Source organism: Enoplosus armatus, chromosome 9, assembly GCF_043641665.1.
Source record: "Enoplosus armatus isolate fEnoArm2 chromosome 9, fEnoArm2.hap1, whole genome shotgun sequence".
NCBI classification, from domain to species: domain Eukaryota; kingdom Metazoa; phylum Chordata; class Actinopteri; order Centrarchiformes; family Enoplosidae; genus Enoplosus; species Enoplosus armatus.
Genome location: NC_092188.1, coordinates 13,360,973 through 13,482,868, shown reverse-complemented (window position 1 = coordinate 13,482,868; position 121,896 = coordinate 13,360,973). Strand labels below are relative to the sequence as shown.

The following is a 121,896-nucleotide window of genomic DNA, read 5'->3' as shown; positions in this document are numbered from 1 at the left end:
GTTATTGCATAACATAAAATTCTAAAATGTGAATGCTACGACAGCTGCATCTACAGACAACAGTTTGCAGTGATGCACCTCCTAAAAATAGCACCTGTGGCGTCCACGAGTGTACTGAAACATCATTAAAATGGAAACAGTGCCATCTAATGGTCTTACTAGTAATTGTCATCAGCTGCGACACCACTGGGAATTTGACTGGGACAAAGTGTTTGGCCTTGGCACATCAGCTGCTGCTGTGCAACAACAATAATCTATGAATTATTAATACAGTGTTCTTAATACATTTATTTTTAGATGTTCAGTGGTGTAGAACATGCTCAGACAGCGTATCAAACAATGTAAAAGAACAGCAACTGTTTGTCATTGCACTCGGCCCCAATCTTCAAAGCTAAGAAGGGACAATAAGCTGTGAACCTACCAACTGTGCAATTTCCCACTCTTCTGGTTACATAACTGCTTAGTGGTGTGAATTTTGGTAAAAAGAGGAGATGCTTTTATCTCAACCAGGAGCAAGGCCTGCGTGATTAGCACAGATTATATGCAGATTTGTCATCGTCATAAATCTACAGCTGTCCACGGTCTCACATTTTTATTTGTCACTTCAAAGCATTTTTCAGTTCCTCTCCTTAGTTTACTGTTTGGCCCAGAGGACAAATGTCTTCTCTTTAGGAGAAGAACAAAGTACATTTCTCATCTCTGTTCACCTGTTTCCCACATCACTGCTCGTCAAAAAAACACAATGTGTTTGGATGATACATCTCCATCCAGTTTGGCCTTGTTCACCATAGAGATTAATGCTTCTTCAAATATTTTAAGCCTTGACGTATTTCTGTTTATGCCTTACTATGCCTACCCTTCCTTTAGACTTTCAGGAGATATATGACAAGGATTTGGATATGTCTTCTGATTATGTGGTCTCTGGCTTTACATCAACACTCCGGGAACAGTGGTGGGAAACGGTGAGCTGAACTCCTCTCTCCTGCCATCTTGCTACTGTCCTACAGCAGCTGGGATTGACCCAGTGGGTGACACCACTTTCATCCCAGGACCCCGACTGTCCAGCTGTTTGCTATCCCTCATCCTGACGGCTGGACAGACAGGAGCACAACCCAGCATCAGATAATCTGAGGCATGATCCTGCATGCATATCACTGTGTCTCATCACTGTGCAGGACCCCACAGCTGGCACCTGGCTGCTAAGGACCATGTCATTTCTCAGCGAGAGGGCCAGCCAAGAATGTCATGAGCTTCACAAACATGTAGACATCTAATTGTCAGCATATTTTATAGTAATTTTGCATTTGCTGTGGTGGGGTATCCTTGAGCACTAGCAACTGTATCAACTGGTGCAGTAGCAGCTGTCTCAAAAAGTGTTTAAAAAGTGTATTCAATCAATTGACAGATGTTAAGTTAGGGTGGGTAGTGACACTCACCTTTTTATAAACCTGTCCTTACTTAGGGGGGCATTTCTGACCAGTTTGGATAAAGATATTACTTTCAACTCCAATAATGACTGTGCATTAAAGCATGTGACTTTTTCATGTAGAGCATATAAATCTATAGGTTACTTTTTGTTTATGTTACTACATTGTTCTGTTTTGGTGGGAGGTGGGAGGACCTAGAAATTGGTGCTTTGGCTTTTTTGTCTAGCAAAGATTTAAGAATATTTTTATTGTATAAAATATTTGAATAAAGAAATGTACAAAAGCTTCATAAAGCTCCACGAAGGTTCACAAAGCACAGGAGGTTCAGGAAAGTACATATTAATCTTCCTTTCTCTCTCCCTCTCTCTCTCACACGCATGCACGCGCGCGCACACACACACACACACAACACACTCAAAGGGTCCTGTAAACAAGAAGGGTGTAAACACAGGGTCAGGGTGCAGTTTTAAAGAGGGGTGGAGATTGGAGAAGCATGTGCGTATGCATCTGTTTTCTACATTTATGCATTTACTTGTATATTATTTATTTTATTTTAATATTTTATATTTACATCTGCTGTTTCTCCTCTTCTTAATTTAATTTGTGGGAACCCCCCTCCCCTCCCCTCCTCCTCCACCTCAGCCTCCCCAATGAGAAAATATTCCTGCTGAGGTTACTGTGGCCTTCGGGGGCTTAGGGACAGATCCAGGAGGATTACCCCCAGCAAAGGCGACCAAGCTACACCCAAAATCATCAACATAGCTGCCACAACCTTTTACGTCTCCCCTCCCTTTGTATCCAATGCCTTGAAATGTGAGACAACCCTGGAGAGTGGCCTGGTGAGCATAACCCACATTCTTTCACAAGACCCCTGCTACCTCCCTCGCTCACAAAACAGTACTATTTGGCCATACTGCTTTTTTATTTCTTAGTGGCACAGGTGCTGGTGGAGAGGAATCACAAGGACTAATCACCATGAACATGAGACACATAGCAGCCATATTGAATAAGTTACAGCAGTTTCTTATTTCTAACATTTTTCTGTAGGGAAGAGGCATAAAGATTTTTAATCAACACCAAATGCGATAACTGCAGTGTCACTGCCCTTAGTGTTTTAATGCTGTAGCAGTTGCTGTTAAAGCTGAATAGCTGTACTGCAAAAAAATCAAATAGCTATGATTTGACTGTACAGTAGCTTATACAAATTCTTTCCACCATAGCAGCAGATCTTCTAGTCCTGAATTGCCACTCTGATAACTTAATGTTCTGACTGTCCCAGAACCACTGAGTGCACCATAAACAGACAGTTTTGTGTCCAAGCCTTTTGGCACTCTTCCATAATGTCATCCCCGCCAGTCCTGTCTGTGCTATTTTCACCATACAGAGGAAATTACTGTCCCACATCATCAGCTGTTGTGGCTGTTACATTCCAGGGTCGATTCAAACATTCGAGTACAGACACCCTTATTTTCACCATTATTAATGCATGGACTTCTTTGCATCAGATTTTTGTGTAAACAGAAATGATTTTATAATCTTGTCTGGATCTGAAATCACTAACATATTTTTGTTCTAAGCTGTTTTAAGTGAATGCAAATGATTGCCATTTTTATCTCAGGGATTACAAAAGGTCCCATATGTCACACAAATCAATGCTTTAAAATTCACTGTGTCAATTAAACAACCCTGAATAACAAGTAACAATTATAGTCAGATATCAACACTTGGGCTTGAAGTTTACAAGAGGTTACATACTGTATTTGCATTTCTCATTTAAGCATTGGTTCTATTTGATGCAGCCACTGTCAAAGCCTACTTGTAGTTGAAGGGTAAGTCACTAGAGGGCCATATTTCACCACATGTTGGTGTTAGGCCTCAGGACCTGAAACACAACCGGGATTTAAACTCCACCAACATGTGGGTTTTTCAGAACTCACTTTTCTCTCAAATGGTCATTCAGTTCCACGATAGATGGCACTAATGTCTACAGTAAACCTATAAAATGTGTCCAAGAGCATATTAGTAAGCAGACAGAAGTACATTTAAAAGGTCTCTTAGGAGTATATGATCTGAGTTGTGCAGGTCCATCACTTTCCTCCAAACAGCTTGTGTAGCACAGTCCAATTATTTTGTATCCAAACTATACACTGTGGGTGCAAAAGAATATATGATTTACCCCCATCTTTAACCCCCGTTTTAACATGATAGGGAAAAAGAAAACTGGTGCTTATAACAGTAAGATTTAGACTTGCTGGTAACAAAAGATATCTGTGACCACTAGAGGCAAAAGCAGAGGAGAGTTGCTGGTAATAATGTAAATGTGTGCTGTATAGCCTGACTGTATAGTGAGTGAGTCAGTGACTGTCCAGAGAAACTCCTCTTCCTGAGAGAATACTGATTGGTTGATATAATACTTTACCCCCGGTGGCTCCACTAGAGTTGCTCTGCGGCCAATGGTAACATGGTTTTCGCTTTTTGTACAACTTCGAGATGAGTCACGGTGTGTAAATAGATAAATAAGCAGCTGTCACTGAAAAGCCGACCAAACGGAGCCACATAGCTCGATAGATTTAATCAAAAGAGCGCTGTATGGTTGTACTATAATGTGAATTTCACGCCGGGTAAATTGTTAAAATCGTCCATTACAAAATATCTACATGTATTATGACATGAGCGTAGACAGCAATGCAATATTCAACACAGTGCGTCTATCACAGAGCGCTGTTTAGCAACAACCAACCACTACCTCCCTTACTAGGACGTGCAGCGCGTTTGACCTATTGGATTGCGTCTTTTGGGGAGGCGAAGTATGGTGGCGGCAATGTTATGGAGTTTCCGCTACTCCTCTGCTTCCATGCCATCAGGTTAGGAAGCTAGCAAGAGAGCTAAGCTACCGTCGCACAAGGCCTCCAGCAGACCAGCGGGAGAGCTACCAAGATCAAACACTGCTATTCGGAAGGAGACAAATATTCCTTTATGAATCTGTATGAGAACAATTAAAATCCCAGAAATATGGTGGTTCTCAAAATTCGAGACCAGGTAAGTGACCATTGTGTCAAGTTAAGCTACTGTTGGCTGGCTAATGTTAGCTAGCTGCTCCGATTTCAACGTTCGCCAGCGAAATGTAATTCGACTTTCTCCAGCTATTCTCCAAAACGGAAGCATTTCCTTAAACGCTTCACGTGAAGCTAGATGTTAAATTGTCACTTAAGAGGTGAAAGCTAGGTACAGTACTGTTGGGTGAATTTCCTTTGGAGTTATGTTTTTGGCGATAATAAGGCATCACATTTACATCGAGACACATGCTCAAGCGGCTTTTGAGTTGTAGCCAGCTAATGATACTGTGTTTATCCCCAGCAATTAGCCAGAGCCTGCGTGAAATGCTACTAGCCATTCAGTTGGGAAGTGACTAGTTAGCATGTTGTGAATAAACAATACACAACTGGCCTTGAGTTGTCGGTTCCAAGTGATTATATGATTTAATAATAGCCTCTAAATCCCGCTGATGTAGTATGAGATGATAACCATAACAACCAAAGCGATCTGTTGATTGTGACGTTACTGTGACAACTGGACGTTTGTGGCACATTTAGCTATGTTAGCTGCCTCAGCTGGTGAGGTTTTATGAAAGCTATAAGATTGGATAACATGTGATCATGCACCGATTCACCTAACTAAATGTTTGATCTTGTTTGAATACCACCACTTGTGGAAGTGGGTATCTTTCTCGCTTTGTTCCCTGTTCAGTTTTGTGATTTTCTTCATTTTGTTTTGTACAGCGGGTTTATAACATAGTTAAAGTCAAGTTGTGTTCTTGATCACACGATATTAGTGTCTGTCTCCTTTTTAAATACTGCTTTTAATTAAACCGTTTCTTAGATAGCTATTTAGGAAGTAGTCATCAACTTAAATGTATTTATTTGTACCACATGAATGGTAAACTGCTGTGTAATGGTTATGAGAAGTGACTGGCAATGTGATAGAGATGTGTCCCCTAACTGTGTTAAACACTTTCCACCTACTTGTGAAAACGAGAATAGCTTTCTGTTATCATTTAAGGGCTGTGTGTTTTGGACATGCCTGCTATTCGTGTAACATTTACGTGCATGTATGTTTCATTGTGTGTGTGCTTGAATGATCGTGTACCTGGGCTCATGTGAGCCGGTGGAGTTGCCAAAGAGCTGTCTCCATGGTGATAGTATTAACTAGGCTGGCTTGTGTGAGGAGAGGAGGAGCACAGTCGTGCAGCCAGAAAAGCATAGAAAATCTCCTACACCAGTCGTGCAGGACTGGAGAACTGAAAACTACAAAATGCAGATTTGTCCTTCCTTTTCATTGTGGGGGATAAACAGAAATGGTCAAAATGAAACAGTGTAAGAAGCACAAGTGCCTGCTTGTTGCCCTGAATTTATCCCAAGTAACTCTAACCACTATTGTGCCCTGCAGATATTCATGGGCATTATAATAAGTGAATGAGAGGATTGTCCTATGTTTTTAAGTCTTAGTAACTGTAAGCTACTTGGTCCCTAGATGGTAATGGTTGCTTTTGTTTTTCTTATTCTAAATACTTACTGAGAATCAATCCGACTGCTGAAATGCGTCATGTGGCTGAAATTTGCACAAGGGCATGGCTTATCTTGTCCTGTTGGTTTCAGTATGCTTCATAGGGAATCATCTTACCCATGCCACCACATATACCTTGAATTATCCATAGCAAATTGTTCACAATAGATTTTTATTTTAGTAAAAAACAGTAGTGCTTACAATGTTTGACTTTTGTGCTTAGAGTACTATGTGATTGACACTGGATAACAACATAGTTAAGTATGTGGCTCAAACTATGCCATATAAACTAGAGGTCTTTTGTACATGAAGTCGTATAATCTACATGGCTGCACATTAGCTAATTAGCTAGCTGGGCAGCCTGGTGGGTTAAATGAGGGATGAAGTCTTAATGAACAAATGTACTCTGCATGCTACATCATTCTGACTGTACGCAGGAAGAAATTCAGCTCATGGAAATGATTGTAGGCAGAGCTATTCAAGATTTGCTCAGTGTTTTTTGTGTTTTTTAAAACCTGCTGACTCTTGACACTTTTTGTAACAGGACCCCCCTGCTTCTTCATTTTACATTTTGTTTTGGATACATGGGTGCACATTGCTCATTCAAAGGTTATGATTGCTCACATGTAATGGAAGTGCTTGATAACAGCTCACCAAATACACAACATTTGCCAAATTTCACAGCTATTACTTGTGGGAAAACATTTAACTGTGGTTGTTGCAGCTTGTAAGCCCACGTTAATGGCTTAATTTGTTTTTTAAATTTGACTGAAGTCAGGGAAGAGTTAAGTTTTTGGTGGAAGCCAGGAATGTTCCATCTGGGTCTTTCATGGGTAACCAATTGCAGCCTCTAGAAGGGATCCCCTGCCCTCACTGTTCTCCCCATCCATGCCAGCCTCCTCCCACAGGCAGTGGAAAACTGCCTGATCAAAGACTCTGTGCTTGTGTTATGGTGGATCACATAGGGGGGTGCAGCAGTGTTTAGTGGGCCAACATGACACATGAGGGTCCATTAGCACACTTAATTATACAGTTCTTGACTATTGATAGGGGCATTGCTCTCAGCATTGTTTCCAGATCAATTTGATAACTCATAGAGATGTAACACTGGTTACTGACAAAAATATCACAGGCAAACATTTGACAAGATGTGCTGTAGAATGAAACAAGCACATATGCTACTTGGTGCTTTCTGTCGGACCAGGTCATCCAACATCAACGAGAAAGTGGTTATGCTACATTGACTCCCTTTGGGATTCAAACCTGACATTTATGGTGTGGCAAAATTATGCGTCACCAACAAGTGAGTGATTTGTATTAGCTGATGGTCAAAAGTAGAAATGCAGCCTGATATTGAAGTTATTGCTTGAGATTGTCATAACGCTGACAGTTGTTGTGAAGATGTGAGCAACTACATGGACTACAGTAGATGTTGTAGACGCTCTGTCAAGTTTTAAGTCTGCTGTGTTGGAACATTGGGTTCTCAGTTCAAATTCACTATTCAGAGACATTGCGAGTGTTATAAGAGAGCCTTGTCCTACAGGACGTGTTGGCAAAATGCTGCAACAGTGTCACAATGAATAACTTCAGCTACCCACACATGGGTAAATATTGCATTAAATCTTTAATATTGTTTCAGTTACATATCTTAAAAAACACTGTTACTCTTGGCAATTTGGGGGGGGGGGGGGGGGTTGTGCAAAGTGGAAATAAGGAATAATATAGTATATACAATATGTTGCTTTTTAGCACAGCCCAAGTTCACAGTAGTACTTTCCCTGTGTATACACCCCTAAGAAGGGCGGGGCCAATTTAACTACTTTTTAAGAAGGCGGGGCAGGAATGGCATGATCCTTAAGAACCACACTTCAGGAATTTGAACAAGTTTCTTGTTTACTTTGGAGACTTTGTTTGACTATCAACTTGCTTCTTGTTATGTTAGATGTGGTGATCCAGATCAGCTGTTGACATTTCCATTTTTTTTCCCGTCTCTGTCTCCATTGAGGATCTCAGACAGTCACAGGAAGTTAGTCATGCTAATGTTTTAAAATGTGTCTGGAGAAAAAGTGAAGATGGACAGCACATCAGTCGTTTGGAGCTTAATACTGGACTTCCTTCAATGATTGTGATATTTCTCTCTGTGCCATGGGATAGATATGGTTTTGCTTGCCAACAGACTGTTAACAAAGAACAGAATTAGAAAGTGGCTGCTCAGCACTTGTCAGTACCAATCCTGACAGTCTGCCTCCATCATCCTCTGATTTGTGGAGTCATCATTCTGTATCAATCTGCTCTAGTATCTTTTTTTTCTTCCTCACAACTATAACCTTTTCTATGCTTCAGTATGTGCCTTTTTTAAAGGATTTTCAACAAGAATATTTAGGGACTTTTTCACAGCTGAAACATGATTGTGTAATCTCTGAGCAAATGAGTCGTGTGTGTATTGTGGTGCTTGATGACGAGGATCCTGAAGTCCCTCTAAGGTCTAAGGTCTCCAAGGTTTGAATGGTTGTTGTTTTCTCAAATTTGACCTATACTGTTGGTGTTTCAAGTCTGACAAACAAAGTTTTCTGCTGCAATAATGAAAGTCTGGGATAGTATTGCATGTCAGCCAGAAAAGCCTTGAAATTCAGTTGATTTTGACACAGTCTCTTTCTTTTACAGCCTGCTTTGCTGAAAGCTATTTTCAATGTGGACCCAGATGAAGTACGCTCACTCATATTCAAAAAAGAGGATGTGAATGCACAGGTAATCCCAACAGACTCTCACTAATCTCTGCATCTGTTTCCTCATATTATCGCTATATTTTGAAAACATCCCACCAACACTGAATTTTAAAACCTCTAATGTATAATTGTCCTTGAAAGGCCTCCTATAACTCTTTCAGTAAATAGTTGCAAAGTACAAAAAGCACATGGTTTGTTTTTATGGTTCCCACTGCATTCCTCACTGTTCCTGCTTTGGTGGGGGTGTTTGTTTCAAAATAAGGCCGGTTTGTACTTGCTTGCATTTCCCTGTAAGGCTTTTCAAGTGATTGCATTTGTGTGAAACACGCTTTTTACCATGTATAACTGTGGCTGATAACATCTAATGTTTTTTTTCCTTTCTAGTATTGTAATGGTACAAATCGTAAAGAAAAAAGTGTGGTTTTAATGTCACAACAGTTCAGGACCATGTTAACCTGTATAAAGTAAAGAAGGAATACAAGGTTAAGATGTAAATGCAAACTGTCTTTCTGTTCACTTATTACAGGACAATGAGAAGCGAACTCCATTGCATGCTGCTGCCTATCTCGGAGATGCAGAAATTATAGAACTGCTGATTCTTTCAGGTATGTCTTTTCAAAAGAAGATTTATGGAAAGAAGCTGTATAAGTTAGCTGTTAATTTGTTCAATCACACAAAGGAGCAGAAAAGATACTGGTTTCTCTTTTCTTGGTATTGATGGGAGTGGTAAATGGTAAATGTCTGAGAGCATAATGACATATTTCAAATGTCAAAATATTGTTATGCCTATTATGTTATGTAGCCAGATGGTGCATCTGCATTCAATATTGTTAAATACTTCTACATGCACCCTTTGCACTCTGCTCTTTTCTTATGCTCATGCAGATTTCTTCTTTATAAGTCTCAAAAAGGCTTAAGTCGTTTGAAATGTTGCACTAGATGCCATGTAACTGTATGACATTACACAGTGTGACAGCCAGTGTCCTCTTGACTTGTAGGTGCCAGAGTAAATGCCAAAGATAACAAGTGGCTCACTCCTCTGCACCGGGCTGTGGCCTCCTGCAGTGAGGTATGTGAATGTTCCTTTGTACAACACACACTGTTGCGCACAGTGTGGAGTTTAAACCTACATGTGATGACTTTTTGCAGGAGGCTGTCCAGGTGTTGCTGAAACACTCTGCGGACGTAAACGCCCGAGACAAGAACTGGCAGACGCCGCTTCACATTGCAGCAGCAAATAAGGCTGTCCGCTGCGCTGAAGCCCTCGTCCCACTGCTCAGCAATGTGAATGTGTCAGATAGAGCAGGCCGGACTGCGCTGCACCATGCAGCCTTCAGCGGTCATCTGGAGGTGATATTAAGACTAAAGTACTGTTTGATTGAGCTGCAAGCTGTACTCAAAAAAAGTGTTTTAATGCCTTTTAGTATTGATTTAGTTGTACCTTAATGGATAGAAATGACAGTACATTTGAATATCAATTGCTATAAGAAACAAAATGTAATAAATTAAAGGTTCGTGCTGACTATGTGACTGTACAATCTGTTCTGTTTTAAAAGTATAACCACTTCAGCAGTGCTCATATCGGTAAATTAAGCGCTATTCTCATCTCTAGAGAGCTTGTACCTCGTACACAAAGTGTTTGTTAGCAAATCATCACACCAGGCTTGATGTTGGGTGTGTTTACCTGGCTGTTAGTATATGTTCCTGAACTTCTCCTCTTACTGAAAGGAAGTGTTTCTGCTTGCCTCATAAATGTGTTAACACAAGGGACATTGTACGATGCACCACTGCAATGCAGAACAACTTAACAATGGCTGCATTTTTGCACGTTTAGTAAGTGTGAGGTGAAATAATCAACACCCCTTTATAGCTCTGCTGACTACCTAATGTTAACAGCTACACCAACCATAACTCTAACCATAGTATGTATTCTTATATAGATAGCTACATACACACATATGCTGTGGCCTATTCTTGTATTTCATTTAAGATAGATAGCTAAGCTGAACTTCTGTTGTGTTGGTGTATAGTAGAGTTTTGATGAAGGGTGATAATAATCAGCCTTTTCATCTTGACACCAGGACAAACTCAAGTTGGAGAAGCCACAGCTCAACAACCAGTAAAGCTGCTCTCCAATGAACCAGTCACAGCTTGTTTAGAAAATAACACATTTTCAGCCAGTCCATTTTTTTTCACATGGATGCAGACTAACATTGCAGGCTGTCAGTCATAAATATTGGTCGTCACACATTCAAGGACACTAGGTGCGCAGTCAATGCTTGTCCAATACCGTGCTTACATGCAAATGAATCATTGCAATCATATACTCGTATGCAAATTCTGAATAATAATAATGAAGTGTTCAAATCAAGTGCATAAAAGCTGTTCAGACAACCTTTAAGTTGGTTATGTAACAATATTCCAGTAAAACAAGCACCAAATACTGCAGTGAGGACAAGCCAATGTTCAACTTGATAACAGCCTATGCATAAGCTTCAGTATAGGTACGCTGTGGAAATTGACACTTTCATGCTTAATGTTGTTTTTTTCTAACCCACATTTACTCAGCAATTTAAAAAATAATTTATAGCCTTGTGGAGGCTCATCTAATTCATGAGATGATTAGATTGATTCGAAGTACACTGAATGCATGTATGTGGTGTAGACCAGAGAATCAGTCCGTTGGCTCTAGTGTTAAGGCATTAAACACCATGTATAACCAATGGTTATATGAGCTGCCACACTGACTGAAAGGCAGCAGAATTAGTAGTGTTCAGGTTGCAGCTTCCCTTGACATATTTCCTGATAGCTCTTTTTTTCTCTGTTGCTGCTGTTAGATGGTGAGGCTCTTGCTCTCCAGAGGAGCAAACATCAATGCCTTTGACAAGAGGGATCGTCGTGCAATCCACTGGGCAGCCTACATGGGTAATGAATCAACCACAGCGATTTTAACATCACATTCATTTTCTATGTAACTTTAGGAGTGCCTCTCATCTTGTGGTCTCCAGGACTTTTTCCTTTCTCCATTATTTTTAAAGGCACCAAAATTATATGTTAAATGTTCAAATGAATACTCATGTTCTGACAAAATCTAATGAAATAGTTGATGTTATCTTGATAGCATATTCATGTCATTAAATCATTCTCTTTTCGTCTTCAGGGCACATAGAAGTGGTGAAGCTGCTGGCATCTCATGGAGCCGAGGTGGCCTGCAAAGATAAGAAATCTTACACCCCCCTACATGCAGCAGCCTCCAGTGGAATGATCAGCGTTGTCAAATACTTCCTGGACTTGGGGGTGGATGTAAGTTCCACCCACGAGCGTATTGTCCTTACACTGTAGACACTGCTAGAGCTCATGATCTGATCAGGAGAGAACAGAAACACATAAACCTGTCCTGATGCAGTTCATATGTTTTGGATAATGATTTTTATATAGTGTGTAAAAAGAATAACAGTATAATATCCCTTTATTTATTTCTCTGTTTATCTTGCCATCTAGATCAACGAGCCCAATGCGTATGGCAACACACCCCTCCACGTGGCCTGCTACAACGGGCAGGACGTGGTGGTGAATGAGCTCATTGAGTGCGGAGCTAACGTCAACCAGGTAAACGAGAAGGGCTTCGCACCTCTCCACTTTACTGCTGCCTCCCGCCACGGGGCACTCTGTCTGGAGCTCCTAGTGTGCAACGGTGCCGATGTCAACATCAAGGTGAGTAAGAACCAGAATGTCGCCTCTCACTATTTTAACCCTGATAACCTGGGAAAAGATTGCACATTATGACTTCATATCTGACACTCCTTTTCCAGATACAGCTGCATCATTGAGAAATAATTACACCAGTACTATAAACTGTCAAAACAGAAACTGAATATTTGTGGTTAAGAGTCAGTGTTCAAACAGCCACACTTGTTGTTGATAAAATTAAACTAAAAATGCAGTTTTATAACTTCTTGGAGTCTGTTGTTTGAGGAATATACTTTATAGCTTAAAGCCATATTAATGACCTGCATTGTGACACCACCATGTTTTTGTTTCACTCCAGAGTAAAGATGGTAAGACTCCCCTCCACATGACAGCCATCCACGGGAGGTTTTCTAGGTCTCAAGCAATCATTGAGAATGGTGAGCTCCTCTAAAAATTCAGCCCTGCTGACTTTATTTCTCATGCTGGACTGCAAATCCAAAACTGCTTCTCAGCGTAGCACTGGCTAACTGCTTAGTTTGTTTTTTTTCTGAAGGTGCCGAGATTGACTGTGAAGATAAGAACGGAAATACACCACTGCACATTGCAGCTCGATACGGACACGAGCTCCTCATCAACACCCTCATCACCAACAGAGCTGACACGGCTAAGTAAGTGTGCTTCTCTGCCCCTTTTCAGCAACTGTTTCAACTTCACAAAACGTGGAAGAGCTGCATGTTTAGACATTTCCAAAGCAGACATGTCATGTCTGTTGTGTAACTGGTACAGATGATTCTGTACTGTTAAAAGTAATTTCTTAGACTTACACAAGTGATATTCAGGTGATACAACATGATGAATCAACATGATTGTGTCTTTCAGACGAGGGGTTCATGGTATGTTCCCACTGCATTTGGCTGCTCTCAGTGGATTCTCTGACTGCTGCCGAAAGCTCCTGTCTTCAGGTGAGCACCTCTTTGTTCATGTTGTGAGGCTATCCACAATAATCTCAACTAGTCACAGTAAAAATGGCACAAGTCTTATGTTTAAATGGTTCAGATTTAGATTCAGATTTTTGCAGTTTACAGTATGCAGGATCTTGTTCATAATCCTTTACTCTGATACAGGATTTGATATTGATACTCCTGATGACTTTGGAAGGACCTGTTTACATGCTGCAGCTGCTGGAGGGTGAGTACAGGACAGCTGAACAGTTTGTTTAATATTAACTGTAAATGTTAAGATGTAGTTCATGACCTATAACAAAAAGAATATCATTATATTTATCAGTTCATCATTTTCTAAATCTCCCTAACCCCTCAGAAACCTGGAATGTCTCAATCTTCTCCTCAACACGGGGGCAGACTTTAATAGAAAGGATAGCTTTGGCAGGTTTGAAGCATTTAATTGTGGATTTGGATCAAGAGTTCCTAGTTTCTTGGTCAAGTGTAAACAGGGAACTGAGCTATGTTTGCTTTTCCAGGACCCCTCTGCACTATGCTGCTGCCAACTGTAACTACCAGTGCCTGTTTGCTCTGGTGGGCTCTGGGGCCAGCGTCAATGACCTAGACGAGCGGGGCTGCACTCCTCTCCACTACGCCGCTGCCTCTGACACAGATGGAAAGTCAGTAATACTTCAGTTTCTTAACAGAGGTGATGGGTGTGTGGGAGGCGGGTTATGTTTGATGGGTTTTCATGGATAAAAGCTCAGTTGCATTGTTGGTTATGCTGAGTAACAGTTCGAGACTTGAAAGGAGATGTTGTTTCCTTGACTACAGCCGCTTTGTTGTGTCTGCAGGTGCCTGGAATATTTACTGCGAAATGATGCAAATCCAGGGATCCGGGACAATCAGGGCTACAATGCTGTGCACTACGCCTCTGCGTATGGACATCGCCTCTGTCTGGAGCTGGTGAGAACTACGGTCCAGAGTACACGACACATAAGAATCAGCATTCGTGTATTTCTATATTGTAATGATGTTTAATGCATTGTTGCTTCTCCCATTCTCTTCTACAGATTGCAAGTGAAACACCTCTGGATGTGGTGAGTTGAATTTGTGCTTTTACTCCTTTTTTTTTATGTAGGTAGAGTAGGTCACAAGAGTGTAGGGCACACACATCCAAAAAACCTCTACAGGTGCTGTATCAAAAACAAACTGAAGGCAGAAGTCAGACAGATAAGATCTGCACACTGTACTGAAAGCTTGCAGCAAATTTGATTTAACAGACCAACTAAAATAACCATCACAAAGCAGAACAAACAATACATTGACACAAACACATTCATCACTTCGGTGGTTGTGATCTGCATTGTCAATCTACTGCCACCTACAATGCCTATAATGATATAATGTACATCTGTAGTACTGCGCTTCACAACAAAGCAAGTGATTCTATCTGAAGTAGGGTCTAACTTGTGTTCCTGGTTCATTCAGCTAATGGAAACCTCAGGGACGGATATCCTGAATGACTCCGATGTCAGAGCCCCCGTCAGCCCTTTGCACCTTGCTGTGAGTAATGGGTATAGTCCTTATCCTATTGTTCGTATTGTTGCATCATACTCAATCTCAGATTATCTGTGTTAACCTATTTGTGGTAAATGAATCTTTCAGGCATACCACGGTCACCACCATGCTATGGAGGTTCTGGTGCAGTCTCTGCTGGATCTGGATGTGAGAAACGGCCAAGGGCGCACACCTCTAGACCTGGCTGCTTTTAAGGGCCATGTAGAGTGTGTGGACGTCCTAATCAACCAGGGAGCCTCCATCCTGGTCAAAGACTTCACCTTGAAGCGAACCCCCATCCATGCTGCAGGTATGCCCCTGGAGTTGGTGGCTCACAAATTTGCCTACATTTGAGTTTTCAGGCCTGTATACAGTATAATATGATAAATTGGGTATTTTATTTGCTGGATTTGATTTCACCGTGTTGCGGATTTGTTTTAATTTTGTTTTTCTTTTATAAAGCACTTTGCAACATTGTTTTACAAGGTGCTCTATAAATAAATTCTATTATTATTATTATTATGAGTATCCTAATGGCGTGTTTGTTCTTTCCCTGCAGCTACTAATGGTCATTCAGAATGTTTGCGTTTGCTGATTGGAAATGCTGATCTTCAAAGTGCAGTAGACATTCAAGATGGGAATGGACAGTAAGTGATATTTGTTTGTGATTTTTTTTTTCTTCCCCACTCATGTTCTAAAGTAATGTCTGACATTATTGTCTGTTTTGTCTTAGAACCCCTCTGATGCTGTCGGTCCTGAGTGGACACACAGATTGTGTGTATTCTCTGCTAAATAAGGGAGCCAATGTAGAAGCCAAAGATAAGTGGGGCAGGACAGCCCTGCATAGAGGAGTAAGGAGACCTTTTCATTCTTACATACACTGACACATACTGTATATGCACTGTGGGACAGCTTTTTATACCCATGCCCTGATTTCGACTGTTTATTTTTATGTGTGTGTGCTGAGCTTTTTTTTGTTTTATTCTCCTCACCATTCACATTTTCACTGTGATGGTATGTTTGAGATGTTGCCAGGCATGTTATAAATATACAAATATGGATTTTTTTTTCCCCCTGCCCAGTGGCAACTAGTCACCTCAAATCACTTTTCTCAGATTTTTGATTACCCATTTGTCTATGGAAGGAATTAACATTAAACATTGATCAGCTCTCATCAAATCATTTGAAATGTATAATCATTCAGGATATGATCAGTCAACAGTAATAACACTAACATCTACTGTTCTCTGGACGCAGGCGGTGACCGGCCACGAGGAATGTGTCGAGGCCTTGCTTCAGCACAGCGCCAATTTCCTGGTGCGAGACTGTAAAGGCCGTACGCCGGTCCACCTGGCAGCAGCGTGTGGACACATTGGGGTACTGGGAGGCCTGCTGCATGCTGCCCAATCAGTGGAAACACTCCCTGTCTTAACAGACAACCAAGGCTACACCCCACTGCACTGGGCCTGCTACAATGGTACAGAGATCAGGGGTTGAAGACCTCTTAAAAATCAATAAATGTAGTTATGGAAATGTACATCTCATTTTAGTCATGTATGTTCAGGCAAGCTGCCAATAACGGAGCACTTCAGCAAGTGTAGATTTAAAATGGGCATGGACATCTTCATTTCATTTTGTTTCATGCTTGTTCTTTATGCAATTCCTTCATGCAGTTTCCCCATGCACCCAAAGGCAAAATTTTGACTCGTTAAGGACAGATGTTTTAAGAGAGCCGTGATTGTTAGCACCTCAAGATGAAGGCTGATGTGGTTAATGCTTTCTTTCCCGCAGGTCACGATACGTGTGTGGAGGTTTTGCTGGAACAAGAGGTTTTTCACAAGGCCGAAGGCAATTCTTTCAGCCCCCTCCACTGTGCTGTGTAAGATCCTGAGCCGTCTCCTGTCTCGATCAATGCGTGTGAGGACAGAACCTCCAACAGATTCAACAATTATGTTCTTTTCACCTCTTTAGGATCCATGACAATGAAGGTGCTGCTGAGATGCTGATAGACACTCTGGGCCCTGCCATTGTCAATGCCAAAGACAGTAAAAACAGGTATATACACTCGTATAAAGACAAGTGCAACAACAGTCGCAGCCTCAATCAAGCAACTTGTCTAAAAAGTTGACAATTTGATTAAAAACATGCCTTGTTCTGATGTTATTTTTGTAGGACCCCACTACATGCAGCAGCCTTCACTGACCATGTAGAGTGTCTCCAGCTGCTGCTGAGCCACAATGCTCAGGTCAACAGTGTTGATGCCACAGGGAAGACCCCACTCATGATGGCTGCTGAAAATGGCCAGACCAACGCTGTTGGTATGAATGCTTCTAGAAAATATCACTGTGTGATGTAATAATCACTGCTGTATTGAATTAACTTCAATTTGTTTTTTCTGCAAATTCACCTTCTCACTCTCACTGCTAGAACTGCTGGTGAGCAGTGCGAAAGCAGACCTCACTCTGCAGGATGCTGTGAAGAACACTGCACTTCATCTCGCCTGCAGTAAGGTATGTACTACCATATGGTGGCACTGTTCTTACATTCTGCAGCAGAAAATGCGTGTGTGTTGCTGCAAGTGTGTGGTGAAATACTATAAACAGTGTGTATTTACTGGTCGTTTTTGATATTCATTGTACTGTATCTGTTTTCTACAGGGACATGAAACCAGTGCCTTGTTGATATTGGAGAAGATAACAGACAGAAACCTCATAAATGCCACTAACGCCGCCTTACAGACGTATGTATCACTTGTATTACATTAGTGTCTTGTCTCTTGCAGCATCTGAGTGATGGAATGGAGTGCTAGTGTTGGTGGATTACTGTGGGGATTTTAATTATTGATGTAGAGATACAAATAGTAAAATGTTGACTTGCCCGTTACGCATCCATGTTTTATCTTTCTTTAAAGGCCTCTACATGTGGCTGCAAGAAATGGTTTGACTGTGGTGGTGCAAGAGCTGCTTGCAAAGGGAGCCAGTGTACTTGCAGTCGATGAAAACGGTAAATTCATATTACTATTTTTCTTGTACTATATACCATCCCCTTGCATATATTTTTATTGGTTAATAAATAATGAATTAAAGTAATGATTGGTTAGCTACGGCAAAAATGCCCTTACAAAAGGCTTTAGTCATACCAGTTTTATTTTCCAGTTTCAAAGTATCCCACACACCTTCGTTAACCAACGTTGTAGATAGTATTCGTTTTGAAAACATGACAACTAACATACTGTAGACCAGAGTACGTCAACTGGCGGCCCGCGGGCCACATCCGGCCCGCCAGAGCTTTCCATCCGGCCCCCAGAATATTACTGAATTCAGGAGTACCCTAGTGAGGAGGAAAAAGTATGTTTCTGTATTTATTTATTTTTTAAATCAAATGAACCTGCCTTCAATCAAAAATAACGATAAACTCGTTGCTCTCATTTAACATTTATTTTATTGTTTCACATGCTCATTTTATCTATAGTCGTTTTTCACAAATGTCCTTGCTTGGGTATTTTTCCCCACACAATAGCGCACAATTGCAGCATCGGTAAATGTCTTGTTATGCTTGGAGAGTACCCAGGCAGCCTGCAGAGACGCACTTGTTGCCCTCTCTTGTTCAGTTGAAGTTTGGTTAATAATTCCGCTGGCATGGGAGTATTGAGATTTCAAAGCAGCAATTTTCTCTGACAGGCCTCTGACTGTTCAGGATACAACTCCTTGAAGCTTGCATGCTTTGTGTTGTGGTGACGCCTCAGGTTATATTCTTTAGCAACAGCGACAGTTTCGTTGCAAATGAGGCACACAGGTACAGCATTTCTAAAAGTTGGCACTATGAATACATACTTATCAGTCCATTCTTCATTAAAGCTGCGGTTTTCTGCAACTTTCCGCTTAAGGCTCTTCGAGAGTGCAATTTTTCAAGCTTGAAATATATTCAGAAGGCCTTTCTCCTGCCAGTGTTCTCCACAAACTACGACACTGCATGTGACAGTGATGGACAGCTTGACAGCCTCACAAATATGAAGCCTAAAATATCGCAATCGCCCCCTAGTGGCTTGCTGCAGTACAGGTAATTTGAGTCTGTTAACACTGACAAAGGCTAAAAAATAACATAAATTTGGAAGGAAAATTAATATATCAAACAATAATATATTACTTAGGATACAATATTAATTTTATTTTATTTTTTCGAGAGCATCTGGCCCTCACAGTGTCTGCCGAGAAAAATTCTGGCCCTTGGACAAATGTAGTTGATGAACACTGCTGTAGACAGACCACAAAGAGGTAAAGACAGACAGGATCAGAATTTGATCAGGTGATAACCAATCAATTAAAATATGCCTGGGTCAGGCCTTACACTTATCAGTGAGTGTTAGGTGGTTTGATGTAAAGTAAATCTGAAAAGGCCCACAGTAAAGAAACCCTATATTAAAATATAATGAAAAATAAACTTAGTTTAGCAATAGTAAAATACGTGATACAAACAATGAGGCTGCTATACTGTTTAAGAGGGAATTCAACCTTCAATTATTTTTTATAATCCATTTGTCGTTTAAAACTGAAACTGTATTACTTTTATAGAATATGTAACCCTGATGCATTGGTCATTGTTTCAGGTTATACACCCGCCTTGGCTTGTGCCCCCAACAAAGATGTGGCAGACTGCCTAGCCCTCATCCTGGCCACCATGATGCCTGTGTCCCCCTGCGCCCCGGCACCCACCCTCCCTTTCAGTGCCATTAACCACTACACCACCAGCCCCTCCAAGAGCGTCACCTTCGACAGCCTGCCCGTGCTGCGCAGCGAGCACAGCTCATACTGCAGCTTCAACAACATCAGCCATCACGACGGCTTCTACAAGGACGAGGAACTCAATGACTCAGATTCAGAGACCTACTGAGGGACAGGAGGAAGCGATAAATGCATAAACACACACACTGTGTCTTAAAAATCACCCACCGCCAGCTTGGGAGGGCAGAAGAAGAGAGAAGCCCCCACAGGAGCCTTAAGAGTCCCCACCCCACCCCCCACCCGCCCAGAGAGCAAGAGAGGGAGGAGGTGCAGCAGGCTGGCCCACACTCATCCCGACCTCATCCAGCACCAGGTGTCCTTCAGCTGATACTGGACCTCAGTAACCGCTGCTTTACCAACACTGACTTCTTGAGTGCTACAAACTGTACTTGTTGGGTGGACAGCGACTTTTGTACAGCAATAACATGCTGAAGAGGGATGGTAGCACTTCACAGAGAGCTAAACCGACAGGGACCAAAAGACATGGATACATTTTAGCCCAGTTTTAACTGTGTAAATGAGATGGAGAATTTTTTTGGGTTTATCGGTTAGCAGTGAGTGAAGGAGCCAGTTTTCATTTTATGAAACGTCTTGATGAGTTAGAGAAGGTTGATATCCGCACACTACATCTGTCAGAATGCACTTGTCTGTAAGTCATACAGGGGGAAAAATCATTTATTTTTTGAGATCAAAATTTTAATATACCAGTGCTCATGTCTTAAACTCCTTATCCTCTAGAAAAAAATTCAGATTTACTGACCTGAGTAATTTAAAAACATTTGATATGTGCAACAGGTTATTTTTAAGTTGATCAACCTTACCTTTGTATATTGACCTGTCCATTGCGGTTTAGTCTTTCAAGAATAAATTATTTGTGTACTTTCGGTTCCTATTTATGTGTTCATTTTGTGCCTTCATTAGTTACTGAGAAAAGATGGGTTTGTAGAGGCAGCTGTGAAAGTACAGTGATGCGCACTAGGTAAGTAATGAAACATTTCTAAGAAGCACTGATCCAGTACTGAGGTATCTGAGGCTCAGCTTTGTGAGAAGAAACACTGTAAACCAATGACAAGACAGCGTTTGATTTTCTTGTGTTTGAATGATATTTTTGCTCTTATATTAGTCAATGTTTGTTGACAGGTTTTGCTTGCTTTAACTTCGGAAAAAGAAACCACTCGATCCTACCATGATTCAAAACTCCCCTGTTGAAAAATCATTTGAACTGGAAATATGTACAATACATTTGCTAGCTTCATTAGAACGGAAAAGATTTTTTTTTTCTTTTCGTTGCTTTTTCTTGAAGAGGGATGAAACTAGCATGTATATAGAAATTATGACTGTGAATTCAACGCTCCAATGAGTTCTTTCAGTACTGAGATTGCTGTATATTTTATGAGTAATAAAGAAATGAGTTATTTAATAATGAACATGAGTCTTTTTTATGAAGTATTGCCTTTAATTCTGTTAAATACACGACACACTTGAAGCAGTTTCACAAAGACTCTAGTATGTTGAAATAATAATAGTAAAATTAATGATTGCTGAATTCAATGTAGCTTATTCAGTTTCAGGGTCTTGCTGTTGTGCATGCTGGCTCACTGTCATGACTTACTGGGACACTTGAGTAGAACAGAGCCATCGTTAATGTTACACATGCTTTTCCTACTCTGAGAGTTAAAATGTCTGCTGTGAAAATGTCCATCAAACAGAATTAACAAGGTGTTCAGCTCATTTCTAATCACTAATACGAGTTAACTATCATCATTTTATTCCATTTCATATTTTGGGGGGACTCAAATATGTATTGGTTTTTAAAACTTTTTCCAATAGAACCTCGACTGCTGATATTTATCATTTTTACATTATACTTAGGAGTTAATTTGTGTTGATCCTTGATTCAATTCAATCATTTATGACAAGTGTGTCTTATGTTTTGTGTGCAGCCCAGGGCACTCCTGTAAAAGTTATCATTTGTTATTATTATTACGTCAGTAGTAGAATTTGCAGTGATAGTTAAGGAGTCAGCAGTAGGAGATGTCCTTTTGGGCTCAGTTTATGTTAGTCGCTGTTTCACTCCAATGAATTCTTCTTAGTGACTGTTCTTCATGTTGTAGAGATGTTTTTCACAACTTGACACGAGATGAACTGATCAGCCCTCCTCCAAAACAGCAATGATTTAAACAATATAGTGATTTAGGGCTATTTAAAACATAGCCTTAAACTCACTAAACCTGGCATTATATGTCACATTTATTATTTAGTAGATAGTTATGATCAGTTAATTAAGTATTTCAAATATTTAAAAACTTAGTGTGGAAGAAATCTCATTGTGGTAGCAGAATTAAGGTCAGAATTGCACAAAAAAATGTCAGATGTTTAGGATTTAACGTGTTGAGTACAATTGTCTGCAAAGTACTCCAGCACTAAAAGTCATCCTGCAAGAAAATGTGTAATGTTCCTTGTGTGAGGTCACAGGTAGTGGGTCCCGTGATTGGCTTGCAACCCGGAAGTGATAGGAACGGGGTGGACTCCGGCAGATAGAGGATGGTAAGCAAACAAGATGGTAGTTGCAACAGTTTATGATAGTTTGGCCTGACTTGTAGCTCTGCAGGTACTCAACAGTGTCAACAGTTCGTAGCTAACAGCCATGGACGAAGTGACAGGAGCTCAGCTGATTGCTGAGGCTTTAAAGGCTCAGGTAAGACCGTTTAAAAAAACAAACATGCGAAAATGTATGAAGTATGGTAACCTATAATTTAACTTGTCTGTAACGTGACAGTTGTGTCTGTACTGAAATGCCAGCAGTGTAACCATGTAATGGCTGTAAGTGTGTCAAAGTTTAAGTGCCGCGCTGTCAAGTTTAAACTTTTATAACTGCTCTATACAATCGCACTTCTTCTTAAAACTCGCATATTTCAGCCTCTGTTCGTTAAAGAGCCATTTCTCTCCCTGCAGAAAGTGGAGTACATGTTTGGGATAGTTGGTGTTCCTGTCATTGAAGTGGCCATGGCTGCTCAGGCTGCAGGGATCAGATATGTGGGAATGCGCAACGAACAAGCGGTAAAACTATTGTTATTTTTCTGCAACACCGCTGTTTACCTGCACTTACAATCCACAACAACATAATTACAGTGATATTCTATTCTACAATAATAATTCTGTTACACATCAGGCATGCTATGCAGCGTCCGCCGTTGGATACCTCACTGGGAGGTAAGACTTTTAGTAACTGAACAGAATAATGTGAGCAGCTGGTGCGTCCGTTTGTATCTCACATGTTGCTGTCTCCTGGGGTTGTTTGTCTCCAGACCAGGTGCCTGCCTGGTGGTGTCTGGACCAGGACTCATTCATGCTCTGGGTGGAATGGCCAACGCTAACATGAACTGCTGGTATGACTCAACACACTGATGCTGCTGCCAGTGTGTACAGTTTTGACATGGCTCCTGTGGGTCCTGGTCTTATTGTTTCTAATAATGGTCTAAGTGTTTGCTGCCTCTGCACAGGCCCGTGGTTGTTATCGGAGGGTCCTCGGATCAAAACCAGGAAACAGCAGGAGCCTTTCAGGAGTTTCCTCAGGTAATGCACACCTTCATGTGAATGTTTGCCTGTTGACACATTGAATTGACATTGTTTTTTATTTGTTGATAGGTGGAAGCATGTCGCCTTTATAGCAAGTTCTCTGCCAGACCCAGCAGTCTGGACGCCATCCCTTCAGTTATAGAGAAGGTAATATACCAGCTCATTGCTACATTGTCTGTCTGATCCTTGTTAGTCTTTAGTCTTTAGTTTCCTTTATCACAGAAGACTAAATAAGATATTTTGTATAGTTGGATGATATTAATACAAATGTGATTTTGTTGTGTTTGCTCATAGGCAGTTCGCACAAGCATCTATGGGCGTCCAGGTGCTTGTTATGTGGATATTGCAGGGGACATGGTCAATGCCAAAGTGGACAGGAGCAATGTCAGGTTTGCTGTCGTTTTTGCAGGGGTTTTTTGCAAGTTGTTTTTCTGCTTAGTATCAGTTCTGTGAGTCCAGGTGTGGAGACATTCACAGAAGCGTGTTTGTCCTGCAGAGTTGTGTCCTGCTGTCCAGCCCCACCAGTGAGTTTGGCTGACCACGCTGCCATCACTGAAGCCATCTCTGTCTTGAAGGCAGCTAAAAGACCCTTAGTCATCATTGGCAAAGGTAACATCAATAAAACATTTGCAATGTCTCTTTGAATTATTACATTGAATAAGCTAGAAACCTACATTTCCTCCATCATTGGTGAATCAGAGTAGTTCATTAGATATGATGAGTATTGTTGTGCTCAACAGGAGCCGCCTATGGCCGAGCAGAAACTGCTCTGAAGGAGTTTGTGGAAATGAGCGGTCTACCATTTCTGCCCACCCCCATGGGGAAAGGGGTCCTACCTGATGATCACCCCAACTGTGTGGCTGCTGCCCGCTCGAGGTTAGCCTCCCTTTGTCTATAAAAATGTTATTTATTATTATTTTAGCCAATATTATCATTATCATCCTTTTATATGAAGGAAACATCCTGAACCTCCATTACTTATTAATGAATGTATATCACAAAACATCTCTTTGTATTATGTACTTTATTACATCATCTATATAAATACACCACAAGTTTTCAGAAGTAAATGTGCACATTTTGGTTTTCTAAAAGAAAAAATCAACAAAATGTACACAAGAGGTTTTAAAGTCCTTTGCAGTGATGTAAGTCAAGCAACATTGTAGTAGACTAATAGTCTCAATCCACAATCTCTGCTTCTGTGTCAACTTTTTAAAGTTCTGCTGATATACTGTGTCTGAGTGCCTGAGATTAAGAGGCTCTCTCATAGCTATTGAAGAAAGACATCAATGTAATAATATAAATCTGTGTCGCAATTGATCATTTTTATTCAGATGTAAAGTTATATACTGTTTATTTTATGCATACACTAAATGTACGTATTCAGTACAGTTTTGTATAACATCGTTGTATTCAATTTGTCTTTGTTTTCTGTTTTTGTCTTGACCCAACGTTGCCCCTCCTCCTCCTCCTCCCCTGTTTCTGTTACTAAGAGCTCTTCTCCAGGCTGACGTTGTGCTTCTGCTTGGAGCCAGGCTGAATTGGATCCTGCATTTTGGTCTGCCACCTAGATTTGACCCTGATGTCAAGATCATCCAGGTATGTAAATGACCAAGCCAAGCGACACCTTCAAAAATATTGTTAAGAATACCTCACTGGTACAAAGCTAATGGTGTATTTACTTACTAATTTCAGCATCCGTGCAAATACTTTGATATTGTCATGTCATATGTTTCACTGTTGCAGCAAATATTGTGCTGTAATGACATAACTCAATGAATCTCCGTATGCAGGTTGACCTATGTGCTGAGGAGATGGGGAACAATGTAAGGCCTGCTGTTGCTCTCCTGGGAGACATCAGTGCTGCTGTCGCACAGGTAACTGCAACGCAGGCGGCACACAAACTCCCACATTTTTGATGAATCTCTCTCCTTTCCGTCTGTGGGCTTCTGTCATGTGTAAGAGAACAGCTCGTGTGTGTTTGTGGAAAGCAATTATGTCTTTGATTCATTGTTTTTTTTTTCAGCTCCTGGAGTGCATCAGTAAAGATGGCTGGAAATATCCCTCTGATGCAGAGTGGTGGAGCACACTGCAGGACAAAATTGCTGCTAATGCAAAAATATCGAAGGTGGGTTTAGGGTGATGTGTTACTGTATGTGGTTACCCAAACTGTTTATCAGTATGTCACAGGCTGATGACATTAATTTAATATAATTATGTATTTGATCCATTTAGAGGTTGTATATTGTATGATTATTTGTGCATTTTCTATCCACAGGCGCTCGCTCTCCAGTCAACAGTGCCCATGAACTACTACACAGTGTTTCATCACGTTTCCCAGCTGCTGCCACATGACTGTATCATTGTCAGCGAGGGTGCAAACACTATGGACATAGGACGCACTATGTTGAACAACTACCTTCCTCGACACAGGCAAGTCAGTCTCATCAAAGCAGTGCTTAAAGGCTCACTTCTCCATTGTGTGAAAAGTGTTTTCCTCAGTTCTCTATGTACATTTTAAAACACAACTGTTCACAAAAATACATATTCTGTAGGGAGATTATCAGAAAGGAGCACAAGCCCAGAACCTTAAGCTAACAGACAGTGATAGTGTAGGGGGCCAGAGTAACACATAAAGAGTTTCAAACCAAAACCACAATGTTATTGGAAACACTTCCAAGGCTTATGACTTCTTATGTATATGTTCATATCTGTCCCCCAAATGCTCTTGCATAGTCTTATAGTCTTATTGTAGGTATCTTAAAGACTCTGACCTTTTGGGGTATTTTGTTATAGCTCTTCATATGTATATTTTCAAATGATGCTTTACAAGGATTTGTGTCAAAGTGTAATCAAACTAGGGAAGTGTTTGATTATACTTGAAACCATGTTAGCTAATAATGACAATGTGCAGGTTGGATGCTGGAACATTTGGGACAATGGGAGTAGGCCTTGGTTTTGCTATAGCAGCAGCCGCTGTGGAGAGGAGCGAGAATAAAGGCCAAAGGATCATCTGTGTGGAAGGAGACAGTGCCTTTGGATTTTCTGGCATGGAGGTTGAAACCATGTGCAGGTGGGTTGGTTGCCTCCTTTTCTATACAATATATACAATTCAATTCAATTCATAAACATTGTCTGTGTGTTTTTTAACAGGTATAATCTACCTGTGGTCATCATTGTGGTCAATAATAACGGTATTTACAGTGGAGTGGATCCTGAGACGTGGAAAGAAATGGCAAAAATGGGAGATCTGACCTCTATGTGAGTCACACATTATTGGGCAAATGACCACAATACATTCACTATAAAGGTTTCCTACATGTAATCAGATATGATGTACTGAAAGGTATCTTACATCATCATGTTGCTTGTCAGAGCCCCTCCTGTGACCCTCCTACCTGAGGCACGCTATGATGAGGTCATGACAGCATTTGGAGGTCGAGGGTTCCTGGTGAGGACGGTGGAGGAGCTGCGCAGCGCTTTACAGCTTAGCTTGAGTGACTGGGAGAGACCGAGTCTCCTAAATGTGCTCATCGACCCCTCCTCTGACAGAAAACAGCAGGTAACTGTCAGGAATATATGTGTGTAGAGTCTCAGTCATCCTGAGAAGTGCAGGTCCAGGTTTTACTGTGAAGTCGGACTTGTCGTTTAATTGAATGGCTTTTTTTGCCACGCCCCCTGGTGGTCAAAGATGTAACTGATGCTGCAACACCACTTTCTGCTGCTTAAAACGCTGTTGTAATGTCAGTATGTAATTTTTTCTCCAACATGGTCAATGCCCCAATCCAAGGGGCTGGGATTTTGTTTGGCGAAGGTGAAATTAGAACGGTTGAAAGGCTCTCCACAGGATAAATGTTGAGGGTTTCTAGTCTGTCATTAGAACGGAATGAGTAATTTGGATTAATGGCAAGACACCTTTAGCTTCACAAAAAACGAGCATGGATCAAGGTCCAGACTTCTGTGCACTAATGGGCTCGTACAGGTAAAATCTGGAGGGCCCAAATCCACAATTTGTGCACACTTTTTGCAGACCTCCAGAGTGTCAGGTTTAAAGGGTCAAGAACTTGGCATTGGTCATGACGATTGAGATCTTAAGTCTCGTCTCATACCACATTTTATCCCCTTGTGGCCCAGCGCCCTTGCAGACATGACGTGATGACTTTGACAGTATATATGACCAAAGGCTGCAAGTCGGATTCAGCCCTTGTTTCCTTTTTACCTGACACTCCTCCAGGAAGTGGAATGGAAAGGAGATGGACAATGACTTGAATGACATTGACAGTCGCAGCAGTAAAGCCAGCTGTGATTTAAAAGCGTTTCGGCTCATGATTAGTGTAGAGCAACAAACACCTTGGGTGTTTACTTGACTCTCGTCTCGTCCTTATAGGGCTACGTGACTGACATGCCTTACTGAGCAGTAATCCATACACTCCAGGTGCAGCGTAGAACTGTTGTATTCCACTCACAATCCCTCCACCTCACACCAACCTGACCTTTCTATTTCAGAGTCCCCATAATTAGAAAGCATGGCCCTCTGTGTTTATGTTGAATGTATCCACGCAACCTCCTCGCAGACATGTTTGAAGGTTGTATTGAGGGCTGTATCCATGGCGCTGAGCTCCATGACTTGTCTAAGACTTGTCCCATTATTTGAGGTGTGCTGCCTTCATTGTTGAGACTATTATTCATTTTCAGGTTTAAAATTGAGTCTTAAACAATAGATTAACAATGTGTTTTGTCTGGCACATCTCCGTTTTTGAATGTGGAGACTAAATGGACTTCACGTTACATAAAATAGCACTATCATCTGAGGAGGTCTAATATAATGCTGTGTTGTCTGTATTTGCAGGAGTTCCCTTGGCTCACACGCTCCAACTTATAGACTGAAAGAAGGATCTGCTTCCTCCTCTGTCCAGAACATTATCAGAACAGCAGTGACAATTTTTCCACCTGGAAACTCAAACTGGGAAAAATATAAAGCTGCTTTTGTTTTTTCGTGATTGTTTCCATGAAATAACTGAATATTTTTTATTGATTCTTACTACACAGTAGTATTAACATCAACAAAATAATGAACATAACAATAAAACATTTTTGCATACATAATGAGCATCATTCGTCTTTATTCTTTTGTGTCAAATCAGTGTTGTTTTTTTTCACATAATCTAATTGGTAATTTGATTAATATACAATATACGGCTCATTCAACTATTAATATGCTGGAACGTTAAAATGTTGTTTTATGGTCAACTCAGTGCTAAAAAATGGTTCTGTTCAGATTTTTTTAATTTCCTCATGTACAAGCATACATCTACACCCTCCTTTGATTTCACACCTTGTCAGGGACATCTCAAAACACGTGGATAGAGATTTCCAGCAGCAGTGAGTATTTCTTATTAGACGAAAATTTGTTGAGTGCACAGTGTGAGCAATTTTTATAGATTAATGTTCGTGCATTAATTTATATCAGCTTACTTACTTACTAAATCTCTTGCATAACTAAATGATGAAGGGTTTTTTCACTCTAAACATTTTTTTTGCAGCTCTCACATCCCACAGAGAGCCTCTTTGGAAATGCAGATACTTAATTTTGTGGGACAGACAGGGCAATAAAACCAATGTGGCCAGGACTAAATGGACACCACGATGAACAGGGGGATGTACAGTGTACTGCATAAAAGAAGGTGTACTAATAAATACAGACAAACAGAAGACTGATTACACACTTCCTAAATTTGGATGCAGAATCCTATTTGAATCTCTTGCAGAAAAGCCCACTGTGGGTTAGTCGAGATAAATCTCCCTGTGAGAGGAGTGGAAACAACAAAAGGCTCCCCCTGCAGTAGTAGAGATCTAATATTGGCACCCGAAGCAGCTGGCGGGCTGTCTCCTGTAATTTTAGCGCACACCGATGCAGAGGAAAGATTTAATGGGCATTGGTCGGCGTACCCTCTTCTGAGGGCGTAAAGGAGACAGAGCGGAGCGAGCAGAGAGGGAGGGGAGCAGAGGGAGAGGACAGTGAGGCGAGAAGGAGAGAGAGAAAGGCAACGTGTGAGGGCTGCTGTGGCTCAGAAATAAAGTCAGGCAACTATCTGGAGCAGCATGACTCTTCTAACACTTGGACTGTATCTGCCTCTGTGGTTTTGTTATGGCCTGGCTCAGTCCTCTTTTCTGGACAGCTTTATTTCAATCCCAGCAGGTAAGAATATTGTAATCCTGAGCCTGTATGTGTGTGTCTGCATATGTGTGTGTGCTGTACTGTACATACAGTGCTATGCACGCACAGGTGCTGAGAGAGTTGGGCAGTAAAAGCATGGATACTAAATGTCTAGTTTTAGGATTCATTTTGAGCTCATTATCTTTGCAAAAACACACTCGTTTTTATTTTCTTGTTGCCCATGAGGTAGACTGGAAATGCCTCTATAAATAGCGAGACCAGCTCCAGTCCTTCAGCGAGAGACACAGGCACTTCATATCTGTGTCCAGCTCTAGGAACTCTGCTGGACGGGTGTCATGATTTGATAGTTTGCACCTGTTTCCCTGTTGCTTATGCTGCTCCTGCATGTTCTAACCTCTTTGATTTGTCCAATTCTTACTGTATGTAGGGGATATTTGTTGGCAGTGTGTCACATTATGTGTACCTCAGTTGTTCGTGCATGTCCACGTGTCTGCGTGAACAGTTGTTGCAGAAGACAACATATTAACATCACCCTCTTCTGCCTGTCTTCTTCTAATTGTGACACCTGGCATCTTTGCCTGTGTGACTGTGTGACTGCATGCACACCTTGCACAGCTCTCAGATCCCAGGAGCAGCAGAGGAGATTCAACCCATGCTGTTTAATGAGTCTGCCTCCACCCCCACTGTTTCCTCCACCCCCTTCACTTTGGCGCCGCGACACTCATGTGAGTCAAAGTCATGTGACTTTCTATTGTGGAATATTTGACTGTTGATATGTCCTTGGGTGATATCCAAACCACCCCACACTTACTGTCGCTTGACCCCTGAATAACACCGTCAAAACACTTCTGTCCAAACAGCATTTGTCGAAGCTGTGAAAGCTGTTATTTTTATTTTCATTTTACAGAATGAAGGCATTTCAAATCATGGTGGTGAGTTGGAGACGGGCAATGAGGACAAAGGTTCTGGCTGCAGCCGAGGCCCCCGTGGGCCGGCTGGTCCCCCTGGCCTTGAGGTAGGATCCAGACTTTTCCCAAACATCATGGTTATCAAAGTATTATAAGCATTAATAATGTACTGTAGATGTGGCACCTTGGCATTGTTATTCCAACACTTCCCTCAATCTGACTTACATAGGATTCACTGTCAGCATGGCTAAATCACAGACTCTCTGTTTCATGCCTGGGTCTACGTGCTTTCAAGGTGTTAAGAATTAGTACTACCAAAACATATTACCCCCATCTCCTCTCCAACCTGAGAGTTCCTGCAGAGCAGGAGATGGGGATTTCTCTGGCCCTTGCGACACAGCAGCCCATTAACGCTCTACATTTAGCTCAGACACAAATAGCCTTTTTCCACTGCCTGCCAGTGCGCCACACATCATTCTCAGAAACTGTCCGAAGAGCTGTCTGCCTGGAAAGGCATACTGGGTTGCGTAAATTCCAGGGATTACCAACACAAGCATGTGTTTGTGTACTCTGGTGATGAAAGATATGAAGACATTTGGGTTCAATAGGTGCTTGTAAACCCAACCTCCTCCTCTGTTAGCTCAGCATTTCATAAGTGAAGAGCAGATTTACCAAATGGTTGTTAAAGCTTCGGCCAGCTCAGACTGTTACAGCACCAGCTGGACTGCAGCAGCATTTCAATATATATCAAAACAGACCCACAAGGCACTTTTTAAATCAATAGTGGGCACTCAGCCTTTAGCTAATTGAAACTGCTGCTGTGGGCTTCCAGAAGCAGACATGGCTTTGTGGTGGGACGTTGTGGACAATAAAACTAATTTAGATAGATATCTCTGTGATTTATGAGCATATGCCATGTATTTGTTTTCATGTCAGGGTCCACCTGGACTACCTGGGATAGGAGGGCCTAAGGGAGAAAAAGTAAGCAGTTTACTTTCCCATGTCTCATCTCATTTATGTGGCTCATTATACATTTTACAGGCTACTCGTTATTTTATAAGCTAATGTTTAATTGACCTGTTGCATATGACTGAAAGATGCATGCTGGAAGCATATTAAAAAAACACTATTGTCCTTGTCCCCTCCTCTGCATCCTGTTGTCAGGGAGAAATCGGAAGACCTGGGCAAAAGGTGAGAATCACTCCATATTCTCCGCTAAGTGGATTTACTCAAAGAAATGAGATACAGTGCCTCCGCCTGCTCTCCCGAGCTGTAACTCAGAGCGCTGCCAGTGCCTGGTGGTGTGCATCAAGAAATTGTGAGCATGTACAACCTTGACAGGAGACAGCACAGACACACTGACAGGATGCAAGGGATGCAGAGCTGCTGAGGCGGGCTGTTTTTGATGGCAGAGGGAGTTAGCATGCTGGTGGTCTCCTCTCACAGAAGCATATTGCCTCCCTATTGACCCCTGAAAGACACCCAGCATCATGCCTCCCTGTCAGACGGCCCTCCCTCTCTATTAGAATGCACACAGCTTTATTAGAAAGCTCAGGACACTGTGTTTGATCAGGGCAGGCCTCCTAAATGATCAGTCGCTGTGGTTGAGCAGTAAAAGTGGCCCAGTGGGAGCTTCCCTGGCTGGTGGCCTGACCGAGCAGCTTTGCAGCACTGCAGTGCAATTTAGCTTAGTGCTTCAGCCAGGTCATAAATCATTTTATTTCCCACAAGCACGGGCTCCTGTTCTATATACAGCCCATCATTTAATTAAAGAGAGCAAAGTGACAGGGCTCGTTAAAGTCATTCTCCCCCTACATGTGCAGCAGTGTCTGATAAATACTGTAGCAAGCTGCCTGTCAGCTTATGCAGCAAATCCTGCACTCGCAACTTGCAAAGCAAACAGGCATAAGAGGCCCTGATTTCATAAGGTGTTTATATATAGGTGTTTCTATGTCTGAGATCACGTGTTAAAATTGATGTCTTCTGTTAGGGTCGGACAGGTCCTCCTGGACTTCCTGGGAAGCAGGGACCAGCTGGATGGCCAGGACCAAGTGGGCCCAAAGTGAGTAAGTCAGACCTCATAATGTAGATGATATAATACATGACATGACATGAGACCAGTAAGTGCCAATTTAAGGAAGTGTAGATGAGTATTACCTATGATTTGTGTTCAGTCCCATCTGTACAATGAAATACTCTGTTATGTAACAACCTTTTCTAAATAAATCCACATGTGTCTTACTGCTAATGTTTTCCTCTGTGTCAGGGTGAGAAAGGTGACCCTGGGCTGATGGGTTTGCCTGGAGCCAGAGGACCAATTGGGCCACGGGTATGATCTACATTATGAACTACACTGATCTGGGATGATCTCACTTTCACACCACTTTATTTCATCTTTTGTATCTTTCATCTTTAATTCTAGGGTTTACCTGGGTATAAAGGGGAAAAGGTATGTGACCATTTTATTAATGAAAGATACAAAGATTAATAGGATTAATAATATTGATTAACATGTTTTCTGTTTCATCTAGACTTAATGTTACGTAACACGCTGTAATCTGCTCCATCAGGGCTCTCGAGGTGATCGCGGTGAGAGTGGAGTGAAAGGCGACAAGGTAGGCAGAGTTTATCAGTGGGGTTGTTGCTAATGAAAGTAGTAGCTCAATAGTTCATATATGCTGTATGTAATCTAAGCTGATGTTTAATTTACTGTCCTTTATCCACAGGGGGGAATGGGTTTCCCAGGAATGCTTGGACAGAAAGTGAGAAACGCATTCAAACAAGAAGGAGTTCTGAATTTGTTCTGCACAGTTACAACTTTCCAAGTCTGACCAAATCTGATTTATTGGGTTGATCTGATTTGTTGTGCAGGGTGAAATGGGTCCAAAAGGAGAACCTGGAATCTCTGGAAACAGAGGACCCACTGGCCGACCAGGGAAGAGAGGCAAGCAGGTGCAGAGTTCATGGGCATGTGATATTCTGGTTGCATTGTTTTTTATATATACATATTTTTTGCAATGTTGTGGAGAAAATACATTGTTTAAGCGCACAGAGCAGAGATGTTGAGGGCAAATTAGTGTATACATATATATGTATATATATATATATATTGTATATATATTGAGAACAGTACATTTTTGTTGCGCAAAGTAAATTATTATTCTATGCTCAAAATATCCCATTGCAAGTGTGACCACCTGGAGTGTTGTTTTGCTTGTGTTTCAGGGAGTGAAAGGAGATTCAGGAAGTGTTGGTCCTATGGGACCTGTGGGCCCACAGGGACCTGCAGGTCACCCTGGTCCTCCTGGTTCACCTGCCACAGGTGAGAACTTTTTCATTCCATTTTCCAACAGAGCAGAAATCGGCAACAGATTTGAAACTCTTGAGGATACTGATTTAAAAAACGGACATATTGCTCCGTCAGGGCATGAGTTCACCTGCGTCCACTTTGGCGTGGCTCTGCACTTTCTCTGTTCTCTGAGAGTGTGTGAAACGCTGTGCTGCCAGTGTTAGGAGTAGCAAACGCCCGTCAGCAAAACGAAGCACACTTTAGAGCAATGTAAGAGGTAACACCGGTAGTCTTATTTAGCACCAGAGAAACTTTATCTCCTGAGGTGAAACACGAAGCTGTCGTCATGACATCATGTGGCTAAAATGGATTCACAGATGGCGAGCCTCCCCATAGAATTACAAGTATTATGTCACCATATAATGAATGTGACATTTGTTATCTTGATCAGGTTTCCGAGTGAATTAAGTTGATTGTGTTTGCTTCTTGATAGATGAATCAAAGATACAACATTTTATGACATATAGTATTTACCTCAGGTACTGTTGCCTGTACTCTCAACAACACTTCACTTTAGATCACTAAGCCTGAAACATTCTGTTACTTGGCACTAAACTTGCTTTCTTTTGCTTTGTGTCTTTTCGTATAATATTGTTTTTCCTCTCTGTACATGTTTAGGACTATACATGCTTGGAGCAAAGGGAGCACGTGGTCCACCAGGGCCTCCTGGAAAGTGTAGCTGTAGCTCTCTCAGTAGTTCTCCGTTTGATGATTATCCTTCCAGAGGAAACTATCCCAAAGTACCAGCGGTGAGGAATGAATAGACTTGTCAAAGTTATGTACAGTATTTTGTGATGTTTGTAAGTCAGTTATGTGGATTATACATTCAATACTGAATCATTTGACACAAAAAAACAGAACAGAAAAACTCAAATCACAACTGTTCAAGTTTTTATCAATATGTATATACTGTATGTATTTACTGTATTTAAAATATTATGCAGCTAGATATTGTTTTCACTTGTGAAGTTTTAGAAACCCTGGGTTTATTGGCTTTTAAAAACTTTTGAGTTAATTATTTACAGATGAAAAGTTTTTGAAAGATAAAAGTACGCCTACTGGGGTGACACATATTGTCAGCTGGGACATTAAGTTTTGATGCTCAAAATCTCAAAATTGCACTCCAATGGGACTCAGCCTTCAAATTCAAAATGCACTAAATAGTGAAGACATTTCCTCACTTTGCCTTTCATTCAGATATTTGTTGTAAGCAATGAGGAGGAACTGGAGCGCCTGCACACAGATAATGCGCTTGCATTCCGCAAAGATCAGAGATCTCTCTATTTCAAAGACATTGATGGCTGGCTGCCAATCCAGGTATCACTGCATGCAGCAAAATAATCTTTAATATTTGTCACATGGTGACTTTTCAAGCTGTCTTTTCCTTTTGTTCAAGTTTTTTAAACTCTGTATAAGACTTTTCCATTCCAGCTGACGCCGTTCCAGTCCATGGAAAATGCACCTGATGATGAAGGTTACTGTGGTGACGGGATAGTGCAGATTTCCAGCGGAGAGGAGTGTGATGACAGGAACAGAGTCGTCACTGACGGCTGCGTCAGTAAGTAATGCGACCATGTCAGGTGGTCTGTACAGTTCCTTCGTTGTACTTTGCTGTGCACATATAACGTGACCCCTCCACCTCTGCTGTCTCCCCTTACCACAGAGTGTAAACACGCCTTCTGTGGAGACGGATATCGCTATGAGGGGGCTGAGGAGTGTGATGGAAAGGACTTCGGCTACCAGACATGTAATTCATATCTTCCGGGGTGAGCACGACATTTAACTATAAACTCTTTGCTGTATGAGAAGTGTTTTGTTGGCATGTTAAACTGACTGACATGTTATTTCTCCTGTTATTCGTAGGTCATATGGTCACCTCAAGTGCACACCATACTGTGTTATTGACTCCACAAACTGCAAGTACTTCACTTGAGGAGGAAGCTGGACAGTGCAGCGGGATCCTCTGTGTGTTATTTGCTTGACACATAATAGGAATGTTTTCATGCAAAAAAAAGAACAATGATGCTCCAAGCGAGAGACTCTGAAGGTAGAGGCAGCCAACAATTCTAACAAAACATATATATATATATAACTCCTCTGTATCGCTGCTGAGACGCCACGTAGCTCCCCCCGGAGTTATAGTCGGTCAGTGGAGGGGAAAAACTTTCACCCACACACAGGAAATGCACAGGACAACTGCACTCCGTCTTAACAAGCAGGACTTAAGACTGGCCTCCTCACCATGCCCGATTGGACCGGAATCAGCCTCTGGATGCAACAGTTGTGTGACAGCCATGCAGAGACTTAATTAAGTGCCAGTGGGAGATGTTGCAGAGGAGCAGTAGCCGGGCCAGAGGCTTATTAATCTGTTGACCCAGTTACTGTTGAGAAAAGAGAGGCAGTAGGACATCCAGAACCATGGCCTCAGGTATTCTACTGCAGTGTGAATGACAGTGCGCAGCATTTGCATGAGGCTGGGATTAACGAGACCATGACAGCAGCTGTCACTATCCAAGCATGTAACCCATTACTATTTCTTATTATTGCCACGACAAGGTTCGAACTGGGTAGTCTCAATATCACATCAAGAATTTCAGTTGCAAAGTGTAAAACCAGGCCTATAGTAAGATCAATATATACGGTCAGGGATAGAGACAGAGGTGGATACAGTGCATGATTAATGCACTTGTACTCAGTGAGACTGTTAAACCAGGAGGCCACTACTTCAGAGGCCGACTTGGCTCCATTAGTGGTGGTGCTGTTCTTGACAGGGACATTCAGTCTGGACAAGGTTTCATAAATCCAAAACATTTCTCAGGAACCAACAGGTAATGTAGCTCCACATAGCACCTTTCACAGGCACCCTCCGCTACTCTCTTTGTAAATGAAATGGCAGTGACTGTACGCTGAAGCACACAGGTAACTCAAAACAAGAGCTTTAAAGTATTGACACCGTGCAGTCCTCTAGGTCGAGTTTCTTCCCTGTGCTTTCAGTGAGAAATGAAATATATACTGTATGTGAAGGCTTGAAACTGTTATGTCCTTAATTTTCTCACTGCACAGGGAAGGCTGGAATAGTCTGTAGCTGCTAAAGGGGGCAAGGAATTTCAATTCCAGTCTGTTCTATGGTCATTACTGTATTTACTCTAATACCTCTTTATCCAGTCTTTCTGTCTTACAGTATATACAGCAACAGAGAAACTCAACAGTAAACTTAAACAGTGTAGATGTAGTCTGCCGTGTGTTGGGCACCAATGGTGAAAAATGACTGTGCCGATATAAGCTGACGTTTTCCATAAGCTACTGTATGAGTCGCAGTGCCAAGGGAGATGTTTTTTCTCAGCCGTACTTAGACGTAGTCAGGTGTTCTAAAGTGTAAAAGCAATTGAAAGATAAAGACTGTTACTATATCGTCTCCGCATGCTTTGTGATACCGCGCTAATGAGTGTGAAACACTTCCACTTTGTCAAACATTGTTTTTGTAAATCATTGCATTCATCAGCATAGCAGGTGTCTTAAGAAATGTCAGTCTTGCTCTGCCCAGAGTGTAGCTAAGTACTGTATGTATGACACACCTTATATGATAGTGATGAGCTGTGCCACGCACAAAGCTGAAATACCTTGTTGAATGTTCTGTCTGTGGCCTGTGTGCTCCTGTACCTGTGTATGCACAACAATGCTGAAACATAACATGCATGTGGTAAAGTACTGTAAGGCTTTATGAAATATAGTATGCACTGTGACTGGGATAGTGAAAGTTCATTTTGTTTCATTGTTCTGATATGATTTATACAGTAGTTGTGGGTCATTTTAAAAAAGAAATGAAAATAAAACAGGAATTCAAATCACTCTCGTCTTACGGCACATCGTGCTTCTTTAAACTTCAGTCAGTTTGTCAGCAGCTTTGCTTCCTGTATGTTGTGAGCAAGCGGTGACAGTGATTGGGAGCTGTGCAAGAAGCCAATAGGCAGTGATAGAGATGCTATTGATGTTCTTTCAGAGCACTCACTGTAAAAAAAAAAAAAAGCTGATATCTATCAAGTGGAAAAAAGATGCTGTCAGCAGCTCCTGCCAAAGTGCTGTTAGACTAAACAGTAACCAGACCACACAGTGAACTCTTGCTGTTTTATCAGACATGGCTGTGTTTTTTATTTTTTTTTATTTTTTATGGTTTTTCCTTCTGTCTCGATGATCCTCAGTGCTGAGTCTGTGCCTGGAGATGTGGCACAGTGACACAGGTTGGGCACGGGCAGCCAGCCAGTGTTGCAGCAGGGATGTTTGAGGCTGGATGCGACCATGTAACTCTATTAGCATGCCGTATATCTTTTCTAAATCACATCAGTACAAATTTGTCTGCTGAGATGCCCAGAGTAAAAGCTTACCTTGGCGTATTTATCCTATCATGTGCATTCCCCCTGACCAGGCCAATCAGATTTGTACCACAGATGTCTCAGTGCAGCACTAAATGTAGCTGGAGATGCAGTGGCCAACCTGATTCTGCCGCTCTGTAATGAAAAGATCTGCTGTGCACACAGAAGAATCCCTCAATTGAAGTTTACTATTTGTGGAGTTTGGGAACCTTGAACAGTTCTCTGGGTACAAATTAATTTATGACTTAATAGCAACTTTTCATTTGATTGATTTTCCCTCTCTGAAAGACACTGCTCATCAAATTAAACTTTTTCTACTTTGAGCACTCAGAGGTATTAAGTTATACTGAAATCAAACACATTTTCCAACAAAAGGGGTTATTTTAGTGCAGGTTGGGTGGTGTAGCATTACATTACTTCTGTGGCAGAAGGGGACGATGCAAAGGAGGCCACAGGGACAGGAAGCAAGCAGGGACCCAGCTGTTGGCCCCAGCCAAGTGAAAATCCCTGACCTATAGGCAGGAATGGCTGGCATGCAGGACTGCTGCACATGCCAAACACTCACACACAGACAGCAAGGTATGCAAAGGTGTTATTTGAGCTCAGTGCCACTATTGTTTACATAAACTACAACACCTGTGCAGACTTACTATCTATTGCTTACTCGTTGATTAGTTTGGTTAACAAGTGAAGTGTAAAGGAGTGAGTTCATAATTATACTCTCAGCTTGTGTTCATCAGTAAAGTCGCCATAGAAACATGGTTGTTTCACCTCTTGGCTCCTGTCTGACACAAAATATAAGACAACATATTTACTACAACAGGACTGGACACACACTGAGACATCTTAATTATTTATTATGTAAAAATCAAATAGCATCTTATATACAATTATAGAAAAAAACAAATCAAATGTTTGTAATATTACAATAGCACATTTTGAGGATTAACATTGGAACTCATCTGCAACAGGAAAATCAACCTATTGCACATCTGTGATGTAAACCTTCTGCAAAATGACTACACAATAATTATTACAGTATGTATTCCTGAAAACTCAGGAATACATACAGTAAACTCAGGAAAGTTTCTCAAAAGTTAGAATAAAGTTAAAAATACTACATGGTATGTCTCGGTAAAAAAGCCCTATGAGGATGTTCCTGTTTTGTTTGAATGGCTCAGTGAATCTAGAGACAAACTTTGACCTGGCAGGGAGGAGGAAAAGTCTTACCACTCTTTTTTTTCCACTGTTGAATCGACATCATGAAATTTTAAGTACGGCTGGTAACAACACTCAAGTATATTTAGAACAATGCACGGACATAGACTTGCTGAAGTTTACTGTTCCTTATACGGCACAGAGATGAAGGAGAAGCAATGTATTATAACTTTCACGTCAATCCCCTTTAGGATTATTTATTAACTTGGTTAATTCAAGGCCTTTGCCTATATTTAGTTTCCATTGGCACCTATGTTGCTTAATACATAAAACCATGCGATCAATAAACATGCTCTATGGATACAAATGTCCACACATTCACACAAAAGCTGGACTGAAATTATCCCCATGACATTAATGTGAACGTTATAACTTAAGACGTAATAAATAGACATTGTGAAAATGCATACTATGCATAGGTTTGTGCAGAGGATGTCCACATAAATAATCAGCAGTTGTCAGTACTTGAGCAGCTACACTGTATTATTTCATTCTTGAGAGTTGTGGTACTGTAGGCAGCAGAGGCTAAAGCCATTCAAATGACAGCTCCTTTTTGGTCCCATGGAAAGTCTCTAGAGCGATAGCTCATAACAAGTTAAAGGTGTAAAACAATTGTCAACATTGTCAAACTGCAGGATTTATAGTAACATTTCAGGGAAAGAAACAAAATCAATATTGCTTATAATTTCCACTAAACTTCAACAGTCAGTGCAAGAAATAACATTTACCTAATACACTAAAAATGTGCCCAGTATGCAATTCCATCACATACTTAAGGCATATATTGGGCATTGTAACAATCGGACATTGTTTGTCAAAATAGTGCTTCGAGTTTGTTACAGGTCATCATGTTTCATGAATCAAAGGAAACAGGAAAATCTTCTTTGCATTCTGATCAATTCCAGGGAAGTCAAATATCTTGTGGTTATGTACCTTAAAACACGTAAAGTACATAAAAAGCCACAACAAAACAACAAAATGTGCACCAGAAACAAATGTCACCATGAATCATTATGGTTGGAGTCTGCATAATAGGGCTTAAAAGCCCTACACTGTCAACGGCCTTTTCAACAAGACCCAGAAACTACATTTTGTCAAACCACAATGTCTTAATTGTTAGCGCTTGCTTTGCCCCCTGTGGGTTCCTAAATACAGACATTAATACCTTCTTCACCCTCGACTGTCGTAGAGTTTAACAACCACCGGAAACACCTCACACTGACACAGGACATGCTCACACTGTTTTGTACACAAGATGCACTTGATGCATCTGGCACCTTCCTTCAGCAGTTAGCCACAACTCTGCCCCTGCGGTCAGGTTCTGCCCTTCCCTGAACTCTGATCATCTCTCTGTTCACGTTTCACACCACTTCATCTGACTCCAGGTTATACTCTTCATACAGGGCATCCAGGATGGCCAGCTGCTTCTCCATGGCAGGCAGGTACACTCCCAGGTCCCTGTGCATGCCGCTGGTGAAACCGCTCTTCAGCTCGTCGCCCCCTCTTGACACCAAGGCGGCACTGAAACTTTGATAAGACGGAGCGGCTCTCAGGGCCAGCTGGGAAAGCACAAGCATGCATTAGTCACACTCCAAGAACAGATGAACCTCAGAGGCAAAACGCATTGGTTAGAGTAAGAAATACCTACAGCAAACACGCCTCGCACAACCCATCCGTGGTACTGCCGAAGGGTCTTTCCATAGGCATTATCTGGGTGAAAGAACAGACAGAACATGATGCATTAAGTTCCGTATATTTAAACTCGTTTGTAGATGTCCAGCTGTGCATCGTAGAAATCAGACTCACTCAGCGCTCCCTGGATGTCTTGCTGTCCTGCGTTGACCTCTGACAGAAACTCCTTGAGGAACTTCAGGCCTCGTCTGAGCCACAGCAGAGCCTCAGTGGCCGAGTTGCGCACCTGGGCAACATCTGTCTGGACTTCATGCAGCACGATGGACTGTAGTGTGGGGAAGCTGTCGGGCTCCGACATCAGCTTCTGGTGAATTTTCTACAGGATAAGGAGACAGGGCGATATAGTGACATGAATCTATAGTGATCTGATCTAATGTAGAGTGACTGAACAAGAATAAGAGGAGTGATGTCTATGATTTTCAAGCTAATCAAGGAGTCCGGCAGTATCGTACACAGCAAATGTCTCCCTGTGGATGCCTTATATAGTAGATCGTAAAGTAATAATGTTGATTCATCCTGTTAGCACAAGATTTGGAGCTACTTTTGAAGACTGTAATCATTTCTTTTGTTGAACTGTTAACTGTGAAAAGACAATGACATCAATGACATGTACACGTACCTTGATATTTCCAACAAAATCCATTTTAACTGGTGCAAACACTGTGGACCCCAGCTTGTCTGAGAAGAGAAAATCCATGGTCATTTCTTTGTTGCTTATGAAGAAAAGGTTCTCAGTTTTGTGTCCTATATTAAATTTTAAACATACAATATCGTGGCTGCTCATAGTGATGAATGATGCAGCGACCTTGGTCCTTTGTTTTTTTTTGTTTTAAAGAAAACCCTATGTTCAGGAGGAAATGTCACCTTTCAACTGCATATTTGAGCGGAAAATAATGAAAGCTTGTGACACAGTATTAGAACTAAATCCTTAGCAATTCGAAAAGCATGCTGCATGACGTGCAGGATTCTCTAACACAGATACCACTGATGTCTGGCTATGTATTAAGATTTGATGGGAGAGTCATTAATGGAGTTTTTAAATGTAAAGAGGCATTTTGTTATGATTAATTCAAACTTTCAGCAGAACACTTACATCTCACCTCACTAAGTATATTCAGGACCTGTGCAGACGTTGCTTAATATGAAACGAGGACTAATATTGGCCCCTGGCCCATGTGTGCAAATTGAACACTGCTGTTAAAGTTTATCTGCAAATCTCTCATACCACCAGATTATTCTTGATGATCCAACAATGCTTATCCAACCTCTCCTAAGTCTGATAAAGCTCTAAAAAGTGACTATGGACACACATTTTCCATGACATTTCCTTCCAAAATTGGCAAACAAAAAGCACACAATGTTTTTCCATGTCTTGCACTTGTTTATACCATTACTGTGACTCTGAGTGACCACCCTATCTGTGTGTAGTACACTGTGTAGATGTGTAGTACACACAGACAAGGACACACACAAGAACATGTATGGGCTAATGATAAGACATTGCCATAAGAGGCTGTTATGGTACAAAAAATGGTACATAAAACCACAACCAGGTGCAGCAGGAAATAATGAGGGCATGAAAGGACGATGATGAACCCAAGACAGAAAGCTTCCCCCTCATTAACTACACAAAATACGAATGACAGAGCATGCACATGACTAAGACAAATAGTAGAAAGAAGACGTTTTCCTTATAAAAGTCATAAAAGGGTGAAATGACCACGTGTGGCATCATGAGAAAGAGGAACAGAGTGGCAGGTTAAGATGAGGAGAGACTGAAAGTGACCGGCCTACCTAATACAGGCACTATTGCATAGCATGAGTCCAAAAACTCTTGAGTAGGGATACCATTGTCGTCGTCCAGTCTTATATCGCTAAATCTAAAAAATAAAAAAAAAAGTAGAACAGATTCAAACAGGAGAATATATTAGTGGTAAGTATGCATTTCCATTTTTATTTGATCAAATCAAACAGAAAAAGAAAAAGGGTACAAATGTCAAAACCAAGTCAGAGAAATTATTCACACTGTGTCATGCAATTTTATGCCTGACAATACCTGAGACTATTCTGCTACTTTGTCTACAACTTAACAGAGGTGTTGTTTTGTTTTGTTTTTTTGCTAATGTTAATGCTCTAGAACTGTCCCATCAAAAACAACTCCAAAATGTGCATAATGCAGCCCCGCATCTTGCAGTTGAATACTGGTTAAGTGAGACAGTTATTTAAATCTATTAAAATAATAACGTTTATGTCATAACTGAATATCACAGAAATGATTATAAACAGTCCATTGTTCAGTAACACTCTTCAAGGTCTAAAAAAAAAAAAAAAAAAAGAAAGTCAAATACGTTTGAAATACAGAGTGAAACAAAAAAGCTTTACAAACCCAAATATCAGATGAGGGCCTCTCTGTGTCATGTGATCAAGAGAGAACACACTAATATAAAACACTTATCATGACATCTTGAAATGGATTCAGTCAAAATCTTCCAAACCTGTTATTAGATATTTACTCTGTGCAACACAGTAACACAATTAATATATTTCCATAAACTAAGTCACTGTGCAGCAGAAGTGCAGTGCCTCAAAGACAACAATACTACATATAGCTTAGATTGGTTATTCCTAATACTGCAATAGTGAAATATCACAGACGATCATACAGTAAATCATAATGTGTCCTAAAGGATGTGACCTTCCTGAGTAGCATTTTCATACCTGTGACTCATCGTGCTGAAGAAGGTTTCCACCTGCTCTGTGTCTTCTGGCTCTGTTGAATCTCTGGAAGTCTCGCCTTCAGGTTGAGCCTCCTCTTGGTCTGGAGCAGCGTCCTGTTGGAGCGGAGGCTGGACAGCGTTCACGCCCTTGTTGTTATCATGTTCTTGAATTTGGTCCAGTTTGTGCTTCTCCTCATGTTTCATCTCCTTTTGATCATCAGCTTCACTTTCCTCATCCCCCTCGGCTGGTTGGTCGTAGTGTTCAATCTCAGAGGTATTCTGGGTAGCGTGTAAAGTAGGATCGACTCGCTCCTCATGGACTGAGCTGTTGCCATTGGGTGCATCAATGTCTGTATGATACAGCAGACAAACCGTAGACATATGTGTTACCAGACAAAAAGGTTGAAAACTAACAAGCATACAGATTATGGTTTCAGCCAGGTTGTCTATCGCAGCACGTCTAAAGCAGTCTCCAGAGTGGTTATAGCAAATTGTGAAAGCACTTTGGTGCATAACTATCATATAGACTCATTCTCTTTAACCAGTGGCAGTACACAAACCTCATGCTCATCCTTCATTTAGTGCTATTCATAAAAGTAAACTTCAAGTTTCTCCAACATCACAGTTGGGTGTAGCAAGGTGTGACTGGTTTCAGTTGTGACTACACCCAACTGGGATTTAGCTTGCTCTTTGTGAAATCCTGCACCGCACAGGATGAGGACAACTGTAAGACGGCAGCACCAACAGATTTTTTCTCCTCAGAAGTGCAATCTTTTTTCATTACCTTCTCTTTGTTTTGTTATTTAACGCTTTCATATCTTCTATATCTTCTTGTACCAAAAGAAAGGTGTGTTTTATGTACTACATTACTTTTAAAGGTTAAATTTGGTTGACCATTGGACTGAATTCCATTGAAAAAATACCCAAAACAATAAATTGGACAAGACTGGTCTTATTTTCCATTTTCCATGACCGGCAGCAGCTTACCCTTTGTAAGAGAAATGCAATAATGTAACTGGACATCCATCACTGTCTGCTCACTAAATGCAATAATCTAGCCACATCAGTTCAGATGAAGAACACACAACAACCAGACCCCTTTTGTTCTGTGTGGTCTTTCCTTCACGGAATTAGTATGAAAATAGTTATTTCAGTTCAGGGAACTCGTTCAGGGAGCACGTGAAGTGAGAGGTAGGGATACCTGACTTACCTGATGGGGAGGGATGTTGTTCTGGTCTATCTAGCTCATCTGGTCCCTCTGCTCCAGAGTCAAGGCTCTGGTTGTCATGTGCAATTGCTTCTCCTGAGGTTTCAGCCACATCCCTCCATCTTGAATGGATTGGAAAGCTCTGTTATTTTTCTAAAACTTTTGAAGCGCTTCTTTTGAGTTGATATAATTGGCAACTGTGTCTAGTGCCACAGACATGCAACATTAATAAAAAATATTATTGTATCAACAGAAAACATTTGACAGGGCATTTAATTTGTGCCATTTTGAACATCTATGTGACAGTTAATGATAAATTTAGAAGCAGTGTAGACAACATAAATACATAATGACAGAAAAAAGCAACCTACTTTTCTCCAAGGTTCTGATTTAAATGATTGACAGGTTTAATCTGTTGGAGAAAAAAGACATTAGGGGATTATATATAATTATCTTTGATAACAAGCCATACTGTTTATACTAAATGTTGTTGGGTTTTCTGTTTAGACACAAGAGTGGTGACATAAATGTACCTTCTGAGGTTTGATGGCTGCTACTGGAGGAGATCCCGGTGGACTCTGTGTTGCCATATCCGTACTGAAAGTACGATTTGCTATCTGCATGCATTCCTCCAGAGTCTTAAGGAAAGTGGTGCACGTAGACTTCACCATGTTTCCAGTGTCTATGCCTGTCTGAAAAGGGCACACAAACATACACATTAGCTAACACTGCCACATATCCCAAAATTGTCCTAAATGTCCCGACAGGTAAGTTGCTCAAATCTATAAAGCAAAGATTTTTTAAATGTATTTACTGTTAGTCGAGTCTGTCTGTAGGCGTAAGCACACATCAAACTGATGTCTTGCTAGTTGCAAATGGGCTAGCCTATACTGAGGTTTCACACCAACAGCAGCTTCTCTTATTTCATCGGCTCATCCAAACCTTAACCTTACCTCCGCCGTGTCTCCCAGCTCATCATTCTCCTGGATCTTGTTTACTTGTTGTAGAAGAAGGTCACAGTACAATCTGAGTTCTGACATCTTAGTTTTCAGTGCCTCTGTGCTCTCCTGGAGCTCTGCAATAGTAACAGCAAGTGAGCCTACTTTTACAATATTTCACAATAGAATACTAGCAGTGTAAGTGTAACCCATGCTATGTCAGATTTGGACATTATGACAATCTAATACCTTTTTCTCTCTTTGTTCGGTTGTCTGTAAGGCAAGCTTTGGCTGTTCCCAGTGCCACCAGCCACTTCTGCCTCTCTGCTGCATTGATGGCTCTGAGGTAAAAATACTGCTCTCCTGGTATGGTCAAGTCAACTCGTGTAGAGTCAGAGGAATGAACTAATAAAACACAGCAGCAAAAAAGGAGACATGCTTGTCAGCACTACACCCAAAAAGGCAGAAAGAAAAGTTACTTACTCACACAATGAAACACAGACACGTTACACAGGACAGAGTGAGCCATACCGACCTTGGATTTCACAAACTGAAATTTTAATGCTGCCCTTGCAACCTTTCCAGGCATCTTCTTGAGAGTCATAGTAAGACAAAGTTCCTCCATCAAGCACAAACCAACGAGGTTGCCAACCTGAAAAAATGCATTTAAATATTTAAACAATTTCTGTAACGTTGCTATTTATTAAGTATGGATGTTCGTTTTTTCAATACTGGATATAAAACAACGTTACATAGCTTCATAAACTTGGACAGAGTTAACCCTTACGTTATGCTAGCAACAGCTAAGCAGTTAAATCAGATTATAATGACAGATGGTGGGGAACTACCCAAATTAGCTAGCACTAACTGTTCAGACTTCATAAATAAGGTCAACTTCGACTTCGTTAAACAGCTAATTTATACTGGCAAAGACAAAGACAACCTTGTTAATTTAAAGTGGTGTTTAAGCTCTGATAGTTGAACGCTGACGGTAGCTAACGTTAGCTAGCCCGTTGCCTGTTAACGTTATCTCAAACTCAACACAAGTGCGCTATGACGTTGTCATGCTAGCTAGCTGCCCTAAAACGAGCACTACAACCGAAAACACATAACGACTGTGGGCTGAACTTACCACTTATGTAATTGGTCCATTTATACAGCATTCCTTCCATTGTTTAATTATGTGTTTTTGCCGTTCATTACTTGTTTATCATAACAAGATATGATGCACAGCTGATTGCAGCGACTCCATCGGGCCCCGAGTGTGATTTGTGGAGTAACGTCCGCGACTTTACATCTCGGCTACGTAGATAAAAGTGCGTAAACTTTTCCGTGAATGGAGCGCTAAGCGATCACGGGAGAAGCTAAAGACGTTCTCTCCCATTTAGATCAGAGGGATTTAAGCACTGTGGGCGTGGATTGTGGTGATTGACACAAAGAAGAACCAATTAAATGAGAGAACACATATAAAGGGCGAGGCTTCAGAATTAATTCATCCAATTGAAGAGGGAGGAGGGCAGACAACTGAACAGTTGCTACATTGCAGGAGTTGGCTGCCACGTAGTTGGCATTCCTGCCATGTACTTATTTTAGGTGCTGAAATTTATGGAAAGGTTTAAATTAGCTTTTTTTTGTGAAGTTTAGTGAACTATTGCCCATCAAAATGATTATTTTTTCTATTTGTTCGATATTGCCCTCACTGTTTGTGTTTGTCACTGGGGGGAAACTGCCCGAGCCCGAGGTGAAAGTTGAAGTTATACATAAACCCTTCATGTGTTACCGTAAGTCAAAATATGGAGACATGCTTCTTGTTCATTACGACGGATTCTTGGAGAGTAATGGCACCATGTTTCATTCCAGGTAATTTGTTGCTATAAACTGTAATATTGCTGCATGTGTTGCTGTGCAATTTCGTTACACTTGTGCAGGAAATGTCTCATTGGGGTCACTTCTTGTTATAGCCGTAAAAATCATTGTATATACCTGATAAACCACACTATGCTGTCACTCTGTGCCATCGTCCATTCAGGCCTCAACATTAACCACTGGCCTGTCTGTATAGTTAGGTGGCAACCATTCGGCCCTTATTCTACATATTTGTGATATCAGTTCTGTGTGCACTGGACTTTTCTTTCTCAAAGAAAGCTGTGATGGATCTTTGTGACTCTTGGCAGCCGCAAAGATGGGGATAAAAATCCAGTATGGTTCACTCTTGGGATGCGAGAGGTGCTCAAGGGTTGGGATAAGGGTCTGCAGAACATGTGCACAGGAGAGCGCAGGAAACTGACAGTCCCTCCTTCTCTGGCATATGGCAAGGAAGGAAAAGGTAACATAAACATAAAAAATAAAACATTTAGGAGAGGGTCTGTCATGTCTGCATCAAATCTCCCCATCCTCCTGTGTTCCACCTTAATGTATCTGTGCTTTCTTTTACATGAATGTTTACAGGCAAGATCCCTCCAAGCAGTACCCTCATTTTTGACATTGAGCTCATGGACATTCAAAATGGTCCTAGGTCACATGAATCTTTCCGGGAGATGGATCTCAATGATGACTGGAAGCTCTCCAGACTGGAGGTGTGGAATTCTTTCAAACTGCTTTTCTTTTTGTATTACGAGTGTGTGTGTATATATATATGTGTGTATATATATATATATATATATATATATATATATATATATATACATATATATAGTGTTGCTATTTGTTTGCTATTTGTTGCTATATGTCATTATTATTCTGTCTGCACTGCAGGTGAAAGAGTACCTGAAGAAAGAATTTGAGAAACATGGATACTCAGCTAATGACACACATCATGAAGTGATGGTGGATGACATCTTCAAAAATGAGGATGATGATAAAGATGGTTTTATATCTGCGAGGGAATTCACCTATCAACACGATGAGCTCTGAAGGATTGACTTCACACTACCAGAGTGCTTGTTTCATGAATTTCCTCCAAAATAGTGACATGAATTGTGAATTAATTACTGAGCCTCTTCCAAGGGCTTGTTTTTTTTTTACACTGCATTTGAACAGAATTGTCTTACTTTTGGTTGTACTTGAATAAATCAGCTCCATTTTGTGTCATTTTATCGAAAATGAGATACATTATTTATTTAGATCTCCATTCTCAATGTACTGATAATGTCACCACAGATGTATTCAGTCTACAGTATTGGATAGAAACTGATTTCATGAAATAAATGTTTTTTTTGAATCAATGTTTATTATCTTTACAGTACATGGGCTGAAAACCTGTTTATGCAGTCAGCCTTGGATGATGGGTTTTTTCTGTGCATGTCTTCATTAATCACTAGAGGGCACTCTTGTCCTAAATGTTTGTCTCAGACTTGTTTCTTAATCAAATCAAATCTCAAAACAAAACAGCAACAATGGAACCATGTATTGTCAAAAATTTCTAGAATTCTGTTTCTGATGGACCAAAATATTAAAATGCAAGTACAGTCACATATACTTTTGTCATTACATCAGGAGTGAACTATGAAAAAGTTTGCAGTATGCTTATATAGTACGGTTTCAGTCACTTGCAATGATGCATATTCCATTAAAGGAATAGCATTTAATTTCTTTTCATATTTTTTTCAGTTCTTGTATAATTGTAGTGAGCTTTAAGCAACCATCATATTTCTTCAGTGGTATCCAGAGTGCACATTTTGCAATGAACAATCAAGTCTGCCTAAAACGGTATCCAAATGCAAAATTGTCTTGTTGAAGGCTGAGCAGGAAACAAAGTTTCCAAGTTGATTTTTAAGTTATTTGACAAAACCATTAACAGGAGGGTTAAAACCTCCATCTGACATCATCGACTGACCGTTGTTATACCCATAGCTCTGTCAAATTACACACATTGTATGTCAAACATCATGTGAGTCCACATAGCCAACTTCTTATTTGTTTTCCATTAGTGACTCTAGGTGGGATCAGTGATTAATATATTGATTATCAGGATTGTAACTTTTGTAAAAAATAAAATGTTCTATGATTACAGTAAAAGACACAAAACAAAAGTATCTGTAATATAGGCAATCACAGGTTATATATGTCACATACACTATAAGCTATCAGAAGTTAGGATGGAATCAGCTGTGCAGCATCAACAGGAAGCACCATGTTTCAAAGATTAAAGAAGCCATTGAGATGTGTGATAGCGGTCAGCACTCTCAGTCTATTATTTTCTTTAAATCATACACATGAAAGCTTTGGAGGATTTTGGTTGAGTGAATCTTGACAGTGGACATAAACCTCCTGAGTTAAATTGACCAAAAAAATAAATAAAATTGCCAGATGATGCTGTTGAGGTATGAAATCTCTTTCCCGCCTCCAACAGTAAAGGCTACCAACGAGCATAAGTCAGCATCACATGCTAAAAGTATTAAAGTATTTAAGCCACTGTAAGACAATATCACAGTTGATCCATTACATAGAGGTGCATGAAAATCGCAGCATGATAAGTGAGTGGAGACAGACTGCAGGTGTGCATTTCAATTTAGTTGGTTGCTTATTTTAGTCACTAATTAAACTATAACTAATCCTATTACAATTCTTTAAATGAATAATAAAGACAGAGGTACGAGAGAAAATGCTATTATTGTTTTGCAATCTTTTCCTGCTAAAATTACATTCTGATGAAGGCTGACATGCTCCAGCGCTATTCTCAGGAACCATAGATTTCAGAGTAGCAAGCCCAAGTGTGAACACTGTAGAGCAACTGTGTGTTTTCTCACAAAGAGCACCACTGTTTTTCTCACCACTGGAGTTCATGTGGTATCTGGCAGAATTCCTCCCTGCTGACCACACCTACAGGTGAAACTGGACGAGTGAGAACGTTACATGGCAAGATAGAGTTTGACTGTTAGATAAGGCCTTCTGGGTAAAGTCCCTGGCACTGACATGGCAATAGCTGTCACAAGATAAAAAAATAAAAAATAAATAAAAAGGTTGTTAACCACATACCTGTGATTCACTGCGCTTCAGGCTACAAGCAATCATCACTAGCAGGGCTGGGCCTTTCTTCTGACTGAACCTCATCTAACGCGATCACGCTGTGGTAGGATTACGGTAAATGGAGACCAACATTGTGGGAAACAAGTCACACTATTTTAAACTGAAGTTTTAATAAATCATCATTTGATAAATTACATTTTTAAATTGCAACCGTCACAAAAATACATTTTGATAAAATGGATTTGTAGAAAGGATTTACTTAATCACATAAAACCAACTGTGAAAGAAACATGCTCGGTGCAGCTTTAGTATGACTATTAACTTCTATGGCATTGTGAAGGGAATGGCAACTACGGCTGCACCGAGCAATGTTACTGGCTTACAAAAAGGAAACAATAAGGGCCCAGATCATATTTTTCACTTGAAAATGTCCCAAATTATAGAATTTAAACAGAAATACTACAAAACTGGCAACCAACATGTGTGCAGAAGAGCTTTGCTCACGTGGAGCACAGTCTGACACGAGTATGACATGTGAATAAAAATGACTGATATTTAATCCACCTAATGTATTCCTCACCATAACACGGAGTACATTGCAAATGAAAATGGTAAATCCACAAACTGTCGCTCTTCTGATTATTCTTTTCTCTTGTGAACAGTTTTGTATTTAGACATCAATTCAACAAACATCATTCTCAACAGTATATATTATTGTGACAAAAGAACATGATGCAGAGTAAAAGACAAAAATAAACATCTTTACAAAATAAATCTTTACACTTGTTGCAAAAAAGTGCTTCATGAGCGCCCAATTGTCTCATCTCTCATATTTTAGTACACAGTTAAAATATTGATCATTACATGATTTGATTTTATCGACAATGAGATTTTAACCAGCGTTCCCACTAAAATCACAATATGCAAACATGTGGTGTGGGAACGTTAGCTTGGCTGCAGCTGTGAGGCTTGGTTTCCACCGCACAGGGCTTTCAATGATTGACGATCTGCCTGGGGCAGATTTCACACAGCGCTGTCATCATGACTGAGACTACACCAGGTAGTGACAGTCTTCAAATTAATGAGAGGAGGGAACAGCACTGTAGGTAGTTAAAAATACTGGATCCTTTCCGAATATAAAAATGATGGTCTTGACTATGAAAACCCAAAATTTACAGTAACAAGACAATGTCAACACTAAACCAACTTCACCTAAAACAGTCATGCGAGAAAGAAGCGTTTCAAGTTCAATTTGATTACAAACTATTCAGAAACTTCATTAGAATCAAGGTGGCTTGAATTTCCTCTTTGACAGAATAAATAATTGTCCTTCGTTTCTGTTATAAGGCCTGCATGCCTCAGTCCTCAGAATAAGACATCTTCATGCTCTATCATAAGCTGCACCACTAGTTTCTGCTGCCTCATGTCATTCAGGGTTGTCAAGGCATTCAGCTCCGGAGGCTGCATAAGTGTTGGACCAAAGACAATCCCCAGGTTCTCAGCATTCATTAAATTGTCCTTTTCGAACAGTGTCACCCTGTAAAACACAAGAAGATAACTCGTCTGTAAGGAGAGTTTAATCAGACAAAATAAAAAAAAATATTTGAATGTGGTTTTCTTTTTGGGTCATGAGAGGATTCACCTCAGGGATATTAAATCCAAGGATAAGGCTGGCATTATTCTGTAATTCTCTTATTTTCAGCAAATGAAAAGACCAAAACCAATAATGCGTTAGTCCATCTCTCAATGCTTTTGGACTTTTATACTCTTTCTCAGCCTGTACGGCACATCTTTAAAAATAGGTTACAAATGTCATTTTTGAAATAGGCTAAATCAGGCTAAAACAGCCGGGCTCTCTCATTTTTAGCAGAAATTACTAAAACAGGAGTAAACTGTGCATTTTTCAGGGACAATTTTCAACTGTGGATGAATACACAGGTGGTACTCTTAGTATTAGTATTTAGTATTTATGGCAGTAGGATGCTGTATATGGGATTGTGTTAATTGTAATGAATATATATATATACACAGAGGGTTATGCTAGACGATATATTAGGCTTTGGCTATGGTTGGTTGGTTTTAGTTTTTTCACGTGATTTATAGCAATTATGAAAAATATGGGACATTACCAGCCTCATCCTTTAAATAAAAGAACTAAAAACACAGCATGTCTGTGTATTGATTACTTGTGTGTATGAACTGACCTCTTGAGGTGAGCCATCAGGTAACGTAGGGTCTCGTAGTGGGCTGGGGGGAGCTGCAACAAAGTCTCATGGATGGCCTCCAGTCTGGATTCGGCATTTGGAATTTCTACATTACATTAGCAATATGATTAGTATCAGAGAAAACAGGGTACCAGCAAACACAGTAATGGCATGGGATAGCCCAGAGTGGATGAGCTCTTACTTGCAGCTTGAATAAATTTGGAGTACAAGTCAAACGTAATGACTGGAATGGGAAGGTCTCTTAAGTAGAGCTTCAAAGCACCAGCAATGATGTTGATGTCTGCATAGGCACTGGCACTGATGTCAGCCTTTTCACCATCTGTGGACAAAAAAACATTTATGACTGACGCAATTTTATATTTGGATACAATTACAAATAAAAGCTGAATGTTCTTGTGTACGTCACAAAATAACAAATGGTACCATTTCGTGCTGAGCTGCAGCTGAAACAAGCTTCTTATTTAAAATCATGAACCCGTGAACTAAAACCTCAGAGATCCTGGGGCACAGGCATCTGATGTCAACAAACCTCGGTCAAAGGCGAGCCTCACGTCCTCTATGTGCTCTGAGAAGCCAGACACTCGGTAGAGACCTTCAGATTTCATACCTGCAACAGAAAATTGGGAAGCTTGTCTCAGTTTTTTGGGGACTTTTTTCCTCTTACCACTCTCCCTGCCTCCCACTCCACCTTAGACATAAAAAAAATGAGTCTGAGGGATTGTTGGTGTTGGTTTTGTTTTTTGTTTCTTTCCAGTATTCTGTATCATTTTGTTCATATTGATATCTTGAGTTGATAGCTTATGTTAATGTCTTGTTTGATAAATGGAAAAATGCGTAGGAAGGAAATTTAGGCCTCTATTCTAACAAAAGGATCAATGGCATTTCTAATCACTGCAAACTGGTAACTGCAGGATACTTGAATGTTTGAGTTAAGCATTCACTAATCAAACTCCACTTTCCTTTCTCTGAGGTGATTGACAGGGTTTAATGTGATAACCGATTAATTGCACTCTACCTCTCAGCTCTATCTCTTGAATGCACATGTCCACCACCATGGGTCGTGTTGTGTTATGAGCTTTGACAAGCGTGGTGAGGTCACAGCTAAACACTTTCTTTATCCTGCGCAGGTCCGGCTGGCAGTCGCTGGGAACCAGTTTGGAGCACTGTTTGTGTACATTCAGGCCACAATCTAGAAGAGCAAGAGGGAGATAAACAGAGAGAGAGAGAGAGAGAGAGAGAGAGAGAGAGAGAGAGAGAGAGAGATTAGTCTCAGACACAACCATCACAGCAGGCTTAAGACAGCAGTTTGAAAAGGTTTTCCAGAGTCAGTGATAAACTGCACTGTCAGACAGCACAGCCACAGCTAAGCTGTCTCGGTGCACTGCGCCAAAGGTAGATAACAGCGAACATGGCAGCATGGGTGGGGGTTCTTGTTGTAGTTTTAGTCACATGGAGGGTGCTGGACAGCTGGCAAGAGCAGAGTGTGTGAGACGTACGCCTGCTTGTGTGGCAGCACAGCTTGGAATGAAGGTTTTGAAGGAGCCACACTTGTAGACGAGAGGGTGTCCGACTGAAATCGTTCATCACAAGGACGTTTTTACTGCCTGAGCGACGTTAACGCCGGTCTGCTGATTGGGGTCCTCGCTCCCAGTCAGTCCTCGCAGAGAGAGTGCAGCAGGAGATAAGCAAAAAATAGACACTAGACAGGCAGTGAGAGAGGACAAAGAAGTCTCTCCTGTTTGCCATAGCACATGAGGTGTCTGATGATACCAGTGTTTGCCTCTGGCTTATCAGCGTGGCAAATGTCTCAACAACAAACACTCTGTTAAGGGAGAAAGCAACCAAGTCCACTGATGTGCATATCAGTTTCAGGACTCTCTGTGCAGTGAAGGAATCTTGTGACCATGGAGGCCTTGAAAATCCCACTGAACTCTAATACGCAACTTAGTTCCGCTGCCATATTTGGTCAAAATTACAGTACATTTAACCTGTATTTGACCCATCTTTTGTCATCATTTACATATTTCATTTGTTTGACTTCGGTTGACAGAAACATAGCTTATATTTGGATATAAATGCGGTCAGCACACTGCATCACATGGCATGTCTTTACACAGTAACTTGTTATAAGGGAATTAGAAAAATAGCATGTAAAAACATTTAGTTGCCTTTCATTTTGGTATGACTGTGATTAAATATCCTTGAGGGGAAGAGGGTTCGAAAACACCGACAGCTGTGATTATATAAAAGTGTCTCAAGTGTTTAGATGAGTCACTGACAGGAGGATCTCAACTTGTTTGTCACATATATAACAGGATAAAGGGAAAATAACCATAAAGCATGATATAATCTGGCCACAAATTAAAAGGGGGAATTCAGAGGAATTATGCATCTGAAACATCCATGACAGGACAGTGTTAGCTACAGATCATACACTGCTTATGTAATCCATGACATGCAGTTTTGATGTTGGGGTGTATAGTTACCTGAGCAGCGGACGCCCTGGGCGATGAGGCCCCACATGAAGTTGGCACAGTACTCGCACCAGTGCGGCCCTCGAAAAGTGTGTACCTGTGGTTAGAGACGACATGGTTATACGCACATACAAAACACACACCACATATTACAAGTTACTGCTATGTCCAAACTGGATAGCCTCCCTTTTGATGTTCGGGATAGAGATTGTGATCCCAAGCTACAGTGGACGGGACCCCTTGCCAAATGAGAGCATTTGTATACACAAGGCAGATTAAAGGATTTACTATAATGTGTCTGGCATCTGCTTCTGGGCAATTGGATACATGCAGGCCAAGCACACAGGCAAGCCTGCAAGTCAAAATAACAGATGTACACCCACTGTGCACCCTGAAATCACAGATGAGATGGCAAACCGAGCCACACCTGCGTGCATGTGCACACACACACATCTTCATTGGTACTTTGAATAGGTAGTAGTAGACTGATGAGTGAGGAGGGCATACGGCAGGTGGTGAGTGGCTGCTTTTTGTTCTTTTTCAAAGGGGAGCATACAAAAAGCTGGGGGTCATTATAACCTGCCTGTTAACTGAAACCCAAGATACAATTGCAAGAATGTTGAGGAGCCCAGAGGCAAAGCATCCCTAAATTCTCCTTTGTGTATTTAAAGAACTCTATTCTACTTTCCACAATGTACTACACACAACTCTATAACTGTTTTTATAAAATCAGCCTAAAACAAAAATGGATCTAAGAGCTTTAAAATCAATGCTAATCAATGTGCTCTGCCGTTAATGGCTTGTGGTATAGTGTATCCATTAGTTCCCCTCGGTGCATATGGGTGTCAGCTGCATGTGTTCTCATCAATACAACACACACACACACACACACACACACGCACACATGCACGCATGCGCACACACACACGCACGCGCGCGCGCACACACACACACACACACACACACACACACACACACACACACACACACACACACACACACACACACACACACACACACACACACACAATGGTCTATGATGGGACATGCAAACATCTGAGGCAGACAAAAACACATCTGTAAATGTATCTCTTTTAGGGATTAACAACTGCAAACATCTGTGAGAGCTAATAGAAAACTGTTGAAAATGTATTTGTTCTTTAGGGGAAAATAAAAATGTTGTCAGCAGCCATCAAACTTTTACCATCAAACAAAAACCTGCTCACCTTGAAGTTGTGTATCTTCTCATAGTAGCACTGCTTCTCCGGTGTGTCTTTCAAGGCACTCCGTCGCGCCAGAGGTGAGGAGATCTGTGGACAGGAGGCCAACAGTTTAATAGGCTTCCACAGAAGTGTTCCCTTGCTCCCCAGTTTGACTCCCAGAGCCAAAGCCAGCAGCTCCTGCCGCTTCCTCTCCTGTCTTTTAGCCTTGTGGGTAATCAGCTCCCCTCCTAAACCTCCTCTGTTGTCTTCAGCTTCCATGCTCGCCTGCTCGGGTTCCCACAGACTCTCCATCTCCTCTGGGGAAAGATGCGGAGGGGAGAGGTGGGTGCTGTGCAGCAGACGCTGCCGGCAACAGCCCAGCGCAGACGCGGCAGCTACACTCCACTCCCCTCTGACCCAGGAGGGCAACTGTTGACAGCCAGCACGGGGTTGACTCTGCATCTGATCTGAATCCAGTGGCAGCGGCGAGCAAGAAGAGCAGGGGGAACTGGATCGGTAGTGGGCGGCCTGAGGGCAGGAGTGTGCCTCACACAATGGCCCTCTTTCACACGCCCAGAAAGGAAAGAGAGAGAGAACAGGGTCCCTGATAGGGAGGGGCCAGGAGGTTGAGAGTGAGGGCGGTCGGGTGCTGTCAGGACCGCTTCACACAGCTCAACAGCTCTCTAAAGCAGGATCAATAGTGCAGACGCCCCCTTTAAAGCACAGAGTGCACTCCCATTAGCTCGCTGCCTTCCGGACACACTCTGCTTCACTTAACTGGAGATAATACTCAACTGCCAGCAGCTCTCAGTCAGCACTGGGTCTCCTCAACGGGTCGCTTAACTGCTCAAAGACTGACCCAGGACTCTCTGGCCTGACAGAGCCGAGCCTGTGTCCTCGTAATTCAAACAGATCTTGACCTCCAGCTATGTCAGCCGGCTGGTGGAATTCCCCACACTGCCGTCCAGACTGGATCTTCCAGACGCTCTGACTGCAGACTCCTCCTGCCAGTCACAATCATCTGTCTCAGAGGACCAGCAGAGCCAGACCATCAACTGGGATTGGGAGGGATTACTGCCATAATCCTTACACAGGGAATAATCCCGTAGTGCCCAAATCCAAGTAAAATCCCATAGGAAGCTCATTTGCCGGTCTGCAGCCATATAGTATTTTACCAGTGGGGGGTTGTTGCGATGTTCATGCTGAATTTGTCCCTATTAGCTCTGCTTGTAAACAACAAGTTAACAGCACCACAGGACTGTCTGCTTTTCTAATTAATCAAGAAGCTCTGAACCGGGTTACACAACTCTGACAACAGTGCAAACTACATGTCAAATACCAAATATCTGCCAAACAGCTATTTTACAGAACAGCAAAGCCTGAACATGGGAAAATAAGTTTGAACTGATTTATTAAACAGGGAGAGAGAAAGGTCAGACTGCCAGTAAGCATTGGATATGTGATGATGCAGAGCTGGAGAAAAAGCAGAGTGGCGAGGAGAAGAGTAAAAGACCCAGAGGGCAACTGCAAAGCTGAGATAAAATGAAAGGGTTGGCAGCTTACAGACACAGAAGCAAAGTTTAAAAAAATGCTGTGGGCCTTTTGTGTACCAGCTATTTCCCTTTGTCTCTGACGTCTGGGGGCAACAGTTAACTGGCTGATAGCTGCGAGAGTGACAGGACAGGTGAAGATATTTGTCATTGTGGTTGACATTCTTTCAAAAGACCTACACATACCATACCATACAATTCGGCTCTGCAGCTAAGTCTGAGGGGACAGATGAGGAGTAGACCACTCTGAGATATTTTAGCCTCGTGACGATGGAGGGAGGGAGGGAGGACGAGGGCCTGCGCTCTTTGTCTGCAGGCAGATGGCTTCTTGTCTCTTAAAGAAGAGCTTGGAAGAAAAGGACACAAAAGGTGGTCACACAACAAGCTCCGCTTTCTTTTCAGTGGCATGGCTCTTTTATTCCTGCAAGCGCTTTGTGAGAGCTCAGCTGAGCGGACTCTGTTGTGAGTGAGTGCTTGGAATCATGGGAAAAACAGCACAGTGGGCACTGACACAGTAAGACAGCAGGATACCGCTACCCACATCCCAAACAAAACAGCCCTAACAACGTGTTTAACAAAAAGAAAAATAGACATACTGTGAAGGCTACAGCAGTCAAAGATATCGGCCATTGTTTAAACATGGAAGAAACTGTCACTTTTGTCTTTGATAGCAACACTGAAAACTGATCTATCTGTCTGTGTTTGAGGCTGAAAATGAATAAATAACCACTTCTAAAAGTCTGGAAATGTACTCACTTACATTTTACAACTAAAAGACGTAAATGGCTGTTTTTGTATCTTTATAGCGTGAAACTCTCGGGAGAGAACAGGTAATTATCCTAACAAACAACACAACAATTTCTTCTTTTCAGGGCATGCGAGCGGACCAGCCTGTCGACACCCCCACTGAGATTAAACCCGTGTGGTGAGTATCAGGAGGAATGTGGCAGAGGTTCTGACCACTGAGCAAATTCCTGCACATGCAAAGAGACGGAAACTCGGGTAGGTTGATCTACAGGTTGAGTCAAGTGCCCCCTCTCCCCTTCTGGGAGCATTTTAATTACACAAGAATTTGCAGTCAAGGCAATGTGGTGGTATCAACCTGACACCAAGTAAATACACATGAATGTTGACCATACAGTGAAGCTACTGTGTCTGTAACGCCTCAGGGCGTGGCTGTGTAATTGGTAAACATGGAGTTCAAAAAGCAGCCACAGATTCAAGCCGTCACGCCGGGTCTCTGCTTCTTGGACACATAATATTCAAGCAGACAGACAACATTTTTCTCCTTTCTCACTCTTTTTAGAAGTGACTGGCAGGTGGTTTTCAAACGCTGCCTGTCAAAGCCTGCCATCATCACAGCTGTCACTGACTCAGATCCTCATGTACAAAACTTGGCAGGAGGAATATGAAATCAGTTTTACAAAAGCGCCGAGATGACTGACAATGTGACATTCAGCTAGAGACGTGCTCCAGATTTACTTGCCAAATGGAGGTTAATTGGAGTCTGCAGTCCACAAAAATTCAAACATCATAGCTGCAAATCAAACAGAGTGCAGAGGTGCCTGACACTGTTCAATAAAGCACTGAATGCTGAGCAAACATAGGTGAGTCTGCGTGTCTTGGTGCACTTGTGAGGGCAGTTCTCTGCCCCCAGGGGCTTCCTAGAGGTTGGTGCTGGCATGTGTATGAAACCTTATATGAAACCACTTCAAGTCAATGGACTACTGACTGACTGATGGCCATTAGGTGAAAAATGCTGCATTACTGGCTTATGTCTCAAGTTACAAAGAGCAGACTGAAGACTGTTGATATTAATACTGCAACTGATGCTCCAGCTGACAGGGCTGTCATGGGTCTGTCATTGACTGACTGTCAAGCTGACAAACTATAGGCTGACATTTTGAAGACAAAGTATCCCCAAAGCAATAAGTCTGGTCTTTACGCTGAAAGACACAAAAAAGATGCAGCACATAAAATACATACTCTGAAGAAATCATTACTATCTGTTAATAAAAAGAGCTTGATGTGAATTGTAGTGCCATCATCAGAGGAGGAAACGAGATGAGATTGCCACCTAGTGGTCGGATAGCTGGGATTCTTCTCCAGTAAGAAAACAGATATTCCTCGTTCCTCATTGGCACAGTAAATCATTCACAGACGTTAATCTGGCAACAACTCACGAGTCCTGATGAATACAATGTGCAATTTGTCTCACCCAAGATCAGCATGTCTGATATGCATGGCAGGCAGAGCAAAGTCCCAGTCCCCTTGGTCATCATTACCTTTCAGAGGATGCAACAAAGCATGGCAGCAGAGAACACACCCAGGGGCTACAGGGATAATGTACGTCTCACTCACAGGACAAAGTGTCCTCTCAGTAGCACTCTCGTCCTACTGGAAAATGTTCAGCAGCGTGGAAGTAGATCAAAATCATGGTATTATACTGTGTGTGTGTCACAGGGCTCAAGGAAATGTACCAGATAATTTACATGTACTGAGATGATGAAATGACTGAAAGGGTTTTTTTCTAAATGATGTGTTGCTTTAGAAAAATGTAAACATCTACTGAAGTCTTTGGATAATTATTAAATTGTGCTTTTAATAACACATTTATTGGCTGGTTCTCTAACATTCTAGAAATATTCAATAACAAACCTCAAGTTTGGTTTCAATCAAGTATATTTTATTGCACATATGGAGCACTTTGGAATAATTATCCTAATTGTGAGAATGTAATAAGGAGTAAGTTCTCTTTGAGCAGGATTCCCTTCCCAAAGATGACAGAGATAGGGCTGCAAATAACAATTATTATTAACGATTGATCTAGTGATTATTTTTCTTGTATTTGTTGATTCACTAGTCTCTAAAATATCAGACAATAGCATAAAAGGCCCATCACAAGGTAATATCTTCAATTTGCTCAACCGACCAAAAACTCAAAGATATTAAATATACAGCAATAATTTGTCATTTTTAGAAATGTGCCTGGCAATCTCAACGTGACAACAAAATTCAAGGAAGTTACTGGTCCTGGCCAAGAAATACTCTGGTACATAACCCCGCCGTAACACCCCAATATGTCATTTTTACACTTTGATTTTTGTACGGATTAAACAAATGAGATATAACATGTTAATGAATCATCCCTGTGTGCTAGTAGGTGTATTTTGTTACTTTTGGACAGAGACAGGCAAGCAGTTCCCCCGTTTCCAGTCTCTATGCTAAGTTAAGCTAACTGACTACTGGTAGTAGCTTCATATTTATCCTACAAACATGAGAATGTTGATGTGCTCATCGAACTCTCAGCAAGAAAATTTGTGTATTTACCAAAATGTCAAACCAATCCTTGAAGATGATGTAAAAAGAGAGAGCAGTTTATCAATGTTTATCAATTCATTGACTTATTGTTTCAGCTGAGCAGGTCGGCCACACAACAGTTTTGCTCAAGGACACTTCAACGAGGTAGATGCTTGGACTCTGTACTTTTCAAACTCAAAACCACCCAAGTGCTCAAAATCGTACAGTATGCTTAAAGTAAACGCATGAATGTATGTACAGCATACTCCTCTGCTCTGGTGTCATAAAACTCACCCTTTCGTCTCTCTGGAAGGTGACCCTGCGTGGTTCTGTGCGTCCACGGCTCAGCCGGTGCACCATCTTGTCCTTGAGTAACGAGGTGTAACCAAGATGCTCGTAGATGGGGTTAGTGGTCATTTTGGCGATGTACTCCGCCGCCTTGGTCTCAATGTAGAGAGTGATGAGGGCGTCCGTCACAAGGTCATGGACTGACTCGAATCTCTTCTCCCCGACAAAGTGCTTCCCGTCATAGAACAATCTGTAGTTGAGGGTCTGGTGCCCAAACCTGGATTGAGACACACGGACGAGGACGTGGTTGAAGACAGAGGGACTAAAGACGAGCAGAGTTGATGAATGAAAGTGAACAAGGTGGAGACCGAGCGAGGACCGGGCTCCTGACAGGGCCGACCTTTCGGGGAATCTGTGCTGCATACTGATGGTGTTGGTACCTTAAGGCCAAGGTGTGTGTCCCTGGCTGTCTTTGGCTCTCCCTGATGAGGTAAGCACCCTCTGCTCCCGCCAGCAGCTCATCTGCATATTCTCGAGGGATCATGCCGTGAAATCTGTCAAACAAAAACATCATGCAGTGGGTATAACTCTTCATCCAATGTCATTTTATCCTCAAATACACAGAGATTTACATTTTGGATTGTTAAGCTCAGGCTCTTACCAAAGCAAAGAGACACATCTACACATTAAATCCTAACCACATACACATAAAATAATCATCCACATCTGATGCAAGGCAGATATATAAAACCATTCATAAACCATTTTCTGTAATATTTGAAACATGACAGTAATTAAGTTACACTCACTCTCTGCCATAGTATTTGGGTCTGCTCTCCATCTGTAAACCAGAAGAGGACATATTGGCTGGAGCAATGCGATGTGAAAGCTCAATTAAATGGCTTTTGCGAATTGTTCTTACAGCCTGTGTGAAAGATAAAGGACTCTACGCCACAGGACAGATTATCTCCATCTGTGCCCCCGCGTCTATTCGCAGCTACCAGACCATAAAGCCAAATCACAGAGTGTGGAGATGAATTAGAGGCAGCGCCAGAAAACAGCTGGTGATAGATGGCCAGCTGCAAAGAATTAATATTTAGTGTGTTACTGTGTCGCGCCAGGGTGTGTAGCGTGTCTGCGTTGCCAACCTCGCAAAGGAAATGGCAAAAAGAAAAACATTTCTTATCTTGCACGATATAAACGTCAAACACCAGCATGAAGACTCGCTATAAGCCGCTTTTTATTAAACTGCACTGTCAGTGTCAATCTGAAGGAAGGAATAATAATTTATGTAGAATCACTTTTAAAATTCAGAGTTATGATCATAATGGATTTGGAAATATGTCAAACATCATTTTGTGCTTCGAATGAAAGGGTAGCCACTAATCTCACACAGCCAGCCCACAACTTTCACTTTGCTCATCACAGCGTGGCAGGACTCAAAATGGGATGAGACATGCATCATTTCTGGTGGGCTGTACCGTACAATAGAGAGATTGACAGTTCTCTCAGTCAGGGCAAAAACAAGTATGGTTACGTCAACACAGACTCCCCCCACACCTGACTGAATAAACACAAACCACTTGGTAGCCCAATCACTGCCCCTTGTTTAAAAAAGACAGAAAAACACAGTGAATGTTCTGAAAATGTCAAATTTCTCCAAACCTATCCACCAAAATACATTGCTAAATGAATCTAAGGAATAAAGCATGCCGTTTAAAGGATCATGCTTAATTTACCAACTCTAGTAAACCACTGAGTTTAAACAGTTGTCCAGGAGGTGTGGGACTTTCAAGAAGCAGCGAGTCACTCCCCATAGGTTACTGATTGGTCTGGCTTCCAGCTGCCAGGCTCAATCATTTCTCAGTGAATGTTTTCTAGGCTAAAACCTGAGAGAGAAAACTGAGTTTGCAAGATGGCAGTGTGGCTGTAGTCTGGTCGACTGGTTTCTGAAGCAAGGGGGGGGGAAAAAACCCTCTTGCCTTTAAAAAGAAATAAATGGGGCCAGCAGGTGGTTCTGTGTGGTAAGATGACTTACCACATGTGATACGAAAGAAAAGAAATAACTCTGCTATGTTTTTAATAAATGATTTAATATATATTTCTTGTGTCTGCCATTTAACGTGTGTTTTTCATTTTTTGTGAAGCAGTGTATCGGATCGGACATTTACATTATTTAAATGCATTTAATTTCAACCATATACAGTCATAATGTTAAACAAATTTGTCAATTAATTAATGATTCACTTGACAAGACTAATCAATGACTATGAATGAATAATTCATTAATTGTTTAGATCATTTTCAAGTAAAATACTAAACAACTGTTGTTTCCAGCTTCTGAAATGTGAGGTATCACAGGTTTTCTATGTTGACTCTCTATTTCTTCATAATTTACAAACTAAATGGTTAATAAAAATATAAAACTAATCATTGCAGCCTTATAAAGTAGCCTATTGGATACAGATTTCCAGATGTACTGACCTCCTGAGGACATGTGATCCTCTTTGGTCTCAGGGCTTCCTGCTGTAGCTGGTACACTGTTAGAGAAGCACATGCATGTTAATGAAGGCCGTCTGCCCCTCTGAGTTATGTACAAAGCTAGGTGCGAGTTGTAATTACACACATATTGTAGATTTGTTACCAAAATAACAACACTTAAGATGAAGGAAACGGTGCGGTGCAGCTTTCACATACTGGACTCTACTGGATATAAAACTAAATCTCCACTTAACAGCTTTTAGTCCAGCTTCTGACCACAGCTCTGACTCAAAGGTAACAAGGTACAAAAGGAACCATTAGCTTATAAAAGTAAGGCTAAGCAGTCAGTGGTTTACGTGACAGGAGACATATATCTCCAATCCATTTGTGTGAATTAAGACGTGTTGTGCACACACCTAATGTGCACTTACATGTGCACGATATATTCTGCAAAATGCAACACTTATAAACACACACACACACACACACACACACACACACACACACACACACACACATACACGCTGCAAATCCAAGCTTCTCTGCATTAGATGTATTGAAAGTATTGGGAGAACTCGAAGTAAATCAGTGAAGCAAAGTGAAAATGGAATTGAGGGATTTGCGGCAGGCAGAGTAATCTCCACAAACACCTCAGCAGCCTCACAGAATAAGTACATTACAATTAGTGATTGAAGAGTGAGAGAAGCCAAAATGCTGCTGCAGTTTCTGAATGTCATATTAGAAATATTACCACAACAGAGGAATCAGTAGCTGAGTGTGGTTCCTTTCTTCATATCCAATTTTTAATCCTCCATGTGTCTAGAGCTGGAGTTTCTCTTTTATTTGACAAACTGTCACATTTCCAAACCAGACCCCATATAAAAATCCTGCGATAATAACCGAATAACAGTCTTCGTTTAATAATGTGATACACTTGCTCCGAGATGCATGCTTGGCATAACCTGGTGAGATGTGAGTGAGGACCGAATGCTACAACAGTGTCCTCATTTCTAACAACTGGCACTACAGCAAAGAAATCACTGTGTGGGGTTGAGCTAAGTCTTCGCCACAACAGATTCTCCAGGCAGGGGAAGGAAGACTCCTGACTGTGAATTTTCATGTTTTGTCAGGCTGGCTTAAGCCAACCAGCAAGATCTGGACATCATCCATTCCTGTGACACAGTGATCTCTAAAAATACCTCGGCAGAGGACCAGTGGAGCCAGGAGAAGATGGAAGACTTCAGAAAAGCAGCATTATTGGAAAATTATACAGAAGAACTTAATTACAAGGAAAAATGTATTTAAAAGCTATAAATTGTAATCAGTTAAACTGTAATCACTCTAAGGACAGACACAGTTTCCAGTTGAAATGATTTGTGCTCTGCTTTAACAAATGCATCACATATATTCTGAGGAGTCAACCCACTTCCTCCCACATGACAAAACAATTGTATAATGAAGTGGGTGTTCTGAGGACCCCATTTCAGCTGAGCCTCTTTGCAGGTAGAAAATCTTATTTTCCCCGGTGATGGTAACCTATTTTACTCAGAGATCAGGAATTCGCTGCTTTGCATTTGTGTGCGTGTGAATGTGTTGTGTGGGCGAGTGTGTTTGAGTATGTGCATGTGTGTGTAGCCTTTTGGAACCTGCAGCGTATCTAATTGTACTATGTACAACAAAACCCAATTCTTCCTAGTATAGAAAAATGCCTCTTTGTTATTTATAGATCACAAATAAACGTGCCGTTATTTACAGAAACAAACTAAAGGCCAACATCAGGTGAAAACACTGCTAATCAGCATGTAAAATGAATTCTTTACTCACAGTAGGACTTCCATATGGGCGGTTGGTAATCCTCAGGGTCTGTAAAACACAAAAATAAAGCAGGTTTACGTCAGGAGCTCACATTGGTGTTAACAGACTGTGCCGTTTTCTCTCATTAAAACCTCCATTTCTATCCCTTTCCCAGTGGACTGACTGTGAGCCCTTCACCACTGTCACTGTTGTTCATCTCTCTGTTATAATTATGCATATGGCTTCACACTGGGCACCAGTGAACACACTTCTAATCAGTGTCTCTGATTCAAGGGCAATCGATACAGATGTCGGCTTGTTCTGTTAAACATCGTGTCGGCACATACCTGATCTATATTATCCGCCGGCAGGGTCCCAAAAGCACACATCTCTACACTGAGATAAGAGTACAAACACACCAATCAAAATGAATGTAAGTAAATACAATTTAGACCTCACCACCCACTGGAGGACTTTCCTCTGGGAAATGTGGCGGCTAATTTATGATTATGTGAACACATTCCTGGAATATATGATGGAGTGTGCTGTTATATTAGCTTGAAAAGAGTTAGAGAGGGGATGAAGTAAATGCCCTGTAGCAGCTGATGATTTACTGTAGTACCTGCTGGCTAAAGTAATGACTTGCAATAAAATGTATCACTAAATGGGTCAAAAATGTGGCAAAATCTGCTACTGCATTACATTGCCAGTAATGTCATAAAATGTCTGGCCCTCATTATGACATAAATGCAGCATATGTTTACTCATAATGTAATAATGATCCACATCTCACAGCACAGCAACTCCATATGTTGAGGAAGGCCAAGAGATGTGGTTAAAAGCTTTGGAAACAACAAATAATTTGGACCATGTCTTGAGAATTTCTGTCAGGTATGAACCTTCAAACTCAAATAATGATGTTGCTTCTGTATAATGTTACAAACAATGCTATATCATTCATTTAAAGATAATTTGAGCTATTACATCGCAATATTCTTCCACTAACAATCATTTAACTTACTAGTAACAATTTAATGTTATTTACGGTATTTAGCAATTTCTGTTTTGACCCGTTTATATAAAAAAAGTCACATAGACGTCATTGCATGTCCAGCATGTCCAGCATGTCCAGTATGCAGTGAAATGTGCTAGTAGGACCCAGTCACATCAGTCATTATGGTCTATAGCTATCACATAGGCAGATGATACTACATGCCAAATGCACAAACTAGCTGCCAGTATGACAATAAATGATTCATCTGTCTCTCCGATGTTTAGTGTAATATCTCTCATTAAATTCCCAGCACCACCGCTGAAAGACTCGATTGACGGTGTGAATAATGAATCATGTTGGTCCAGAAGATACATGTTGTTCATTTAAAACATTCCTCTGCACTCATCAGCAGATCAGCGCCACACCCCTCTGGCCAGAGGGAAAGGCATGAAGCACACCTGAGGAGGGTGTGAAAACCAGTGAGCACTTGTTGGATGTGGGCACTGAGGTACGGGCAGCAGAACTGTGAAACATAGTCTTCTAAATGTCATCATTGTTTAAACTGTATCACTAGTTCTCTGAGTAGTCTTTGCATATTCTTGTGCTATATTTATCTTATTTTCACTGCATTTGAAGAGGCAATCAGAGGATTTCCTTCATGCTGTTTTCCCACTGCAGCAGGGGTTCGACTTGAGATTGCAACATTATCAAACACACCAGAAGCTCATCATCGCTTCTCATCATAATAGCACGGTTACTTTGCAAAGAGCTGAATTAATTCCACAAGAGAGATAAGATAGGTGCATATGATCAAATGCTGCATAATTATGCAAATTATGAAAAAAGCAGCTCGACAGAGAAGTGGATGTTTTGAGAGTAAATGTTGCTGCTCAAGCCCCTCCACAGAATGTCTGCCTTCAAATACAAATAAATCGGCTTCAGGCTCTGTTTGCTGATGTGTGGCCAAGCTGCCTCGGAAAATGTATTGTCCTAACACTGAAGCTTTGTCACTGTGTATTGCACTGGCAACAGTCTGAAAGATTTATTCCACTGCGGCTTGTTTAAAGAATGTGATTTCAGCTGGTTGGCTGCCAACTATTCTCTTTTCAATCTGATTCTTTTTAATGACGAATGGCATTTCAGTCTGGAGATTCTGCAGCAGCTTCGGCTCAGAAAAAAAGGGAGCTCTTTAGGGTCGATTCTGATGCAAACGCTGGCGCGCACACACATAAATACATTAGGCTACACTGTGCATACCCACCCTCAACCAAACACATGCACAAGCACACACACGCACATAAACACACAGGGAAACAGAACATCAAAAAGATTTTCCAAGTAGCTCGGAGATGGTGCAGTGTCTGATGATCAGGGAGAATTTAAAATTCAGGAGCAGCCGGAGGGCCCCCCCCCCAAAGAAACAGCTATTAATTGTGTTGCCCTCCATTACTCACCAGTCAGACGCATTCAATAAAATAATTACCGGCGGGTGTTTGCTTTGGTGACAAAGAGAATATGTGATGAATGAAGATCAAGCTCGCCTAAGACTTTCATCCCCTGAGATAACGTCTGCGCTAGAGTCTGTGCACTTGCAAAATAAATAAAAAAATAAAATAAATTCCAGCACGCAAAACAATAGCTTGTGTTGAGATATAACGAGTGATGTGAATGAAAAGGGGCAGATGTCAACAGAGAAGACGTGACTTTGTGACTTTGTCTGTGTAGAGTGATCTGGTTCATACAGGTAGAATGATGTCAAGTGTAAATAACACTCCCCACTAGACTAATTAAGGTGACAAAACAAATAGAATAGTTTTATTTTGACTTCAAAAGCTAAATATTCAGCTGTAGCCCTGCTGCAAAACAACAAATACCAGCAGAAAGAGTGTAATTGACTACTTCATGTAATGTTAAATGGCTGGCAATGTAATAACATTTATAACTTTGTGCTGCATATGGATAGTGACACAGTAGGTACAGAGGTAATATGGAGCCGATCATGTTTCACTTGCCCCAACAACAGGCATACATTGATTGATTGTTTGTTGTATATTGTAACAATATATGAAATATCCATTGTGTCACACACATTTGTCAGGCAAGCTTGCTTTCTTTACAGGGGGACAACAGCCAAGTAAACATACCCACATAACATGTGATTGTCTTCCACTTGTACATTGACTTACCATGGGGAAAGGAGTTTATCTAGTTTTAAACATAATTAGTGGTGAAATGTCCCTTTAACACTACAGACAGAAGTCTTTTTTACTGAAATCTTCAGCTCATACATTGTTTTTCTATCAGTATGTCAGATCAAAACAAGAAACTTTGTGCTGGACTCGAGCGACAGAACATCTATCCTCTCCTCCCTATACTGGTTACTAATTAATGCTACATGTGAATTCAAGGTGCATTTGCAAACACATGGAATACAGTCTTAAAAGTTGCACAGCTGCCACTGCACTGTATCCTCTGTGCTGTCGAACTGAAAAATGCTGGAAACACTTCTAACCTAGCAGCTAAAAACAAGAGGTATTTTAAAACCTGATGGTCTACACTATCACCTCATCAGCCTTAAAGGTTTACACACAACAGTGGAAATGGGTCCGTCTCCTTGGAGATGACCAGGCAGTTACCACAAGTCCTGTTGATCAGTTTTATGTCTTCACTTTATGTTTCCATGGTCTATGTGCACCTGCATGTCTATGTCGGCGTCGGGATGTCTTTTTTCATCTCAGGCCATGAGTGTGTCGGACAGTAATGAAATCCTTTGTGATCCCCGTCTCTTCTGGTGACTCTCATCCTGAGGGTCCCTGTTATCGTGACCTTGACAAAGCAAAGATGATGATGACCACGTTGGTACTGCAGCACAACCACATATTTCACCGCAGCATTTTTACTGTTAGTTAAGGGTATTTTTCTACTCAGAAAAAGTGCAAAACAATGGTCTACCTGGATGATTCAGATTTCTCTACACAGACTTGTGTCTGGAATGTTATTAGTCCCTAATTGTTGTTTTCCTATTTTGAAGTTTTTCTAATTTTAATTGAGTGTCTAAAGTTGGAAGGTATTAAAAACTCACTTGAATTTTTAAAAAATTATATCAACATTCATATTTTTTCATATATAAAAAACATACAGAAATAACACATTCAGGAGTAGAACTCTGAGTGCAATGCTATAGATACATGCAGACCCTCACACACACACACACACACACACACACACACACACACACACACACACACACACACACACACTCTATCGTGTCAGTGGGATACAGCAGAGCTGCAGCAGGGAGACCATCTGTGTATTACACTGGTCCAAAACAAGCATTTCAACCCTGCCTTGGTGCTGAGCAGATAATATGAGACAGGTATGAGTGCTTCTCTGGAGTGTGTTTGTGTGCTACTGGGCCAATCACCCTTTGTCAAACTGTATGTTTTTCTGTTAACAAGAACTGCAGGTGAGTTTAGATGAGAGAAAAGTGTAATTTAGTCATCTGTGTCTGCCACTGGGAGAGTCTGTTGTTGTAATTAATACAGGACAGACTCCTGGGACATGTACAACCAGAGCTGGAACACTTGGGGGACAAACTTCCCCGTCACTGACGCTGTAAAACATGCAGACAATGTCTGTAAGTCAGTTTACATGACACAAACTCCAGTCCTACATGATTTACACTGTTAAGGACAAGAAATAGATGCGGTGGAAAGATTTCGAGGTGAAGTGCAGCACTTGCCAGAAACATGTGCCGGATTGTGTTGAGCAGACAGCCTCTCTGTAATACATGGCTGTAATTCTGCCTCCCTGACCAATTTTGTCATTTAAGGCCTGGAGCTGAAGGCATACTTTCATGCTCTATCCCTCAATTTATTTTCAAAGCTTTATTTCCTGGCAAATGGTGTGCTGCTGGTACAGTACATGCTTCCATGGCCACCCCTGCCAAGAATGTGTAGGAATCTCCCTGATCTAGACTAGTAGCCAGAAAATATCTTACCAGTGAAAGGAAGAGATTGCGACATATATGTTGCAATCGTGTTGCAATCTTTCCAGTTTGTCTGTCATCTTATCAATCCTCAAAAATGTAGTGTCTGTGTAGTAAGGCTGCAGTTACAGACGGTTTGTATGTAATGCAGTTCACACATTACAAGGCGGTTTGTGTACATACCATTGTTCCTTTGTTTAAATCATTTGCAGGAAGTACAGAAATAAATCAATGTTTGCTGCCATAATATAATCACCATTACCACTATCATAGATCAGAACTGAGCACAAAAAGCTGCCATCAGCTGTCTGAATGAGTTGAATGAACTTTATTTACACACTCTCCACCAAACAAGATTACTAGACAAGACTTATCATCAGAAGCAGAGGAAATAACTGCACCAAGAGCACTTTGTTTGCAGCCAGAACAGACAACCTAATATGGAGCAGAAATTGAGCTGAAATTCATTTTTGAGTCATATGCCTCATAGACAAGATTATTCAAATGTTGTGTCTGACTGCCAAAGAGCTCTGCATGAAAATAATAATACCCTTGTGACAACCACTCTATCCCTGGCAGCGGCGCAGCTTGTAACCTCTGATAATTATATTGAGAGCCCAACAGTAATGACAACCCTCCAATGCCACAGAAAGAAAAGACTTTCCTCTTAAAGCAGCAGTGGTCAAACAGTAAATCCACTGCTTTCTGAAACGCACACATGAGATAATGCTTTGTGAAGCATGTGGTTACCGCAGGCTATATCAGCTTGGAAACGACTGTCTGTCCCTCCCATTGGGCTGTACCTTGGGAAATGTGACTCTGCTGTGTGGTGTGGTCGCGATGCAGAGAGAGTAAAACAAACATGTGTGTATATGTGGGTAATAAACCTATAGCGTTGCCATGCAATGTTATATTTATCTTATATCTATTTCTTTGGAGGTGGAAAAAGTATCACTACACATTTTCTAGACGTGACACTTCAGTGTAAAATATAAAATAGTGGTGGAAACAGCAAATGTAAACCAAAGTGCTGAGCCTGATATTATAAACAACCTCTCCCTCCACTTATCACACACACACACACACACACACACACACACACACACACACACACACACACACACACACACGCCTCTGGTTGTTGGTGGGGCTTCCACATCAAACAGTACTGTGATAGTGGAGTTTGTACTTTATACCCTGGCAAACATGAGCAAGGCGCTTTATCAACACATAATGGGATATACACTGAGACAAGCGTGGAGCTGCTATTTCACTCTGGGTTTGTTTGAACAGCTGCTAACCCACTTTCTGTTCTCGTTCTGTGAAAATTGAACCCTGAAATTGAAATTTCTACAAATATATAATGGGTGCTACTCGCTGAACTACACCTCATTATATGCAGAAGGGATTTGATTTGAGTTTTCTGCACACAGTAGCAGTATGAACTGTATTATGTCACTGGAGCATTGCATATTAAGGTTTTTTTTTTACAGTGTCAGACAACGTCCCAGCCTGGTGCTGCGTTTTGGGAAAATGGTAGACTACACAAGCCAAACATAATCCTTAAAGCCAGCCAAGTGGGAAGCCAGTAAGGGAATTATAGAGATGATTGGCAATCTAATCATAACATCCAAACCCAACGTCAGACTGACTGCATCTCACAACCTGAGAAAAGGTGCTGTTTCCACCACTGCATCCATTCATCTATCCTTAATCCTAAATCACAGCAGTCACTGGAAGCCATGGAATAATATGTTTGTTTAAGGTTTACCAAGCACGTGTGAGATGCAGATGAGGAAATAAGATGTCACATTTCCTGGTTTGTGGTGAGCATATGTCAGGGATGGCTTTATACAAGATCATGAAAAAAGTTTGATTCAAGCCAATTAAAGGTACATGTTTCAAAGACAAGCAAAATGATAAAGTCCCCACAATGAATGTCATATTATCATTATCATTATTATCTTGTTAGGTGCAAAGCCTCAGTGTCTAGTTTGAGTCTGGGTTGTGTGAACTCTTACCAGACGACACAGATGAACCTGAGAGGCTTGAGTTACTGGATGCTGCCATCCCAACCCGTTTCACGGCTCGGTTACTCCCGCTTGGCCAAGGTGCGCTCACAGCAGCTCGTCCCCGGCGGTGCCTCCATTTCACTCGCGTCCCAATGTGCTTCACCTTCTGACGGTCTCTGCCGGTGACTATTTCATGTCTCGAGCCCACCACCGCTCCGCCTGAATCCGCCGATCCTTCCCCTCGCTGGGCTCGGCTGCGCGCCCTGGTGAGGAGCTCACGCCGCCGCAGACACTGAAGGTGCTGCCGCGCCACGGATAAAAATAGTCGGACAAGCTGCAGGAATACACTCCGCGGATCAGTTTCTCCAGAGCATTTTACTCTCACTCACACTGCGCGGACAGACTCTGTAGGTCTAGATGTGTGTCATGTAGAAAGCAGCTATGGTTTCCATGTGCCACTTTAAGGATTGTAATAAACACTGCAGCGTAGACGCGCCTTCTTAAAGTGAAAGTTTAGAGAAGGGTTGCCAGATGGAAGCGACCCCGGCTGGCAAGAGAAGCCCAAAACAACCGACTCTAGTTCGGTTTGCAGAATCCAAAACAGACGTTAAACCCACGGTTATATGAGATTCACGTAAAGGCCCAACTGGCTGAAACACATTATTCCAGCCTTGACATGGCATATTTTCATCACATGTCATGTCATGTTGACAGAGTCAGAATGGATGTCAGTGTTTTTTGCGCCATCTGGTGGGGCTTCAAACCCACTCATCCCTGAGATCACAGGCTTCAGAAAAAGATGGATGAAGTGTCTGTGTGACGTTAATTACAGATTTTGAAGGGAGGTTTTGAAGCCCAGGGTCTTCCTCAATTTCCTATGTATGCCTTCAAGCTTCTTTCACTGTATCTTCTTGTTCTGAGGAACAACTTGGGTTGGTTGCTGTCATCTTAATTTTGCTTTTGTGACCAGCTGGTTTGATCCCTGGGCATTTATACTGTATGAAAGAGCCGCACTCCCTTCTCTGTCATTACCACTGCTGAGAAGCCTGAGAGAGTCACTTGGCCCTCCAGTGCAGAAGTTCAATGGCCAACAGATAGCAATGTGTGGTTGCATGCAAAAACTGTAAACTGTAAGCAAATATAGTTTACAAAAAAGAGAACGAGCCATGTCTGCCTCAAAACACACCTATTTTCAAGCAATCAATCAGCTTAATAAGTGAAATCATCCTCCTCACCTGTTCACCTGAGCTGTCACATCGCAGTCCACAATTTTCTTCCCAGCTTTGAGTAGCTTCTTCATTTGCCGTGTGCTCTGCATTGTAGGACAGGAGGGTCTGTCAACAACACATTTTAAAATTAAGTGATTTTAGAAAGGTGTTAATTGTGTGTGTCAATTTGTCAATAATTCAGCTTATTTTGGAGTTCTTCTGCCCCCTAGTGGCCAAAAGGCAATAACTGCAACTTTTAAAATCTCAGCATTTATACTAAAATCAGTATTTGTGTTGCTGTATGTGTGCTGATGGACACTAAATGTATTTTTTAAGGCAAGCATTCTGACGTTCATCGCAGGACACACACAGGTATAGACATTAATGATACGTATGTCCTGCAGTTACAGGGCCCTGTTGTTGTGCATGCTGGGTTATCTTTGTTTTTCACAGAGGGCATTTTGACATGTCACAGTAGGAAAAGCACAGGTGTAAATGATCAAGGTAATGATGGCTGAATCCCATTTAGGTGCTTCAGTTTCAAGGTCCTGGTATTGTGCATGCTGGCTCACTGTCACTGTCATGACTTACTGGGAGTATGACCGAGCCATTGTTAATGTTATTAGTAACACCTGTGCTTTTCCTAATATGACAGGTGAAAATGTCTGTCATGTTAAAAGAATAACAATACTAATTCAATAGCCTATTCAATAAAAAAAAATAAAAAAAATTGTGATCTTAGTATACATAGCAGCAGCATGTTTAAGGCTGCCTCAAACCATTTTAGGCCACTGGGAGACATGAAGCAACACCATCATCCCACTCAAGTCGTGTTTCTGGCCACCTGAGGAACCCAAATCCATTATTCAGTGGTTTCTTTTCACTCTGATTTAGTCTCCATCCAAAGTATCCCTTCAAAACAGTATGATAGACACCTAATGGGTCATTAGTAGACCTACATGGCTACCCTCAAAAGTATCCTTCTTAATCATAAACGCTATATATACAGTAGTATAATACACAATAATACAATACTGTACATACAGTCTATGCTTCTTAATTGTAAGCTTTGTATCCCTTGTGTTTGTCTTGCAGTTGTAAATTATGCTCAGCAACACCTAACTAGCTAAAACAACGACAGCCTTCACAGCTACTTTTAAACAAAACCAGTTAATTTACCAAGTCAGACTACCTTACTTTGAAATAATCCTGTTTTCAGCAGCTGCTTTAGCAAAAAAAACAAAAACGCTAATCTTTCTGATTAGCACTTAGTTAAGACGCCGGGAGTTTCCTGCAAGACCGCGTTGAGGGCGGAAATGCAGAGGTCTAACACAACGACCACGTGAGCGAATATGTCATATGACCCACGCAGAGCGGATCATGTGACTCAGCCTTGCAGATTCACGGTTTTCAGTCCGTCCACAGCTGACTAACTTAAAAGCCGTCTCTGAATTTTCTCCTGTTGCCATAGAAACGACAGTGAACATGAGGTGAGTTTTAACAAAATTAAAACTTGTTTTCTCACGCATTCCTCGTGCCGTCGGACACGTGCTGTGCTTGTTGTCACACTGTTTTGAAATCTGAGTGACTTGCGGTGTTTGAGGTTCACGCAGCACCGGCCAGGCCTGTAGTCTGATATGCATTTTGTAAATATTGGCAGGTTGCGGAGGGAAACTCTGGGTGTCCTGTTGCTGTGGGCCTGTCTGGACTCGGCACACTCCAGGAGCTGCTCGTCGTTTTTCTGCCGAAAATCTCACCGTGTCAGCGGCCTGAGTGGAGTCGACCCCGGCTCTCCTCTCTTTCTCACTCCTTACCTGGAGAAGGGCGCCATAGATGAAGGTACACCCACTTACTGCCAGAATACTGCATTCAGCAAGGTCCACTGCTGCAGTATTTTGCAGTTTGTCTGAGCCAATAATCAGACATCTTTTTGGTTTTGTTCCAGCCAGGAAACTGAGTCTGGTCGGAGAACTGCCAGGAGCCAACGTCAAGAGTTATGCCGGGTACCTCACTGTCAACGAGAAATACAACAGCAACCTCTTCTTTTGGTTCTTCCCGGCACTGATGGTAGGTCAAACGTCTTCTATGCAACAGGGGCAGAGGATGGCCAGGAGGATACAGAAATATTGAGATAAATAGTAATTGTTGTAGTGCTTGTTTTCTTTGGAACTCAGCTTGATTGTGATTGTACTTGCGGTGTTTTAACTGTGCTCCCGCAGTCTACGTGTGATGAGGAATGCGTGTATTTAGTCAGCTGCAGTATGGGAATGCCAGCTATGATGGTAGACTTTGTTAAAAGTCACGTTGTTAGGTCTTACAGGAGGAGTGAGTACTTTCCAGGCTATTTTTGGAAAATGTTCTTTTGTTAAAGCTATAAATCAGTAACCAAGGGTCATATCTGTATTTCATACTTCAGTGCAGTAATGTCACATGGCACTGGGCAAAAGATCAGTCTTGCAGCCTTAAAGAACATTTGTTTTATGAATCCGTCTTTATAGTGCGTCACATTTACGCATTTATCTCCCTTAAAAAATAATTCTGCATTCAGTCCAAGACGCTCTTTTTCATCCTGTGAATATGTGTCTATGAGTGACAGTCAGTGTTTACTAACATATGTACACTGTATAAGAGTTAATACATCACCCATATATTTAAACACGTCTGACGCACCTGACATCACAGGAGACATGCATGACAAAAAAAGATTTCTGACTGTGAAATGTGAAACATTTAATACTTTCTAAGCAAATTATCAGTAAATTATTGTTTAAACAATATATTTGCCAATCTTCAAACAGTAAGCAGTGGTTGTTTTCACTTAAAGCTTAAAAAGACAGATGTTTGGCATTGCGCTTTGATTATTTGCCACATCTCTACAGACTGATAAACTTCAACCTTAGCCTAAACGTGACCCCATTGTAGTCTTTATTACTATCACTGTTGAGTGATAACATAGGTCTGTCCAAATACAGGTTTGTCTGGGTTTTTTTTTCCTTTGTCAATAAACTGAAGTCACCACTGGGGGGTGCTGAGATCTCGACTCTCTGTTCCCCCTGCTCTGACTGACAGGCAGGCCAAGATAAAGCTCCAGTCCTGCTCTGGCTGCAAGGCGGGCCCGGTGGCACCTCCATGTTCGGCCTCTTCGTGGAGCATGGACCATATGTGGTGTATAAGAACTTGACTGGTAAGAAGTGGTTTGGGAGTACAGCAGCGTACAGAAACACGTAGTATAAGCCTGAGCCCTGTATAGTTTGTGTCAGAGCATTGTTTAGCTTTCCTGATCTGCTTATGATTTTTTTGTCTCTGCAGTTGGTTTGAGGGATTACGCTTGGACATCGAGATATTCAGTTTTGTACATTGACAATCCAGTACGTATTAAAAAAAATCCACAAACTAATAACATGAATCGCATCTTTCATTCAAAGTTTCTCAGCTCATCTGGCTTTTTTTTTATGTGCATGAATATTTACTGATGAGTGTTTGTTTTTCTAGGTTGGAACAGGTTTCAGTTTCACTGATGATGACCGAGGTTTTGCTCAGAACCAGGATGATGTTGGCAGAGATCTATACAAGTAAAACATCCAACGCAAACATCGTTTTCTTGTCGCTTGGGTGTTTAAAGTCTGGCTTGACTAACTCTCGTTATTCCATTAAATCTTCCTTCAACAGTGCTTTAACACAGTTCTTCCAGATCTTTCCAGAGTATCAATCCAATGAGTTCTATGCAACTGGGGAGGTATGTTTTTCTTTTTGTTCTTTTCAGGCATTGCAAATGAATATGAATACCTCCATTAAAATATTGTCCTAATTCATGTAAACCTTCTCTGTCCTCACGCAGTCTTATGCAGGGAAGTATGTTCCTGCTATTTCTTACTACATCCATAAAAACAACCCCACTGCCAAAGTGAAAATTAACCTCATGGGGATGGCCATCGGCGACGGGCTCTGTGATCCAGAAATGGTGCGTAACTGACAAAGTGTCATTTTCTGACGTTATTTAAATTACCATCATCTTGACTTCTGAATTTCCCAGATCTCTAGCTTTTACTTGTTGCTCAGTGAAATTTCTCACCTTCATCTAATTTTTCATCGCATCTCAAATCTCATCCAAGCAATCTGACGTTCAATTCATGAAGTTGGTTACTATCTAACCCTCTTGCTCTCTTTGCTCATATGTTTCTACCCTTCCCGCTCCTGCCAGGAGCTTTTCACTTCTCCTCTGCTTGATCCCATCAGGTGTTATTGGTATAACAGTCTACAGTAGAGTCATGTTAATGCAGAAATGAGATGAGTATAATGTTTGACCTCTTTCCATTTCAGATGCTGGGTGGTTACGGTGAGTTCATGTACCAAACGGGCATGATAGATGAACTCCAGAGACAGTATGTCGTCCAGCAGACAGACTTAGGGGTTAAACTCATCCACCAGCAGAAGTGGGTGGAGGCTTTTCAGGTGAGAGATGCTGGGTGCCTCTTACATTTGTCAAAATACAAGTTGGTGCTATGTAACATCGTTTGTCGAGATTTCCACTAATTTATAATTGTTTAACAAATGAATGCCATTTTGATTATCACGTCCTTCTGAAACAAACATTAGAATTGTGAATAAAATCAAAGAACCTCATTGTGACTGAAAGTTAGCTTTTATTAACGTCTGACTTCAGGTTTTTGATAGCTTGCTGAACGGTGACGTGGAACCATATCCCTCCTTCTTCCAAAATGCTACAGGCTGTACCAACTACTTCAACTACATGACATGTCAGGTACTTAGAAACACTGGCAGACCTCAGAGCTGCCCGTGTGACTTCTAAACTATATATACAAATTAACTAGTAATTACTTAAAACAGTCTTTGCACAACCAGCTACATGTTTTTTTTTTTTTAGGAGCCTGAAGACCAGGAGTACTTCTCCCAGTTTGTGACTCTGCCAGCGGTGCGACGCGCCATCCACGTGGGGAACCTGACGTTCCACGACGGCTCGCAGGTGGAGAAGCATCTCCTGCAGGATGTCATGAAGAGCATCAAACCGTGGCTGGGGGTGCTGATGGACAACTACAGGGTGAGGCGTGTAGGATTAGCCACTGCAGTTGTAGTTTTTCTGCCATGTACAATGGTAGCATGTTCAAATGTACAGCTGGGAGACGCAGTGTATTGACATAATATTGTGTTATAGTATCGGATTATAATAGCATGAATATTAAATAACTAAATCAGATGAGCAAACAATGCCTCTACCTCTAGATATTTGGTCAAAAAACATGATTTGTCAATAGTGTCATGAAGAGAAAGTCCCTCTAAGCCCTCTCTAACAGTCTGTCCCTGTTTGGTCCATTTCTACCTACATCCAGGTCTTAATCTACAGCGGTCAGCTGGATGTAATTGTAGCAGCCCCACTGACTGAGAGGTTCCTGCCTACTGTCAACTGGACCGGGGCTGCCGAGTACAAAACAGCCCCTCGCTTCCACTGGAAGGTCCAACCTAGTGACACAGAGGTGGCCGGTTATGTGAGACAAGTGGGAGAGTTTTACCAGGTGATAGCACCAGCAACAGTCGACACACTGTGAAAAGTACATCATGAACGCCTGTTTTTAAATTCTGTGATTTGTCCTCTTGTCACGCAGATCATCATCCGAGGAGGAGGACACATTCTGCCTTACGACCAACCAGCGAGGTCCTTTGACATGATTGACAGATTCCTTTCAACACGGGGCTGGATATGAAATGTTTCGGTGCTGATGAAAGAGAGCATATTGATGATTATTGACTGTTGATTGTCTCAGGCAATGTACATCAGCACACTGATGGATTTGTACACAAGTTTGGCGGCTGATTTTTTTTGTTTGTTTTTTTTAGCATTTTAGCATTTGGTTTAGGACTTTGGACCGCTCTCTGATGCATTGCAAGTGAAATAATAGCCTCATAGCCTGGATCCAGACCTTCGAATCACTGCCCACGTCAGCGAATCAAATAGTAAAAATGAAGTGAAAACTAAATTGCGATTCACTCTGCTTATCGGGCCTGACTTCTATGGAAATAATTTCATGTTCATTCTTGTTGGGCTTGTGTGAGGGAATATGTAGTTTGTGTTGCATTCTATCATTGTGCACTTGAAGATGAAATGTAAAGGATGAACCTTGAAATCTGAGCTAAATTGCCTTGAAATAAAATGTTTTTGTTTTTTTTTTAATCTGAGTGTCTTAACAATTAGAGAAGACTGCAATGAACTTTGCAGTCTGACGACCTTTTCTGAAGAGTGTTTCACAGGTATGGCAGCACCTGTTGTTGACTGTATCATTTGGTCAATCAACAATATGTACACCAGGGGGCGCTGTGCTCCAAAGAAATTTCATTGGGTATCACTTCTCAAAATTGCTGTGGTCAGTCAATGTATTTTTATAAAGTTTATACCATAAGATCTTTGATTATCTGAACTTTACCTAAAAACAATATTTAATTACTGAATATGGAGAAAGTAAAGGGGCTTTGCATGTTGCAACAATATACAATGCTTGTTAATGTCATTATTTTGGCTCCTGTTGTGGCTTTAAAATGTATTTGACATGCTACAGTGTTACGTAGTGATTTTGACAGAATGCCACAAAGATGTTTGTGTGCTGAAGTTAACTGTCATGTTATTTCATCGGCCAACTATCAAGATGTCTAGACAGTTTAATAATTAATGAGTATTCTAAACCTTTAAAGCATCTGACTATTTAATGAGCAGTTATGTGTCAGGGACAAGCATTGGGAATTACTGTTGATCACTTGGTTTGAACATTAATTCTCTTCAAATATTTTGTGCACTCTGGTTATCTGTGCAGGAAATAACTAGATTTCAAGTACAGGTAGCTGTGACATCCAATCACATCAGTTGGTTGTATGTTACAGAACAAGTGCTTTATTTTCATACCGTAATGTAACTGCAGTGATACTTTAACATCTGTACAAATGCAAAAACAAAATGGAGACAATGTCATTACAGACACACAAAAAATGTACAAAGTTATGCAGGCATGAATGGATTCATCAGTTCATTACATATAAACAATGTATTTAAGCGCTGGAATGAGCCTCGGCGTACAACAAAAAGGCAACAAGTGCTATGCAAACATTATTTACACACATGTACCACACATTTACTCCCTTCAAAAAGAAGGGTGGTTGCATTACATGTACAGGATTACAGAAATGAATGACATTATGTACAATATTTATAGTTTTAGATTTAAAATAATATAATTATAACATCATTAATGTGTAGGGAATTGTTCTCCAGCTCCACACAGACACACTCACACTGCACTTCCATCTGTCCTCTTTGTCTGCCTCTACAGTAACAGATGTCTTTATTCTGAACCTGGATCCACTGTCAAAAAATGAAACTAGAGACTCGTATCTAATTCTAAAATAGCAACGTCCTCCGAATGATTCCAGTTGAAAGTATTTTGAGGTCATTGCCACATTTTCACATGCAAGAGGTTAATTTGAAGTGGTCTAACAATCTAAATATGGTTTTAAAAAAACAACCTTAAAATAAGGCAAGCTTCAGTTGAAAGTGTACAACAAAGCCATTTTTTTCTCCGTCTCATCAACGCACATATCAAACTGCACGCACAGACTCCAAGGTTAAGACATCACATAAACAGTCCGAATGTAACCCAATATGAGGATAATGCTTTTAAATTCACATGTAAGCTTCCTTCATCTTTTCCAAAATTGGAGCTGGAGTTGTTTTTGTTTTTCTTTACAAAATAAAAAGGGCACAGGGTCCTACAATACGAGCTCTAGCTTTCCTTCTTCTATCTATAGACATGTGATGCATGCCAGGCACAGTCTTCTCCATAAAGCCAAACACAGTTAAGTTTCTCGCTGGTGTGTGAAAAAAAGGGGGATCACTGAGAATTACTCGGACCTTAATATGGCTATTCAACCCTCTGGCATGACAGAGGACAAAGTGCATAGACAGCTCTGCGATCGCTCCACCTGTCAGTGGAATGTATTTCATCCATCCTACTGTAAAACACAGTGCATTGTGGTCATCACGCTAACGAATCGACATTCCTGGTCATAGGAAAGAGAGAGACATGAGAAGGCATGAAGTTTCAAGGCTGGAAAGGCGGGGGGGGGGGGGGGGGGTAGAAAAGGTCAAGCCTGTATCATTATCCGTACATCCATCTCCAATCTTATACTGCAGACGAGGCCTGAGAAAGAGAGGAGGAGAAATTGATGAAGAGGTCAGAGGTCAAATGGAACGGGTATTTTTCTCCTTGGTCAGCTGGTTTTGCCCTTACATGCAGCAGACATCCACGACAAAGCCAATAACAGAGAAAACTCATTAAAAATACGCTGGAAATTAAAAGATTTTGATTGTTTGAATACAAAGAGTGGCCTTTTGCCGTCTACAGTGAGCCAACAAAATATTTTAAGAAAGATTCAGGCACGTTGTGACATTTTGGAAAGCACAGGCATAAACTGCTCCTCTTTAGAAACTGTAGAACACTTTGCCAGTCGTGGGATGCCAGTCAAAAAAAAAAAATAAAAATCATGCTCACAGTCACTTTCTCACACACGTTTTTCTTTCTTTACACGCCTGCTGAACTATGTTCTGCTGAGGAAAGAGGACAAAACACATAATAAACATCATTCACATGCACACTCTGCAGTCACACAAATGTTATATTCATTTGGGATTTGAATCCAAAATGTGGATCCAGATGCACAATCACACACAAAGAGGCCTCAATAATTAAAGCTTCAGTTGGTCCTGGAGAGCGGAGGAGTTTGTTTCAAACCCCCGAGCTGCCTCACTGGTATCACAGTGTACAGTTCTGTAGCTGTAACAGCATCATATGTCCTCGGGATCAGAGTGGCTTGGCCATCCCGATCGTAATGTGGACATACAGCAGAGACGATGATCAATACTGCGATGTATTGCTTCCATTTGATCATGTTTTCAGCGTCATGCTGTACTTTATAACACTCTTTAAGAATACCGCTGACAGGGAAAAGGTTAACAGTCATATATACGTTTCTAGGAAAGAAAAGGATAGTTACATTTGCTTGCATATTCCTGTCTTCAAGACATCATGGTGACAGTGTGACTTGGCTTCAGAAGACAACTTAAAGGCAGCAACATCTAACTCCCTTATTCAGAGTCTGTTGCACACAGTCATCATACTGTCCACATGTGATATTCAAAGTGATTTGACTCATTTTTCAGTCCATCAGGCATACAGAGATGTAAGGTTTGCTTATAGAGATGACCCTCTGAGGCTTATGTCTCTTTCCTCTGGTTCCATGACTACCATGGTCCACTTTGTACCATTACACAACAGAAAAAGTCACTTAAATGCTGCATGAGATTAGCAACTCCCTTTTCGCTAAAAGCACAAAAAAACAAATAAAGAAAAGAGGCAACAAACCATAGAACATTTATGCATTAATAGGGTTGGTCTATAAAAATACATACTGTAGCTACTGTATAAAGAACAGCCTCACAGGCCTTTGAGGTTTTTCTTGATGGAGGGAGAGGGGGGGCAGTATGTGCAGCTGGCAACCCTCAGAAAGCAGGGTAGTAGGGGGGTTGTTTGGGGCTACAGCCGGGGTTATAGTCTCTCCTGTCCCTAGTGGATGGGGTTAATGTCTGTGCGGTGGTTGGCTTGCCCGTGCACACTGCTGCCCCCTACGGTTGTGGTGGAGGTGGTGATGGTGTTGTGCTGAATGACCTGCTGCTGGGAACACGCTGGCGCTGGACTGCCCGCCGGACTGCTCTCTGGACCTGAGGAGACAGCAGAGACATCAGTGAGGATGGAAAACATGTGTGTACAGTATGTGTGTGTGTGTGTGTGTGTGTGTGCAAGTGTAAATATGATGACCATCAAGCTCTACACACACAGGTTTCCAAATATAATGTGATAGTAAAATAAATAATAAATAACATCTAAATAAACACAGACCAAATCTCATTATTGTTAAAAAAAACAGCTTTATTAGCAGATACATTTCAAACACATGACACACTAAATTCACACCTTAAGTCTCACCTGTCATCCCAAAATAGGATGGATAACACAAAAATGGAAAAGCGAATCACTCAACTCCATAAACATGCCTGGTGGCTTTTGGACACATTGAAGGTGACATCTGTACACAAGCTAGACTCATCGATGAAAGTCTCTCCCAGCCCAGTCTGGGAGTTGGCTCTCCTCTGTATAAAAGAACCATTCAGCCAAAGGGGGACGTGAGCCTTATTTTCCTGTGCTAAAGCCACACAGGGAGGTGCCTTATCCTAATTACATGGAAATGTCATTCGTATCCGTATCAAAGGGTGGGGCTCTGATGTCATGCGCGGCCGAGCCGAGGCACAGTGCAATAATCAGTGAGATCCTGGGGCATCCATGAGAGTTTGGATGCCAATGTGCAGCCTGTGACGTCTTTCCCACGTTGCGTCTCGGCTGCCTCTGTGCGCGGAGGTGCTGTCAGATGGAAAAACAGGTCTCATACGAGATTCAGACTACCAACTCCCAGTCCAGGCATGGCTACCAGAGTGTGCAACACCCATATGTGAAAGGAAGAGTTCCTGCAGCGAGCGTGGGAGCAGGATACCAGCACATAGGAGTGAAGAAGTCTTGGCAGTCACTGTGTGTCCATCACAGTTCAGTCTGTGGAGTTTAAACCTTTCCTCTGGCAAGACAATTAACGGCACTGCTGTCTGCGCTGCAGGGCTAAGGCACACAGGTGGAGGTGTGTTTTTGGTCAAATTCCCAAGTGTGTGTGTCTGTGTTTGAGCTACTCACTGAGGTAACCTTGGGACTCTTTCTGCATAGTGGTGATGGGACAGTCCTTGTGTGTGAGGAGAAGCTGCTTGAGTTGGGTCACCTCATTCTTTAGCATGGTTACTTCATTCTGAAATGCCGAAAAAAAACAGAGTAGCATTTTAAGATCATCCAGGGAATCCACAATCAAAGCAGGCTACGCTATTATCCTTTCTGAAAGATGAGAGGCAGGCAGGGAGGGTCTAACAGAAGATGCTATTCAGTTGCATTACTGGCATTGTAGGATCCTGTGTTCCATTCGTCTTTTAATCTGTTTCTCGTGAGTCCCCCACCTTAATGGAAGTGCAATACTGATCACCATTTAAACCCCTTTAAGATTACAAACATTCGACAATGATTCACAGCGTTTCACAGATGTTTTATACCAGGGAGTCCAACACTGACACTGTTAAAACTCAAACTCGTACCAATCCTACTTACTGCCATTATCTCTGGTGCAAAACGGGATTAATATCATGAGGTTCTTAGTAAGGAATATACATGTGGACTGCTGTGAGTGACAGTGGCATAGATTTACAACTTTAGAGGGTTATTACAGTTTTTAACACCTGAACTTCATCGTGTACCTGAAGCTGCATGTTGGTCTGAGTGAGCTCTTCCGCTTTCTTCTCTAAAGACATCACCCACACTTTTCTCTTCTGTCTGCATCTTGTTGCTGCTGCTCTGTTCCGCTCCAGAAACTTCCGCCGACGTTCGTCCGGATCCTCGTCCACTACTCGCCTGCGCCGCCCACCGCTGGGGGGCGGGGACTGCAGCGTCTGCGTGGGCTGCATCTGCTGGGTTGCAGGTGACATCTGAAAACACAGGTGGAAAGGTATCAGCATCACTGAGCTCTCTGATGAGTGTCTGCCACCATCCAGCCAGACATGTAACCAGTTTGACACACCTGGTAAACAGCCAGCCACCTGTTTGCTGTCACCTTTATACATCTATACATTACCTCCTGCAGCTATTCCACGTCTGGCAACTTCCCCAAAAACAACATCTGGTTGTGCCACGTGCCCTGTGAGCCGGGCTGTGGGCGTCAGGAGTGACAGAGTGAGTGAGTGACTGGCCTGATTCACCAGCCTGCCCACCTTGTTAAAGAGGTGTCAGGAGGCAGTTTTCCACCGCCCACTTCCACTCAGACTAACGCTACCAGACACAGTCAAAAGACTTGTTTCTAAAACCGTACGTGCACTGACAGATCTTGACATATACTTGGCAAGGTCAAGTGCTTTCAGTCTTCAGATCATTACCATTTTTATGGGAACCATGGAAAATACAAGCTGCTTTAATGGCCGCTGTGCCTACAGAGAGTGTTGTTTTAATGCCTTAATGATACATTTGGAACATACAGTGAATTGCATTTCTTGATGTCGGACTGCCCTTCATCCAAAATGCTTGGCATTGCAGAGGGCGCTAGACAATGCAAGGACAAAGTGTCTCACATCATGTTATTCTTAATGCTGTGAGCAATACTTTCAAACTTTCAATTAAAATTAAACCAAATATATTCACAGCTAAGATGTTCTAGGACTATTAGCCAAGGCTGTCTGTTCATCATCAGGACCAGCATTCATTTATAAAACCTTTTCTGCACCTGGAGCATATTGTGGCCACATAATGGCAGCTTGGCAGAGAAGGACGGCATGGAGCATAATTTTTTCAAGACAGTGCTGAGCATCTTTATGGCCTCGTCATGACCCTTTCCCTCCATGGCAGGCGTCCGACACTGACCTGTAGCTGACCAACCTCAAAGGAAAAAAATTGCCTTTGAGATGGTTGCCAGGAAACTACTTGGCATTATGGGTGTAGCAAGGGAAAACTGTGTTTGTCCATTGACTTACTGTGAATTTGAAGCATCGTTTCAACTATACTAAACCACTAATAGCTGACTTCAAAACTGCTCAAAGGGCTTCTAAAGCGCTGCCTTGTTTTAGTCATGGTACCTATACAGTGGCTTCGAGCTAGATGAGAGGTTTTAATGTGCAGTGTAGTTAATGTGTTATCGAACTTGTGGCTCTGCCTTTGGGCTGTCTGAAAGCTTCGGCTCTCCCGGGAATGTGCTTTGCTTACATGTGAAGCAGAGTGCATTGGAGGGTGCGGTGAGGTCTGGTGTGGGTGCCCGGGATGGAGGTGGGGATTATGGGAGTTGTGATGGGGGTTGTGTCCCTGCGGGTGGTGGTGTCCACCCTGGCCATGGCCCTGGCTGTGGTGGTGATGGCCGTGGTGCTGGTACGCGTGGGGCGGGGCTTGCAGGTGCTGGTGCGGGTGTGAGTGCATGTGATGGTGGGCGCCTTGCTCCTGCCGCGATGACATCATCTCCATCATGTGGCCCATGGAGTTCATGTTGCCGTTGGCGATGGCACCCGGGTGGTGTGAAAGTGCAGCCTTCAGCCTCTGAGTAGAAAAAATGGACACCAAACACAATGTTTAACATCATTTTCTATGAAAGTTTGCACATGCTCTCATCTATCAGTGTGCTGATTATCAACAGTGGGTTCATGTGCTGACCAGGAGATGATGAATGGCTTCATAAATCCGTATGTCAGGAGAACAAATCAAAGCCACTTAGGCTGTCCTCTGTCTCTCCTTCAGTCTTGTCATTCTCCTGCTTTACCTTCTGTGATTGCCATCCCACCAGTCCCTCCTCTTCATATTCCTAATAGCCTCTCTCTCCTCTATGCACATGTGTGTGTGTGTCTGGATGTCTGCCCGTGAGATGGGCTTGCTGGCAAGGTGTGAGCCTCAGGCTGCTCCCTTGCTGTTGACCCAGGAGGAGGTTTGTTGCTTTAACCGTGTGGTCTACTTATCCCTGACTGAGCTGGTGTTTCTGAGCGGCCTGGGAGGGAGACCAGAGAGAGACTCTCTCAAGGTGCGCCTGTGTTCCCTGTGTTTACTGAATGCACCTCTCCTCAAGAGTCTGTTTTTCTGGGCATCACATAAAGACAACCGCAACACCAGAAAAAAAATCCTAATCCAAATATACCAGTGCCAAAATATGTCTTCAGGCTTCATCTGTTGTACACAAACCTAGACAAAATAAAAAATATCCATGTCTGAACCCTTTCATGACTTATTCGCATTTTAACTGCTTTAGCAATAACAGGTTGAGAGAGTGTTGACTGTTGAACTTTGATTAATGCACATCTCTTTACCAAGTGCACTGCTGATGTGAATAAATACTTTAATAAACTTAAATAAATACTAAAGTTCAGTCTTAGATCCTGTCTGTAATTTGTCTACTTTTAGCAAAACGTTAGCAACAAAACTGAAAACAAACGCATTCATTTCAAGGCTACTGTTGTGAATTCCACAAAGTTTTTTATTCTCTTTCCCAGTGCTCTCTTTCCTCTCTCTACTCCCTTCCCCCTTCTCCCAGCTGCTGTCAGTAAGTCCATGCTGTGTCCAGGGCTCCATATCTTTTAACAACCTTCACATTCATGATTCCCATAGGGAATGGCATCCAGCTGGTCTGGATCACTACGCTAGGACACGACCAGAGCATCAGCTCCTCACTCCTCTCTCACACTGTCCATGAGAGGAAAGCTTTTTACCAGAAGGGAGGAGTCACAGTCAAATAAATCATTTTAAAAGTGGGACAGTCCAAAAACAGCATACCCTTCTGGTTTGTATTATATTTACATATATGTATTTGTAGTCTAGTTATCTGTACTTGGCTTTCCATACATAGCACATGTGGTACAGACAACGGCACATGAAACCAGCACAGTGAAATTATGACCTTGCCAAGCCTGTTTTGGCTGAGTGTAGTTTCTGCTTGTCAAACCAAGGGATGCCTGACATAGTGAAACAGCACTGCATTTCTGGAGCAACACAATTTTGTTTTTGTCTGTTGCTCCGCATTATGAATGTAATCACACCCTAACCTCTGCTAACCGCTTTTACCACAGCCTCAGCAGCACAACTCTAAGGGGCTACAGCCCTTCTTCTTTGTGACCAGTGAGACAGGAGTTAAAATACCACAGAGTCTACACTAACACACAGCGGGCTGACACAGGCCTGCAGCTGTCCACGACATCACAGTCATACTGAGACAAGCGGCAGTGAGAAGGTAAAACAGTTACAGTCTGCTCCAAGTTTTTGTACCAGATATCTATCTGGACATGGTATAAATGTGCAGAAATAACAAACAGCTAGTTGACATGCAACTAAAACAGAAAATGGATTTAAACAAGCTTACAGATATCAATCACAGTCACCGGTGTTGACAAGGACGTCTTCCGTGTATCACAGGACGAATTCTGAGGCTGACAGCCCTAACTAAACACCTTCCCTTCAGCCCTTCAGCTTGTCAGGCAGCACCAGAGAGGTGAGGCCCACCCCTCTTGTGAAAGACGAAAACCAATCAGGGTTTGACAATCTCCTGCCACTTAAGTCACAGAGCAGGCAATCACCTGAATGAACAGAAGCCAGAAGAAGCTGCTGGCCTTCACATTCATGATTCCCATAGGGAATGGCTGTGCACCTCTGTACTGTGTTTTTGAGGCCCTAGTAAAGTCTGTGTGGGTAAGATGCTCATCTGGGGCTTCCTGACTCCCTGCCAGCTCGGCGCTGGGGGAGAAGGACAACGAGGGTAAAAGGGAGGTGAAGGGGGACACTGAGAGAGAGAGAGAGAGAGAGAGAGAAAGAGAGGGAGACCAGGGGTGGGGGGAGATTAGATGGCTTCTAGTGTCTCCTCCCCACACACCATCAGCCCAAGACAGCGAGTGCTCATTTATCAGTGTCTCTGAGAGCTTTCCAGCTGGCAGTGCAGCGCTATCTGTTTATTAATTGAATTAGCCTGCATCCGAAGAGGCCCAAGAGTGTCAGAGCACAGAGGCAGGTCAAAGAGATGAGGGGCCACTGCAAAAGCAAAACCTATCCCACATAGCAAACAGATCCAAGAGATAAAGGAACATACAGCGAGAAAAGACAACAGGCTACTTAAATAAGTGGCAGCTATTATATCAACAGTAGAGTTTAAAGAAAAAGCCACAGCTTACATTGTGTCAGAAGAGAAAACCCTTACCGTGATATAAACGTACTCCTGAAGATATCTCTGCACAACTGCCAGCTACTGCTCCATCTGGAGTTGAGACTCCATCTCAGTTAAACCCAGCTCGGCCAAAAACTTAAGTCTTTGTATCCAGAACCACAGTGACGCAACAACGGGACGTTAGCAGAGCGATGATGAGCAGGCTGTGATTCTTAAACACCTTCATCAGCTCCCTAATGACTCTTTAACACATGGTTGTATTTCCCCCAGACTGTGCTGAGCACAAGAACTTAACCACCACGTGCATTTTACTCTAATAACACACGCATACGTATACATTTCTCCTGCAGCAACATGGCCGCTACAGAAAACAGTCATTAAATCAGTGCAGGTGTTAGCCTGTGGCGGCACAGGGCACTCACAGATGGGATGGCACACAGTCTGTCCTACCGCTGTCGTTGAAATTTGGAAAAACACAGCAAAGACACAACAAGAGGATGAGGAGTCCATGACACCATAAGACATGTCAGCTTCTACCAGGACGAATCTATAAACAAGCAGGCATTTGACACTACATTTCATGCATTCTATAAGTGTACTTAAAGTAGTAAGCCTATTGATTTTTCATTGTTAAAACACCACCCCTGACTCAGCCATCTTTTGCCCAAAGGGGAGCTGTCACCTCTCAGACCTTTGCCCCCTGACCTCTCCACTCCCACTCCTTCTTTTTAGACCTCTCTCATTTATGTGGTTTCAGAGATACCAGGTGATCACCCATTAATGATATTTATTAATGGCTGCTTCCTCTCTGACACAAGGGGCTTTGAGTGATGTCCCTGTGAGTGCTCTGGGCGCATCCTGAGAACACACTCAGGTTTCTCCTCGCCAGATGACTTCATATCTATTAACCCTGGGCGGAGGAAGCGAGAGCACGGAGCAGGTACAAAAGGAGGAGACCACGCCCGCCTCTGGATGGGTAAATCAAACCCAGTGAGGTCAGGGTGAGCACTTTTATTCCCCTTAAAAGTGGAGCAGTGTACTATCAGGGGACCTGTGGCCCTCTGGCGCCTCACAGCAGGTTAGAAAGATTTAACCAGTCTGTGGAGTCATAGTTTAAGTGCAACAAGATCACGGTTTCAAATGGAGATCTTCCGCTTCACATTAAAGAGTCCACTGAGAAACATTAAAGCTTCTGTCTGTCTCTGTCAGCCTTTTGTTAACACAATGCTAGCACAGTGATCATGTGTAAGCGCACAGTATTTCTAATTGCATAATATATCATAGCTGTAATTTTCCTGGCAGTATTTTTTGTGGCCCCCTAACTCACACTCTAAACCCGACATGGGTTCACCATCTGCAGTTGAAAGCAGGAGTTTGGCTCTGCAGCTTCGCCAAGCACTCAGAGGATCTAATTCCATCCTCCTCATCTCCACCACCACCACCACCACCACCACCACTACCCACCAGTGCCTGTCTGCAAAACCCACTCTCTGTGCCCTAAAACTCCACACCCCCATTAGTTCAATTTTATTAGATTTCCCTCTCGCCCAGAGAGGCAGTAACCTCCCCCCCTTCTCTCTCTCTCTCTCTCTCTCTCTCTCTCTCTCTCTCTCTCACACACACACACACCTCTTCCCTGTTCCTCCACCCCCTCTCTCTCTGCTTGCCAAGAGCCGGGGACTGTTAAACTGATTTCCTCAGGGAACGGCGAGGCAGACAGTCTGATGGGAGCGCTGGGCTGTAATGTCGCCCCCTCTCTCCTCTCTCTCCTCTCTCGGGTTCTGGGCCAAGCTGATCAGAGCCGGGATGAACAGAGCCTCCCTGTGGTTCCAGACACAGACGGGGAGATGGACATAGGCCGGCTGTTCTGCCAGGGCCCGGCGCTCCGGTGGTGCTCGGAGGAACCGTGGCAGTATGGGCGCAGCGAGACACACACCCACTGAGGAGCATGCTCCAAAGCATGCGCTCATACTCTTGGCAGCTTCTCCACCCTGTCAAGTTAATGGATGGGCCCCTGACTCCACTCTGTATATCCCCACTGTTCCCTCTATTGTAAAGTCCTGCTCTAGTGCAGCCTACATGCTTATCACTACACCCACTGCCATAATCTTGAATGCAGAGAATGCCTCAGAGTGAGTGAGACAGGCAGAGCATGAATACAATAATAAATGCTAACATGCGTCTCAATTTGTGGCATCAAAAGTGACAGGCAAGTTATGTGTCATCATGTTAATTAAAGTAACTTGAAATATGATGACATGAATCAAACATAATTTCAAAGAGGCTTAAAATAACAGCCGTCAAATGCCTGTGTATTTCGGCTGAAACAGGACCCTTAACTTCCCTGTTTAAATGTAAATTGTGTTTCTATTTGTGGCTGGAGTATTCATTCAGACCATGTCCTGTGATAATGAATACTTATATTTATTGTATCAACATATTCAATATATTTCTTGACACCCACAGGCACAAGATTCCTCTTGTGCTCCAAATTATAAAAATCACTGAGAAGCAATCTACTCTCCTTTCAAAGAGAAGAAATATAAAAAGAAGAATGCTGTTAACTTTGATCACCGTGCTGAGGGCAAAATGAGGATGTCTAGAAAACAAAAGTGGGCCTAACCTTTGAGAATTAACTGGTTTGAGGGATGAGGTAGTGACCTAACTTTATCAGACTGAAAATCTCTGACACAACAGACTTTTTCCAATCAGCCCTCCAGTGTTTGAGTGGTTATTTTGGAGTCCAGTGAGTATCTCGTTCACTGCTCAGAGGCTCCAGGGGGGCTCATGGTGGCTGGACCAGTTCAGTCTGGCCCGTGTGGTGACGGCAGCTGGTTTACCCAAGCTTGGCTCTATCGGAGCCCCGTCCCATTCACGGGCCCTGAACCATGACCAAATGGCCTTCACATACACCTCCCATCAGCACAGCTAAAACAACACGCAGTCATCCAAAGACAAACAGATGCGACACTCTGCGCCACAACTGCCACCCTCGTCTAGAACCCCAACCACACACGGCCACACACACAGACATGCAGAGGGTTAGGAGTACAAGCACACACACACACACACATGTAACCACTCAAATATAAGTGCACCAGTATACACAGTCCTTAAAAGATCCCGCTGTATTTAAGCTTTACAATGTCAACTTTTAACTTTCAGCTTTAAAAGATATTTAGCTTTTTATCAACTTTCAAATGACAGAATCTAATTACAAGCAAATGCTCTGACTGCTTAGGTTTTATCTACATCCGTTTCAACCAAGATGTTCCCACAGGAACATGTGAAATGTAAATGTCATGTGGATTTAGGCGTGTCACTTAAATCCCTTTCTGATTGAGACAGTGATGTTGGATAAACCTGGTTTGTTGCTCTGAATGTGTCAAAGCAGGTAATTTGACCTGACTTCAAAACCCTGTTCCCGGTGTGGGGTTAACTACATATTGTTACTATACAATGTGTACACATGGTTACTGCAGAATTATTATAGTTTTTTTTTTTTACTTTATAGTAGACGATGGCAGTGGCTTCTAGCCTTGGCCACCAGAATGTCACAATCACAGAATGTAGGTTGTTGTATTAAGAGCTGATATTATTCTGTGGTTCAGCAGTGATGTGTATGGAGCTAAAGCTGCAGACCCCACTTTTGTATAAATTGCATACATTAACCCGTGAAAGCAGTGTGTATAAATGTGTGTGCATAAATGGGGCAATTGTGGTTGAACAAATTGGTCATTATTACAACAAACAATCCCACTGGTGAATAGCACTAACAAAGCCCGTCAAATGAGAGGCAGAACATCTTGTAACACAGCATGTCCATTTACCTCTGACTTACTATTACTATATACAGTATGTCTCAGTGGTTCAGACAAACCAAACACTTTGGCACTGGAAACATAGTGAAAGCAGTGAGAGAGGGGGCCCCTCTCTCATTGGTCTGTGTCCAACACTGATAAACTGGCAGACATACATTGATCTAGTGCTCCTCGGTCCTGCACTCCACTCTGCTGAAACCATACCTCCATAGCAAGAAAGAGAAGCATCATATGTTTATCATCTACAAAACTTTCTCTGCGTCCAAGACACGGACACTGTCCGCACTCTCTATGCAACACTGTATCTTAGCATATCTTACCACGTGTCTTGTGTCCTGTGTCCTGTGTCCTTGTTTGACTGCTGTTTATCGCACATCCACATGTTTACTCAACTAACCACACATATGTACATAAGAGATCTGTATCAAATACTACAAACTTTGTTTTAGGCCACTTAGTACACAGATGTGTTTTGACTCCAAGGACAATGATTGCCAGAGAGGGTGCTGATACACTGAAAGCGAGCCACAATCGTGAGCGTACACACAAACATATAGAGTACACATACACGTATTCTGGAGCTCAGTGAAGCAGCCTGCAGATTCAGCTGTGCTCTTAGCTCACCGTCCCTCTCCAATGACATCATACCCTGACAATGCCACCATTCATACAGATGTTGCTTACAAAACCTGGAGTAAGACTCCTATTGTGTGTACTGCAGCTCCTCCTCACAACAAGAGGTTTAGCCAGAGGTGCTCCCCTACTACGATGGAGGAAAATGAATGGAACACGTAATAGGGTTACCATGTATGCTAATGGTTTAACTGCTTATAAATGACTTCACAAAGAGCTAATCGCTCAATCAATCACAGTGTAGCAGAGTTGAAAACTGACACATCTGTGGCTGCTTCACAAGTTTTCTTTTCTTGGAATTTATGAACAGAATATGCATGTGACTTTCTCATTTTTCATTTGTTCACTGTTTAGGGCAAAACTTGATCTTTAAGCCTATTAACCCAAAATGCCTGTTGCAGTTCTGTAACTATACTGAAACATGAGAACAGTGAGGGTTGTGTAAACGAAATGTAAAAAGCTACAGAAACACTTTGATTATTGGTCCTCCGGTGTCCTATGAAATGTTTCTTTAAGAGACGCTGTTTTTTTCCCTCCTCAAGTAAAAAGGAGTACATTTAGAGCATGCCAGGAATTATGTCATCCACCCATCTAGTGCCAGCTCCACAGCCAAGAGAGCTGCAGTGAAGGAACATATAGTATTGTTTACCTCATAAAAAACTCAGCACCTAGCCTGATGCTTAGTGACAAATTTATTGTCCTTAGTAACAATGTAAACAATAGATAATTGGGAGATAATAAAGAACACATTTTCATACACCGGCCCCTCTGTCTGAAATTAGCAGGCAAGCAGGATGTGTGGAAAGCATGGAGCTCATTTAAAAAGGGACACAACAATGCTGTACTCCACCACTTTGAAAAGGGTCCCACTGACATGAGCTGAGTCATGTCCCATATTCGGCACTCGCAGTCATTTAGAAGCAGCTTGATAAGGGCTTGTGTGGGCTTCCCTTGTTACAGATGACAAATGATAGCGAATGTCTTTCATCACACAAACAAAGACATCAAACCATCTGAGCAGGAGAGGAAGGTGGAGGAGAACACAGTGCACATATGCCCATGTGTGTTTATATATTACTGTATGTGTATCTCTACGTCAGGGGTGGAAGTAGCAAATTACATTTACTCTCGGTACTGGAACAAAGTTGTTGTTTTGTGTACTCCATGTCCAGAGAGGTGACACAGAGGTGAGAGGTGCAGTTGGCTTTGCAGTTTGTAAACAGTACAACAATCCAATATTATAAAGAATTACATCATTATGGGTTAAGGTTAACATTAATGTTGTTTTTGTTGTCACATAGGTTAAAAAAAAGGTTCCAGCTACCTTCTAACAGTTAACTAATAATTAATGCACTGCCTGGCGAGCACGCTGAGCGATCCGAATCAAACACACCCACGATGTGGCAGTGCACGCTGGGTCTGGCTGACATGCTAAATGCTAAAATGCTCATGGTGGATCCTCCAGCAGTGACTGCTGCTTTCACCTTCAGTGAGTTGTGTGAGGCCTTTCTGCTGTTTGCATGAAGAGTTTAGAATATAGACTCTTGTATGCACAGGCAGCAAAGTGTCTGTAAAAAAGGAATATATTGTTGGGCTCTGTGAGATGATGTGTGTTAATGTACTTTATTTTGTAGCCTAAATGTGTTCTTTAATATAAGAGGTCTCTCATATAACATCATCATCATTCGACTTAATGTTTACTCAGAGTACATTTTAAATGAGTCTACTACTCTTTCCATACCTGCTCCATATATACTATAAGTACGCATGTGTTGTGTGCATGTGTGTGCATCTCATTTGTCACTTGTTTTTAAGTACCTGACTGTCCGTATGTGTATGAATGTCTGTGGTTGACTAACTATGTGACACCGTGCGAGGAGGATGACACAGAGCTGCACACATACACACTACAGTCAGTGTGTGTGTGTGTGTGTGTGTGCGACTGTTCGCGAGGCCCTGTGGAGAACTGGCTCTGAGCGTTGATGTAATGCTTTGGCCGGTGTGCTGTGGAACTTGGCCTCCTCTCTGCACCGTTTCCTCTACGCTGCGAGGGTCAACTATCCCACAACCTCCAGCACACAACACGCACCATTCTATTCCCCAGACCACAACAGAGCAGAACATAACCACACCCGGCACCAGGAGCACCCAGTCCTTCACAAGAAGAAAAACACTTGAACCAAAACTAATAAAACACTCCAATCTCAGCAACACTCCCAGACAACAAGCTAAAAGCAATAAGGGAAAACATACAAGTCGGTTACTACACCGTCGGGCTTTGCTGTACCACTTAAACGATGGCACTTAAGGAGAAAATCAGAGATAGAAGAGAACAAAGATGGGCACTGATGCAGATACAGTCTTTGGCCCAGAGAGCACAAACAGAGAGCTTAGAGCGAGATATGAGTCCCCAAGGGGCCACAGCAGTCCTTCGGCTCATTAACTATTTACACCAGAGACAGGCCTCCCTGCTGCTCTGGCCCACCACAAAATCAATTAGCCTTCATTAGCCCAGGCTCTGGGCATGCTCTCTCTGGCAGGGGAGGGTTAATCCTGCTACCAAGGCCTCCAGTTACCACAAAATATCAAACAATCACAAGCATACATGCATGCACACATGCAGAGGGGTAAAAGGAAACTAGGCCGAGCAGAAGTCCTTTTGTGTCACCCACAAATAATTCTTCCAGTTTCTCACTCTCACTCGCTGTTTGGTGTCTCAGAATATCGATATCGTCTCTCGCCTTTCAACTCCCCTGCTCACTCTGCCTGTCTATCTATTTCCTTCATGTCTATCAAAGTCCCACTCAATCCCCTTCTCCGCTCTCACAATGTAAACGTTGAGCAGAAAGAGTGCATCCAGGTCCATGCCTCGTGGGTGTGGGGTTACAGTGCGGAGATTTCCCATTGGCGGAAAGTCAACATGGTCGGGGTAATGCGATTAGAGCCGGATTGAGAACGTCGCAGGGGACACATGGGCCTGATCATGGCCCAGCTATCCGATAGTGAGGCCGTATTTATCGACCTGGCCCGGGCACGGATATTACAGACATTAGAGACCCAATCTATGCTTATGAAACCCTCGCTGGAGATCGCACCCTGATAACACAATTAGTCTCTCACTTTCTGTCCACAATCATGGAATTCCATCAGTTGCGTTCAGACATCAGGGATCAGAATCTGAATTGATCCACCTTTGGTTGCTGTGCATCGTGCCTGAATGGCCAACTAACCAGAAAGTTGCATGGTCGTGGGGGCCTGTAGCCATTTAGTGGCTGCATATGTTTATGGGAGGCCTAACAGAGCATTTACAATTCAATTACATAGATAGGAGGAGAGGGAAAAAAGAGTAAGATGTGTCTGGATGACGGCCAGAGGAGAGATAAGCTTAATACACTAATATTGTGTTACCCCAGCGTGTTACCATAGGAACAGTTGAAGAGATTCAAAAGACTACAAAGACGATCAATCTTGAGAGAGCAGGAGGAAGAGGGAGAATTAAATGCCATGGGAATGCTCCCGCTCTCCTCTATCAGAGCAATAACTCTTCTAATGACCTCTGCTACCTCTCTCTCTCTCTCTCTCTCTCTCTCTCTCTCTCTCCCCACAAGATGTTTCTCTCCAGCAGACTCAGCTATCAGTGAACCTTTCCAAACACAAAGAGCAGCCAATGCTTTTCATTACGGTTTGTGATTTTTTTGATATCCAAGTCGTGAAACTTGCTCTTTCATTTATATGGAGCCTCTTCCATCTTCAGAGTTATTTATTGTGAAAACAAAGGCTGGCTGGTGGTCATGTTGCTGCAGAGTTTATCAGTTCATATCGCCAAGAGTGTATAGAGTGTGCCAACTGTTCATCCATTTGACATGAATCAAAAGTATACTGTCAGTATTAGCAGTGCTAACATGCAAAGCCGGACTGGGTGGAAGGTTTCTTTCTCTTCAGCTTCTTTCGTCTTTCAGTCTTCTATACTTATTTAACTTTCAAAATCTGTCTCCTTTCTGTCTCTCTCCTCTCTCAGCTACGTCTCATTCCCACCACTCTAACTGCCTGCTTTGTGAAGGATGAGGTCATTTGATTTTTTCCCTGCTGTGTTAAACTAGTGCTAACAAGTTGCAGGACCTACAGAACATGTTCTGTACATTAAGATATACATCAGGCAGTCGGTGGGCAGCCCTGCCACAACCACATAAAGGGCCCTTTATTCCAGCCAGAGTCTCCAGTGCTGCACTGGCAGGTTCAGACACAGCTTTGATTACACACCAAATGATGAAATCCACACAGACCTAAGAGCACAGCTTTGCTGGCACAGACCAGTGGAAAAGAAGAGGTTGCAACACTTTGAGCTTGAGTGTGTGCACTTGTATGTGTGAGCGCATTAATGTGTATGTATCCACGTGAATACATGCATATACTCACCAGCTTGGCTTCTGAGTGCATGGAGGGAATGTGAGTGGAGGAGCAGGAGCTGCTGTGGGTGGGTCCTTGCATACCCATCATATTGGAGCCCATAGACATTTGTCTCTCCATCTGAAGATTACAACACCATGATAACAGTCATACTCACAAGCATAGACATATTATTCCCATACCACGAAACGTTTTCATACAAGATGAATCAATAAAAACTGTTTATTTAGCTCTGATCTTATGTCTTAACAAGATAATATCACTGCTTTTACAAAATAAGCTTTAGCATTGAAAGCGTGAGACTCATCTTCCTGCTCAGTAGGCTATGGGGGATGAGATGAGAGAGCACGAGAGACTGATTTCACATGACAGGCTGCCCCGTGCACAGCTCTGTGTGATGATAACTGGAGCTGACCCAAAACAGGAAGCCAGCACGGAGGGACTTAACACAGGAAGCTGGTGCAACAGGGGCGTGCGTGTTTCTGCTAATAGTGTGGTGAGTGTCAGTAGGACAAACACATCAAACCCCTCTTGGTGCAGGGTATGTAAGGTGAACGAGACGTGACTAGGTGTGCGTTTATCTGTACGAATGCTTTAGAATCTGTCTTTGTGTGTGTGTGTGTGTGTGTGTGTGTGTGTGTGTGTGGTTACCGCCTGCCTCTGAGTGATCCTGGCCAGTGTGTTCATGTGTCTGAATGTGAGGAAATCAGCTGGTTGAGCTGACAGGGGTGAGAGGTCATCTGTGCAGGATGATGATGTGAGCAGTGTTCACTACGTAGGAAAGACGAAACCTTTGTGTGTGCGCCTGCATGCATACGTGTGTGTGTGGCCTCCCAGCTGCTGAACTCTGGTTGGTGTGGTGGTCTCCATGGGGAATGGCCCCTCTACACCCCCCTTTGCCTGACCCCCCCCCCCTCGTCCACAGAGACTCAGGCCTAGAACCTGACACACAGCCTTAATTGCACTAAGTATGTTTTGTGTAAAAATATCACCCAAACCTGCACCCCTTTCCTGAACCGTCAATCTTCCCCAAAATGGCTTAGCTCTTAATTTAATAAACATGGGAGGGTTTTTTTTCCATACCATAAACACAGGCTGTCTTGTGTTACAATGAGAACACATGTTGTATCATTAGAATCCTGATATGAGGAGCTTTCGCTGGGTTGTTATCATTCCCCGCTTCCCAATGTGGGTCCTCTAAATCTTTATGGCTTAATTAGAAAAATACTTTTTACAGGAGATGGCCTCCTTATAAACTGTGGTAAGTCATTTTAATGGTGATAGAAAACATCCAAAACTTTTACGGTTTACACTACCGTCACATATGAGTGAGTGACTTTGCTTCTGCATGTGTGAGGGCACCCGTGAGTGAATGCGCTCTGTGCTCCGTTGTACTCACAGGCATCAGTACAGCGGAGGAGCCAGGCATGGTCGGGTCTGGCAGAGTTCCAGGCATGGAGGCTGGCAGAGGCTGTCTCTGTCTGTTTCGTAGGTGCAGCAATGAGGACAGAGAGCCGGGGACAGGCCTGAGAAGACACACACAGACAGACATTCAGGGAACTTCAGGTTTCACACTGTTATAGATCAGAACATCAAGCCCAACTACCACCACCACTATGGTGTTATCACTTCTCCTTAACTGGTGTATAAACACATAATGACTGATAACGTAGTATGTCATAGCTGTAATCATATCTTATAATATGTGGTCACGTCAAATATCCTTACAGTATGTTATAAAACTGTTTATACACATGAACAAATCATTCACAGGCGGCTTTACACATTTCAGATATATATAAGATTTATTTTATATGATTAAAACTGTGTTATATTAATTCAATCATTGATTATCTGTCTTCACAGGAGGAGTTATAATTGGTGAAAAATACATTCATAAACATTCCTTATATCTGCTTACAACTACAGCACAGTGAGTTATAAATCATTCATTCAGTGATAAGTTTCTGCTTGTAAATGATAAAGGGGGGATGGGGATGGGGATTGAAATAAAGTGTTACCATATGTATTTATATATTATGTTTTATATAAAAACAAAATACTTTAACAAATCAAATAGAAACAAATGTGGTATTTATGAAATTGTGCAAAAACACCAAGACCTCACTAGATAAAAGGTAAGGAATATGTGGAGAAAACTGTATAACAGGAAACTAAATGGGATACTAGGGATCACATAAAGGGCTTAATGACTTAGGCCACCTTTACAACATTAACTACTGAATGTTTAAAACTTTAGTTCCCAAAGAACACCAACTCTGTGACAAACCTCTTTAATGAGTTTTAATGGAACAAGAGAGAAAGTTGTGATCGTCGTACTGGATTTTGTTTGTGATGGACCTCATCCTGCTGGCTGCAGCACCGTGTTTGGAGGAGAGGCTATCGACAAAGAGGATTAGACTGCAGAGAACCCTATTGCAATGTGAGATCACTAAAGAAAACTTGCAAATAATTTCACGCATTTATTCATTTCACATCTGTGCTATTTCTCTGGTTCTTAGTTTCCACTTGTTTCTGCAGCTACAAAGTCACAATGGAAAAGTGTGTGCGGCTGTGCCTTCATGCTGCAGTTGAGAGTTGAGGCATCTTGGGGGTTTTTGGATGCACTTTAAACAAGCACACTTCATGTAGTACAATGGATGAATAACGATGATGGTGATGATGAATGAATAATATTTGTCATAACAACCACATGAGATGTGCATGACGAGAATCATATTTAGAAACTGCTACAGCGGTGGAAGTCCTGTGGGGAAAAATCCCCCTTGGTGACCACAAAAGCGTGTGTGGACCAACAGGCCTATCCACACTTATGGCCACATCAATAAATCACATGTACAGATGAGGCCTGGGCTTAGCTTAAAGTACTGACAGCAGTCCTGTCACAGTCACTGGCTCAGGGCTGCAGCCATTCAAACACCCAGACCACTCCATCTGCACGCGGTGACATCATTTATACAACTGCCACCAAATCCCTGCTTGGAAGAACACTGATTCCCAGCTGCAGGGTGCAGCTACACCCACATGCATACAGTAACTATTCAGTCCCTACAGCCTAAAAAACAGCGTCCACCACTTGATTCTTAAATAACATGTATCAACAGAATCAATAATCCTTGCGTTATCAGTATCGTCAGGATGAATGTCACTCAATAAAGCTCCATTTCCTTGAGCATTTAGAAATTAGTGCAAACAAGAAGCATTTAGGTTAGCTCTGTTCAACAATTGACCACATCATAGCCTGGTTTACCGTAATAGTGAGTAGTGAGGGAGTGATGGCCAAATGGGGGGGGGGGGTGTACCAGAGCAAACGGTCCCCCACCTGAATAAATACCTGTATTTTTCCAGACCTAAATATGTGCATTTACGCTCCAGACATTTTAGATTGCTCCACACACACACAGGACCATTACCGTCCCCGACTCTGTGTCATTCCTGTCTAACATCCCAATTTATCACAATCACACTCATTTAACGGCACGTATGACATCTGAGCAACACTACAAATCCAAACATTTCCACATGGGAAAAGTCATGAAAGTACAATGAGGTATGCAGTGTAGCTGCACACTACATCAACACAGTTTCCCTCTGCGTTCAGACTCTGCCAGCGTCCAAGAGGATGAAATAACAGTCACGAGGCAGTGGCAGTGACACGCTGTCGATTTTCTACGTGTTTTTTTATATTCAGTATGATGACTGACTCATGAGGTTTTTTTATGCACTGTAGATGTAGAGTGAGATTCTCTGAGGCAAACCGAGGGGGGGAAAATGTAGCCAACAATTTTTTCAACATATGCTGTAAAATCTATGCTCACGTCTCTTTAACAACTGGACATTGGCTCATTTACAGTATTTTGTTTATAAAAGTGGTTCATTTAATATTCTTTTTGCTTAATACTGAATATCCAAATATTAAATGCATTAATATATATATATATATATATATATATATATATATATGTACACATTAATGATGCTGATTTAATTCACACTTAAGAGTTATGTAATGTTACATGGTCCTAAGTAGGCGGGTTGCCCAGAAAAAGTATTAAAAATGGGTGCTGGAAGTGATTGTAACTATTTAAAGTCCAGTGTGTGCCAGATCCTTTACTGGTGAAGAATAAAACCTTCTCAGAGTCAGAAATAACTGACCAATTAAATGCTCTAAGGTGTTGATATTCTCATTAGGAAGGTTGAAACAGACTGCAGCATACAAACTAACATCTGTCTTCATTCAAGACAAGACAATAAATTGCACAAACACAGAGCTACTTGTGACAGTCCATGACTGGCAGAGGTCAGGACAGAGCACAGGCAGGTCGCTGCTTGTTGCAGGTCAGGCTCTCGCTTTCTAGAGAAGAAAGGCTCCTTTGAAGCTTGTACAGGTTGTACTGCTGCTCCTGTCTGTTAGCAGGAGGAGGACGAACATAATGTCCGTCACTGCCACACACACCAATACACAACCTGCTTGTCAAGCGGGAGGAAAAACAAATCACTTCCTCTGGGGATTAACTCAGCTTTGTGCTGACTCTGCTGATAAAGAGACATTTGAGACTGACTGGAGGAAAAAGGCCACTATTAATAAATGTAAGAATTTTGTTATTTGTTAGAACAAAAGAAAGTATAGCTTCTTTTAAAAACACCACTCACTTATTGATGTGTACATGATAAATATTTCTTATATGCATTACAGTATCAATAGAGTTGAAAGATTAGTCAAATAATCGATTAGTGAACTGACAGACAATTATTTGGCAACAATTGGAATAACCGAAATAATCATTTAAGTTATTTTTTGAGAAAAAACTATTTTTCAACCATTATGCATGACTAAATAAAGGCTCGTTATATTTCTTTTTTCTTTGCTCTGCCTGAAGAATGCTTCCTCTTGTGTGACCAGTTGATCTTCAGGAGCACCTTAAGGTTCCCTGGACTTAGAACGTGTGAAATGTAAAGTGTTCGGCCTTCTCATTCTTCAATTAATCAGTGAATCAATCAGGAAAGTAGTTAGTAAGTTGCAACCTGTATCAACATACTTTATTGAAATGCATCATTTCAGCTTTAGCTTGTAATGCAGATTTCCATTATCCATACACAGTATATATAATAAACTTCATTTATATTGCACTTCAAAGTTACAAAGTGCTTTATAAAACCAGACAAGGCAGATAAAATGAGAATAAAGCCAAAGCACATGAGCACATAGGAAGTATATATTAAAAGCTTTCTAATTGAAAACATGTTTCTTCTTTTTAGTTCTCTTCTGATTTCTGCATTTACATCTGTTTGCCTGTACAGTGGATCAGAGGATTCATGTTCGTAGTGTTTGTGGTGTGAATAAGTGCATGTGTGCCAGTGTGTGAATGTTCATGAAGCTCTGTGTGAACGTGTGTGTGTGTGTGTGTGTGAGTGAATAATGACAGGCTGTGGCTCCACTGAGGGGATTGATAATAGCCTGGGCTGTGGGCCCCAGGGGAGAGCAGGTAGACACTCTGCAGTCCTGACCCTGCACTCTCACATTACTGAGTGCCTAGCTCTCAGCCCAGCTCTCCTCCACAATCCCCGCCCAAGAACCACCACTGCACCACCCCTCCAACCACCCACCCACCTTCACTCCACCATGACATCACTGCTAGACCTTCTTCCCTCCCTGAGTCCCTCTTGCTTTTTTATCTCTTGTTCCATAGTCTATTTCTCTAAGTTATCCTGCTATTTTTCTGCCTTAAGGCGCAAAACCGACAACCGTTCATTGTCCTGTTAATCCTCTATAACTCTCTTCTGGACCCCTCACGGTGCCCACACCTCAACTCAAGCCCCTCTGGACTTGCTTGCACTGATTTACAAATCCTGCAGTCTGCACACACACTAAGCTTTACTGTCCCAATCCCCACAGTCCCAACTCCAACTCAAGTACTGGGGACTTAAACACAAGGGGCTTGGCTGCCATCCAAGAAGAGCAAGAGAGGGAGAGAGAGGTGCAGTCAGTCCACTGACTCATATCCTTCCCTTTCTGACTCTGCTCCAGCAATGATGTAATGCTCTTGGCTTTTCGCCCTCCCCCCACCCTGTGCCTGCCCACCCCTAGATTTCGTCCCTCCCTCCTCTCCTCCTCTCGTTTTTTCCCTCTCTTTCCCTCCTTGACTCGTCCAACATTGCTGCGCTCACTCCTTGCTGGGTGAAGTCACTGTGAGCTCTGGGTAGACACAGCAGCTAAAAACTTTCGAACGTAACCAAAACAGCCCAGGGCCAAGTTCCAGACGTTCGGGAGACGGTGGTGCAGTCGCCATGGGAACGGGGGTAAACAGAGGGAGAAACAAGGGCCTCAAACAGCTTGCAGCTGCCTTGCTCTCTGAGTAAACACTACACAGGACCTGCCCCTGATTTACTGCCTTTAATCACTGGTGGGAGGAGAGTGCCATGGGGTTTGGACTGAGGAAATAATACGAATCTGATCAAATAAATCAGCTCTAATGGGTTACGACACAGGCTGACTTTTATTAGCGGGCTAGAGGAGGGATGGATGCTGCACTGGGATGGATCTGGGATGGGGTGTCCTCACATTAGGGAGCCTCAAGCTGAGTTAAGCCATGCCAAAGCACAGTTGAGAAATGGTGGTGGATGATACTCTGGAGCAAATTAGCGTGAGTGTTGCGGTATTTATTCACCAAATATGATTGTTTTGATTCATTAGACGCCATTGGCTGACGACAGCGAAGATGGGTTGTCTTTCATTTTCAGCGAAAGTCAAAAGCATGTCAGTACATTCCTATCACCAGTGAATCAGAAAAAAACTCTTGAGCAACAACTGTGTCATTTTGTTACAAGCTAAACTGGCATCTGTCAGCAGCACCTGACTAGTGTTGTAACATTTGGCATACACTGCCCCTTTCGCTTTCAATGGTAATCTATCCCTCTTCATCTACTAAAACTAGCTAAAACAAATTAGCATGTATGTCCCTCTCCTCCTTAACCAACTCCTCTTTCTCTCATCCAGCCACCTGATCCCTGACTTCCACCATCAGTCTCATCCCTCTGTCTCTCATTCAGTTTTCCATCTTCACTTTCCTTTCATAATCTCAGTGCATTTTTTCCCACACCTCCATTCCTCTGATCCCATTTTGTACATACTTCCATCCAAACATGATGATCTTTTCCTTTCCTTGTGATCTTCTCCTCCACCCAACTAGCCACCATCCTGGTAGAAAACCCATATCCTCACATCTGATGCCTCTCTTCTCTCCCTCTTCCACCCTCCTGATCCTTCATTTCCTCTCCTCCATCTACCTTCTATCCCCCTCTTCCTCTCCTCCATCCACCTCTGATCCCTTTCTTCCTCTCCCCTGTCCACCTCTGATCCCCCTTTTCCACACTTCCCCGCGTTGTGATCCCTGCGCTCCCCAGAGCTGTGAGGCATGTCCCTGTGTGTGAGTTGCTTGTGCAGGAGCCTGCATGTGTGGTGGCCCCGGGGCAGGGATGACACAGCCCTGCTGGAATGAGAGGGAACAGAGTCTGGGCGTTCCTCTACAAACGCACTATTAAACCCACTGCAGTACACAATGAGCTCATCTTAATTCAGGTCAGATGTACATCCTGCATTCTCTCTCTTTCTTTTTCTCTCCTTCCTTTTTTGTAATTGATTACACCATATACCTTTGTATTTCTGTACTTTTGTTTATTTGCTCTCCTCTTCACTCTACCTGCTAACACTCTACGTGCATTAGCCCCACAGTTCATACACGTTTGACACTATTGCCCATATTTTCCTGTGGAGAAGGGTATTTGTCAAGTCAGAGCACGAGGGCACCTCAGGCATTTTGTAGAGGTCCCGCGCACTCAGGACGGACCTCCCTCCTTATTACCACTTTCTGAATCTAATCTAATCATAAACAATAATATGGGAAGTTTTGTTTAAATTGTGAAGTTCATGAGGTCAAAGTTTGTCCGTGGAAACCCCATAACTCTTTGCAGAGGTGTGGAGACTTTCTCTGTTCTGGCATAATAGGTGTTGAAATCAGCACAGTTGTTTTTTCACATGCAAGGGGAAGAGTGTTATGCAATCTATTATGTGATAGCATCCTGGAATTAAAATCATCAAAACTATCAGCACCTCTACGTTTCCATCAATTAATTGCACTGTAACAGCAGAAGTACTAAATGTAAACAACTGAGAGAACAACTGAATATCCCATTAGGATCAAAATATACTATATGTGACAGACTATGCACAGATTGCATTTGCAAATTAAGTTCATTTGAATTGTTGTGACCATTAGCTTTTTTAGAAAGTGCTAGTCATTATCTACAAATCATATCAGGCTGGATAAATTAAAATCTTCTTAAGACAACACAGGAAGTTCACTGCAAATTTGTCACCCTACACTTGGGCTTTGCATGAAACCTTACTGTTCAGATGATGTGCAGACCAACATCTATTTGTGGTACTTCCCTTAAAGCGAAACAAGGAGGACAAGTAGCTCTGAGGTGTGAAAAAATATATATTGCGCATATATAAAGCAGCATGGGAAACAGAACCACAAATTGACTTCCTTCAGAGCTTTGCACAGTGATGTGACAGCCAAATTTAAAGTTGCACACATATGCCCAGGGTGGGACAGATAAAGACTCACAGCACACAAATGTCAAACTGCAAATGAGTATGGTGGATTATTTTGAAGTAAAAGAAATTGTTCATGTCACATTTGCACAAGAATAAAATGTTACAAACTTTATGATTTTTTAAAATGGATCCAAGTCCAAGAAAGATGAAGAAATATTGTCTTTGTTAGATGGTGACAAACCAAAACCAACTGACTTCAAAAGTCAGTGGTTTTGAGGATTGTACCTTTTAGGTTGATCCTCAACATTAAAAAAAGTGACCCCATTTAATAAAAGCACCTGTTTTTATACACAACCAAAACTGAAATATGCATTAAAATACCACATCACTATAAATTGACGATCAGATATTTTACCACATCTGGACTGTGATCACTCCTCACTTAACCCAGCTGCATTCACGTTGATTGTGCTGTGTAATGGAAACGATTGGACTGGATTCCTCTCCTGAGCCAGAATAGAAGAATGTCATTTTTATTGCCTTGTGCCCACACCCATACCCGCACATCTCCTCTTACGAGTCAAGAGGTTGAGGTTTCTACAGAATGTTGTATCTCACATGGTTGACTAGTAATGTCTAACGCATTTAACTCTGACATAACTCAGCACCAGATGTTTATAATTGAAACGCAGAAAGCATTCAAATCTGTTGGACACCGCTTCCCTTTGTATGATAATGATAGCCGTGACATTAAGATCTGCTGGCTGTTTCTTATGCCTGGTTTTAACACTGGTTTGTGTCAGTGCAGCTCCCCAAAGACCTTGTTTAGGGACTCAGAGCAGAAGGGGAGAGAGAAAAAGCGAGAGAGAGCGAGAGGTCCTCAGGTTTCACAGCTGCAGGCCCAGCTCAACCCTAAAGTAAATGGACTTGAGGAAAGCCAATCCTAATTGATTCCAAGCCTCAAAGCTCTTTAGTAAACATTGTGGAGCAATGAAAATGACTTGTTATCCTAATTCATTGGATGCTCACGCTGTGCGTTCTGCAGAGCCGAGAACGCAGGAAGCAGATGGAAGCGAGATTAAACTGATTTTGTTTGGTGATTTCTTCTCATTGAGAGATATATTCACCAAAGAGCTCCATAAAGTGTGTCAAGATTAAAAGCTTCATAGGCCTGCTATGATCACATACACAAACATACCACTCTTAACTGTTCCTCTGGTTATTATGATGAAAACTAAGCATAAACATTTGCACAGTAAAGAATTTATGCACTGTGGATTAAAAACAGAGGAACAAAGTTTTACATGATTGCCTTTTCTTCACAAAGACATGGAAAAGCAAAGCATGTTGGTGACTACAGTTAAGGTGGCTTAATAGGACAACAGGGTAATTATAACAAGCGTCATAGGGAACTGATCTGACCTTCAGTAGACTCCCTAACTCTCAGTCTGGACAGACACAGCTAGCCTGCGAAGTGTCCAACTTGTACTGTGTAGGAAGTTCCTGTGGAGAGACCCTGTGAACAGAGCCTTTGGTTGGCCCTAATGGCTTCCTGTGGAAGCACTGCTTCTCATTGTAGGGGTTTCCTTAACCCATTTTCCTGCTGATGTGAATATTTCCACATCAGAGTTTTCTCTCGTGTGAATCTACTCATCCTATTCATGTGTTAGGATTCCACCGTCCTAGTAAACATAGCACTTACAAGTGCTGTTTGGGGAATGCCTCAAACAATGTGCTACAGATAACTGTAGCCGAGACTTTCTGTGGCTGAACACCACCACCACATGACATACCAGCCCTAATTTTCAAGTGATGTGTTTTTGTGTGTGCTAGAAGTAAAACCACCAGCCTCTCGACAAATCAGTGAGAGATCTGTGATCATAAAGGGCTGTGAAGAGAAGTGAAGTGGTGAGTCTGTGCTTTTGCAAGGTGAGGAGTTTTTAATGACAGGTAAACTCAGGTGAAGTAGACCCAGCAAAGTCTCTGTTACTGGCAGTGATTGCTGCTCCTCCAAGGGGATGAAATTCCAACCGTGTCCTCAACAAAGAGCCTGACGGGGTGTCAGTCAGGCTTAGTGATGGGCCTCCCATCCAATATTCACTAGCTCCTCAAGCTGTAAATCTACACAGGACAACCTCGACACAGCGCAGGCCTAACACTGAGCCATCTCAATGTCGAACTTGCTTGCCACAGGTCTGGTTTACAGTAACAAAGCCCTGGCATAAGTTTGAAGGTGGTTGGGGTTAAGGGACAGGGGATGAATGAGGTCAGTGGAGCGTCTTCATAAGGAAGAAAATGTTTGTGTGTGGTAATGATTATGTTACTGATATATAAAGACAAAAGGTCAGTAGAGGGAAAGACGTTACGCTCAAAAAGCTGATAGCCCCATGACCGTTAGTAGAGTTTATAAAATCACACAGCCTCACTGCATACAGTTCGCAGATATGGATCATCAGCACAGGGTCGGATTATGACTCTATGAACTATTCCTTGACCACTAAACCCTGCAAGTAAATAATGAAGCAGCACACCACACAGATTGTTGTTAAAATATTGTCTATATCTGCCGTTATTATACACCTGTAGCATGGCAGCGCAAATGTATCAGAGAAACGAAGCTCTATCATTCCCATACAGTGAAAGGAACTATTTTAGAGCACGAAATGTTAAACCGTTGTAAAAGCAGTCACGGCTGAGGCTTCAACAATGACCTCATCTTGTCCTCTGGGACCCTCTTTGGCATGCTCTGCTGTGGGACAATACTGAATGAACAGCAAAACATGAATCGCAGGCCCCATACACACTGCTCCGAATGTAACAAAACACTGACATTACCTCAGAGACTACGGAGGGATGACAATCGGCATGGACACAAAGGGACCAGGCCTAGCCTAAGGCTGTCGCTGTAACGGGGGCACACTTGAGGTGAGAGGATACGCTCCGACCACAGCACTTCTCAGATAATTTTCAGTCTGTCAGCAGATCTTAACAGGGCCTCTACTACTCGGCCACAAAGAGGAAAGAGATGCAAAGATAATAACCCAAAACACTATTCTTCCCTCTCTTTCTGTTCCAAATCTAATAATCTGCTTGGCCTACTCACCCTATCTGCCTGTTGGTGGATGGAGCCTGAGTGATGACGGAGCTGGACTGAGGAGAGGGCAAGGCCTGCTGGATCACTATGCTGGTATCATGGTTGCCCATCCGTGAGTGGGAATGCTGGTGCTGGCCTTGGCCTGCCTGGCCGTGCAGTGAGATGTTCTGCAGCGAAGAAGGGGAGACAAAAGCAAGCAAGTATACAAGGTTAGGCATCTGTCAAGAGTGTAACCTACTTCCAAGCAAGTTGTATTTTCAGCACAACTCCAGCAATTACGACAGTTTGGCCTTGGGCTCCATTTGCCCAGCTTGAAAGGGTAATGAGGGACCATGTAAACTATGATTTACAGGCTTTTTTTCTGAGTTGAGTTGGGGAAACATTGTGAGTCTAATGAAGACCAGGCTTCCTTATTGTTATTTGCCCAGCAGGACAGTTTGTTTGTTTTACCTCTGTTACATGGTACTGCATATATATTCCATAATAACCCTGTACTGTAGGTAACTATATATCTCCACGCTCAACTCACATATCTTGGCATAAAACAAACAGCAAGTTGAAGTAATTTGCATCGAGTCAAATGTGAAACAGCCTCTGGAAATGATTAAAGACACAAAACTTTAGAAATAGTTTGCTTGACAACAAGTACTCACCCTAAAATATGCATGTCATAGCTGAGGAAATTAAAAGTGTATCAATAAACTAAATCACTCACTCTTCTACTCATTTTAGAGTGTCTGTAAATGAATATGTGACTATTTTATATTCATATTGGCTGAAAGCTTTCACTCAATATCTCTGCTAATTATGCTATGCACTCCCTGAGAGTCTTGCTCTGACTCGCCTCCTGCTGACTTAGCAGAGCCTCCCATCATAAACCACACAGGCTGGGGAGGCTAGACGAGGCTGACCTGAGCGCAGACGAGCTCCAGAGCCAAACCACCCAGACGACAGCTTAGCTACAGCGTGCACTGCACATCTTTCCAGACATTAGATAAGCAGTCTGTCTTGTGGTGATTTGACTAGTACCCATGTTTCAGATGAAGGAGCATTATAGGAGAGATCTATAATGCATTAATGACCACGTCTTTTGTTGAATGTCAAAGATTTGCGACTCCGCTCACATGTGAGAATGTCTGGCCAGGTCTTTTATTGCTGCCAAAAGAATTGTCTCAGGGGTCTGTCTTTACGTCTGGGAAGAAATAGGACTCCCTCTCTGAGAGATGGCTGGAGAGCTGTTTGAAGTTACAGGTGGAGAACCTGATCTCTTTTCTCCTCATCTGCGGTGGGTGACAAATCTCCACCTGCGAGCCCTGTCTGTCACTGTCATCAAGACTGATAGGGATCAGGGAGTGTGTCTTCTGGCTCACAACAAGGGCTGGATGTGAAACTAATGACTATACTTTGGATGAAAAGAAAAAATATGGCAGAAATATCGGAGGTGTATACATTCCTGTGGTTTTGGATTACATGAGGTGTAGGTGTTTTGAATCTATTAAAAGCGTGTGCATCAGCTCATAGGGTGTGGGCTGCTGTTAGTGACATGACTGATGACAGCACCAGATAACAGTTCATAACCACCTGACCTGACCCCTGTGGGTGGCTGTGGCTTTGGGTTCAGGCTTTGTTCTCTACCCTGCTGTACCTGTTTGTTGTCCTCTTCTTCCTGGGCCTTGCAAAACTCCTGCTCAATGGAGCAGTCCAGTTCACTGAACAATCCCACCTCCTCACAGTTCTTCAAGAAGCGTGTTGGTGTGGGCGTCTGGTCTGAAAATCAAGGAAATGTTTTTCCAAGTTATAACTTTAAAATCAACTACTGTTAATAGTGGCTGTACATATAGTACACCATGATTGTGGGCAGCACAAGGAATAGAGCAGCATCCTGTAACACATCATGTTTGGGACTTTCTTTCAGTATTTTTTATTCTATTTTCATCTTTTTCATTTTTACAATAATTCACATAAATGTTACCGTTAAATGTATTGTACTAGGTTAGCGTAAAGCTAATTTTAATCAGGGGCATTGGCAGGTCACAATTGAAACACACATACAATGACAGAACAGCACTAAACAAACAAACAGGACACATGATACAAAAGTATACACAACAGTACATCACACACACCATGTTAGCAAGAAGTACAGTTTATGTTAAACAAAGCATATTTGTACTGATATCACCAGGTTTGACAGTTTGTTTTTGTTTCAGTGTATAATTTTTTACTGTTTGACCTTTAATTTGCAAAATCAGTTCCCTTGTTCTGTGATCTCTGTGTTTGGTTTGTTTTGTATTTTCTCTTCCCATTGATTCAGCATGATGTTAAAATGCTCTTTATTTTCATTATTTATGTATGTGGACCACCACCAAGTGTTAAGAATGTACATTGTATTTGAAATGATTTTAAGAAAACATAACTTCCATTCTGTTGGTGAGAGAAAGATACTACGCTTGACAGCCCCATTTCAGCTGATAAAGTACAGATCCAACCTACTGAGTGGGGGTCTCGTTTGTTGAGCTCAGTCAAGCCGTGGTATTCAACTTGACGTTGTGGGGGGTTCACAAAGATCAGGTTTCAGACAGTTGAAGGTGATTTTAGGATCAGGCTTGTTTCAAAGGCTAAAAGCATACTTCATGATCTGTTTATCCATTCTGGCTAGACTGGGGATTGACTCAAACCTTCATCATGACCTGTTTACCCAAAACACAAATATACTTTTTCCATTTCGGCTGAGAATGTGACACGTTCTATTAATAAAAAAGGGAGTAATATAAATTTTTAGTTGAGGATAACAGCTATGAGTCAATGAAAACATTAGCAAATGGAGCAGGAGGTTAACTTTATGTCAACAATTATAGAGAATAGATCATTTTGGTGACCAGCTTAGGGCACGTTACCATGTGTGGCTGAGCTGTAACTTACAATATAAGTGCTGACTATTTCATCTTGAGCTCAAGGTCTCAATAAGAGAAATGGTCAGAGCTGTAACTCAGACAGCTGGCGATAAGAACACCCGGCCTGGAAAATCCGATCCTGCTGTCCACTGAGCGTAAATAATAAAGAAGACACAATCTCGGCGTGGCTAGAGGAGCTCACACTGATGTCTAGTGTGGCCTGGCCATTTCTAAGAATGGAGATCTATCCTTATGGGTTGGCCTTGGGTTGACACTTGTATATGCAGTACACAATCTATGATTTGATGTTTCTTTGAACAGTAGATTTATGTACACCCCACCATCCATAAAAAACATTGTAAACTATCTCCCACTGTCACTACCACTCTATAGTAACATCAAGACTAATGACACCAAAATGCAAATCACACAAAGCAACGGAAAGCAAGAGTAATTTAGCTTAACATGCTGATTTCTCCCGTCATACGTCAGCATCTCTGTATCCTCTTGAAGTGTGCGTAAGTGATATGCACTGAAAAGACCCGAGCTGCTGTGTGTCATATGATTCACATTACTGTAAACAACTGGTATAGGCACGCCATAAGGTTTTCTGATGACAGACAAGTGTGTCTGAGCATGAGTCACCAAGGCACACACCTGCAAATAAACTACAAGTTCCACATGAACCCTGCTGAGGTAGTGTGTGAGTCTGTATTGATGTAGCCGTAACTCACCTGATAACATGTTGTCGTGCTTTATGGAGGGGAACTTAAGGGTCATCTCATGTTTGTGTCGATGTATCATCAGATGGTCCTCTGTGGGGAATCGCTGTTGAGTTTTTAAAAATAGGATTGTAAGAATTGTATGTACAAAGACATATAAGTGCTCTAACCACTTGACTGTTATTCTCCATTTAAAGTAAAGAGTGCACCCTAAACGGGCATCAGCCCTGGTGTTGACTTCTAAGAACATTTTTTTCTATAGGTATCTTAACACCTGCAGCGTTATTTACAGTTTGTGTTTCACTCAGATCCATGCTATTTTGTTTCTCCCTTATGCGTGAGGCAGTAACATACTCCTCAGACCCCCTCAATGTACACCTCTTCATATTACAGGCAGAAATACACATCCAAATGTACACACTGTGTTGCTTTGTCTCGACACACTCACCTGAGAACAGCCAGGAGCGTTGCACACGAACGGCCTTTCCTGGTCTGAGTTCATCACTCTGGCCACCTTCTCATAAAACTGCAAAAAAAAAAAAAATACACAAAAGAAGAAAGCGGGGAGAGGAAGTCAGTGACTTGAGTTTCCCCACCAGCATCCAAGAGGAAAAATACACTCATTGTGTCACGCTAGACGTAAAATTACTGTTGCACCTGAAACAGCTGTGTGGTTATTTTCAGTAATAAACACACAGATTTCTCACACTACACTCATCGAGGATCCACTAAAATGACATCAAGGTTCTGGGTTTTCAAGGACTGGAAACACTGGATTCAATAACTTCAGCAAAAAGTTGGAAAGCATTCAAATAGTCCTTTTATTACACATAATCGTATAGACTATAACCTGCACTAAAGCCATTCCTGAACAAAAACAACAACAAAAAATAATTTATTGCTATAGCACTCTATAAAACTTCAAATGATTATTCTCACCACAAACTGACAGAATCTGGTCGAGCACATATGGGGGTGGTCTGGCAACAACTCCCCGGGAGTAATGTGAAAAATCCCTCTTTGCTAATTTACAAACTTTTTTTGAAAGCTGACATTCTATTTTCAAGTTTCAGTCGTACAGCAATCATTTCAAGATTTTGTCGTGAGAACAAGAAAATGAAGAGGTGGCAGAGCAGCATTACATGAGGGATGAACACAAGGTGCAGCTCGTTTGTTCTAAAAAACAATTTTAAACATGAGTTTGTTTTAAAGCTTATGAATAGGGGACAATATATTTATTTACCTGCAACTACTGCCAAATATGTGCTTTGTAAGTAATTGCTCAGTACAGTACAGTCATAGCCATGCATCAAGTCAAATGTGCAGTGGCTTCAGTTATTGTTTTAGATGCTTTAATAATTTAGAGTGAAAGACAAACTTTCCCAGAAAAGATGAGTGCCTCCTACCTGTGCTCTGAAAAATATAAAATGAAACCAGAGACACATAAAAATTAAGGGCTACAAATTCTGTGAATATTATCCTGTCCCTCTGATAACTTACAGAAACTAAATCATGCACAAGAGCAGGGAGGATGCATTCTGCATTCAGCTTAGCAATGCACTGAAAACAGCCTGGCTATATTTATGAGAGGATGTCAGAGAAAAAAGAACAGAAAATAAACGGTGCATTTTAACAGCTTCTCAAGATCAAACCAAGAGCAATGACATGCCATTTAAAGGCTTTGATGTGCACTTTAATCAATCATTGCACTTGATGCACACGAGATGCCTCACTCACATTTAAATATTTAAACCATAAAGTTTTACAACAGCTTACATAATTTTTCTTGCCAAGATTATCTATAGCAATGGTTGTTCTATCATTGTAGGCAGAAAAAGTGGAAATATATGTACAACATTTAAGTTGTACATATATTTATATATATATAAGAAGAAGTCAACAAGTATAGCTGGTATAGAAACCCAATACTTTTTGAATTTGGACTGAATTGTGTCTTTAAAGAATATTAAAGCTGTCAAGTACCAAAATCTGGTACTAAAAGCTTGGTCAGGTTCATATCTTATTTGTTCTTTAATCAGTGATTTTCATGTTTTAAATCATAATTTCGAGTATTCTTCGGCCTTTAATCGCTTGGCCTTTCCTCTATCATAATATGCTGGCTATTGTGTCCCAGTGTATCATTGCCCAGTATGATGCAGAGTAAACTATCCTCATCACCGACAACCTCTGAGCAGTCACCACATGCCAGCACTACAGATGCCCAGCACTTTCTGACAGATGTTTTAAGGTAAGTATGACAAGTGTTAAAGTAGTCTTTATTAATCCCCTCCTAGGAACAGTCACAGCAAAGCACCCAGGGACCATCTATAGCTTCAAGTCAATGCCTTGATCAATGGCAGGAAGATTCGTAAAAACTGAACATGCAGGTCTTTTGGTATAGGACAGGGAATGAACAAACAAACCCCATCCAGGAAGGCCCCCGCCTGCCCCTGTGAGGTTTGAACCAAAGCCCCACAGACAGCACGTGAGCGTCCAGGGTGTCTAGAGTTATGGACATTCATTTTGTTCTCCAATAAGTGAATTAAGCCTTTACAAACGATTTGAATGGTGCCTGGATGAGTTAGGAAGGTTGGCAGGTGTACAAGAACACAGTGAATCTCTAGTCTGACTCCACAAAAAGGAAAGTTAAATGAAGAAAACTGGGGATAAAGAATAAACACTAAACAATGCCACAGCCATTTTTCTGTTGTTTTCTTCTGTCTCCCTCGTGCAGCACCTGCTCCAATCCCATCAAAACAGTTCAAAGGCGTCTGTTAAGAGACTAATCATTTATTCATCAGCATTATATTGTTTATAATGTGTGCTTTTGATAATGACTGGGACATCTTCAATATTTATAGCAGTGATACTGCAATCCGACAGTTCTCATTTATCACACACATACAACACAAAGTTTATGACTCTTTTACCTGCCGCCATTAGCAATTCAACTAAAACACATCTGAAATTCAAGCCAATGCCACATGTCACGTGTCGAGCATGAATACCTTCATACACTATGTACATGTGTGTCGTTTTCATGGGTGCAGACTATTTCCTCAAGCACAGTGAAAACAAAATATTGTGTTATGCTAAGCAGTTCTGTTTTCCTAACAAGCTGTACTTCATGACCGAGCACGCAGAACAGGGTCTGGACAGGGTCTCTCTGTCAGAGAGCAATGAGCCCTGGTCTCTCTTTCTGTCACCAGTTCACTCAGTCTCTTCTACAGGGCCCCTATAAACTCACCTGGTTTCCTTTGACACAACAAACAAGACTAACACTGCTGATCCTAACCCTGAACCCAAACTACACCCAGGATGGCGGCAAGTTGCGTTGTAGAACCAGTGCTTCACAAGCCTATTGCTGGTTATTCATGCATTGAATCAACATGTTAGGCCACATTTTTTATCCACAACACAGTTACATGGAACTTTCAGCGGTTTTTCCAGCTTTCTTCCGGAACACCTGTACGACTATGACTCACGTCATTTAAATCAAAACCTTTACAATAAATCCCCAGAAAGCACTAATAAAAAATAAGAGAAAAGGAGTATTCATGACCATCAAACAGATGCAAATATTTTGCTTTTACCTTCCTATTTCTAAAATGGGACTTGATCATTTCATCACATTTACCAGGAAATTCAAACCATATGACGCATAAAACTTTTAACCATTAATTCTGCGAATGCCTCTGTGAATTATCCAATAGCTTTCACACTTCAAATTATCAGTACTCAAGGCCCTTTCCTTGGAAGGGGCACTTGGCTCTCATTTGATATAGATGTTTTAGTTTAGCAGAGGAAATTTGGTTACACTTTACATTAACTATATCCTGATGTGTGCGAGGGGAAGGATTAGGGTCCGGCGTTCGATTTCAAGAGGAGCTGGGGAGGAATTCTCCAGGTAGACCGCATATTAGAATTTAACCAATATGGTGAGGAAAAGAGGGGTTGGGGCGCAAAGGCATATGGGGTTAAAGCAAGCACAAACATGTGCAGCAATTCAAATCTCCAGCTCCCTATAGCCTGGCCCTTTGACAGCACAAGTTCAAGGTAGGATCACGGCGATCCCTGAGGCAAGGAACATGGCCCTCTTAGACAATGTCTGTCCTGAACTTCTGCTCTTGAAGTGAAATCATGACAAAAAGACTGCTGTGATGTAAACCTCAAGGCCTATCGATTACTGGTCTCTTCCACAACATGTAAACTCATAAAAAACACAACAATGCCCCCTCAGAGGACTACCATGGCACTAATACCACTCACATTATTCTTACTCACAAAAGGTTTTACTGGAAGTCCCAGGATATATTTGTATTCAAATTGTACAAGTCAAAATAATAAAATGACGTGCAACAGTTTTTTAAGGTGAAATGAAACTTCTGTGGCCAAACTGTTGATTGGACTGTGTGATTGCTGCTATGATTTGTTATTTGACCCCTTCCTACATTAGTACAATCATTACCAGAGGAATGTTTCACCTTGAGCACATGCAACAACTATCAACAAAATAAAGGTCACATTTCATTACTTCAATGAGCCGCTGGACTGCAATCAAGCTGAACATTTTGTAAAATATGGGAAGAATTAGATCTGCATCGAGGTTACTAAATAGCACAAGTTATACAATAAGCTGGATCAGAATCAGACTCAGAAGGATGTAGAGTCAGTGATTTTACGGTCTTTGCTGTTTTGTATTTATTTATGTAAATATTCATATTCTGATGTGCATTAGCTATTTTCCTATTTTCCTATTTTGCTAAGGCTTCTTTCAACAACCAGTGGAAAATGTAAAAAAGATTGTTCATCTTCCAAACTTTTTCTCAAACTGTTGCTTTTATAACGTGTAACTTTATTCTGTTGTACAATAGGGGCCTGTTCTCAAAAGCATTTTAAAAATAAAAGTCCATCTCAGTCTGCATTAAATGACCAGAATTACTAATATCATCATCAAACTTAAATACCTTACTATCAGGTGTTATTAACACAGCAAATTAAAAGCGACACAATAAAACTGGAAGCCTACACGTTGATGTAAAGCAGCGTGCATGAGAAACGAGTGGTTATTGATAGTGTTGTCACATAAACATAATGACAGCGGAGAGTAATCAAATGATTAAAACGTCTTTCTGTGTTTTTTTTCTCCAAGCCGTACAGCCACAAAGCGCGCCTCGTCAGCACAACCTTCCTGAAAGTAACCCTCAACATCTCAGCGGTTAATCAAATAGCCTATCGACTGGCCTGCAGAATGACGTAATGTTGGTCACATTGCTGTTCAAGAGAACGGGGAACGTAAATTTCATGGGAATAGGAGCATCACTCTTTTCCTTTTAACTGGCATGACAGCAAAACCACCGAGCTATCATTTTCCAGACGATCACTGGTGAACCGCAGAGCGCGCGGAGAGTCCGGGACAAACGCGTATCCCGAGATGGGACAGGCATGACAATGATGCAGGGATCCAGCATTGGAGCTTTAGAACTGAGAGAAAACCTGGAAGACATGCCAAACTGATGTGAAGTGCAAAGAAAATCCTCCTTTGCAAAAACGCATTGTGCAGTTTTCAGTCGGGCTTCAGATGAATTCCTGCAGACTTGTCTCCGCCGCTACCTGACAGACAGACCGAGCAGCAGCAGCAGCGGCAGCGGCGGCACTTGACTCCGCGTTCAACTTCAACAACAGTCAACAGACAGGCCAACGCACGGCTGCCGAAGTGAGATGACAATGCACTTACTCTCACAAAACTAACATGCCGCTTCATCTCTCTCAGTTTGCACGCATACAACAAGTTGAGAACAAGAAGGGGGAAAAAAAATACCCATCCTGACCAGGACTGTTGAAGCGAACAACAAAACAAGCTGTTGCATGAAAGAAAGGAGGAGAAAAAGTAACAAGGATCGCTTTTAACAAACACAACAAACCTGCAGAGGCGCGTGCACGGTCCTCTGCATGGTGGTAGAAGGTTTTCAACTCACCAAACAAGTGTAGAAAATGTGAAGCAGTCTCTCGGAAGAAACCACGTTGGACTGAGAAAAGATTACAATACGATCTATTTAGAGAAGCATAACGTCACCCCTGGGTGACGTCACGTGGGATTCCTGAACTTCTAAATCATTGCGGTCCGCTTGGAGGCGGCGCGAGCAGGGCGGAGTTTGCAAATGCACGCCCAGAGGCAGGGATGGACCCTGCTGGACGTGGAGTGGGTGTGGTACAAAGCTGGATCTCCTGTACTGGCCCATCAGGCATGCAAATAAGAGCATTGTACTGTATCTTACAACTGATAACGCTGTTAGCTTAGGACTTACTGTACATAACATACTGTACCAAACTTCAAGTAGCATACTGGAAACATTGCAATAGCCAATTTCAACCCTACTAATAGGCTAATATAATGCACCTTTTTTTCTATCTACAATTAGTTAATAATAAATAAAGAAGCCTCTCTGAGCAAACAGAAAACTTGATTTGTCAAAGTAGGAAAAGTACAAGTAAATATGGAGGCCCATTTCAGCCAGTGTGATGAAAATAAAGTACTAATGACTTCGTATCCCCAAATAATGACTTAGTATCTCAAAATAATGAGAAACGTGCTCGTTCTTTTGAGATATTAAGTCATTATTTTGAAATAAGTAAGTCATTATTTTGAGATAGTAAGTCATTATTTTGAAATAAGTAAGTCATTATTTTGAGATAGTAAGTCATTATTTTATGATAATGACTTTTTCATCACATTGGTGGAAATGGGCTTTCATATGTGTTACTATTAGCATTAATGATGGCTCTGTTCTATTCAAGTGTCCCAGTAAGTGTGACAACAAGCCAGCATAGACAATACTGGGACCCTGGAACTGAAGCAGCTAAATGGAATTCGGCCATAATTCATTGTATTATTTACACTTGTGCTTTTCCTACTGTGACATGTCAAAATGTCTTTTAGACTGTGAAAATTGGATTAAGAGAAAAAAAAACATAGTTTCATGAAACTAAGCCTTTCAACTGAACTCCAAAGGTGTTTTATGAAATATTAAGCTATGATGACTGGACACCTGTGTTGTTATTTGTTAATACTTATTATACTTAATTTTCAGAAAAGGGCCATAACCTGGCAGACCTTACATGCATCACCAAAAGCTTCACTTGCAAATGAACTGAACGTGCAAAATACATAGTTGTTCCACAATGTCTTCTCTGAAATGTGTGCCTTAGCCACAGCACATTAGAAGAGATTTAAACAGCTTTGAAGTACAAAGCATTTATGTTGGAGCTCTCTGTGACCTGCTGGTGCCAACTGGCTGTGATTTCTTGGGCCACAGACACTGGTAGTGAAGCCATCCTCGGCTCTAGGGATTAATGGCTCCTCACACATTGAGAAATGTTTACCACTCGCCTGCGACCACTCCACTAGACGCGCTAAGAGCTCTGTCACTGAAACAATAACGCAGTCTGAAAAGCCCTCATAACTCAGAGCTTCTCCGCCTCTGTCTTTTAACCAGAGCTTTAATCAACGTTTATGACATCCTTTTGTCTCTTTATTGCCAATATATTTCCCAACCAATCCAAACATTATGCTCCCAGAGGAGCAGACTATTAAGGTTGG

General features: G+C 41.9%; 8 protein-coding genes across 14 annotated transcripts; 5 read left to right on the top strand and 3 right to left on the bottom strand.

Moving 5' to 3' along the window:
- The first annotated feature begins 4,300 nt into the window (after nt 1-4,300).
- Nucleotides 4,301-21,115, top strand: ankrd28b (ankyrin repeat domain 28b). 2 transcript variants are annotated; one of them, XM_070911383.1, is made up of 28 exons: nt 4,301-4,466; nt 8,655-8,738; nt 9,243-9,321; nt 9,715-9,785; nt 9,866-10,066; nt 11,554-11,641; nt 11,877-12,019; nt 12,218-12,430; nt 12,765-12,843; nt 12,960-13,074; nt 13,286-13,368; nt 13,531-13,594; nt 13,727-13,795; nt 13,887-14,027; nt 14,202-14,313; nt 14,421-14,447; nt 14,839-14,913; nt 15,016-15,217; nt 15,467-15,554; nt 15,641-15,758; nt 16,165-16,384; nt 16,699-16,786; nt 16,879-16,962; nt 17,080-17,225; nt 17,335-17,417; nt 17,565-17,647; nt 17,819-17,910; nt 19,514-21,115. In XM_070911383.1, exons 1-28 carry the CDS (start codon nt 4,440-4,442, stop codon nt 19,795-19,797), a joined length of 3,159 nt encoding a protein of 1,052 aa, XP_070767484.1. In that variant the 5' UTR covers nt 4,301-4,439; the 3' UTR covers nt 19,798-21,115. The 2 variants fall into 2 exon arrangements, with proteins under 2 accessions (XP_070767484.1, XP_070767483.1); XM_070911382.1 differs by lacking the exon at nt 4,301-4,466 and adding an exon at nt 8,383-8,489.
- Nucleotides 21,116-22,236: 1,121 nt separating this feature from the next.
- hacl1 (2-hydroxyacyl-CoA lyase 1) lies at nt 22,237-28,373 on the top strand. 3 transcript variants are annotated; one of them, XM_070912079.1, is made up of 17 exons: nt 22,237-22,386; nt 22,644-22,748; nt 22,861-22,901; nt 22,997-23,077; nt 23,192-23,264; nt 23,337-23,414; nt 23,562-23,656; nt 23,764-23,876; nt 24,008-24,143; nt 24,761-24,866; nt 25,061-25,144; nt 25,294-25,395; nt 25,546-25,700; nt 26,182-26,340; nt 26,421-26,528; nt 26,643-26,829; nt 28,117-28,373. In XM_070912079.1, exons 1-17 carry the CDS (start codon nt 22,336-22,338, stop codon nt 28,147-28,149), a joined length of 1,707 nt encoding a protein of 568 aa, XP_070768180.1. In that variant the 5' UTR covers nt 22,237-22,335; the 3' UTR covers nt 28,150-28,373. The 3 variants fall into 3 exon arrangements, with proteins under 3 accessions (XP_070768180.1, XP_070768181.1, XP_070768182.1); XM_070912080.1 differs by lacking the exon at nt 22,997-23,077; XM_070912081.1 differs by lacking the exons at nt 23,337-23,414; nt 25,294-25,395.
- A 996-nt stretch (nt 28,374-29,369) lies between these two features.
- On the top strand, nt 29,370-35,635 carry colq (collagen-like tail subunit (single strand of homotrimer) of asymmetric acetylcholinesterase). Its single transcript, XM_070912061.1, has 17 exons — nt 29,370-29,466; nt 30,061-30,170; nt 30,353-30,460; nt 31,290-31,334; nt 31,518-31,544; nt 32,344-32,415; nt 32,620-32,682; nt 32,776-32,802; nt 32,924-32,968; nt 33,080-33,115; nt 33,225-33,305; nt 33,579-33,675; nt 34,321-34,451; nt 34,900-35,019; nt 35,119-35,260; nt 35,366-35,468; nt 35,566-35,635. Exons 1-17 carry the CDS (start codon nt 29,370-29,372, stop codon nt 35,633-35,635), a joined length of 1,374 nt encoding a protein of 457 aa, XP_070768162.1.
- A 5,016-nt stretch (nt 35,636-40,651) lies between these two features.
- Nucleotides 40,652-47,053, bottom strand: plekha8 (pleckstrin homology domain containing, family A (phosphoinositide binding specific) member 8). Its single transcript, XM_070911994.1, has 13 exons — nt 46,977-47,053; nt 46,380-46,496; nt 46,094-46,249; nt 45,860-45,981; nt 45,440-45,598; nt 45,278-45,318; nt 44,910-45,028; nt 43,701-44,049; nt 42,777-42,862; nt 41,602-41,660; nt 41,097-41,298; nt 40,939-41,000; nt 40,652-40,849 (listed from the first exon to the last, which is right to left on the bottom strand). Exons 1-13 carry the CDS (start codon nt 47,014-47,016, stop codon nt 40,652-40,654), a joined length of 1,710 nt encoding a protein of 569 aa, XP_070768095.1. The 5' UTR covers nt 47,017-47,053.
- Nucleotides 47,054-47,507: 454 nt separating this feature from the next.
- On the top strand, nt 47,508-49,028 carry fkbp14 (FKBP prolyl isomerase 14). The gene is made up of 4 exons (XM_070912509.1): nt 47,508-47,704; nt 48,019-48,170; nt 48,293-48,420; nt 48,599-49,028. The coding sequence occupies exons 1-4, from the start codon at nt 47,508-47,510 to the stop codon at nt 48,755-48,757; spliced, it is 636 nt and encodes a 211-aa protein (XP_070768610.1). The 3' UTR covers nt 48,758-49,028.
- Nucleotides 49,029-52,112: 3,084 nt separating this feature from the next.
- chn2 (chimerin 2) lies at nt 52,113-74,413 on the bottom strand. 3 transcript variants are annotated; one of them, XM_070911561.1, is made up of 13 exons: nt 74,356-74,413; nt 66,157-66,195; nt 64,336-64,391; nt 62,661-62,692; nt 62,292-62,405; nt 61,858-62,128; nt 56,738-56,821; nt 55,524-55,608; nt 54,053-54,226; nt 53,567-53,644; nt 53,219-53,356; nt 53,017-53,122; nt 52,113-52,349 (listed from the first exon to the last, which is right to left on the bottom strand). In XM_070911561.1, exons 4-13 carry the CDS (start codon nt 62,690-62,692, stop codon nt 52,178-52,180), a joined length of 1,254 nt encoding a protein of 417 aa, XP_070767662.1. In that variant the 5' UTR covers nt 64,336-64,391; nt 66,157-66,195; nt 74,356-74,413; the 3' UTR covers nt 52,113-52,177. The 3 variants fall into 3 exon arrangements, with proteins under 3 accessions (XP_070767662.1, XP_070767660.1, XP_070767661.1); XM_070911559.1 differs by lacking the exon at nt 74,356-74,413 and adding an exon at nt 73,130-73,533 and having other exon boundaries at nt 62,220-62,405; XM_070911560.1 differs by lacking the exon at nt 74,356-74,413 and adding an exon at nt 73,130-73,533.
- A 1,552-nt stretch (nt 74,414-75,965) lies between these two features.
- Nucleotides 75,966-80,804, top strand: cpvl (carboxypeptidase vitellogenic like). The gene is made up of 12 exons (XM_070911857.1): nt 75,966-76,167; nt 76,274-76,395; nt 77,398-77,512; nt 77,638-77,696; nt 77,821-77,900; nt 77,998-78,064; nt 78,167-78,289; nt 78,649-78,780; nt 78,992-79,090; nt 79,214-79,387; nt 79,677-79,859; nt 79,950-80,804. The coding sequence occupies exons 1-12, from the start codon at nt 75,966-75,968 to the stop codon at nt 80,046-80,048; spliced, it is 1,455 nt and encodes a 484-aa protein (XP_070767958.1). The 3' UTR covers nt 80,049-80,804.
- A 3,147-nt stretch (nt 80,805-83,951) lies between these two features.
- Nucleotides 83,952-114,813, bottom strand: creb5b (cAMP responsive element binding protein 5b). 2 transcript variants are annotated; one of them, XM_070912424.1, is made up of 12 exons: nt 114,745-114,798; nt 114,309-114,402; nt 112,316-112,447; nt 111,515-111,519; nt 110,690-110,847; nt 100,405-100,531; nt 99,015-99,125; nt 87,222-87,545; nt 87,160-87,165; nt 85,730-85,957; nt 85,125-85,233; nt 83,952-84,106 (listed from the first exon to the last, which is right to left on the bottom strand). In XM_070912424.1, exons 1-12 carry the CDS (start codon nt 114,796-114,798, stop codon nt 83,952-83,954), a joined length of 1,503 nt encoding a protein of 500 aa, XP_070768525.1. The 2 variants fall into 2 exon arrangements, with proteins under 2 accessions (XP_070768525.1, XP_070768523.1); XM_070912422.1 differs by lacking the exons at nt 87,160-87,165; nt 111,515-111,519 and having other exon boundaries at nt 112,326-112,447; nt 114,745-114,813.
- Between the last annotated feature and the right edge of the window lie 7,083 nt (nt 114,814-121,896).

Bases quoted from the DNA above. Each gene is read 5' to 3' on its own strand.
- creb5b (XM_070912424.1), bottom strand. From the start codon at position 114,798: ATGAACTCAGACCAGGAAAGGCCGTTCGTGTGCAACGCTCCTGGCTGT. The intron at 114,403-114,744 runs GTGAGTGTGTCG...AAAACTCAACAG, and splicing joins ACGCTCCTGGCTGTTCTCAG to CGATTCCCCACAGAGGACCA. The intron at 87,546-99,014 runs GTGAGTATATGC...TTTTCTACTCAG, and splicing joins TGCACTCAGAAGCCAAGCTG to AGGCTGAAGGCTGCACTTTC.
- colq (XM_070912061.1), top strand. From the start codon at position 29,370: ATGACTCTTCTAACACTTGGACTGTATCTGCCTCTGTGGTTTTGTTAT. The intron at 31,335-31,517 runs GTAAGCAGTTTA...TCCTGTTGTCAG, and splicing joins GAGGGCCTAAGGGAGAAAAA to GGAGAAATCGGAAGACCTGG. The intron at 33,306-33,578 runs GTGCAGAGTTCA...CTTGTGTTTCAG, and splicing joins CAGGGAAGAGAGGCAAGCAG to GGAGTGAAAGGAGATTCAGG.
- chn2 (XM_070911559.1), bottom strand. From the start codon at position 73,178: ATGGCAGCATCCAGTAACTCAAGCCTCTCAGGTTCATCTGTGTCGTCT. The intron at 66,196-73,129 runs GTAAGAGTTCAC...TGTGTTTTACAG, and splicing joins AGGTTCATCTGTGTCGTCTG to ACCCTGAGGATTACCAACCG. The intron at 62,693-64,335 runs GTCAGTACATCT...TCTGGTTTACAG, and splicing joins GGATCACATGTCCTCAGGAG to ATGGAGAGCAGACCCAAATA.
- hacl1 (XM_070912079.1), top strand. From the start codon at position 22,336: ATGGACGAAGTGACAGGAGCTCAGCTGATTGCTGAGGCTTTAAAGGCT. The intron at 23,877-24,007 runs GTAACATCAATA...TGTGCTCAACAG, and splicing joins CTTAGTCATCATTGGCAAAG to GAGCCGCCTATGGCCGAGCA. The intron at 24,144-24,760 runs GTTAGCCTCCCT...TCTGTTACTAAG, and splicing joins GTGGCTGCTGCCCGCTCGAG to AGCTCTTCTCCAGGCTGACG.
- ankrd28b (XM_070911382.1), top strand. From the start codon at position 8,418: ATGAGTCGTGTGTGTATTGTGGTGCTTGATGACGAGGATCCTGAAGTC. The intron at 12,844-12,959 runs GTGAGCTCCTCT...TTTTTTCTGAAG, and splicing joins TCAAGCAATCATTGAGAATG to GTGCCGAGATTGACTGTGAA. The intron at 14,314-14,420 runs GTGAGAACTACG...TCTCTTCTACAG, and splicing joins ATCGCCTCTGTCTGGAGCTG to ATTGCAAGTGAAACACCTCT.
- plekha8 (XM_070911994.1), bottom strand. From the start codon at position 47,016: ATGGAAGGAATGCTGTATAAATGGACCAATTACATAAGTG. The intron at 41,661-42,776 runs GTAGGCCGGTCA...TTCTCTTCTCAG, and splicing joins TGCAATAGTGCCTGTATTAG to ACAAGCTGGGGTCCACAGTG. The intron at 41,299-41,601 runs GTACGTGTACAT...CTTATCCTGTAG, and splicing joins ATTTTGTTGGAAATATCAAG to AAAATTCACCAGAAGCTGAT.
- cpvl (XM_070911857.1), top strand. From the start codon at position 75,966: ATGCATTTTGTAAATATTGGCAGGTTGCGGAGGGAAACTCTGGGTGTC. The intron at 77,901-77,997 runs GTAAAACATCCA...TTCCTTCAACAG, and splicing joins GTTGGCAGAGATCTATACAA to TGCTTTAACACAGTTCTTCC. The intron at 78,781-78,991 runs GTGAGAGATGCT...GTCTGACTTCAG, and splicing joins AGTGGGTGGAGGCTTTTCAG to GTTTTTGATAGCTTGCTGAA.
- fkbp14 (XM_070912509.1), top strand. From the start codon at position 47,508: ATGATTATTTTTTCTATTTGTTCGATATTGCCCTCACTGTTTGTGTTT. The intron at 48,171-48,292 runs GTAACATAAACA...GAATGTTTACAG, and splicing joins ATATGGCAAGGAAGGAAAAG to GCAAGATCCCTCCAAGCAGT. The intron at 48,421-48,598 runs GTGTGGAATTCT...TCTGCACTGCAG, and splicing joins GGAAGCTCTCCAGACTGGAG to GTGAAAGAGTACCTGAAGAA.